General features: G+C 37.8%; 1 protein-coding gene across 1 annotated transcript; it reads left to right on the top strand.

The window, feature by feature from the left end:
• The first annotated feature begins 50,776 nt into the window (after positions 1-50,776).
• LOC101837990 (heat shock factor protein 3-like) lies at positions 50,777-113,125 on the top strand. Its single transcript, XM_005081149.1, has 12 exons — positions 50,777-50,872; positions 59,105-59,213; positions 78,517-78,647; positions 86,739-86,863; positions 100,553-100,628; positions 100,859-100,920; positions 102,821-102,905; positions 103,254-103,384; positions 105,995-106,210; positions 109,226-109,310; positions 112,135-112,195; positions 112,824-113,125. The coding sequence occupies exons 1-12, from the start codon at positions 50,777-50,779 to the stop codon at positions 113,123-113,125; spliced, it is 1,479 nt and encodes a 492-aa protein (XP_005081206.1).
• Positions 113,126-144,179: the final 31,054 nt, after the last annotated feature.

The raw sequence follows: 144,179 nt of genomic DNA, 5'->3' as shown, positions 1-144,179 counted from the left end.
TGGGAATGTAGGCTGGCACTCCCCAGATCTATGTCTAAAATCCATATATGAGAGAGTGCATACCATGTATCTCTTTTTGTGACTGGATTACGTCACTCAGGATGGTTTCTTCTAGTGCCATCCATTTGCCTGCAAATCTCAGGATTCCGTTGTTTTTTTCTGCTGAATAGTACTCCATTGTGTAAATGTACCACATTTTCTCTATCCACTCTTCGGTTGAGGGGCATCTAGGTTGTTTCCAAGTTCTGGCTATTACAAATAAAGCTGCTATAAACATAGTGGAACAGACATCCTTGTTGTATGAATGGGCATCTTTTGGATATATGCCTAAGAGTGGAGTTGCTGGGTCTTGTGGTAGGTTTATTCCCATTTTTCTGAGGAATCTCCATTCTGATTTCCAAAGTGGCTGAACAAGTTGGCACTCCCACCAGCAGTGGAGGAGTGTTCCCCTTTTTACCATATCCTCTCCAGCAGAAATTGTCATGGGTGTTTTTATTTTAGCCATTCTGACAAGAGTGAGGAGGTATCTCAGAGTTGTTTTGATTTGCATTTCCTGGATGGCTAAGGATGTTGAGCACTTTCTCAAGTGCCTCTTGGCCATTTTAGACTCCTCTATTGAAAATTCTCTATTTAGTTCTGCAGACCACTTTTTAATTGTATCCTTTGGTGTTTTGGAGACATCTTTTATTCTTAAGAAAACTAACAAATTCCAAATCAAGAATGAAGCAAAATAAAAAAACCAAACCAATAACAAAGCAAAGATAGAACGTGACAAATACATACATATGAACACATGAACACACACACAATACACCCAAACAAAGCAATATAATAAAAAATCTCAAAAATAATTTATAATTCATTTCATGTTGGCCATCTACTGTTTGTCATGGGGCATGTCCTTAATTATGGTTTGTACACTCAATGAGACTTCCTTGAAGAAACTAATTTTTCCTTTCTGAGCAGTTGTCAACAGGAGATGGTGTCTTAGTTAAGAGTGGGGAATTGAGTCTACTTTTCCACCTCAGCAATTGGATCCTGTCTAGTCTGGATTGGTACAATCCTATGTATACTGACACAGTCTGTGAGTTCATATATGTGTCTGTCCTGTTGTAACTAGAAGATACTGTTTCCTTGGTATCATCCATCCCCACTGGCTCTTACAGTCTTTCTATCTCATCTTCTGCAGAGTTCCTTAAGTCCCAAAGGAGGGGATTTAGTGGACATATCCCATTTAGGACTGACTATTCCAAGGCTTTTCACTCTCTACACATTCTCTAAATAGGAATCTCTGTATGTAATCCCTTCTACTAGTTCTAATATAGTAGGGGTAGTTTTGACCTTATACTCCTTTAGCAGAACAATACTGTTTGATTTTTCTCCTAGGTCCCTGACATATGTAGTCTAAGTTTTTTGGTCACCCAGGCAATGTCATTTCATGGAATAGGTCTTAAATCCAGTAGCAAAGTGTTTGATTATTCCCACAAGCATTGTGCCACTATTGCACTTGCCCATCTTGCAGAGGAAGTCACTTTGTAGATCAAAGAGTTATAGCTGGGTTGGTGTTAACCTTTCTCCTTTGGTAGCATGCCATAAACACTAGTCAGCACAGATGACGGCTCTAGTTATGAATCAGCTCAAGTTAACAATACTCAGTGAATTATGTGGGTGTTGTCTTCAGCAAGGGGGCATTATTATCACTTTGTGGAGAAAAACCAATAATTTGATAGTAGCCACTTTGACTTCGGTCAGGTGGAATCTCAAAAGAGTTTTAATTCTTGGTTTTCCAACAGCTGTGGACACTGAAAACTTCTTTCAAATATTTATTTGTTCTATTTTAGAGAACTATTCATTTGCCTCATTATGAATTTTATTGATTGGACTTTTATCTTAAATTTAAGTAGTTCTTTATATGTATTCTAGGTTCTAATCCTTTCTCTAATGTATGGGTAGCAAAGACTTTTTCTGGTTTGGTAGGCTGTCTCCTTACTCGGGTGATTATTTCATTTTGTATGCATAAGCTTTTTTTAAACTCGTGTTTTCCTCTAGGTGTTTCAACGTTTCAAGAGTTACATTAAAGTCTTTAGTGCATTTTGAATTGATGTCAAGGATTATATGTATATATATATATATATATATATATGCAAGCGTCATCTGTACTTTCTTTTATTATTGCCATAGTCTTTGCATCAAGGTACACATCAATGATAACATGTTTCTTTTTAAAGCTTAGTATTAAATATTAAACATCTTCATTTTATTTATTTATTTTCACATTACTCTGGCAATAAAAAAGGTTTTAAAAATCAAGTTACCTGAAACCTGGATACACTTTCATGATTAGCTGGGCTGAATCAAAGTAGATTTAGGCCCTAGGAAGATGGGACAAGGTTATAATTGTTTTTGAAAAGTGTGGTAAAAAAAATGGATGCCCTGTTGTCAGCCAAGTTACAAAGTAAAGATGTAAGGATGTGGTAAGGGAGGGATACTTTTTTCAAGAAAAAAAAACAATTTCTGAAGACTTCTAGTCTATAAAATTTCCCCCAAATGGCTGGAGGAATGGGTGAAATCTCAGCATGAAGTTAGAAAGCCTATCCTTGAACAACCAGCAGTCCCTGGCACACCAACTAGGGACTGGAAATGAAAAGTTTATTGCTTTATTTCCAAAACCTGTGACAGTGAGCTGAACCTTCACTTGAATAGACTTCTGTAAGAGGTCTTTTCTAGAAACAGAAAACTCAGACACTTCTCATTGCAAAGACGTTATTTTACGAAGCACTTTGGAAGTTCCTCCTTTCAGGTGCAAAGGCTGAGAAAAATAGCATCTTCCATACTGCGAACCTTCTAGTCAATGATGGAATCCCTAAAGTTTGAAGACGCCATAGAAATTGGATAAGAGCTGCTGCCAGAACCAGGATGGGGAAAATCTGAGGAGACTCGAACCATATACCAAATTTTCCAGGAAAGAAGCACTCAGAAATCTGAGCAGCATCAGTTCTGGGGATGTACATCACAGTCTTGCAGAAGAACTGGCTTATGTAGCCCACCATGCTGGCCTTGACATCAAGGAATTTTGATTCATATATAACTGAAATTTTAGGTGGCTGTTGGTGATATGTTCATTATTACAATGCTATTTTTGCTGATTCTTAAAAACTGAAAGCCTTTCCATATTATAGAAAGCATCAGGGAAGACCAAATCACAATGAACCAGGAGAAAGTAAGGACATAGGAGAAAATATACTGTAAAGAATGCTAATGTAGAAATGATAATTATTTTATAAAAATATTTAAAATAACAATAAACCAGGCTTAAGACCTGAGAGTTTATGACGTTGAGTATGGCCTTACTTTTCTTCTGGATAATTTATCATCCTGAGTAAGGAATGCAGATGGAGAGAAACAAACACGGTACGTATTCACTTATAAGTGGATATTAGCCATAAACTAAGAGATAACCATGCTACAATCCACAGATACAACGATGCTAAGTAACAAGTAGGGCTCAAGGGGGCACACATGATTCTCACTGAAGGGGAAATAGAATAGACATCATAGTTGGCAGAGGGAGGGGTCTGGATAGGGGGTGGACAGGAAAACAGGAGGGATTAGGTGAGGGTAGGATGGAGGAAGAGAGTACTGGAAAAAGACAACTGGAATCAGGGGCATCTCCAGGGTGAGCTAGAAACCTAAGGCAATGGAAACTACCAGGAATCTATGAGGGTGACACTAGCTGTGACTCCTAGTATTAGGGGATATGGAGCCTAAAATAACCATCTCCTGCAACCAGGCAAGACTTACAGTGGAGTTATTGAGATCCCAACCCAGACACATAACCTTTGACTTATAATTTCACATGCCTTCAACATATGCTGGGATAAAGGTAATGTAGAAATTATGGGAATGGCCAACCAATGACTGCTCCAGAATTAGACACCTACCATGAAAGGGAGCTTACCCCTGACACTCTCAGAAGGGCCAGGATTCAGAGGCTGGACAGCCTGGAGACCTACGATAGAACCATACATGACTAGCAAAAATAAATTATAGTTAATGAAATGATTCCTAATGATATTCTGCAATACTCATAGATTTATGCCTAGCCTTATTGCCATCAGAGAGGCTCTACCCAGAAAATGGTGAACAGATGCATAGATCCACAGCCAAACATTAGGCCAAGCTCAGAAATCCTGTGGAAGTGGGGGGGCGGGTTGTGAGAGGTAGAAGGGCCAAGGACACCACAAGAAAACCTACAGAATCAACTACAGGCTCATAAGGGCCCACAGAGACTGAACTGCCATCCAGAGAGCTTCTCTAGCCCTGTTGCCTGCTTTTGCAACCCTTTCCTCCTGCAGGGTTGCCTTGTTCAGCCTTAATAGGAGAGGAAGTGTCTAATCTCGCTGAGACTTAATTGCCCTTGCTAGCTGTTTTACAGGGGAGGCCTGCCCTTATCTACAGAGAAAGGAGGAGGAATGGATTAGGGAAAGGGGGGAGATTGGGAGGAGAGACTGGGGGGGAGAGGAGGGAAGAAGGGGAAACTGTGATTGAGTAGGGGAATAATTAATAAAAATAAAATTTAAAAACAATAGCCACTTTTACATTTCTATATTTCTTGATCATGTTTTTCCTACTTTAACTACTTTCTGTGAAGCTGACAGCCTCAGATTCAAGTATGATTGAATTCTGCTGGCCTATTCTTCAATGCTATGCTGTTTTGCTAGCTTCTTTTCATCTCTGTCCAACTCCAATTTCACAGTTTTTTTTGGATTCCCACCAGATAATACCTGTTTATTTCATATTTTAAAAAGATTTTTAAATTATGCATATATCTGAGTTTGATTTGTGTCAAGTCAGTACAGTGCCCACAAAGGTCAGAAGGTGATACAGCTGGAACTGGAGTTCCAGGTGATATAAGCTGTCCATTGTAGGTGCTGGGAATGAAACCCAGGTTCTCCTCAAGAACAGTATGTTGTGTTCTTAATCACTCAGCTATCACCCAACCCCTCACCAGACGATGCTTTGATGAAGAATTTTCATAGCTACTTAAGGACAAAATAATATATTTAGAATCCAGTTGTTATGTATATCTGTCTTTGGACTGTTATGAGGAAATGTAATAAAGTGTACTAAGAGGCAGTCTCTAGGGATGCTTAAGAGGTCAGTGCCAGATTATATTTAATGTCTGATCCAGGAAATATGACACAGGACAGTGATGTCTACGCAAGGTGAAGAACTCAGAAATCCAATGACTGTGCTAAGTCAATACGATTAATTTTCTCTTTTTCTTTTTCCTTTTCTTTTTAAGCACACAAGCAAGCACTATGAATATAGTTTAACCCCATTATGAACTGAAAAGTAAAACAAACAATAAAGCAACGTTGGCCTAAAATGAAGAAAAAATATCCATCTACAAGGATATCTCACACTCTGATGTTTAGCCTTAATATGGGAAAAGGTATTATCTTAACACTGCATACAAGCTTCAACTTTTACCTTTACTTCATGGAGTTTTTCTTAAATTTCATGTAAAAGGAAATAAGGGTTTCCCACTTATTTTATTAGGGAAGATGCACTCTGATTCAATGTTATAGTGTTATATATTCTGAATAATTATTTTCATCATTGTTTTAGGTGTTATTTTATATGTAGAATAACATGGAACAAAATTCATTTTGCCCTGGAATTCCTAAAACTAGTGGATTGTAAGAAATATTTGGCCATGTGGTCTTTCCCCCATCCACTTTGGTGAGACTTAGTGAATGTAGCTTTTGATATTACTAGGAGACTGTCTCCTAGCAAGCTCCCTGATCTTCTGGCCACTGCATTTTTATGCATTTAGTCTAAATGGCACTCCAGAATTACATTTTTTCATATGTTTAATTTAGACAGAACGGATGTATGCAAGCACACACAATATGTTTATGAGTGTTTGTTTATATATCTGAATGTGTTTGGAGGACAAGTTTTGTGAGCTGTTACCTATGTAGTTTTTTTCTCTTTGAAAAAGTGGATAGCTAAAATGCAGGAATTTAATTTTAAACACTGCTATCAGCATTCATGACAGTCAGTCCAGGGATGACAATGAGTAATAGGAAGAAAATGTCATTTTGGAAGAGAAAACCAAAAAGAAAGCCAACAAGCATCCACTAGATGAGATTTTGACTGTATACTGGCAAGACTGTCATGAGGAAGTGTATATTGAAAAGAAATCTATTTCCTCAAGTTTGATAATTCATATTTCTTGTGGAGGCTGAAGTCAGTCTACTAGAAAATCTTTTATATTAGATAAAATGTTGTTACAGGATGTATAGTTTAAGTTTGGACAGATGATGGCATTTAATTTATTTTGACTTTAGTGGAACATTGAAAGCAATGTTTCTCCTACTGATTTTTGTCTGACGGTTTGTGAATCTTGCTAGGAATCAGATTTCCATGAGACACTATATCATTAATGGCTTGGTAATTAAATCAATTACTCAGACTGATTTACTCAGAGTGTTGACTAGCAGAGTTATTAGTAGATGCTGAAGTTCCATGTCAAATATTCCAAGTCTTAAAAAAAAGTCCCAGTCCTGGCCCAACCTTGTTGGTCCATTGCTGCGTGTTCTGTGGGTTCAACCAGAAGCCACAGTTACAGCACCTCCTAAATTAAAAACTTTATGTCTATGATCTACATTTGATGCAGTTAATGTTGGCTTAAGGTTAACATTTCAGATTGAGCTTACTCTGAATGATCCCGATTGATTTTGCTTTGAGTGAAATGTCTACTTCAGAGTTATAGTGTCTTGCTATTCTATTGCTGGTAATAGTCAACATTACCAAAGCCACTATTATAAAGGAAAACATTTAATTGGGCCTGGCTTATATTTTCAGAGGTTTATTCAATTATCTTCATGGTGGGAAACACTGCATTGTGCAGGCCTACAAGATACTGAAGCGGTAGCTGAGATTTTTAGATATTGATCCTCAGGCAACAGGAAGTGAACTGTGACATGGGGCATAGTTTGAGCATAGGAGACCTCAAAGCCTGCCCACACAGTGACACACTTCCTATAACAAGGCCACATCTACTCAAGAAGGCCTCACCTTACTCCCTATGGGGGCAATCTGACTATTTAAACTCCAATAGATAATTGAAATAGCAAAATGCACAAAGTTTCCAAGTAATTAATCATACTCATATAAGAAACCTTAATTAAAAATACACACACACACTATCACAAACATGAAATTAGAAGCAGGATTTGTTGAGGAGAAATACTCAACAGTTCAAAAGGAAAGGGGACAATGAAATAGCATGGTGAGGGAATGACAAATTTTCATTATATACATATATGAAATTATAAAAAGATGTATTAGACACCTTAAACTTATTATTAGTAAGTCTCTTCAAACTCTCGGGCCTTTTCATCAGACCTCCACACTACTAGTAATAAAAGTAGTCAATTTTGGTTTTGTATAGCTTTAGGAAACTCTCAAATTGAAACTTCTATAAAAAGCATACAGTTAGGAGGTTTATAAATTAGAAGTGGCACCTAGTTAATTAAAATGTACAAAATAATCTAAATATGATACAGTATTTACAAAGAAATATGTACTTATAGGAAATCATAGCCATAGACAGTATTATGTAGGGCACAAATCATATACAACCCCACTTTAGAATCATTCATTAGATAAAGTTGAAAACACACATGACCATGCTTAAGTGTTACAGTTTTAATCTGTTTTCAGTTTTACTGATGGTCAAAGATATGGCTTTGCTTTTCTTACTGAAGCAAACATGTATTAACTGCTTCAGATACATGTTAGTGGTGGGTCAAGAGCATTGATTCTCAACCTGTAAGTAGTGACCCCTTTGGGAGTCCCATATCAGATATCCTGCATATCAGATATTTATATTATGATTCATAACAGTAACAAAATTTCAGTTATGAAGGAGCAACAAAAATAATGGTGGGGCCCACCAAAACTTGAGGAATTGTATTAAAGGATCACAGCATTAGGAAGATTGAGAACCACTGGTCTAGATGTTTTTATGTTTAAAAGAGAGGAGGGTACAGAGAGAAAATGACAGAACTGTAATAGGTACTTGCACTTAGTGTTTTTATGCTGCTTCTGAAAATTTCATTTTAAAGTTTTACATCGCAAATCACAGAAGAGGCATTATATTAATTAACTGGACTGACTGTAATGCATGTTGATAGCAGTGTGGTCCTCTACTTCAAGATCCTGCTACCATGACTTCCCCACTGTGATGGGCTGTGCTCTTAGATTGTGAGTCCAAATAAACCTTTCCATCTTTAAGTTACTTTTGTCTAGTATTTCATAACAGCAACAAGAATAATAAATAGTATATTGAACTTCTGGAAATTATTTTCAAATGGCACATATTAAGCTTCCAGAATTCTATACCGAGGTCAGTCTGGACAGCACTCCTTTATACAATAAGAATCATATCCCAGGAAACTGCAAAGAAACTCATTTTAACTATAAAGGTGTGTCTTCAAAATCAAAGCCCTTACAATTGCCCTACATTACAGTCAATACTCTAGCTACTGCCCAACCAGCTGACTACTTGCAGTGCAACTAATAAACTATTTTTTTAGTGGTTTAGTGGGTGAATTCACTTTTACCCCAAATCCATCTGTAACTACTGTACTGACTAACCAACCAGTCCAATACAAAAGGTGCAAAGTTCTTCTGAACTCTGACAACTCATTCAACTGAGAAAAGATCTAGGATAATTCCATAAAAAGTTAATGTTTGCTATTATTGAGATTAAATGAGAGGATCCTGAAATGGAAACAAAGATAAACTTTGAGCTCTGAAAATTTCAAGACTAAATCCATACCCAAGATGGAAAGCTGGAATTTCCCTAATAATTTTGACATATTAGATAAGACTAGCAAATTGAAAATGAAAAACGGGACACAAAGTTGGATGGGAAGGGAAGGCAATCAATCAGTTAAGCAGTTAAGAGTGGAGGCAGTGAGTGGTGAATATGGTTAAAACACATAGTGTATAATTTCCAAAGAACTAATAAAAATTTCTTTAAAAAGTTTGTCTTTGCTTTTTTCTTCCTTTCTGTGGAATGTGCATCATCATTATCAAAAACCACATCAAGCCTTGTACAAATGTAAGCATCCTCTTATATATTGATGTTCATTATTTGGAAAAATATAGATGAGACAGATAGAAAATGTTAGTAAAAAAAGAGCTAAAAATTCATATGCCTCACTTCTAGTTCCAGTGTAACTAACTTGGCAAGAGCAAAGATACTTGTTTTTTTAATTTTTTAATTACTTACAATCATTTTACATATCAATCTCCCTGTGCTCTCTCCCTCCCATTATCTCATGTCCCCTACATACCCCCCAACCCACCCCCTACCCACACCCCAAGGACTGAGGCCTTCCATGGGGAATCATCAAAGTCTGTCACATCATTTGAGAAGAGTGCCTAGGTCCTCCTCCGTGTATCTGGGCTAAAATAATATCCCTCCATGGAGAATGGGCTCCCAAAGTCCATTTGGAGCAAAGATACTTGTGCTCACCATTTTGACTTTAAATTAGTGAGATAATAGATTGGCCAAGAAAAGATTTGAGATGAAGTAAGACTTGGAGAGACAGATTAAATATTCTGAAAAGTTAAATGAAAGGAAGAATACAAAACTAAAATAATAGGAATAGTAATGAAAACTCAGGACTGGAATTTCTCTAGAACCTCATGCTAGGAAAAATGTGAAGGCCTGTGCCTGCAATCTCACCAAAAGAAACCTCCCCAAAAGAGATTTCACACTGTTCTGGGCAGTCTAGAGTTATTCACTCCTCCTGCCCTGGATTTAAACCTAAACTACATGTTAGAATGTTGAAGATGGACTGGGAAGTCACAGGAGCTCTTTCTTTGTTCATTTCCATAATGTGGCCACATTAAATAAAGTTCCTGTCTCTACTTCTCACTATTACTTGCCTGTTTAATTAGACATGTTGAGAATGGGTGGCCAGGTATAAGTTGTAAGAGATACCATGGTATAGGCTCTGAACATAAAAAACTGGTAATATTAATACCATTTGTAATCAGGTGCTTGATTTTGATCAGTTATGTTTTTAAATTTTTATTTTATGTGTATGAATGTTTTACCTAAATGCATGTATGTGCACCAAGAATATGCAGTGCCTGGTAAGGGCAGAAGAAGGTATGAGAACTTCTGAAACTGGAGTTACAGATGGTTTTGAGCTGCCATATAGGTCATGGGAACTGTTGACTGTTAAGCGGTTTTCCAGTCACAGACCAGTTTTTATGATCCTTATGAACATTGTTCTTCATTGTGAAAGACAGTAGACTAGATTTTGTAAGAGCTGATTTTATCTTGGAAGTTCTGAAAATTGATGACAAGATGAGATATTTGAGCATTAGAGTTAAAGTGTTTTTGTTTGGTTTTGCTTTTGCTTTCATGTCCTTATGCCTGCTAATGGTGGTTATGTAATGAAAACTTTTTGCTTGAAAATGGCACACACAACTTTGAAGATGAAGTAACTGCCTTTATCCAAGTCTATGTACTTGCATTTTTAATTGATAAAAACATCTTTTCACACAAAATATTTTGATTATGCCTTTCACCACCCTCAAACTCCATCCAGATGCTCCCTATCATCCCATCCACTTAACTGTATTTCTTTTTTCTCTCTCTCTTAAAAGAAGGAACATACGCAATTCACAAAACCACAAAAATGGAAACCAAAACATTCCAAAAGACCAATAAGACAAAAACGCCCAGAGAAATATTAAACAAAAATCTACAAAAATACAATTGAGTTTGTTTTGTGTTGACCAAGTACTTCTGGGAATGGTGCCTACTCTAACATATGGTTAATATATCCAGACAGATTCCGTTGGAGAAAACTAATTTTCCTTTAAAAGAAGATGTTAATTGTAGATAGCTTCTTACTTACTTAGGGATGAGGGTAATTGTCCAATTCCTCCTTTCAGTGCTGGGACCCCCATCTGGTTTGAACTTGGAAGGCCCTGTTCATGCTGCCACAGTCTTTGTGAGTTCATGTGTGTCCCCTTGTGTCTATAGAACATTTTTCCTTTGGTATCACACATCCCCTTTTGCCTTTTCAATCTTGGTGCCTCCTCTTTGACATAGTACCCTGAGCCCTGAGAAATGGAGGTTGATGAAGACAGTCCACTTAGAACTGAGTGTTCCAAGGTCTATCATGTTCTTCACATATTCCAGTTGTATCTATGCTAGTTCCCATCTACTGTAAGAAGAAGCTTCTCTAATGATAATAGCTACAGTATGTGGTTATAGTATAATACCATTAGGAGTCATTTGAATGTTATGTTCCTTTAGCAGAACAATAGTATTTGATGTTCTTCTAGGTCCATGATCTATTTATTGTCAGGTTCTTGGTCACCCTAGCAGTATCAGGCATGGGTTCCATCTTATAGATTGGTCTTTAAATTAAATCAGATAGTGGTTGGTTATTCCCACAACATATGTCCTACTGTTGCATCAGCATATCTCACAATCACCTTTGTATGCTACAGTGTTTGTAGCTGAGTTGGTGGTTACCTTTCTCCTCTGGTGACATGCAGAGTACCTTCAAGTACCATGAAGACTAGTCTGTAGAGGTGAATCCTTTAGTTAGTCACCAACTCAACTTCTCTGTGTTCAATGACACATGTAAGCATTGTCTTCAGCAATGGGGCTTTACCATTAGTTTGTAGAGACAAACCAACAGCCTTGGCAATAGTCTAAGATGCTTGGGGTTTCCCAACTATTCAACTATTGGCCAATTTCTGGCACTGAAAGTTTTACTTGGTAGAACTGCCACTTAGCATTGCTGACTTTAAGAATTAAATCTAAATATGAGTTTTAATGGATTTACCATATTCAATCTATAGCATGTTCACTGGATAGTTTTTACGTCAACTTGATATAAGATAGAATCATTTTGAAAGAGGGCACCTCATCTGAGAAATTGTCCCCACCAGATTGGCTTGTGAAGTATTTCTTCCATTAATGATTGGTGTAGGTGGGACCATTTAACAGGAATCTTATATTTACTGGGTGGGTAAGCCTGGACAATATAGAAAGCAGGTTAAGCAAGCCAGTAATTAGCACTCTTCCAGAGTTTCTGCTTCAGTTCCTGCCTGTAGGTTCTTAGTTTGAGTTCCTGCCCTGAATTTCTTTGCTGATGGACTATGATGTGAAAGTGTAAGTAAAATAATCTCTTTCCTCCCTAAGTTGCTATTAGTCATGGTGTATCACAGCAACAGAAGCTTTAACTAAAACACCATGTATATATTTGCTCCTCATTCCTTGCCACTACCACCAATGTTCGTATTTTGTATCTTTTCCCTCTGCCCTTTCATTTAATTTTACAGAATCATTAAGCCTGTTTCTGGTGTCAAATCATCTCCTGTGTGGTGGTCTAATAAGAATATTATAGTTTGTGATGGCTGTCATTATAAACACTAAGGAGCAAGCATTTTGAAAAGCCAGAGGAGTAACTACCCCAAAACTGATGTTTTCAGGCTATCACCAGTTATCATGCATTATGGGGCATCAGAATGAAGGTAGAGAATCATTCCAAAATCTATTCTCTTTCTCTGATCACATAGTTATATCGTCTCTGAGATTCATGGTATTGGTTTTTCTCTTAATATCTCCTGAACCTTTACCTTATTGCCATCTCTTTCTGTGGTTTGAGGATTTATGGACTCCCAAGGTCACTCTCATTCTTCTCAAGCACAATCTAGATCAAAGATCAACTAAGAACAATTAAACTGTTATCAGTATGTACATACAGATTACTTTTACACTATGAAGTAGAAATTTCCTCTAATAATGTAAAATAAAAATGTTTGTGTTTGTCTCTCTTGTCCCCTACCAATGATATACACCATTACTCTGTTCTAGCACTCGAGAAACAAAGTCGGGAATGCTATGAGTTTAAGGCCAGTTTATCTCAGACAGTTAATAATTAAGTAAACAGGCAAACAACTAAATAATCAAATGTAGTAGTTTAAATAAGTATTCTATGGGGACCATTCTATTTAAATGTATTAGAATACTTATCAATTCTTTGATAAAATTAGTAGTACTAGGAGGTGTGATCTTGTTGATGGAAGTGTGTCAATGGGGGTGGGCTTTGAAAAGGTCATGCCAGACCCATTCTCTCTCTTTTCCTGTGAATCAGATTGTAGTTCTCAGGCCCACGCCTAACAGTCACTAGCTACCATGCTTCCTTTTGCCATACTCCCTGCCATGCTGATAATGGACTAAGCCCCTTAAACTGTAAGCAAGTACCCAACTAAATGGTTTCTATTATAAGAATTGCCTTAGGCATGGTGTCTTTTCACAACAATAAGATAGTAACTAAGAAAACAAAACATTCACTTAGGACAAAATATGTTATAATTCATTTACACCATAATATAATGGCCTCCATTTCAGGAATATGTATTTACGATCTCTTATTATGAGAAAAATGAAAATGTGATATCCCTAAATAAGGTCATTTATCTTCATTATTTCTCTAATGTTGTCATAAGACATCATGACCAAGGCAACTTACGGAAGAAAGCATTTAGTTTGGGGCTTATAGTTTCAGAGGGTTAGAGTCTATGACCATCCTTGGGAGCATGACAACAGGCAGACAGGTATATCACTGGAGGATAGCTGAGAGCTTACATTTGAGACACTATCATGAGCGAGGCAGAGATAATTGGATATGAAAAAGGTTTTTGAAACCTCAAAGCCTACCCCCAATAACTTACCTCATTGAGCTAGGTCACATCTCCTAATCCTTCCCAAATAGTCCTGCTACCTGGGTACTCATTATTCAAATATATGAACCTATAGGGGCCTTTCCCATTCAAAACACCACAGTCTTTTATGCAGTAGTATAAATGTGTTGTGTGACATTAGGAAGTTGGGCTTATTATGAAATAAAGACATACCTATCTTTCCTGTATGAAGTGATATACCATCACTTTATAATACTACCACTTTTCAGATAGTTTAATGCTCCCTATATTTTATTTCCCAAACTAAGAGAAAATTGAAGGACTTAAGGACTTGACAATAGACAAATCCCTGATAGGCACACAGACAGAGAGGTGGGCTCAATTTAGCTCATAAAGAAAATAACAAATAAAGATAATAAAAATAATAAACTTCCAAGATGGCAAGTTTCTTGATAGAAAAGCTAGTGACTTCAAACAAAATTCTGACAATTTTTTTCTCTCACCAGTAGCTCCTACTCCCTGACTGATTTCTTTACTGTGTCTGATATTTTCCCTGCTGGTCCCTGTTGCATTCAAGATTTTTTTCCTGCCTTTTAATTCTTTAATTGGCAGAAATAAACAAACTCAATCAAGATCCCCTGATGGTAACAAAATTAGAATATTTTTTCAAATAGTTTTAGGTTACTCAGATGCACAGGTCACCCCAGAGTCATGCAACAGTACCAATACTTGGTAAGTGCTAGGTGACCCAGGTGAGACACCCAGGCTAATTTTCCCAGTATCAATATTTTTTCATTCTACCTAACTCAACTCCATGATATTCCAGAATCTCTTTCATTTCAGTTGTGTTTCCTTAGTGCAAAACACATTTCTTACCTTAAAATGAAAAGAGTTAATTTATTCTGGGCCAAGTATGAATGACTATGACCTGAGAAATAGATCCATGTTGTCTCAAATGGCATGTACAAACAGAAATGATTCTGTAAACCATTACAGTTAATGTACAAAAGAAAGATATATATCAAGGCATTTACCAAACAAATTGGAGGGAACGTTGTGTAGGCAGGTTGCATCAAAACCAGAAAAATGTTACATGGGTTTCTAAATATAATCACATTCTTAGCTTTTAGATTGCTAGAAGCTAGTGGTCTAGCAAGTAAATTCATCCCAATAGTTTGACTTGGAAATTAAAAGAAGTGTCAGAGACAAAAAAGGTTAGTATTAAATGTCTATTACAGGCACTAGAGACAGATTAAGAAAATTCTCATTTTGAGTCTGCAATATCCTAATTCTCCACAATTGAGAAACTTGAATCAGCCAGTTAGTGTTCTACAATCTTCAACATAGGTATAGTTTTTCTTTCTGAGAACTTTATTTTAAAGGTGCTATGAGTTCACATCTGCCCAAAACCTATGTGTGCCTTTATTAGATAAACAGAATATTTGCAGTAGTAATCAACTCAAATTCCTACTTTGTTAGAGTATACAGACCTTAGCCAATGAATGAAGAAAAAAAGTGAACATACAGACTAAAGGAGAATAAAAGGTGAAGACAGAAGCAAAGACTGAAGTCACTGAGGCTCAAGATGCAGCTCACACTGTCAGTGTGCTTTTCTGGCATGCTCAGAGTCCTTTGTTCTATCTCCAGTACTTTCAAAATGATCAGATAATTGAGGGATGATGTATCCACAGCCAAGAAGCACCAAGGACTAACAACATAGTAAACACTATAAATTAAAAGAGGCAAAAATGTCCTAGATCCTTCAGAAATTATGGCCCTGGTGATACCTTGACTGCAGAATTTAAACCCATGAAATAGTAACACATTTTTTCTTTCTAATTTTAATTCACCTAGTATGTTAGTTACTTTTTACAGTGCTCTAACAAAGTACCTGAAGAAAGCAATATAGGAAAGGAGGGAGTTATTTTGGCTCACAGTTTGGGAGTATTGTCCAAAAGTGGGACTGAGTCACAGCAGCAGGAATATTCAGTGGCTGGTCACATTTGTGTGTCCAGTCAGGAAACAAAGCACGAGATATGGGTGCTCAGTTCATTTTTTTAATGCAGATTGGAATCTCAGCCCACAGAATGGTGATACCTACAGATAACCCTTCAGAGACAGGCCCAAAATATAACATGATGTATGTAAGTTCTCACCTGCATGCCTAGAGACTATCATATTTTAAAGAATTCCTCCTAGATATGCTCAGAGGCTTGTTTCATAGATGATTCTAGATCTTATCAAATTGACAATCAATATTAAGCATCACAATTCTACTCTATCAATTTGATACCCACACAAATCAGTTTTAAGCCACAGCCTTCCGCTCTCTGTGCTTAAATGCTCAAAACCATCATATAAAAATGCATTCAGTCCAACATCAAAAGTGCCTTTAGCAGTTGCAACACGTTTTTTTACTTGTTTGTTTTTGGCAACACGTTTTATACATCCAAAGTCCAAGTATCATCTAAGTCTTGAGGCTTTTAACTGTGGGCATTTGTTAAAAAAAAAGCTGAGTACTTCCAAAATAAAATGGCACAAAGTAAAGATTCCCGTTCCTAAAGAGAAGGATAGCCAAAGCAGGATCAAAACCCAGGAGAACAAAGACCAAATCCTACAGTTCTGTCAGGCATCTGCAACTTGTGATAGAGTCATCTGGGCTTGAAAGTGCTTGAGTAGCCCAATGCCTCCAGATATCCCAGTGGAAAAACATCCATTGCCTCTTTGTCTGCTAAGTTCTATTCCAGTGCCTACAGATCAATGTACTATGGTTCTGACATCTTCAACTTCTTGGGATGTCTATTTCAAGTTAGGCCTTATTTTCATAGCTTTATACACTGGTCTCTCAGGGCCTCCTTGCTAGGACTGAGACATTGAAACGCTTCCTGTGAACATCGGTGGCTCTCTGAAACCACGATGCAAGATTGTACAAAACTTTCAGTCTTGCATGTTTTATGTCCACATACCCAGTAACATGTGGACAATGCTACCAATTTCGACTATTAAGTGGAAATCCAGGCAGAACATCTTCAACTGCTTTTATAGTAGTCTTCCTGTGCTATCCTTGGGAAACAGTCTCTAGACTATTGTTTTCAAAGAACACGGTATCTCTTCATCGTCACTCCCAGTTTAGACTCTCTCCTTTCAAATGAATCTGCATTCTCACAAATTGGAAATTTTTTATGTGTTTGGTGCTATGTTTAGGTCCCCTTTCTCATTGTTCTAGCGCAGAGCAGGGTGTTTCCTTTAATAACTACAGCCTCTTTTTCAGCAAATACCTTGGTGGGAATTTAAAACTTTCTCAAGCCCCTTTCCTCAACAAACTGTTCACTGTTTATTTCTTTCTGCCACACTTGTTCTTTTTCACTATAGTCATAAATGAGAGCACTGAGAACTTGCCAAGTCATAGACAGAATACTAGCCTGCTTTGAAATGTTCCCTGCTGAACATTAATCTATTTCTTTTCAGTTAAGCTTCACTCCAATTCTCAGAACATGTGTCATCAAGGTGGCTCGGTGGGTGAGCAAAACTACTTCTGACCTGATGACCTGAGTTCTATCCATGGTGGAGAGAACTGACTCCCACAAGTTGTTCTCCACTCACACATATGAATAAATGTAATTTAAAAAAGTTTATTGGAGCTGGGGAGACATCGGCTGATCTCCCAGACCTAGGTTCGTTTCCTAGTACCCACGCAGCAGCTCACAATTTGCCTCTGTTCTGGCCTCTCCAGGTCGTACACATGTGTGACACAAAGGTATGCATTCAGGTAAACACTCAAACACAAAAATTATTCATAAAATGTTTTTAATAGCCAGAATGCAGTCAGATTCTCTGCCAAAATATTACTTAAAAAGCCTCCAACAGGTTTCTTTTCTTCAGATTTTTTAAAATTTAAATTAGAAACAAGCTTGTTTTACATGTCAATCTCAGTTTCCTCTCCCTCCCCTCCTCCCCTGCTCGCCACCTACACCCTATCCCATCCCATTTCTGCTCCACAGGAAAGGTGAGGTCCTCCATATGGGATCTTCAAAATCTCTCCTATCATTTGGAGCAGGGCCTAGGCCCTCCCCGATGTGTGTATGCTGAGAGACTATTTCTTTATGTGGAATGGGCTCCCAAAGTCCATTTGTATACTAGGGATAAATACTGATCCACTGCCAGAGGCCCCATAGATTTCCCAGACCCCGTAACTGACAACCATGTTCAGGGGTTTTGGGTTAGTATTTTGCTAATTCCCCATCTATCAGTATGGGGTCCATGAGCTCCCACTTGTTCATGTCACCTGTATCTGTGGGTCTCACCAGCCTGGACTTGACCCCTTTGCTCATCACTCCTCTCTCTCTGCAACGGGATTCCAGAAGTTCAGTTCAGTGTTTAGCTGTGGGTCTCTGCTTCTGCTTCCATCATTACTAGATAAAGGCTCTAAGATGTCGTATAAGATAGTCAGCAATATCATTATTGGGGAAAGAATTTAAGGTAGCCTCTCCACTAATCTCATTACTGGGGAAAGGCAATTTAAGGTAGCCTCTCCAGTATTGCTTAGATTGTTAGTTGGTGTCATCCTTGTTGATCTCTGGACATATCCCTAGTGCCAGATTTCTCTTTAAACCTATAATGGCTCCCTCTATTATGGTATCTCTTTTATTGCTATCCTCTGTTCTTCCCCCTACTCAACCTTCCTGCTTCCTCATGTCCTCTGCTCCACTCTTTTCTCCCCTTCTCTTTCTCCTAACTCCATCTCTCCTCTCCCCCATGATTGCAATTTGCTCAGATTTTGTCCCTTTCCCCTTCTCTGGAGGACCTTGTATGTCTCTATTAGGGTCCTCCTTGTTTCCTGTCTTTCCTGGCGGTATAGACTGTAGGCTAGTAGTAATCCTTTGCTTTATGTCTAAAATCCATATATGAATAAGTACATACCATGTTTGTCTTTTTGTGACTGGGCTACCTCAGGATGGTTTCTTCTAGTCCCATCCATTTAGCTGCGAATTTCAAGATTCCATTGGTTTTTTTGTCCACTAAGTAGTACTCCATTAGGTAAACGTACCACATTTTCTCTATCCACTCTTCAGTTGAGGGGCATCTAGGTTGATTTCAAGTTCTGGATATTACAAATAATGCTGCTATGGACATAGTGGAACAGATGTCCTTGTTGTATGAATGTGCATCTTTTGTGTACATGCCTAATAGTGGAATTGTTGGATCTTTTAGTAGACTGATTCCCATTTTCCTGAGGAATCTCCATACTGATTTCCAAAGTGGCTGTACAAGTCAGCACTCCCACCAGCAGTAGAGGAGTGTTCCCCTTTCTTCACATCATCTCCAGCATAAACTGTCCTCGGTGTTTTTGAGTTTAGCCATTCTGACAGGAGTGAGATGGTATCTCAGAGTTGTTTTGATTTGCATTTCCCTGAAGGCTAAGGATTTTGAGAACTTTCTTAAGTGTCTATCAGTCATTTTAGACTCCTCTATTAAGAATTCTCTGTTTAGTTCTCTACCCCAATTTTAATTGGATTATTTGGTATTCTGGTGACTAGCTTCTTGAGTTCTTTATAAATTTTGGAAATCAGTCCTCTGTCAGACTTGAGATTAGTGAATATCTTTTCCCATTCGGTGGGCTGCTAGTTTGTCTTTGTTGACTGTGTCCTTTGCCTTACAGAAGCTTCTAAGTTTCAGGAGGTCCCATTTATTAATTGTCGATCTCAGATCTGTGCTACTGGTGCTATGTTCAGGAAGTCGTCTCCTTTACCAATTCTTTCAGGTTACTTCCCACTTTCTTTTCTAAGAATTTTAGTGTGGCTGGATTTATGTTGAGGTCTTTGATCCATTTGGACTTAAGTTTTGTGCATGGCGATAGATATGGATCTGTCTGGAATCTTCTACATGCCATCATCCAGTTATGCCAGCACCATTTATTGAAGATGCTTTCTTTTTTCCATTGTATAATTTTAGCTTGTTTGTCAAAAATCAGGTGTTTGTAGGTGTGTAGGTCCATATCAGGGTTTTCATTTCGATTCCATTGGTCTACCTGTCTATGTTTGTGCCAAATACCAAGCTGTTTTGAGGACTATAGCTGTATAATAGAACTTGAAGTCAGGGATGGTGATGCTTCCGGACGTTCTTTTATTGTATAGGGTTGTTTTGGCTGTCCTGGGTCTTTTGTTTTTCCATGTAAATTTGAGTATTGTTCTTTCAAGTTCTGTGAAGAACTGTGTTGGTATTTTGGTGGGAACTGTGTTATATCTGTAGATTGCTTTTTGGCAAGATTGCCATTTTTACTATATTGATCCTACCTATCCAAGGGCATGGGAGATCTTTTTATTTTCTGGTGTCTTCTTTAATTTCTTTCTTTAAAGACTCAAAGTTCTTGTTATACAGGTCTGTCACTTGTTTAGTTAGCATTATCCCTAAGATATTTTATGTTGTTTGTGGCTATTGTAAAGGGTGATGTTTCTCTGATTTCTTTCTCAGCACGTTTGTTGTCTGTATATACTAGGGCTACTAATTTTTTTTGCGTTAGTCTTGTATCATCCCAGCATTTATAGACTCCCTGTTTCCTTCTGACAGCTCATGAGCTGGGCCTGTACCATCTTCATTTCTTTCAGCAATTTTGGTGTTCCAAGTTCCCAGGTCAACATCCTGTTACAATATGCTTACAACATTCAAGGAATTTTCTAGCTGAGTATTCCACACTCTCCCACATTCCTCCTGCAAACAAGTTCCAAAGGTCTAAGTATAAGAATAGAACTTGTAGAAAGAAATGAACTATGAGAATTTAGACCACATCAGAAGCTATAACAGGCTTTATTTAATGCCAGAGAAGTAACATCTGTAGATCTGGCTGCACTGTGATCAGCACATAACAACCTGAGTTCAGGAAAACACAGATTACATGCTTCAAGCTGGTGTTTTTGTAGATAAGCATAGGGAAAGGGAAAGAAGCTTTCCTTAGGGCCACAATGTGTAAGTTAGCTGTTTTTTTTTAGTTAATCTTTAAAACAACCTTCAGTCTGTATTGTGTTTTTATGCAGTCATTGGGTGTCTGGGGTAGTAGCCAGCTGCTTTTCTTCTGCAATCTCTGGAAGGAGGATCAGGGTCAGCTGCTTTTCTTATGCAACCCACAAATAGCTGGCTTCCTGGAACTTTGATCTCAGTTTAGGGCCTTGGTTTTTAGTGGGGGGTTCCTTTATTAACGACCTTTTATATTTAAAGAACAGCCAGTCTTTTTACTGGCAGTCTACTTGCTGCTGGTGGAATGGGCATAGTTCTAGTGTCTACAGTGACACCAAAAGAAGTCTCTTTTTTTGTCTTGCATGGTGGGCTGAAGTATAGCAGTGAGGCTATCCAAAAGGAATTTATGTAATAAGTTTAAAAGGCAAGGTAAAAACTTAAAAATGAAGTTGACAAGGGGAAAATGGATTAAGTAGGGAGAGGATCTGGGATGGAAGTGTCTTTCTGGAATATAAGAGTTGTTAGGATTTTAGTGCCTGGTGTCTTAGGCCTGTCCTCAAACAGTTTTGATTTGTTGGTATAAAGGGCACATTGTTCCAATAGGGAAGCACAAATTCCTCCACCAGTGTCAATAATGAGACCTAGCCCTCTATAGTTTCGGAGCAAACACCACAGCAACCAGACTCAAGTTGATCTCGAATGATGTCAAACTATTTGGAAATTTCTTTAAGCCTTTCTGACAGATAATGAAACAGAGAAGTTGACTAATATAAAGAGTATCTAGCCCTACCAACACCATCCCAAAGCCAGAGAGCAGGTCCATGGTTGCTAGTAAGGAGATGAGATGGATAGATAGCTCTCTTTGCTTTTACAAGAGTAGAGACCAGCATGAAGAGTGGGGTATCTAGAGAGATGATAGAAATGCTAAGCATGAGCAGGGCCAGGATACATGTCCCTGTCCAATTACTAGGCAGACACATGTAGGCACTGGACCCATAGACTCAGAACAACCCTGTCCTGTAAGAGAGAGATGGCATAAGGCTGAAAAAGGTTGCTAGGTATAGTTCATCTTTTCTGTTATGCAATACCGAAAAGATATGCCCAAGGGATATGTAATTTGATTAGGTTTCTCCTGAACTAGACAGAAAATATTAGTTTCAAGGAATGACCAGTAAGAAATGGAGGTTTTAGAAGCCTACAAGTAAAGACAGAATCACATGTGAGTGGGGAGACTACAGGTTTTGAAAATCTTTCCTACCCTCAAGAATTCAGGTCCAACCGCAGCTCCAACAAAGGACCTAGGGTAGATTTGGACAAACAGAATGTAAAAGAACTGGAAAGATAGACAATTTCTGAGTCACCATGTTCTATATGGAAGTCTAGGTATTCCTTTGGACAAAACACAGCGATGGTTATGTTGCATTAGTCAAGTCTGATGAGAGGTTAAGGACTGGGTGGATATAAGGGTTCAGGGTCTATGGAGACATAAAGTTTTCTGATATGCTAGGGCTACTGAGTTTAGTCGGGTTCTTTAAGTAGGCACCCAGGGATGGGGGAATTAGTTTTGTTAGAGTTGTAAATAACTGATTGATCCTGGTTTGCATTTTTGAGACATCTTGAGAAATCCAGAACCCTTCTTGTACTATAGCTCAAAGTCAAGAATGCCATCATTGACTTCTGGTATATATGTTATTCTGGAGGTGTCGGTACAAGTGAAGTAAAACTCAATGATGGGCCTGTCCACTGCAGGCAAGCAAGTAGGTGGTGTTAAAAGGGAAAGATAATGTAGTGTGTCATTAAAGAAGAAGAGCTAGAAATGAGATTTCTATGAGGACCATGCTGATGTGAGTGGCCTACAATGCAATCTGAGCCCATGGTGATATCCAGATCCACACTGCTGCTGAGGGCCATGTCTGGAGCTGAGGTTTTGCTGCATCGTGGGTCTCTTTCAATTTCAATGGACCATTTTACCACTGAAGGTCATGTGGATGTCCATGGTCTGAGCCATATTGATGTTCATGGGCTCTCCTGACACAAGGGGACATACTTAACTGAGTGGTCTGTGCTAGCACCTAGGCTATGGTGATATTCAAATCCATGGCTTTGAGGGTCAGGTCTGAGTCCAAGGTCCTATTTCAGCTGGGGTTTGTGTTAATAGTTGATGTCCATGGCCCATGTTATTACTGAAATCCATGTTGTTGTCCATGGCCTGGGCTGCCAGTTGAATCCATGTTGATGTCCACAGGCCATTCTGTGAGTGGCCTGTGCTGCCACCTGAGTCCAGATCGGTATCTGCAGCCCAGAACACCTCTGAGGGCCTTGTCTGAGTCAGTGGTCCTACTGAACCAGGGGCCTTGTCTGTATTATTTGAAGACTCATTAGTTTCCTAGTTTGTTTGTCTTTTGTGTTGTTTGAATGAAAATGGAGTTTGGCAAGAGGGGAGGACAATAAAAGTGTAAATGAATGTTAGTTTTCTAATATGAAGTAGAGTAACTCTTACCTTTTTCTCTAGCACCATGCTATCGTGCCTGCCATCATGCTCCCCACCATGTACTAAGCCTCTGAAAGTGTAAGCAGCTCCCTAATTAAATGCCATGAGAGTAAAAAGGAATATAGGTTAACTTCAAATGTAAAAGATAGTTAGTAATAAACCTGAACTATTGGCTGAACATTTATAATTTATAATAAGCCTTGAAGTGATTATTTGTCAGCTGCTGTGGGACAAGAAAAGTCCACTTACACACGAGATCATGCCTTCTAATCCTTCCCAAACAGTTCTGCCACATGGGGACCAAATTTTCAAACATATGAGCCTATAGGAGTCATTATCATCCAATTTCATTACCTGATCCCCCTAAGCTTGTAGCCATATCATGACTAAAAAAAGGATTTAGTTCAACTTCAAAAGTCCCCATGGTCTTTCACCATCTCAACACAGCTTAAAAGTCCAATTACAAAGTCTCTTACAAGACTCAAGATAATCTCTTAATTTTAACCTCTGTAATATCAAAACTCAAATTATATGCTTCCAACATACAATGGCACAGAACATGTCTTACTATTTCAGAAACTAAGAATGGGGGCAGGTAATGAAAAAATATTGTACTACACCAAGACCAAAACCTAGTAACAAACACCAAATCTCCTAGCACCATGTCTAACGTCAAAGACTTAGACCAGTGATTCTCAACTTGTGGGTAGTGACCCCTTTTGAGGTTAAACAGTCCTTCCACAAGGGTTGTATAAGCCCATCAGAAAATACAGAAACTTACATTACAATTCATAATTTTACTCCTAACAAAATTACAGTTCTGAAGGAGCAGAAAAAAATAATTTTATGATTGATGTCATGAGGAATTGTATTAAAGGGTAACACCATTAGGAAGATTGAGAACTACTGGCTTAAATGGATCCATTTTACTGTTTTGCTGACTGAAACATACTTCTGTCTTGGGCTGATTCCACTCTCTGTATGCAGCTTTCCTTGGCAAATATCCAAGGCTTCAGGTAGCTTCAGCATCCTGTGATCTGCAACACAATCCAGACTTCACTTTCACAGCTTCAGGCAATGGCCTGTCAGGGCCTCCCCTGCCACACACTTGCCTTTAACTGCTCATTTTTACTGAAGAGAAAGATTCTACAGCCTCTTTACTCTTGCATCCTTCATGACTATAAAGCCAGAACCATGTAGCTGATATTCACAAATTTGGCTGTCTGCTTGGGATGGAGTCCGATCCCCTCAGTGAATACATTTGAAAATCTTTGATTTCTTGTTGCTTTTTAGGAAAGAAAAGTCCTGAAGCCTTTTATATTTACAAGTTCCAGGATTCTCTAAGTAGGGTCTTGCCCTAAAAGTACCACTCTCTTTAGTCCATTTTGCATCAGGTCTTTTTTTATGTCTCCAGCACAAACAATACTACGTTCCAGCTTTAAATTTTCTGGGGCTTATTTTCCTCAAATTGTACATTTTGTATTGCTTTTTCCTCCTGCTAGATCTTTTTTCATTGTAGGCTTGCATGAGAATGATTGCTAATAGCCATGAGGCAGAGTCAATATTACACTGCCTTGAAATCTCTTCTGTAAACAAAATCGGTCCAACACTTTTTAATTTAGCCTCAGGCAGAGTTTTAAAACAAGATTTGGACTATTTTCCTAGTTCAAAGTTCCAAATTCTTCCAAATTCCTACAAAACAAATGACATGGTGAGCCTTGTTCCAGCAATACCCTTCTCCTGGTGGTAACAAAATCTGTCTTGGTTTCTATTTTATTGATGTGATTCAACATTATGATAAAGGTGCTTCATAGAAAACATAGTTTATTTGGAGCTTACTATTTCTGAGGGTTAGTCCATGACCATCATTGCAGGGAGCATAGCAGGACACATACATAGTTATGGAGTAGCTGAGAATTTATTTCTTGACCCATAAGTGGGTACAATTATTTTAATATATGAACTTATATGGCCATTCTTATTCAGACAACCACAGGCAGGGTCAGAGTCACTCAAGAGATCCCAGTAGAAGCTATTTGTGATGGTGTAGCCCAGATGCAGCAGAGATCCCTGCATTTTGGAGATTGCAAATATTGTAGATTAACCACTCACAATAGCAGCAGGCATAGATAGGAGTAGGTCTGAACCTAGGATCCAAGCTGTACATTATATGTATGGCATCCAAGTCCTATGAAGCCCAAAATAGTTTTAGTTAATCCCAGATATTGGACATTGAGTTATTTATTGTGCTGGAGTTTGACTTTGTTTTATTCAGGCTATGACCTTATCCTGGTTCTTCCTGATGCAACTTATTTTGTACTTATTTTACAGGAGTCCACAATTAAGAGACAGGAATTTTACAGTGGCTGTAGAATTTTAGACAGATTCTTGGATACTAGACAGACTTTACAAGTTTTAGGGAGGCTTTGAACTTTGAAAGAGTATCTGAATGTTTTAAGGTAAAAAAAACTTTAAAAATATTTGAGTTTCTAAATACTGTGGAACCTGTAAAAGTTGGAATATTTTATATTGTGGTATTAATTAATAACACCATCTTGGAAACAAATGAGAAAGGAAAGGTTCCAGTTCAAAAGTGACGTGTTTGTGTATGAAGTTGGTAAGGGGTCAATTTTACTGGTTAGTTTTGTATAAATTTGACAAAAGCTTGAGTTATTTGGGAGGAGAATCCCTCAAGTGAGGAAATCTCTTTGCCTGTAGGCAAGTTTATGATGTATTTTATTGAACAATGTTTGATGTTGGAGAGTCTAGCTCATTGTAGGCAATGCCACCCCTTAGTTGGTGGTCCTGTGTACTATAAGAAAGCAGGCAGAGCAAACAACGAGGATCAAGTCAGTAAGCAACACTCCTCTATTGTAAAAGCATCAGTTCCTGCCTCTGGGTTCCCGTGTGGAGTTCCAGCCCTGACTATCCTGAATGATAAACCACAATTATAAGGTGAAATAAACCATTTCCTCCTTAAATTGCTTTTGGCCAGGGTATTTTGTCATAGCAATAGAACCTCTAACAGCAATAGGGTAATCCCAAGGATATTTAAAAAAATCTGGAGGGATTACAATTCCAGATCTCAGGACACATCACATGGCTATATTATAAAAAAAATAGCATGGTATGGAGCAAGGAAGACATGTAGAACAATGGCACAAAACATTAGTGTATATAACTTTATCCATCTGATATCTGACAAAGATGTGAAAAATACAAATTAGAGAAAAAACAGCATCTCAAACAAATGGTTCTGGGAATATTGAGTATCCATATGTACAAGGATAAAATTAGGTTCATATTTATCACCCTGAACAAAAATTAACTCCAAATGAATCAAGGACCTCAATATGAACCCTTAAACAGTAAAACTCATCAAAGAAAATATATCCAGTACCCTGAAAGATATAGGAATAGGAAATTACTTTCTGAATAAGACTCCATTTGCCCAGTAATTAAGGTCAACAATTGGCAAATGGTACCTCACAATATCAAAGAGCTTATGTATGGCAAAAGCAACAATCAATCAAATGAAGGTAAAGTTCACAGAGTAGGAGGGAATCTTTGCTAGCTAAACATCTGATAGATGTTGAATATTCAGAATATATGAAGAGCTAAGAAATCAGAGTCTAGAAAACAACTCAGTTAAATCTCTGCTGTAGATATAAGCAGAGATTTCTCAAAAAAGGAAATAAAAACAACTAAGAGTACCACAAAATGTGTTCCTGGGATTATGTAAATGACTTATTCCAGAGCAAAGAGTAGTTAAGTGCTTTACTCATATATCATTCAAGAAACAGAGTGGGTTCCATTCAAAAATGGATTTAGAGAATATGAAACTAATAAGCAGATGTGTAAATAACACCAGTCTCTGCAAATACTTCTAGCTGCTGCTAAATGCTTTCTATTGCTGTGATAAAACACTATTAAAAAGCAACTTGGAGAGAAACGGGATCTTTACCACAGTCAATTAGTGAAGGAAGCCAAGGCAGGAGCCTGTATGTGGGAACTGAAGCAGCAAACATGAAGAGATGCTACTTACAGACTTGCTCTCCATGGCTTGCTCATCCTGTTTTCTTATGCCACCCAGCACCACCTGCCCATGGGTAATACTACCCACAGTAGACAGGACCCTCCTACATCAATCATTAATTAAGAAAATACCCACATGAAAACCTGACAGAGCATTTTCTCAAGAGCTGTTCCCTCTTCCCGGGTGACCTTTTCTGTCAAGTTAAGAAAAAAAAAAACCAAACCAGCATGCCTACAAATTAAAGATCATTCCCTATGTGTACTTAATCTACAAAAACTTTCTATTTAGACACCAATCATTTTGGTCTCACAGAGGGTGTAATCGTGTCATTTACTACAGAGCTTTCTAGATAAGATAAGAATAATTAAAGATTTCATGATACGAATCTTTTTATATAATTTTTACCTCATGCAATATAAAGATAAATTTATATTACTAAAACTGTAAAAGTTAACCAAGAGAATGTAAGTAAAGACTTGAAAATTTGAAAGATACAAATTGTTTTAACATAGAAGCATTAAAATTGTATTCTTCTCAATAAAATATGAATATGAGTTTTGAGAAGAATCACATTAAATTCTTTTGGAAAAATAAACATGTAAGTCACCAAAACACCAAACAATTCTATTAAAAAGTAGGGTTCATAAGTAAATAGAGAATTCTCAATAGGGGAATCTAAAATGGCTGAAAGACACTTAAGAAAGTGATCAATATCCTTAGCCATGAGGGAAATGCAAGTCAAAACAACTCTGAGATACCATCTTACTCCTGTCAGAATGGCTAAAATAAAAAACACCAATGACAGTTTATATTGGAGAGGATGTGGAGAAAGGGGGAACACTCCTCCACTGCTGGTGGGACTGCAAACTTATATGGCTACTTTGGAAATCAGTATGGTGGTTTCTCAGGAAACTGGAATCAGTCTACCTCATGATGCAGCAATTCCCCTCTTGGGAATATACCCATAGGACGTACATTCATACAAAAAGGATACATGTTAAATTATGTTCATAGCAGTGTTGTTTGTAGTAGCCAGAAGCTGGAAGCAAACTAGATGCCCCTCAACTGAAGAGTGGATAGAGAAAATGTGGTACACTTACACAATGGAGTACTACTCAGAGGAAAAAAACAATGAAATCTTGAAATTCACAGGCAACTGGATGGAACTGGAAGAAACCATCCTCAGTGAGGTAACCCACTCACAGAAACACAAGCATGGTATGTATATATGGACATTAGACATAGAGCAAATCATTACCAGCCTACTATCACCACCAGAGAAACTAGTAAATAAGGTGGACTCTAAGAGAAAAGTGCATGGTCCCTCGAAGAAGGGGAAAGGGACAAGAACTCCTGAGTGAATTAGGAGCATGGGTCGAGAGAGGAGATGTAGAAAAACAGAAGGGGAGAATAGGAGGGGGAGGAGAACAAGAGGAATCAGGAAGACTGAGACTGGGGAGGAATAGAGGAGAGCAAGAAAAGAGATACCTTAATAGAGGGATCCAGTATAAGTTTAAAGAGAAATCTGGCACCATGGAAATGTTCAGAGATCCACAAAGATGATCCCAACTAAGAATCTAGGCAGTAGTGAAGAGGCCACCTTTGATGCCCTTCCTCTATAGTGAGATTGGTGAGTACCTTAATTGCCATCCTAGAGCCTTCATTTAGTAGCTGGTGGAAACAGAAACAGGCACCCACAGCTAAGCACTGAGCCATACTATGGAATCCAGTTGTAGAGAGGGAGGAGGAATGAGCAAAGGAGTCAAGATCTTGCTGGAAAAACCTACAGAACCAGCTGATCTGACCTAGTGAGAGCATGAGGACCCCAGTCATAAAGCTGGGGAACCAGCATTGGACTGAACCAAACCTTTGAATGTGTGTGGAGGCCTGGGACCTCTAACAGTGGAACCAGTATTTATCCCTAGTGCATAAATGGACTTTGGGAGCCCATTCCATATGGAAGGATACAATTTTAGCACAAATACATGGAGATGGGCCTAGGCTCTCCCACAAATGATGTAACAGACTTTGATGATCCCCCATGGAAGGCCTCACCGTCCTTGGGAAGTGATGGGGTGGCTTGGGGGGCTGGTAGGTGGCATGGGAGGATGGGAGGGAGAGGGAATGGGGGATTGATATGTAAAATGATTGTTTCGAAAGAAAAAAAGAAAAAAAGGTAAAAAAGAAGACTCACAAACACATTGAAAAAGAAAAGTGATAATGTAGTACCTAGATTACTATATATTACAACATAATGTAACTTTATAGCAATTAAAGAAATCTGTTACCAATAGAAGATGTAATAGAAAAAAGTCATTGGAGCAAATCTCACAATTGAGCTCCATACATAGAAGAAATAAAGGTTATTAAATACAGAATGTGTGAAGTTTTGGACTTGATACCCACCACTGTACAAAAAGTGCATTAATACTAGGACAACTAGCAACAGATAAGTCATTTAGACAGAAAGAAAGGGGAAAATTAGTCATTTCCTTTCTTTGTCCTTGTGTCAAATTAGATTATACACGGAACAAAGGAACAAAGAACATACTGTCTGGCTTGCTTACCTCCATGTTCTTTCTTGAGATTCAAACTCGTAACTGTCTGTAACTCAAGTTCCAGGACATCCAATACCCTCATCTAATCTTCACAGGCACTGGGATTGCATAAGGTACACATACAGACAAGAAAACATGAGCACATGGCCAGAAATAAGAATAAGTAAATAAAACAGAAAGAGTAGTAATATTTGTTTCATTTTATATGAAAACACTTAAGTGGAGAAGTTGGTTATACATTGCCTCATGGCCAATATACTCCAGCATAAGAATTCAAAAACATATAATAGGATCCTAGATTCCACAATTCATCCACTGTGTTATATTTCCTCTCTATAGCAATGATAGAATATTAGTATGCACAGAGAACATGGGCAATAATGCCAAGAATGAGGAATAAGCCTCAAGGTAAAGGAGTGTAGGTGTGTGTTTCCTTCTGTTAAATCATAGACCCTTTGAAGTAGCATAATGGGCATTAAGACAGGAAAGGTTAGTTTAGACTGCTTCAGAGAATGTACTGAATATAATAAACTTTATGTGTCATATATTTTGGCATATGATTTCAGTAAACCCAGATTTACATGTGGAGAAACTAGGTCTCTTTCATGACAATGTAGAGAGGCAGTGTTGAATCAGGAATCTATAAAATCGATCCTACCTAGTCGACTGTGGATTGGAATCCCAGCACCACCAAAAGAAACAAACCACAAATTAGAAAGAAAAAGGAGTTGTGGGTCTACTAATGTTGAATAGTTTTCTGGGAGAGCATTCCTTTGAAAGAAACAAGAAAGGCCTCTAGGAGCTTTGAGTTAATTCTCTTAAGATGTTTTTAAACAAAATAATCAGTGCTTTCCTACCTCACCACATGATCTCCCCTGATATATATTCTTCTACCCCATTGGTATCTCCTGTGAAAAATAGCCAAGGGGACCCTCATAATAGCCCAATTGATGTAAGATATACACCTTTGAACCTCTAGAACAGAGAGTTAAATAAAGTGCTCTCTCTGTCCCTGTCTCTCTCTGTCTGTCTCTCTCTGTCTGTCTGTCTGTCTGTCTGTCTGTCTGTCTGTCTGTCTGTCTCTCTCTCTCTCTCTCTCTCTCTCTCTCTCGTGTGTGTGTGTGTGTGTGTGTGTGTGTGTGTGTGTGGTACTGAAGATTTAACTCTGAACCTCTGGGCATGCCAACCATATCGTATGCCACTGAGCTGTATCCCAAGTCACTTTTTTAATTTAAATATTTATACAATACATTTACATTTTGGTCATGTTTTCCTCTTCCCCAAGTCCCAGATCCTCTCTACCTCCCTATCCATGCAACTGTATGTATCCCAAGCAAGCAAGCAAGCAAACAAACAAACAACAACAAAAAGATACCTACTGGGAAAGGGAAAATGAGTTTTCTCCAATGGAGAAGCCAGCCAAAGCATTAGGGGCAGTCCCTGCTTCCACTACTAGGAGTCCCAAAAATAGACCAAGCTACACAACTGTTACACCTGTGAAGAGGGCTTAGGTCTGTCCCATGCAGGCTCCCTAACTTTTGTTTCAGAGTCTGTGAGTTCGTATGAGACCAGATTAGTTGTTTCTGTGGATTCCCTTATGATGACCTTGACCCTCTTCGCTTGTAAAACCCTTCCTCCCTCTCTTCAACAGGATTGCTGGCGCTCAGCCTAGTGCTTCCTGTTGATCTCTGCATTTGTTTCCATCAGTTCCTGGATGAAGGCTCTCTGATGACAATTAGGGTAGTCACCAATCTGATTACAGTAGATGTTCAGTTCAGGCATCCTCTACACTATTGCTGGGAGTCTTCATTGGAGTCATCCTTGCGGATTCCTGGGACTTTCCCTGGCACCAGGCTTCTCCCTAATCCCAAAATGCACCCCATCAAGACATTTCTTTCACAACTCTCACCCTCTGTCCTGCCCCAACCCACCCAACATGATCCCTCATGTTCACACCCACATGTACCCAGTTTACCCAGGAGATCTATTTCCCTTTTCCAAGGAAATCCACAAATCCCTCTTTGGGCCTTCCTTCTTACCTAGCATCTCTGGTGCTCTGGATTGTAGCATGTCAGAGTTTATTTAAAGAATGCTTGAATTTAACTGAAGTCAAGAATGAAAAAAATGCCAAACGTTTCCTTGGCTTATTTTTGAATGGTTGAAGTATAGAGAATAAAAGATGCAAAGAAGAAGGGAGTGGGCAGGTGAGATGTGAAGGTCTTGAACAGAAAATTTTAAGTAGTTGTGCAATCTTAATTTAATGCCAGCCTTTTTTACATTGAGAATCACTATTTCATTACTCAGAGGAGCAAGGATTAGGCTGGTGATACAGCTCAGTGGCTGAGTGCTTACCTAACATTCCTTGGGCCCTGGGTTAAATCCCTAGTTCCACAAAAAAATCCAAGCAAACAAAGTAGCAATGAATATTTATCGTTTTGAATTCATTTGAGAAGACTCAGAGAAATAAGTACGGAAAGTAAAAGTTTTGTTTTGTTTTCATACTCAGGCTCAAATTCAGGGCCTTGTGCTTGCTAGGTAGACAAGTCTCTCACTGAAGTACATTTCAAGCTGGAAATCATTCAAATGAACACATACTGGCTAAGGAGGACAGTGGGGTAATGATTAAATAAAAAAGAATACTTCATAATAAACTAAGAACAGACCTCCAGCTGGGAAGCTATGACTAAGTGATGGCTGCTGGGAGAGGCAGGGTCAACTTTCTTTAAGGATTCAGGCCGTGAGAGGCCAACAATGTTATAGCAGTTGTCCCCACACTCATACAAATATTGGCAATACTGAATATACTGATGTACTCATGAAGTTGTGAAGGAATAGTGATTGGAGGGATGGGAAAGACTTGATCAAAACACGTTGTATGCATTTACAGAATTACAAAATAAAAACCTAGGAAAGCAAACCATATTTCAATGTAAAAATGTTATAAGTTAATTTCATGCTGTATTATAACATATTGTATTTAATAATCTTACTAATTAGCTATTTAATTTCCATTCAAGAATGACCACTTAATTTTTAATTTGTGACAAACAGCTAGCTCTTAAGATATTCACTGTATTCTTAAGATATTCATTATTTGAAGTTTGGGTATCGCTAAGTGACAGAGTACTTGTCTTGCATGTGTTAGGATTTGTATTCCATTCCTATAATGAAAAAATATTTTTTCTCTTTTTTTATTTTAAATAGCTTGTTTTACATGTCAATCCCAGTTCCCTCTCCCTCCCCTCCTCCCCCACTCCCCTTTCCCCTAACCCTCCCACCCTATTGCCAAATCCTTCCACATAGGGGATATCAGAGTCTGTCATTTTACTCTGGGTAGGGTCCAGGCACTCCCCTAAGAGTCCAGGCTGAGAGAGCATCCCTCTTTGTGCTATAGGCACACGAAGACTGTTTGTATATTAGTCAACAAAAGTAGAGATTAGGCTTCATTTATTTCCTCCACAAAATATAGCAAATGAATTTACAGGTGCCTTTCACATGTAACATTGTATTTGTGTGTGTGTGTGTGTGTGTGTGTGTGTTTTACAAAATGGTTGTAAAATCTTCAAATCCTGTAGATCATGTGCCTAAAAATCTAACACAAAGAATGAGATTAGGAAGTGAATATAGGATGCAAAGCAAGGAATTACCAAAAATATATTGAAGAGAGGGAAACAAGGAAGCTGTTTCAGATAGAATAAATATAAAGATGTTGCATATCTACTGAGATGTAGAACTAAACCAGATTACTAGAGTAGTGTCTTGTCACCCTAGAAATAGTATTTGATGTTACACTGTCAGTGTGATATGCATACTATAGAAGGTCATCTTGAGGAGAGGCAGGTGTGGACAAATCATGATCTCATAAAAAGATGCAGCTGCTAAGAACCAAAAATTTTCCTTCATCACCTTTGAACAAATGTAGCCACACAGACACTGAATGGTAACACTTGAATGGAGTGCCCAGGGTTTCAAAGTTGGCATATTGCTACCCAATACACTGCAATAATTATGAGTTGAATATATTGATTCTTGTGGGTCTTAGAAGAATAACTACTCATGTTTGATGATGTCATATTTGTTCCCTTGGTTAATTACTAAAAGATGACAAAGATGATCTCTCATATTTTGATGGAAACTTTAATCTGCAAGTTATTAACACTTTCTCCCAGTATCATTGGGGAACCAAACCTTTCATAATTTCCAGTGGATATACTGTCATAGATTGATAGCAAAACCCCAGTGTTTTGATAACTTTTTCATAAATCACCTTTATTAGTAATTTACATGCAATCCTGCCAGAGATATAAATTTAATTATTTCTTATCCATAATCATGAAGACTGAGTGGGTAAAGAAGAGCAAAGTAGAAACAAGATTTAGGGAAATGTCATTAAAACCATTACTATTGCATTAACATCAAGGTCTATGGTAGTTGCAATTCTTAATACATTCAAACATTTATATAGGCAGAGCTAAAATGTCTTTTGCTCTTCCTATGAGAAAAGTCATAATTAGAACTATTTGGTTAGTATCCAGGAACAATGATAAGACCTGTGGGAGCTGGGGAGATGACTAAGTTGGTACAGTGCTTACTTACTAAGCATGAGAAACTGAGTTTGGATCTCAAGAATTTGCATAAAACTGGGCTCACTGATGTCTGTCTGTAACCCTAGCTTGGGGAAACACAGATAAGAGATTCTAGGAGGCAAACTGGTCAGTTAGTCTACCCAAAATGATCTTTAGGTTTAATGAATGGCCTGGTCTTCAAAACTTAAGATACAGAAACAACTAAGAAAAAAGTATCTTCAGATACTCTGGTTTGGGCAATTTCACTTGCAAAGAAGTGTGCACACACATATAATGCTTTTTAAAAGGAAAACTTCAATTAAAAATCTAACCTGTGGATTATCATGAAATAACATCTCCTATATTGGTATCACTGAATATACTTCCTTTAGAAATTTAGCTAGTATGTATGAAACTGCCCCCTAATCACTAGCTGTGTGACCTTCTCTATAACTTTAACTTTAAAACAAAGCATTGACCCTTTTATATCTAGTATTTTTAAATTGAACGGTAAATTTATTTTATGTGAGATATCTCTGCAGATATTTTATTTTTTATTTTATCATTTTTTTATTTTAAATAGCTTGTTTTACATGTCAATCCCAGTTCCCTCTCCCTCCCCTCCTCCCGCACTCCCCTTCCCCCCCACCCTCCCACCCTATTGCCAAATCCTTCCACATAGGGGATATCAGAGTCTGTCATTTTATTCTGGGTAGGGTCCAGGCACTCCCCTAAGAGTCCAGGCTGAGAGAGCATCCCTCTTTGTGATATAGGCACACTAAGACTGTTTGTATATCAGGGATAGACACTGATCCACAGCTCAGGGCCCCATAGGTTGCCCAGGCCTTCTCGCTGACACTCACATTTGGGGGGTCCAGATCAGTCCCATGCTGGCCTCCCCACTGTCAGTCTTGGGTCCAAGAGCTCTCCCCTGTTCAGATCAGCTGTCTCTGCTGGTTTTGCCAGCCCATTCTTTGCCAATTTGCTCATCGCTCCTCTCTCTCTGTCACTGGGTTCCTTGGGTTCAGTTCAGTGATTAATTGTGTGTTTGCCTCTGCTTCCATCAGTCACAGGATGAAGGCTCCCGGATGGTTATAGACATCAAGTTCATTATCAGGAATGGGCATTGTTGGGGGAAGTCCTGTGCATTTGTCAATAAAGTACTGTTGAGCCTATAGGGAACCAAGATAGGAGGGACTAGGAGTCCAGGAGGATTCTGGGAAGGAGAAACACAAGAGAGTCAACATGTAACGCCATGGGGGTAGGAAGCCTGGAATTATTCTCCGGTAAGAAACATACTTAGATTAACAATTATGGGGTAATACTTAAGTCAGAGCTAGCCAGTAAGAAACAAGCAAGGCCAACAGCTTCATAATTAATATAGCCTCCTGTGTGTTATTTGGGGACTACATCTCGGCAGAGTCCAGCGGCTGGCGGGGGATAAACCACAGCGGCTAACAAAGAAAAAGCTGCCCTTAACAGGGCATTCGAGGTCGTCTCTCCACTATTGCTTAGCTTGCCAATTGGTGTTATCCCTTTAGATCACTCGAGGTTGCTCTGGTGCCTGATCTGTACTCAATCCTATGATTCCCTCTTCCCCCTATTCTACCCCCACCCCCTCAACTTCCTTTTCCCCCATGACCAACTCTCTTCCTCTTCACCCCCTCTCTTCTTCCCAGGTCCCACTCCCCCCCCACCCCTCACCATGTTCCCTATCCATTCATGGAATCTTATCTCCATCCTCTTCTCTTGGTTACTATGCATATATGCATATCTTTTAGGTTCTTTCCTGTTTCCCAGACTCTCTATCAGTGGAAGTGCAAACTGGCACTATCCTGATCCATGTCTAAAATCCATATATGAGTGAGTACATACCATGTTTGTCTTTTTGCGACTGGGTTACCTCACTCAGGATGGTTTCTTCCAGTGCTATCCATTTACCTGGGAATTTCAAGATTCCATTGTTTTTTTTTCTGCTGAGTAATACTCCATTGTGTAAATGTACCACATTTTCTCTATCCACTCTTCAGTTGAGGGGCATCTAGGTTGCTTCCAGGTTCTGGCTATTACAAATAATGCTGCTATGAACATAGTGGAGCAGATGCCCTTGTTGTATGAACTTGCCTCATTTGGATATATGCCTAAGAGTGGAATTGCTGGGTCTAGTGGTATATTAATTCCCATTTTTCTGAGGAATCTCCATACTGATTTCCAAAGAGGCTGTATGAGTCGGCACTCCCACCAGCAGTGGAGGAGTGTTCCTCTCTCTCCACATCCTCTCCAGCATAAATTGTCTTCGGTGTTTTTGATTTTAGCCATTCTGACAGGAGTAAGATGGTATCTCAGAGTTGTTTTGAATTGCATTTCCCTGATGGCTAAGGATGTTGAGCATTTTCTTAAGTGTCTCTTGGCCATTTTAGCCTCCTCTACTGAGAATTCTCTATTTAGCTCTGTACCCCACCTTTTAATTGGATCCTTTAGTGTTTTGGAGACTTGTTTCTTGAGTTCTTTGTAAATTTTGAAGATTAGCCCTCGGTCAGATGTAGGGTTAGTGAATATCTTTTCCCATTCTGTGGCCTGCCTTTTTGTCTTTTTGTCTGTGTCCTTTGCCTTACAGAAGCTTTTAGTTTCAGAATGTCCCATTTGTTAATTGTCGATCTCAGTGCCTGTGCCACTGGTGTTATGCTTAGGAAGTGGTCTCCGGTACCAACTCGTTGAAGAGTATCTCCCACTTTCTCTTCTAAAAGTTTCAGTGTGGCTAGATTTATGTTGAGATCTTTGATCCATTTGGACTTAAGTTTTGTACAAGGCGATAAACATGGATCTATCTGCAGTCTTCTGCGTACCAGTACCCGGTTATGCCAGCACCATTTGTTGAAGATGCTTTCTTTTTTCCATTGTACAGTTTTAGCTTCTTTGTCAAAAATCAAGTGTTCATAGGTGTGTGGGTTAAAATGAGAGCTTTCAATTCAGTTCCATTGGTCTACCTGCCTATTTTTGTGCCAAAACCAAGCTATTTTCAGGACTATAGCTCTATAATAGAGCTTGAAGTCAGGTATGGTGATGCCTCCTGAAGTTCCTTTATTGTATAGGGATGTTTTAGCTATCCTGGGCCTTTTGTTTTTCCATATAAAGTTGATTAATGCTCTTTCCAGGTCCTTGAAGAATTGTGATGGAATTTTGATAGGGATTGCATTGAATCTGTAGACTGCTTTTGGCAAGATTGCCATTTTTATTATGTTGATCCTACCAATCCAAGAGCATGGGAGATCTTTCCATCTTCTGGTATCTTCTTTGATTTCTTTCTTTAAAGACACAATGTTCTTGATGTACAGGTCTTTAATTTCCTTGGTTAACATTATCCCCAGATATTTGATGCTGTTTTTGGCTATTGTAAAGGGTGATGTTTCTCTGATTTCTTTCTCAGAAAAAACAAAACAAAACAAAACAAAAAAAAGAACACATTCAGCAACTGAAAAACAAATATGACACCATCAGAGTCTAGAGATTCTACACCAGCAAGACCTAAACACCCCAGTGCAGATAAAGCAGAAGGGATTGACCATAAAAACTCCTTCATGAAAATGATAGAGGCACTCAAAAAAGGATATGAGAAAATCCCTTAAAGAAATGGAAGAAAAAACAAACCAAAAATACAACAAATGCAAGAAAGGGAGAAAAACATGAAGCAAAAATTACAAGAAACAATTCAAACAGTGCAAGGGTTGAAAGCTGACATTGAGACAATAAAAAAACCAGTCTGAAGGAATGCTGGAAATAGGAAAACCGGGGAAATGGCCAGGTACTATAGATGCAAGCATAACCAACAGAATACAAGAGATGGAAGAGAGAATCTCAGGTGTTGAAGACACAATAGAAGAAATAGATTCATCGACCAAAGAAAATCTTAAGTCCCTAACACAAAACATCCAGGAAATATGGAACACCATGAAAAGACCAAACCTAAGAATAATAGCTATAGAAGAAGGTGAAGAAACTCAAATTAAAGGGGCAGAAAACATATTCAACAAAAACATAGAAGAAAAGTTTCCCAACCTAAAGAAAGACATGCCAATGAAGGTACAAGGAGCTTACAGAACACCAAATTGAGTGGATCACAAAAAAGTCTCCTCGCCACATAATAATCAAGACCCAAACATACAGAATAAAGAAAGAATACTTAGAGCAGCTAAGGAAAAAACGTCAAATAATATATAAAGGCAAACCTATCAGAATTACACCTGACTTCTCCATGGAAACTCTGAAAGCCAGAAGGTCCTGGATACATATTCTATCAACACTAAGAGACCACAGATGCCAGCCCAGACTACTATACCCAGCAAAGCTTTCAATCAATTTATATGGAGAAAACAAGATATTCCGTGTCAAAACCAGATTTAAACAATACATATCCGGTAGCTGTTCTGGATCAGGTACAACAGGGCCCAGCATAGGGTCCAGGGGACCAGGTAGGAGGCTAAGCGCCCCAGATTCCTCTTCTTCTTCTCCACCCACGGGACCAGCATTTGGACAAGGAATAGAAGAACCACCAGATTATTGGACTTGCTAGCACCCACCAAAAGGGAACTCTGGTACCCAGACCAGTAAGGGGCTCTTTCTGCACCTACTAGAAGAAGAGATGGGAAAGAGACAATACAAAAACACAGTCAGCAACAGAAAAACAAATATGACGCCGCCAGATTCTAGAGACTCCACACCAGCAAGACCCCAACATTCCAATGCGAACGAAGCAGAAGAGAACGACCTTAAAAGCACTTTCATGAAAATGATAGAGGCCCTAAAAGAGGATATAGGAAAATCCCTCAAAGAAATGGAAGAAGAAACAAACCAGAAAATGCAAGAAATGGAAGAAAAAACAAACCAAAAATGCAAGAATTGGAAGAAAAAACAAACCAAAAAAGGCAGGAAATGGAAGAAGAAATGAAGCAAAAAATGCAAGAAATGGAAGAAAAAAACAAAGCAAAAAGTGCAAGAATTGGAAGAAGAAACATACCAAAAAAGGCAGGAAATGGAAGAAGAAACAAAGCAAAAAATGCAAGAAATGGTAGAAAAAACAAAGCAAAAAATGAAAAAAATGGAAGAAGAAACAAACCAAAAAAGGCAGGAAATGGAAGAAGAAACAAAGCACAAAATGCGAGAAATGGAACAAAAAGCAAACCAAAAAATGCAAGAAATGGAAGAAAGAACAAATCAAAAAATTCATAATAGGCAACAAATGGACGAAAAGATAAACAGAAAATTGCAAGAAGCAATGCAAACACTGCAAGGGTTGAAAACTGAAATAGAGACATTAAAAAAACACAATCTGAAGAAAGGCTGAAAATAGAAAAGCTGGACAAACAGTCAGGCACTACCAATACAAGCATTACCAACAGAATAGAAGAGATGGAAGAGAGAATCTCAAGTGTTGAAGATACACTAGGAGAAATGGATTTATCAACCAAAGAAAACCTTAAATCCAACAAATCCTTAACACAAAACATCCAGGAAATATGGGACACCATGAAAAGACCAAACCTAAGAATAATAGGTATAGAAGAAGGAGAAGAAATCCACCTCAAAGGGGGAGAAGGCATATTCAACAAAATCATAGAAGAAAACTTTCCCAACCTTAAGAAAGACATGCCAATGAAGGTATAAGAAGCCTACAGACACCAAATAAAGTGGACCACAAAAAAAAATTCCCTCGCCACATAATAATCAAGACCCCAAACATACAGAATAAAGAAAGAATATTAAGAGCAGCTAAGGAAAAAGGCCACCTACACTAAGAGACCATGGATGCCAGCCCAGACTACTATACGCGGCAAAGCTCTCAATCACTATAGACGGAGAAAACAAGATGTTCCATGACAAAACTAGATTCAAGCAATATGTGTCCACTAACCCAGCCCTACAGAAAATTTTGGAAGGAAAACTCCAACCCAAGGAAGCTAACTACAACCAGAAAAACATAACCATTAGAGAATCCCTCTCTACCAACAGCCAAAAGAACAAAGGGGTGAAATTCCACACATAATTCCACCACCAACAACCATCGCAAATCGAAGAAGGATGAGCAATCAATGGTCATTAATATCCCTCAATATTAAGGGCCTTAACTCACCCATAAAAAGACACAGAGTAGCAGAATGGATACAAAGACAGAACCCTTCCTTCTGCTGCACACAAGAAACACACCTCACCCTCAAAGACAGACATTACCTGAGAGTTAAAGGTTGGGAAAAATTTTTCAATCAAATGGACCCAAGAAACAAGCAGGGGTAGCAATCCTAATATCTAACAAACTAGACTTTAAAATAAAATCAATCAAAAGAGATGAAGGAGGTCATTACATACTCATCACAGGTGAAACCCACCAAGATGAAGTGTCTATCCTGAACATCTATGCCCCAAATACAAAGGCATCCACATTCGTTAAAGAAATATTATTAGAACTTAAATCTCATCTAAAGCCCCACACAGTTATAGTGGGAGATTTCAACACACCACTCTCACCACTAGACAGGAATACCAGACAGAAACTCAACAAAGAAGCAAAGGGTGTAATAGAAGTAATGACCCAACTGGGATTAACAGATATCTATAGAACATTTCATCCACATAAAAAAGAATATACCTTCTTCTCACCACCACATGGAACCTTCTCAAAAATCGACCACATACTTGGCAACATATCAAACCTCAGCAGCTACAAAAAAATTGGAATAACTCCATGCATCTTATCAGACCACCATGCTTTAACATTAGAATTCAACAACAACACAAATTGCAGAAAACCTACAAACTCATGGAAATTGAATAATGCTCAACTGCACCATCCCTGGGTTAAAGAGGAAATAAAAAAAGAAATTAAAGACTTCCTCGAATTCAATGAGAATGAAGACACAACATACCCAAACCTCTGGGACACTTTGAAAGCAGTGCTACGGGGGAAGTTCATAGCACTAAGTGCTCACATGAAGAAACAGGAGAACAGTTATACCAGAGAATTAACATTACAGCTGAAAGCCGTAGAACACAAAGAAGCAAACTCCCCCAGGAGGAGTAGATGCCAGGAAATAATCAAATTGAGGGCCGAAATCAATAAAGTAGAAACCAGGAAAACAATACAAAGATCAATGCAAAGAAGAGTTGGTTCTTTGAGAAAATCAACAAGATAGACAAACCTTTGCCCAAACTTACCAAACAGCAGAGAGTGAACACGCAAATTAACAAAATAAGAAATGAAAAGGGGGACATAACAACAGACTCTGAGGAAATCCAGAGAATCATTAGGTCATACTTTGAAAACCTGTACTCCACAAAATTCGAAAATTTAAAATAAATGGATGACTTCCAGGACAGCTATCATTTGCCAAAACTAAATCAAGAACATATAAGCAATTTAAATAGACCTATAACCCCTATGGAAATAGAAGCTGTCATCAAAAGACTCCCAACCAAAAAAAGTCCAGGTCCAGATGGCCTCAGTGCAGAATTCTACCAGAAATTCAAATAACAGCTTATAACAGTTCTTCTCAAAGTGTTCCAAACAATAGAAGCAGAAGGGTCTTTGCCAAACTCTTTCTATGAGGCTTCAATAACCTTGATCCCCAAGCCACACGAAGATACAACTAAGAAAGAGAACTTCAGACCAATATCCCTCATGAACATTGATGCAAAAATACTCAATAAAATACTGGCAAATCGGATCCAAGAACACATCAAAACAATCATTCACCTCAATCAAGTAGGTTTCATCCCAGGGATGCAGGGATGGTTCAACATACGAAAATCCATCAACGTAATCCACCATATAAACAAGGTGAAAAACAAAAATCATATGATCATCTCACTAGATGCTGAAAAAGCCTTTGACAAAATCCAACACCCCTTCATGATAAAGGTCTTGGAGAGATCTGGGATAACAGGGACATACTTAAACATAATAAAAGCCATATACAGTAAACCAACAGCCAACATCAAACTAAATGGACAGAAACTCAACACAATTCCTCTAAAATCAGGAACAAAACAAGGCTGTCCACTCTCTCCATACCTTTTCAACATGGTACTTGAAGTTCTAGCTATTGCCATACGACAACAAAGGGGGATCAAGGGGATACAAATTGGGAAGGAAGAGTTCAAACTTTCACTGTTTGCAGACGATATGATAGTTTACATCAATGACCCAAAGAACTCTACCAGGGAACACTTACAGCTGATTAACACCTTCAGCAAAGTGGCAGGCTACAAGATCAACTCAAGAAAATCAGTAGCCCTACTATATACAGATGATAAAAGGGTTGAAAGAGAAATCAGAGAAACATCACCCTTTACAATTGCCACAAACAACATAAAATACCTTGGGGTAACGCTAACCAAACAAGTGAAAGACCTGTATCGTAAGAACTTTGAATCTTTAAAGAAAGAAATTAAAGAAGCCCTCAGAAAATGGAAAGATCTCCCATGCTCTTGGATAGGTAGGATCAATGTTGTAAAAATGGCAATCCTGCCAAAAGCAATCTACAGATTCAATGCAATCCCCATTAAAATCCCAGCACAATTCTTCACAGACCTTGAAAGAACAATAATCAATTTTGTATGGAAAAACAAAAGACCCAGGATAGCCAAAACAACCCTGTTCAACAAGGCAATGTCCGGAGACATCACCATCCCTGACTTCAAGCTCTATTACAGAGCTATAGTCCTGAAAACAGCTTGGTATTGGCACAAAAATAGACAGGTAGACCAATGGAATCGAATTGAAAACCCGGGTATTAATCCACACACGTACGAACATCTGATCTTTGACAAAGAAGCTAAAAATACACAATGGAATAAAGAAAGCATCTTCAACAAATGGTGCTGGCATAATTGGAGACTGGCATGTAGAAGAATGCGGATCGATCCATGTCTAACGCCATGCACAAAACTTAAGTCCAAATGGATCAAAGACCTCAACATAAATCCAGCCACACTGAACCTCTTAGAAGAGAAAGTGGGTGGTACCCTTGAACGAATTGGTACAGGAGACAGCTTCCTGAAGGTAACACCAGTAGCACAGACAGTGAGATCAACAATTAATAAATGGGACCTACTGAAACTGAGAAGCTTCTGTAAGGCAAAGGACACAGTCAGCAAGACAAAAAGGCAGCCCACAGAATGGGAAAAAATATTCACTAATCCCACATCTGACAGAGGGTTGATCTCCAAAATTTACAAAGAACTAAAGAAGCAAGTCTCCAAAACACCAAAGGGCCCAATTAAATAGTGGGCTGCAGAACTAAATAGGGAGTTTTCAATAGAGGAGTCTAAAATGGCTGAGAGGCACTTGAGAAAGTGCTCAACATCTTTAGCCATCCGGGAAATGCAAATCAAAACAACTCTGAGATACCATCTCACTCCTGTCAGAATGGCTAAAATCAAAAACACCAATGACAATTTATGCTGGAGAGGATGTGGTGAAAGGGGGACACTCCTCCATTGCTGGTGGGAGTGCCAACTGGTTCAGCCACTTTGGAAATCAGTATGGAGATTCCTCAGAAAAATGGGAATAAACCTACCACAAGACCTAGCAACTCCACTCTTAGGCATATATCCAAAAGATGCCCATTCATACAACAAAGATGTCTGTTCCACTATGTTCATAGCAGCTTTATTTGTAATAGCCAGAACTTGGAAGCAACCTAGATGTCCCTCAACTGAAGAGTGGATAGAGAAAATGTGGTACATCAACACAATGGAGTACTATTCAGCAGAAAAAAATAACGGAATCATGAGATTCGCAGGCAAATGGATGACACTAGAAGAAACCATCCTGAGTGAGGTAACCCAGTCACAAAAAGAGAAACATGGCATATACTCACTCATATATGGATTTTAGATATAGATCTGGGGAGTGCCAGCCTACAATCCTATGGCCAGAGAGTCTGGGAAACAGAAACTTCATTTAGTGGCTGATTGAAGAACAGGCAGACTCCCTTGGTTAAGTACTGAGCGGAACTCAAGAAAGCCAGTAACAGAGAGGGAGGACTGATGATCAAAGGGATTAAGACTGGGCTGGTTTAACCCCCAGAAACAGCTGACCAGACAAAGGTTAACTCTTGAATCCCAGGCATCAGCCTGGGAATCCAGCATGGGACTGATCAAGACCTCCTGAATCTGGGTGTCAGTGAGGAGGCCTAGGGAATCTATTGAGCCTTGGGCAGCAGATCAGTACCCATCCCAATTATACACACGGACTTTGGACTCCCATAGAACAATGTGAGGTGCACTCTCACCCTGAACTCTTGGGGAAGGGTCTAGGCCCTGCCCTATATGAAATGACAGACTATGGACATCCCCATGGAGGGCCTCACCCTCCCTGGGGGAATGAGGGGTTAACGGAGGGGGGTTTGGGGGGAGGGCACGGGAGGAGGGGAGGGAATGGGAGAGGGACCTGGAACTGACTTTTGAAGCAACCTCGTTTCTTATCTAAATTTAAACTGGAAAATAAAATATAAAAAATAAAAAAACAATACATATCCACTAACCCAGCCCTACAGAAAATTCTAGAAGGAAAACTCCAATGCAAGTAAGTTAGCTACAACCAGACAAACGTAGGTAAGAGATAATCCCATTTTACCAACAGCCAAAAGAGAAAAGGGGTGGAAATCCACACATAATTCCACCATCATCAATCATTCCAAAACAAACAAGAATGAGCAATCAAAGGTCATTAATATCCTTCAATATTAATGGTCTTAACTCGCCCATAAAAATGCACAGGCTAAGAGAATGGATTCAAAGACAGAATCCATCCTTCTGCTACATACAAGAACCACCCCTCAGCTTCAAAGACAGATGTTACCTCGGAGTTAAGGTTTGGGAAAATATTTTCCAATCAAATAGACCCAAGAAACAAACAGGGGTAGCAATCCTAATATCTAACAAACTAGGCTTTAAACTGAAATCAATCAAAAGAGATGAAGACGGTCATTTCATATTCATCACAGGAGAAATCCACCAAGATGAAGTCTCGATTCTGAACATCTATGCCCCAAATACAAAGGCATCCACATTCATAAAAGAGATATTACTAAAACTCAAACCACACATAAAACCTCATACACTCATAGTGGCAGACTTCATCTCCTCACTCTCACCACTAGACAGGACTAGCAGACAGAAACTTAACAAAGAAACAAAGGAACTAATAGAAGTTATGACCCAATTGGGTTTGAGTGACATCTATAGAACATAGGACATCTATAGAACATACCTATGTTCTATAGATGAAGAGAAACTCAAAGCCATTCCTCTCAAACAAGACAAGACAAGGCTACCCACTCTCTCCATACCTCTTCAATACTGTACTTGAAGTTCTAGCCAGAGCAATAAGACAGCAAAAGGATTTCAAGGGAGTACAAATTGGAATGGAAAAGGTCAAACTTTCACTATTTGCAGATGATATGATAATTTACATAAGTGACCCTAAAAACACTACCAGGGAACTCCTACAGCTGATTAATATACTTTCAGCAAACTGGCAGGATACAAGATCAACTCAAGAAAATCAGTAGCCCTACTATACACAGATGATAAAAGGGCTGAGCAAGAAATCAGAGAAACATCACATAACATAAAATACCTTGGGGTAACCCTAACCAAACAAGTGAAAGACCTATATTGCAAAAACTTTGAGTCTTTAAAGAAACAAATTAAAGAATTCACCAGAAAATGGAGAGATCTCCCATGCTCTTGGATAGGTAGGATCAACATAGTAAAAATTGCAATCTTGCCAAAAGCAGTCTACACATTCAATGCTATCCCCATTGAAATCCCATCACAATTCTTCACATACCTTGAAAGAACAATTCCCAACTTTATATGGAAAAACAAAAGACCCAGGATAGCCAAAAACCACCCTGTTCAACAAGGCAACGTCCTGAGGCATCACCATCCCTGATTTCCAGCTCTATTATAGATCTATAGTCCTGAAAACAGCTTGGTAGTGGCACAAAAAAGACAGGTAGACCAATGGAATCAAATAGAAAAACCTGATATTAACCCACACGCATATGAACACTTGATTTTTGACAAGGAAGCTAAAATTACACAATGGAAAAAAGACGGCATCTTCAACAAATGGTGCTGTCATAACTAGATTCTGGCATGTAGAAGACTGCAGATAGATTCATGTCTATTGCCATGCACAAAAGTTAAGTCCAAATGGATTAAATACCTCAACATAAATCCAGTCACACTGAACCAGTTAGAAGAGAAAGTGGGAGGTACCCTTGAACTAATTGGTACAGGAGACTGTTTCCTGAGCACACCACCAGCAACACAGACAGTGAGATCAACAATTAATAAATGGGACCTGCTGAAGCTGAGAAGCTTCTGCAAGGCAAAGCACACAGTCAACAGACAAAAAGGCAGCCCACAGAATGGAAAAAGATATTCACTAATCCGACATCTGACAGAGGGCTGATTTCCAAAATCTACAAAGAACTCAAGAAGCAATTCTCCAAAGCACCAAAGGATCCAATTAAAATATGGGCTACAGAACTAAACAGAGAATTCTTAATAGAGGAGTCTAAAATGGCTGAGAGACACTTGTGAGAGTGCTCAACATCCCTAGCAATCAGGGAAATGCAAAGCAAAACAACTGAGATACCATCTTACTCCTGTCAGAATGGCTAAAATCAAAAACACCAAAGACAGTTTATGCTGGAGAGGATGTGGAGAAAAGGGAATACTACTCCACTGCTGGTGGGAGTGCCAACTCATGCCGCCACTGCCACTATGGAAATCAGTATGGAGATTCCTCAGGAAAATGGGAATCAGTCTACCACAAGACCCAGCAATTCCACTCTTAGGCATATACCCAAAAGATGCACATTCATACAACAAGGACATGTGTTCCATTATGTTTATAGCAGCACTATTTGTAATAGCCAGAACTTGGAAGCAGCCTAGATGCCCCTCAACTGAAGAGTGGATAGAGAAACTATGGTACATTTACACAAGGAGTACTATTCAGCAGATAAAAACAATGGAGTCTTGAAATTTGCAGGCAAATGGATGGCACTAGAAGAAATCATCCTGAGTAAGGTAATCCAGTCACAAAAAGACAAACATGGTATGTACTCACTCATATATGGATTTTAGACATGAATCAGGGGAGTGCCAGTCTACAATCCCACTGCCAGAGAGGCAGAGAGACAGGAAGGACCCTAAGAGAGATATACATGGTACCCCAGAGAAGGTGGAATGAGGCAAGATCTCCTGAGCAGATTGGGGGCATAGGGTGGGGGAGGGGAAAGGGAGCCAGGAAAAAGAGAGGGAATGAGGAGGAAGGGAGAGGTGCACATGGGGGAGCAGGAAAGTTGCGTTGGGGGAAGAATAGAGGAGAGCAGGATGAGAGATACCATAATAGATGGAGCCATTCTAGGTTTGAGGGGGAGATCTGGCACTAGTGAGAACTCCAGAGATATACAAAGATGACACCAACTGTCAAACTAAGCATTAGAGGAGAGACTACTTTAAATGTCCCTCCCTAATAATGATTCTGATGACTATCTTATATACCATCCTAGAACCTCCATCCAGTGACAGATGGAAGCAGAGGCAGACATCCACAGCTAAACACTGAACTGAACTCCTAGATCCCAGTGACACAGAGGGAGGGATGATGAGCAAAGGAGTCAAGACTGGGCTGGTGAAACCCACAAAGGCAGCTGACGTGAACAAGGAGGAGATCTTGGCCCCCAGACTGATGGCTGAGAGGCCAACATGGGACTGATCCAGACCCCCTGAATGTAGATGTCAGTGAGGAGGCCTAGGCAATCTATGGGGTTTTGGGTAGTAGATCAATATTTATCCCTGGCACACAAGTTGACTTTGGGCTCCCATCCCACAATGAGGGATGCTTTCTCAATCTGGATACTTTGGGGAGGGCCTGGGTTCTCCCTGGAACAAAATGACAGACTCTAGAGATTCCCCCATGGAGGGCCTTACCCTTCCCAGGGAATGGAGTGGGGAATGAAGTGGGGATTGGGTGGAGATTGGGGGGGCTAGAGGGAGGGAGTGAGTGGGGAGGGGAGGGAGAGGGAGCTGGGACTTACATGGGAAGCAAGCTTGTTTCTAATTTAAATATATAATAAAATGTGTAAAAATAATCATACACAATTTCTGTGTGTGTGTGCATGTGTGTGTGCATGTGCGTGAGTGTGTGTGTTTGGATATGTGTATGTATATGCACGGGGAAATCAGAGTTCCAACAGTTCTTCAGAGGTCATTTACCTTGATTATTGAGGCAGGGTAATCTCACTCAGGTGTGGGGCTCACCGAATGGGCTAAGGTGAATGAACAGCATTGCAGTGCCTGGGATGTGATGGACAGGTATTTTGGCACTTGGGAGCCAAAGAATTATGAGTGCTACAACTCGGATAGAAAGGTATTCTGGAACTCGAGAGTCAAGGTATACTACAGGTTATAGTGAGCATAGCAGCTTACAGCCTGCTCCAGGGAAAGGTTTCCCCAGCGAAACAGCTCTGCTACAGCAGGGAGGGCTTCCCTGGCAACGTTGTTACAGTTTGGAAAATTTCCCGGGAGTGTAGTGTAACAACTCTGCTTTGCTAGGGGAAACTCTGGCTCTGTCAAAAAGTTGTTACTTCTCTCCTCTCTCTGCTCCATTCTGGTGAAGGAAGGTCTCACCCAAACCTCACTCAAGAAATTTATTGGGAGGGAATAGTCCAGGAGAGTGTCTGCCTCTGCCAGGGTGGAAGAGGACAGCTGAGCAGCCAGACAGAAGCTGAACAGGCACAGGGTTTATATAGGGCTTCTTAGGGGCGGTTTTTGTCCAAAGAGATTTCTAAGGTGACGATTGGTCAGATTCCAGTCCCTGAGCTGAGACTGACTAGATCTCCTGCTCAGGGATTGGTTGTTTTTTCTACACAGGTTTAGGGTCAGAATTGGCTCTGGTTTCAGGGCCAGAGTGTGTTTTTGTCTCTGGTCCTTTTTAGCCTTTTGGCTTTAATTTTAGGGCTAGGGTGTATTTCTTGCACTGACTCTGATTCCAGGGGCAAAGTGTGTTTCCTTAGCACTGGTTTCAGGGTCAGGGTACATTTCTTTGGTTCTGGTTGCAGGGCCAAAGTGTGTTTCTTTTCTCTGCTCAGGGTGTGTTTCTTTGGCTGGACCTTTTTCCTTACAGTTAGCCCTGGGGATATGCCTGTTTCCACCTCATCATCACTGTGATTACAAGCACAAGGCACCACTTTCAGCTTTTATGTGGTTGCTGAGGACTGAACTCAGATCCCACACATTCGTAAATCATGACTTCTATCTCCAGCCGGTCAACAAACTGTTTTCTAATGGCAGGGAAATAAGAAAGTGACCCCAACAAAAGACATTGGGTACATTTTTAAACATTTTTTTCTTCTTGGTTTCCTTTCCAACCTTATCCCTAGCAGAAGGAGATGCTCTAATATTCTAGGAGTGTCTCACTTCATCAAAACTGCAAACAAAGAATTTTCAGCAGCTAAGTGCAATGGCATACATCTTTAATCCCAATGCTAGGGAAGCAGAGGCAAGTAGATTTCTCTGAGTTCGTGGATAGCCTGATGTATGATGTAGTGAGTTGGGCCAGCTGCGGCTATGTAGTAAGATTCTGAAAAGCAAACACAAAAACAAGCCTGCCAAACAAATACAACAAAATACCAACCAGCTCTCACCATCTATCCAGAGAAAACATCAGAACCGTGTATTGCAATGCATTGCCTTGTAATATCCTCATCTTCATTGCCAGACTATATGCAATGTCAAGCTAATTCAGTGCTAACCTAGTTCCGTGTCTCAACACTTGGTTGTCAGACCATGACTGTACATAGTGTGTGTCCCTGTTCCTTTAAAGTTCATGATATATGTTATGTAATATCATATCCCTCATTTAACTAGCAGCAAGTAGCTAATTTTTGCTAAGAACAAAGAGGGAGTTTGCAGAACCTCTTATTGTAGCACACACAGCTAGGAAAGCAGCAGAGAAAACGTCCGAAGTGGTGCCCCCTACTGGTTTTGCTCCAGCTAGGAGAAATGTCCGAAGTGGTGCCCCCTACTGGTTTTGCTCCTTGTGTATTTTTCCTCACACTGCCGATGTTTTCCTCCACCGGAAGTTCCCTAGTAGTCACGTGCCAGAAGGCACAGAAATCACAGTACTATAACTAGCCAATGAGAATTGTCCTCTGGGAAATTAAGGCCCGCCCCCAAGCAAAGTTCTGATGGCTGGCGGGTAATCGGCTTTTTGTCAGAGCAAACTGCTGCTTGACCTGAAGTGAATTTGCTCTCCTAGTAACGGTAGCTCAGGTGTTCGCTGCTGCCTACAGTTGTCCAGAACTAACATTTCCTTGAGACAATGGCATCCCGAAACATGGAGAAATTTTGCAAGACAGTTCCTAACTTTCTCACCAAACTCTGGGTATTAGTAGACGACGCCGTCTTTGACCATGTGATTCGCTGGAGCAAGGTAAAAGACTGGGCGGGAAATGCGTGGGTGTACATAGAAGGATGTAGCTTAGGAAAGAGTGTTTTTGAGGTGCGGGAAATTTTCAGACAGGTTGAAGAGCAGATGTAAAGAACAATTTTTCGACCTCCACAGCCCTTTGGTGGACGTCGAGTTTCATAAGACGATTAAACCTCACTTCACCGAGTACCATGATTCCTGACAAAAGCTCTGCTCGTTTTCTACCTTTTTATTTCTCTCAGAATCACTAAACACGTGCTGCATGAGGAAAAAGTCACTCAGAATTGGACAGCTTCACCGTAAACATATGAGTAGCACATACTCTGGCCTTTCTACTAAAGCACAAATTATGTGGCTTCTTGGGTTTTATTCTGTGATACTTGTTATGGACGTGACATCATACAGTATGTTCCATGAGTGCTCTAACACTGAGCTACACAACTAGCCCTTACTATTTCTTTCTTTGAAAGATACGGTCTCACAATGTAGCCCTGCCTGCCCTGAAACTCACTGTGCAGATCAGACTGGTAAAAAAGAGGAAGTTTTCCTGCCAAGAGTACCTAAAACGGGTGTTCCATGGCTAGCTACTGTCACAGTTTCTGAGAGAATTTGTGATATACCCATTTTATCACTGGGGCATTGTTAGCCTCTCATTGTATGAGCTGGGTGAATTATGAATGCTCTTTTTTCACTGTGATTTTGATTTATATTTAGCTTCTAATTACTCTGGGGGTAAAATCTGTTAAAGGCAGATTGTGGCTAGTTGTCTAAAGTAATATTCACTTTGGCATCATATCCGTTTGTTCTTAAAACAAGGTTTCACTCTGTAGCCCAAGTTGGTCTTGGTTCATGATCATCTTACCTCAGCCAACCCAGTGCTGGTAATACGGGAATGTACTACCACACTCAGCTGAGCTAAAACTTTTTTATTAATAAACTGTCAACCACAAATATACTAAAGTGGTATAATGAATTCCAAGTACCACAGCTAACTTCAAATAATGATCACCTCACATCAGCTCTTGTTTCATAAATATCTCTTACTCATGATTCATTTGAAGAAAATAGTGGGTATCATCTTTAATTTATAACTTCTTCGTGAATATAGCTTAATACAAAAGAAATATTGAAGTAAATGTTTTATATTTAAAGAAATTAAAGCTGGGATATAGGTCACTGATAAAGCACTTATCCATCATGTTAAAGGCCCTGAGGTTATCAACAAACCACAAAAGTAGTGATAATAACTTATTAATTAGTTAAATTGGTTTCAAGAGTTTAGAGTCAATCTTGTATCCTAGTGATCCTTACCCTTGGATATTCATAATTCTGATGTTATGCAAAGTTTGTGGGCACTTTTTCCATGTCATATATAGAAGACACTCTCTCAAAGCAAATGTCTTAGTCCTCTAGCACTTGGACTCTTCCTAACCCCTGTTCTGAGCTGTTCCCAGAGCCCTCTGGGTAAAGGTTGTGTTGTTAATGGATCAGCTGGATCTGGGCAGTGAGCAGTCAGTTGTTATATGTGTTTTTGAAAAGTTGTGAGTTTCTGTAATGCTCTCTGTTTACGGAGAAAAGGGGTTTTTTGATGAGAAATAAGAGCTGTACTTATCTGAAGATATAAAGATAAGTATTTAGAATCCAGTTAAGATTTATGCAGGTTTAGTAAAATGGCAATAATAGGTTCTTCCCTAGGGTCCATGACTTCCAACCATGGTTAATTGGTAAAGTTTACTATGCCAGATATGAATTCCTTCCTACTGACTGGGCCTCATGTTCAATTAGATGACTGCTGGTTACTTCCAGAATATAAGTGCCATTATTTCACCTTCAAGGTGAGCCATGCTGCACATTGTTGTGATTATCAGCATTATACCTGGGTAGGACTGTGGACTGCTTCCTTTCCTTAGCAAATTACATAGTTCTTTCTGGTTCTATGGAAGTTAGACTGCAAGAAGGAGGTTTTCAGGTTAGATCCAACTCAAATATCCTAAGTCCTGCATATTAAGTGTGTGCTGTCAACAGTAGGGATGTATATTCAACCTCTGGAAGGCAACCAACAGCAACAGCAGTAAATATATTCTTTTGGGGGTCACTTGAATTTCTCTTATCAACAACTTGAAATCAGGTTGCCCATGCCTGACACTGGCATTTTTACTGATAGTCTCTGGCTTTTTGGTAACACTATCAAACCAACTGACATAATTTCAATTATCTATATTATGTATGTATGCATGCATGTATGTGTGTGTATACAATACAATTTTATGCATATATTATCTATTTTAAGTACCCACAAAATAAATTGGTTCCCCTTGACCTTTTCAAACATAGTTAGTGTTATTTATGCTCCCACCATCTCCTGTGTCGTCCTTACTTTGCCCCTCCAAAACCAAGTATTCCCTCTGTTTTCCCTTTCATACCACCCATGCTCCACTTTTCTTCTCCCTAGAACTCCCCTGCCCCCTTCTCACAGGTTTTCTTTTACATTCTTGGCATTTGTGGATAGCAGAAGAACTAGGACCCACAAATAAGAAAAAACATTCAGCATTTGTTTTTTTGGGTGTGGGTTACCTCACTCATTACACTCTTTTAATTCTATATATTAACCTGAAAATTTCATGAATCCATTTTTCTTTGTATCCGAATAATGAGTATACACACCCATTTCCACCATTCATCCATCTGGTGAAAGGCATTTTAGTTGTTTCCTTTTCCTAGTTATTGTGGTTAGAGAGCCATGAGTATGGCTGAGCAAGTATCTGCTGGAGTCTAGTCCTTTGGGCACATGTGGAACAGTGGTTTAGTTGGATCATAAGGTAAAATTTTCTTTATGAATATTTTGAAGATTCTCTACACTGATTTCAGAGTGACTGCACCAGTTTGCAATCCCATAAATAGTGAATGAAGAATCCCCCTTCTCTACATCCTAGTCAGCATTTGTTGTCAGTTGTTTTCTTGATTTTAATGGTTCTGACTAGGTAAAATGAAATCTCCACCAATGTTTTATAAGGAAAAACAACAACAAGAAAAGAAATAAAAATCACTAACACTCTCAGATAGAAAATCAAAGAAGTTAAAATGTAGTGATTATAAAAGGTTAGTACAGCACAAATAATGTTATACACAAAGAAAAATGATATGATACTGTATGTATCATGCTCTTTAAATAAGCAAAATGTATGCATACATAAAATGATACAAGACCAGGGTATTTGCTTGTTTATGTATAACATTTATGGATTTTGAAAATGATATATACTATAATTCTTCAATTAGCATAGTGAACACTCCAGCACTGATTTTTAAATCTATTGTATTTTACCTTTTAATTATATGTATTATGTGATATCCCTCTTTCTGTGTGTGTCTGTGTGTGTGTGTGTGTGTGTGTGTGTGTGTGTGTGTGTGTGTACAATGTGAGTAAGAGTTCCCATGGAGGCCAAAAGGTTTTGATGCCCTGAAACAGGAGTTACAGGGAGTCATGAACTGCCTGATGTGGATGCTGAGAAAGAAACTTGGGTCCTCTGCAAGAACAGTAACTGCTCTTAGCTGCTGAGCTAGTTTCTAGTCCCAAATATTGTTTCCCATAATGAATATAAAAGTACAAAACAAACAAGAATGAGACTGCTCCATCTCAGCAACATTGAAATGGAATCAATTTTTAAATAACAGCTTACTAAGACATGTTGTTCATTTCACTCAAAGAATGTAATTCCAAGTTTTGTTAACATGTTTATAAAGTGATTTGTCATCACAATTATAGAACGCTTTTTATCATTCCTGAATTATCAATCTCTGTCCATTCACAGTCATTCTCCAATGTAGAATCATACTTAAATGCAGGCCATCCTGTTTCCATAACACTTTGAATCAGCTCCAAATCTTAGGTGCTTGCACAGTGTCCTATGAGAACATTCAGAAAGTGTCTTTTCTAACAAAAACCTATTTTAGTGGTGGAGCAATCCTTATTCACTGTGCTGTGTGAGCTTATAAGCAATTACTGTCTTTGGTGGAAGTCTTAACCTTTCCTGTATACTCTCCTTATATGGCTGCTTGAATGAGAAATGCCCCCCATAGGCTTGAGCATTTGAACATTTGGTTCCCAAGTGGTGTCACTGTTGGCTGTGGTTTAGGAGACACAGCATTCCTGGAGGAAATATGTTATTAGAGACAGGCTCTGAGGTTTCATAGTCTTACCCATTTCCAGTTCTCTCTCATTCTCTCTGAATCATGCTTGTGGTTGAGTATGTTATCTCCTTGCATCCTGCTCCAGCTTCCATGCCTCCCTTCCCTGATGGTCTCTTAAGTCCTAATAAATTCTCTCTTCTGTAAGTTATCTTGGTCATGGTGCTTTATCACAGTCTCAGAAAAGAAATGCACATACACACATGAGCACACCACACACAGTATATATATACTGATAGTTCTCAATGTGCTGTGAAGACAGCACTATGAAGTACTAAATACATACATATTCATATGTTTGTATCTCATTATATTCAGTACTCCATATTACTACTTTATCACCTGTAATTCTAGCATTATTATAGCTCACATGTAACATGAAAAGATTCCCTAATATGAAAAAGCAGTAGCTATAGCCCACAGGAATCATAGCCCCTTTGTCTTTAATGTGTGTTCAGTGAAATTAGCTATTGTCCTCGTAGTTCATTTTTCTTATCAGAAAACATAAGATTGATTCTATCCATCATTTATAAGTGATAAGTCTCAGCTAGTTATTAAATTACCAGGCAAGATGTAATGAGCCCAAAGTCCTTTAGTATTATCAGACTTAAAGATCAGTAGAAGGTTTGTCTGCCAAGTTTCACTTTAAACATTTTTAGAAAAGCAGAGTGCCCATCTCTGGAGAGGGTATTTAATATGGTGCTCTGTGTTATCAACCTCCTGATTAAATTCCATTCTTTCCACTTCTGTAGGAAAGAAATTAGTGTGGATATTTCTCTCTTTTGCAGCTAGTATAGTTCTGATCACACAATGTAAATAATTGCTTTCTAATTTTTCCAGGGCTAGGGATCAAACTTAGGGACTTACACTGCTGGACAAACTCCTGCCATTGAGATAATCTCCAGATGCCCCTACTTGTTGTTCAGTAAGACCTTATTGTATAGTGGCATTGCTCTTAAACTTGTGATCCTCCTGATTCTGCCTCCTGAATACTAAATTACACATGTGATAATACTCCCAGCTAATTATCTGTGTTTTTCTGTTGGAATTATTTTTAAGTTATCATACAAAGTAATGGGTCTAATTATGACTTTTTTCATTCCATGCCAGCCATTATAATTTGTTCTTATTTATCCCCTGCTTTTACTGCTCTACCCTATTTTCCAAGCCTCCTCTTGTTCGTCCCTTCCCCACTCTTGTGTAATGTCACCGTGATCTTTCTGATACATATGTTGTTTTCAATACTCACTATTCCATTCTCAAAATGCTAAAGATGGAGCAAAATAAACATTGTGGTTAACTTGAAACATGCATCATTACATTTTCATTCATTTCATTATGTATCATTGTCAAGCCTCCAATTTTTCAGAAACCTTTCATCCAGTTTATAGTTCATGTTCTTCTCTATGACATTTTAAACTTCTTTTTGTATCTCCACAAAGGTTTGATCAAGAGACACAACAGTGTTATAGTTTACAAATATTGTCTGACATTTTTTAATCTCTGAAGACCAGTCAGTTCTGGGAAAAGCTAATGTGGTATGGATTCTGGTCTTACAATAAACTAGTTTATAAATAGTTTTGTGACTCAAAGCTCACTAAAGATAATCCCATCCTTCTAAAATGCCCATTCCTTTTATTAGAGTGACTCAGGGACCCCACTAATGACTAGACTAGTATGAATGAAAATCCTTGACTCCAGGGCAGAGAAATGACTCAACGGGTAAAAGTAATTGCTACACAAGCAAAGGATCTAAGTTCAGACCCCAAAACTGTGTGTGTGTGTGTGTGTGTGTGTGTGTGTGAGAGAGAGAGAGAGAGAGAGAGAGAGAGAGAGAGAGAGAGAGAGAGAGAGAGAGAGAGAGAGAGAGAGAGAGAGAGAGAGAGAGAGAGAGAGAGAGAGGAGAATCCCAGGGTCTGCTTACCTACCTAGTACCAGGTTCAGTAAAAGACCTTGGCTCAAGGGGGTAAGGTAGAGAAATAGGGCAAGACACCTAATGTCCTCTTCTGGATTCCAGAAGCACGAGCATGCATGCACAGGCAATGCACATATAAACATATACATAACACACACACACACACACACACTTTATCTTGCTGTTTTGGGCGATTATAAGGAGCTATGTCACATCTAAAAAACTAAACTATCTGTGGAATCCTATGGGTAAATAATAGATAAGTAGGTCTTTTTAAAATAATTCTTAGGTGAAGTAGGAAATCAAGTTTAAAAATCGTGACATTGGAGTTAATTCATTCTTTTATAATTTCATTTAAGTTTAAATTTATAATTTAAGAGAATAAGCAGCATAGAAAAATGTTATCAACTTTGCCTATGTTAAAATACTTTTTGTTGCAGTCTGCTTTTTCAAAAGTAAGTAGTTGTAGTGACATTCGTTGATAAATACTCTTATCAGTATATGTAATATTGTTTTGTATGTTTAAATATTTTTGGGAGGAGCAGGGATGCTAGGGATAGAACTTAGGTAGTCTGTCATTGATCTATATTATTATTGCATACCTCTATCATTTATTATACCTTTTGAAAATTTGCCTTTTTCACTTTAAATATATCATGAGCATTTCCAATTACTAAATATCCTTATATAGCTGTATTTTATCATTATGTAATATTCATTTGTGTAAACTTAGTTATTGTACTAGTATGATGGTAGTTTCCAATTTTAATATTATATAGAAATACTTATTGAATCTTATCACATATCAGTAATTATTCTCTATACAATCTGGAATTAGAATTTCTAAGCCAAAGACTGAGTGTTTGGAGATTTTGAATACTGTTAACAATATTGAGGCAATTTAAATTCCGACAGTATGAGAACCTGTTTATCTGTTCTCTTGCTAATTTGCAAACACTGAAGATTAATATTTTCTTAAGTCTTTGTCAATTTGATAGACAAAAGATTATATCTCATTGTTGTAATTTAAATTTCAAAAACTTTTGTTGAAAACTTAATTGGTGTCTCAGTTTTCTGTTGCTGTGATAAAATATCTTGACACAGGCAACTTAAGGGGGAAATGTTCATTTGACTGCATAGTTCAAGGCCACAGTCTATTATGCTGCAGGAAGTCACAGGACCCAGAGCTTGAAGAAGCTAGTTACTTTGTTCCAACAGTAAAGAATCAGAGAGTAAGGGGTGAATATGGCATGCTTCTCTCCACATATTCAGTCCAGGATGCCTGGCTCAGGGAATGGTCCTACGTACAAATAAGAGGTGTATTCCCACATCACTTAACACAGTCAATTTAATCCCTGTAGGCATGCATAGAGGTCTATCTCCATTGTGATTCTGTACTTTATCAGGTTGACAGCTAACACTAAACACTACAAGTGGCTAATGATTTCTTTCTTTTTTTCTTCCTTTCTTTCTTTTTTTTTCTTTTTTTCTTTTTGGTTTCTTGAGACAGAGTTTCTCTGTATAGCCCTGGCTATCCTGGAATTCATTCTGTAGAATAAGCTGTCCTTGAACTCACAGAGATCTGCCTGCCTCTGCCTCCCAAATTCTGAGACTAAAGGCATGCACCACCATGCCCAGTTAGGCTAATTCTTTGAATTACTACTTAGTGTCTTCTTTTTTTTTTACCAAAGTCTGTGGAAAGAAAATTTACTTGTATAATCCAGACTGACTTTAAGCCCTCAGTCTTCCTGCTTTGGATTTTCCAAGTGCTGGGTTTCCAGATATGCTCTACCATGTCTGGTTTTGCCTGTTTATGTTTAACTTGTGATATTTGAGGACACATGTTTTTATGATCAGTCCATTACATTTTTCCTCATGATATTTCTTGTGCTAATATTCTACATCTTTATACTAATATCCCTTCATGATAAATACTAAATCTAGAGCCTTGTGCATGCTATGAACATACTCATCTAATGAGCTATACTTCCAGTGTGAAGACTTTTTTAATTTGGACTGTAAATTTTTACAACTTTGGGATTCATGAGGCATTAATTTGAATTGTTGCTTGAATGAAAGAAACCTTACTTTTTTCTATAAATGACTATGTGTTGGTCTTCCTTTATTACAAGGATGGTCACAGCTTTCAGATTGTGAATGAAGAAACCTTTTGCAATGAAATACTTCCAAAATACTTCAAGCATAACAAAATAACCAGCTTTATACGACAACTCAACCTGTGTAAGTAGGATTTAATTGTACAATTATTAACATTTGACACAAAATATCTGTTTTGTTTTCAACGTATAAATATAAGTACAAGTTAAGTGAAAAGCTTTACTTTAGTATATTATTTAAATTTTGCAGAGCTTTTTTTGTATTGGCTAAAGTTACTTTTCTATTGATGTGATAAAACACTACAACCAAGACAACTTATAAAAGAAAGAATTTGATGTGGACCTTATAATTCCAGAGGGTTAGAGTACATGATCATAATGGTAAGATCATGACAGCAGACCAGCAAGCATGACCCTGGAGCAGTAGCTGAAAGCACACATCTTGAAGCACAACCACAAGGCATAGAGAGCTCACTGGGAATGGTGTGAGCTTTTGAATGCTCAAAGCCTACCCCAGTGACACATCTCTTCCAAAAAGGCCACATCTCCTAATCCTTCCCAAACTATTTTGCCAACTAGAGACCAAGTATTCAAACATATGTACCTGTGGCAGCCATTCTCCTTTGAAACATTTCAAACATAAAATTTACCTTTCAGAAAAGACTTCATTTAATTTTTTTGAGTTCAGAATCATACAGATGAATGGGACCAAAGATTTATCTAGTTTAAGCTTACTGTGATAGCGCTAAAGAATAGGGACTAAAAATGTTAGGTATACTTGATCTAGATTGTACAGCTGTGCAATTCATTACCTTAATTAAATATATTTTAGTTCTATTTCTAATCTTTAAAGTTTGGAAAGTTTTGCATAGCACAAATATGAATTATACTGTTCCACAGGCCTGATCTTTCAACATATTTTTGTGTTACTAGTATGGAAAAATTATAAATACAAACATTATTGACAAACAACATATATTTATGAAACCATTAGTGCTTAAATTTTGTGTCTTTAATATTTTTATGTAGTGTTTTATAAATATTTGCTACATTTAAATTCTGTTATCATTTTATGTAATACCATTATTAAGGTTGTTTAGATTTTGGATACTTAAGAATGTTGTTTGTTTTATTTTTTCAAAATTTTCTTTGCGAACATTTATTATTTTATAGTTAAAATTGTGTACTATTGTTATAAAATATCTTTAAAAAAGATCAGGTTTCTTTTTGGTAGTAGAGTTTCTCTGAGGGACCGACTTGGTGTTTACAATTGTTCTTCCTAGTCTCTCCTCACTTATCACAATTAGGGCAAAAGTTTCCATGGTCATACTGAATCTTCTTTGTAATTAACCAATGAATTCCTCTTTGGTGTATTCATTGATCATAACTGCCTACTTTCAAGGACTAAGTTTGAGAAGTAGTATATGTGGTGGTGTTTTAAATAATCCAGAGCAATAAGCACAGAAATTTGATGTTTATTAACAGCAAATAATATTTTACTTAAAATATTTAATATATACCAATTGTAGCTGTAAGCACAGTAAAAAATAAATATAAATATTTCTTTATTAACTCTCAATTTAATACATGCAGTTATTCTGCCCTATTGTTTCTCTTTATCTTTCAATGTTATGGCATTACTATTTAACCAATCTTACTTTAACTGCGGACATGATTTATTTTCACACTTATGGAGAAAAGAAAACCATTCTCTTAAGTCCTTTTACTTTCATCAGCTCTTGCAGTTTCTCTGCCTTAATTCCATCCAATATATTAAAAAATCAAAAGCCTTGAGCCAGGATCATTCATAATGGGAACAGGTAGTATATTGCTTTCAGTGACAGAATTACCTTATTTAATAATAATATTTTCTAGTCTTAGTTATTTTTCTACAGATTTTCTTTTTTATTGCTGAATGAAATTTTATTGTGTATATGCCATGTTTTCTTTATCCATTCATGTATTGATGGAAATCTAGGTTGAATTTATTTCCTTGCTGTTGGGAATTAGAGTGAATATGTATGTTTGCCCAGGAATGCTGAATTTGATGCTAAATATGCTTTAATTATTTTTGAGAAACCCCCACTTTAATTTTCATAGTGGCTATATAAGTTTTCCCTCTTATAAACAGCATCAGGGCTCCCCTTTCCCAGAAGAATTTGTTTTCATTTTCTTTATTGATGAGACCCACTTCAGCTATGGTAAGATGGGATCCCAAAGTAGTGTTAATTTGCATATTTCTAATAGCTAAGGATATAGAACACTTTATAGAACATTTGTTGTTCATTTGCGTTTTTCTTTGAGGACTGTCTCTTCAGTTCATTGGCTCATCTATTGACAATTTTAATTTTTAAGTTTTTATATTTTTATACTATTCTTCATCTGAAGTACACCTGGCAAAGATTTTATCCCATTGTGTAGACTGTTTGCCTTTTAAAGCTTGACACTGTGATTTCTCCTGCTTGGTTTTCTTCAAATTTGCTGTGACTACTTGTAGTACAGTTTTATTTTTTATCCCATTCTCTCTCTCTCTCTCTTTCTCTCTCTCTCTCTCTCTCTCTCTCTCTCTCTCTCTCTCTCTCTCTCTCTCTCTCTCTCTCTCTCTCTCTCTCCTTCCTTCCCTTTCTTTCTTCCATTCTCCTGCTTCTTTTTATTCTTAGACAATTCCATACACGAGTGTACTGGCTTTTTAAGGGGTCATTTTCATACCCATTATTCCTTTTTGTGCTTCTCTCTCTGCCATGGAAATACTACTTCTTACCAACAAATCTTCCTCTGATGGGTTTTAATATGTATGATCCACTGAATTTAATTATAATTTCTTGTCCAAGTATAGGTATGAAGTTATTTACTAGATCAAGGATAACTTACCAAGTGACAACAACACTGAAGAAGCTGACATCAACAATCCCAGTACCCATTAACCACCCATAGTCCTTCAGTGACATGTTAGGTTTCATGAGCCCTTCTCCTTTGCATGATGTTATGGTGATGCAAGTTTTGTTCTGGTAAGCACAGCTGTGGTGACTTTATGAGTGTAATGGCCATATACTTTCCAGAATCTGCTGTTTCTCAGCATTCCCCTTTAGCCTTTGGCTCTTACCTTCTTTGTGTTCATGGATCAGGTAATAATACATATCCCATGTAGGGTAGATCATTCTGTTATCATTGATTTCATGTACTTTGAACAGTTGTGAGTCTGTGCACTAAGTGCCTCCCATTTCAAAAGAAGCTTCTCTTTCAAAGGCTAAGAATGGCACTAGTATATGGATGCAAACATGCATTATAAAGGGCAGTTTGACAGGATTGCTATTTAACAAAACAACAGTCACATCTAACTTCTCTAAGGCCTAGGACCTCCTCAGCCATAGTCTCTTATCAGATTAACAGTACCAGGTATGAGGTCCCTTCTGTGGAGTGGGCCACAAATCCATTTTAAAAACGGTTAATTGCTTCCATAGTTATCATGACAACTTTGCACTAATTGGCACATCTTGCCATGCAGACCACTCATGTGGTCCCCAGCAACCTACATAGCAACTTCTGATGCTGGGAAAGCTAGCAAATGCAGAGGAAGCTTCTCACACTGTTCCAGCTTGATTTCTCTGTGTACTGAAGCGCATATGTGTGAACACATTTACCTTCTTTTTAAAAATAATATGATTTATTTCTTCTTTGAAAATGCCATTCATATCCACAATGCATCTTGACCATAGTCACCTTTACTACCTATCTCCAACTCCACCCCCCTAATTCATTCCTGTATTATTTCCCTAGCACATTTGATCTAATTAATGCTGCCCATAGGAACATGGGTGGGGGTCATCCAATGGGGCATGATAAACTTACCAGTGGTCAAACCCCCAAGTGACTTTCCCTTCTCAGTAGCTATCAACTGTCAGTACTTCCTCATCTAGGGGTGGCACTCAGTCCTTCCTCCATTCATGCAAGAATGTTGACTGGCTTGATCTTCTGCTCATCTTATGCAGGTAACCACAGCTGCTGTGCATTCCCTTTGTGCATCACCCATGTCATGTCCAAAACAGCATTGCACAGCACTGGTCTCCATCCTCTGGCTTTTATATCCTCTCCCCCTCTTTCTCGACGTCCCCTGAGCTTTGGATAGTGTAGGTTCTTATAGATACTGATTTATGGCTGTGAACCCATGCTCACTCTTTCTTATCATTTTGTTAAGAAAATGATTAGAAAGAAAATGATAACTCTCTGGATCAATCAATTTCCCTGTCAGAAAAGGAGGTTCTCTGATTACATTGAGAGCAACATTATTCTGTATGTATAAACAAAAATATTTAGGTGATGGCAGTTTGATAACATGACCACACTTAGCAAAATGGCAACAACAGAGTTTTCATATAGGGACAGTGACCTCCTCAGACATGAATTGCTGATTAGGTTTATAGTACCATGCATGACTTAACTCCTGTGGAAATGGTCTCAGATTTCCAAGTTGTTTGCCCAGATAATAATCATGCACAATTAGCCACATCTTAGTAGGCATGTCAGTATTATAGGATGTAGAGTTCAGGACTGGATTAAGATGACCTGTGCCTTTTATCCTCCAGCATCCTAAATAGCACCTCCTGGAACTGTGAAAGCTAGCCAATAGAGAGAAAGCTTTGTGACTGATTTCTTTATCCTACATCCAAAGTGTGTGGTGTCTTCAGCAGTAGGGCTAAGCTTCCCTCCACTTCTGCTTTTTCCCCATTTCTACCCCCACTCCCAATTAAGCCTTTAACTCTCAGTGTCACCCTAATTTTTCCAGGTCATATGTGTTCAACTGTAGCCTCTTACTACATTTTTACAAGTAAAAAATGTGTAGCTTTATTTTGGTTAATCCCCATCCCCTTTTCTCTATTTCTCCACCCCACTGTCTCTTTGAACTTGTTTGCCTCCAATATTCTCCTTTACTTTCATTTACCTGCACTTTACTAATCTAAGATCCACATTTGAGGGAAACCATGTGGTGCATGTCTTTCTGGGACTGGATAATTTCAATCAATAGAATACATCCCAGTTCTTCCCATTCACCTACAAATTTCATTTTGTTTTTCTTTGTAGTGGAGAACGTCTGTTGCTTATATCTACTACATTTTCTTTACCCATTTATCAGTTGATGGACATCTAGCTTGATTCCATCTTCATTTCCTAATTAATAATTAGAAAATTAGTTGTTAAAATTAAAACAGCAATGAAGGTAGATGTATAAGTATCCCAGTAGTAAGGTACACAGTGTTCCAATATGTACCCAGTAGTGATGTAGCTGGGTCATGTGTGATATCTAACTTTAGGGTTTTGTTTTTGTTTCTTTGTTGCTATTGTTTTTTCTTTTCTCATACAGTACATACTTGACAAGGGAGGTCAATGAAATATGGAATATAATATATTTGTTTACCAGAGAAAGAACTTACACACAAGCTGAAAGGTCAGAAGCGTGGCAGACTTCCAAAGAGAGAGAGCTTTTCCTTTTCCTTTCCTTAAATATCTCACCTGTGCCCATCCCCTGTCCCTGTCCCTTTGGGCATGGACAGTATTATGGGATCACACCTATACATACGGACCACAGTTTCCCCTCCATCCATACCTCCAAGTTTCCCTCCTCCACCTCCCCTCTCCCCTAGATCTACTGTTCCTCCATTTCCCTTCAGAAAGAGATAGCCTCCCAGAGACACATGGCATAACAAGTTACAAAAAGACTAGGTACATGCTCTCATATCAAGACTGGAAGAGGCAATCTAATAGGAGGAAAAGGGACTCACAAACAAGTAAAAGAGTCAGATATACCCCCACTCCCACTGCTAGGAGTCCCACAAGAACACAAAGTTACACAACAATAACATATATGCATAGGACTAGTATAAAACCATGCAGGCACCACAATTGTTGCTTCAGTCTCTGTGAGCCTCTTCAGTATTTTTGAGAAATCATCAACCCGCTTTTCAAAATGGCTGCAGTACTTTACACTACATACCAAACAACAATGTATAAGTTCTCCTCTTCCCCCACATCCGTGTGATCATTTATTGTTAATTGCATTGCTGATGATGGCCATTCTGTCTGATGAGACAGAATCTTAAAGCCATTTCAGTCTTCACTTCCCTGATAGCTAAGGATGTTGAAAATCTTAAAAGTGCTTATTGGGCATTTTATTTCTTCTTTTATATTATTTTTTTTATCTTTTGACATTATAATTATATCATCTCCTCCTTCCCTTTCCTCCCCCCAAACTTTCCTATATACTCAGTCTTTCTTTCAAATTTATTGCCTCTTTCATTAATTTCTGTTATATACATATATATTCCTAAATACCTAGATACAACCTGTCCAGTCTATATGATTTTCACAACATTCATATTCATAATTCACACATATATGAAAACAAATACATGAATATATGTATATTCTTTTATATATTTCTTCAGGGCTAATTATTTGGTATTGGATAACAAATTACATGCTCTTCTGTGGGGATGAGTATCTCTCCTGTTCTCAACATTCCTCAGATGCCTGTAGTTCTTTGTGTAGGTCTGAAGACTTCTGGGCTTTCCCCCATCTACCTTAGAATGTCTATTGTTGCTAACCTTGTTTACTCCGTGTTTAGTTAGTCAGGTTGCTGAGTGTGTGGGTGTAGTTTCTGACATTATTAAGAAGCTCAATCTTCAGAACAAATTCTGTGTTCCTTTCTCTTTACAATCTTTCTGCCACTTCTTCTGCAATGTTCCCCAAGACTTGGGTTCAGGAGTGTTTTATGAATTTATCAGTTGGCAATGCACTCTGTAAGTCTGTGTTTCAATTGTTTGTGGTCTTCCTTAATGGTTTCCATTGCTTGCAAAGAGGAGTTTACTTGAGGAGTGAGGACTACACTTATCTGAGGGAATAAGGACAAATAGTTAGAATGTAATTAGAGAACATTGTGGCTTAGTATAGTGGTGGTTATATGTTTTCCTTCAAGATCCATGATTTCCCTGGCTTTGGCTAGTTTTCTAGATTTCCAGTATCAGGTATGATTTTCCTCTTGTTGAAAGTGTCTTAAGTCCAGTTAGAGAGCTGTTTGTTATGTGCCAAGCTATGCATACCACTAATGTACCCATAGGATTAATGTACCATTCTTGTCTTTGTAGTTACTAGACCTCATAGCTGGATAGGACTGTTGGTTGTTACAGAAGCTTCCATGTCCCCTTTGGTACCATGAAAGTCAGTCCTTAGGCCTCCCTAAGGCCTCCAGGTCAGTTTTATCTCAAGGGCCTCTAGGCCCAAAGTGTGTAGGAATTTTCAGCAGTAGAGAATTATTTTCCACATATGGGGCATGGGTAACCAACTGAAATAGCAAATAGCTTGTAACTTTTTCAGAGCCTCTCAGACAATCTTGACAAGCAACTCAAAAGAGGGCTCCTCATGTCTGCTATTAGGGTTTTTTATTGATGGATTTGGACTCTTGGAGGGAGCATTTTTAGCCCAGAGACTTACATGTATTCTAGACTTTTTAAAGACAGGTAGTTGGTAGAATGATTCCTTATATTTTGTATGTATTCCGTACACCTTTACTATTATCTTACCTTTACTTACCTCCCTCCAACTCCCTGTTTGAAACCCCTCTTTTCCCGTTTCCCCAGTGATACCACTTGTGTCTTGCTATTATTCCCTTTTTTACTGCTCTTCCACCTCCTCCCAAGAAATGGTTCCTTTTTACTTTCCTGATCTTTGAACTTGCTCTCATGTCAAGATTTGGAGCTAAAAATGTGAGATGAGAAAGAGCAAGTTAAATTTAGCATTCTTTTTTTTTCATTGAAATTTTCATATTTTATTTTTATGTCTTTTTTAATTTAAATTAGAAACAAGGTTGCTTCACATGTCAATCCCAGCTCCCTCTCCCTCTTCCTCTCCCTCTCCTTTCCCTCCTCCCATGCCCTCCACAGTCTCCCATACCCCTCCCCCAATCTCCACTCCTAACCCCAGGGAGGGTGGGGCCCTCCATGGGGGATCTCCAGAGTCTGTCATTTCATCTAGGGCGGGGCCTAGGCCTCCCCAAGAGTCCAGGCTGAGAGAGCGTCTCTCATTATGCGATGGGCACTCAAAGTCCATTTGTATGCCAGGGATAAATACTGATCTACTGCCCAAGGCCCCCTAGATTGCCTAGATCTCCTCACTGACACCCACATTCAGGGGGTCTGGATCAGTCCCATGCTGGATTCCCAGTCATCAGTCTGGGGTTCAAGACACTTAGCTTTCTTAGTCTGGGTTACCACACTCAAAATGCTATTTTCTAGTTTAGTCCATTTATCTGAAAGGTTCATGATTTTATTTTTTTACAGCTGAATAATATCCATACCATATATGTAACACATTTTCATTCCATTCATTGGTTAAAGGACATTTAGACTGCTTCCATTCCATAGATATTGTTAATATAGCATCAGTGAACATGACTGAGCAAATATCTGTCTGATGCTGCAACGATAAACGGCACACTTACTCAAAGTATAAGTAAATATTTATTGTAGAAATTACTCACAAGAGACAAACAAGTAACCCAGATGAGCCGAATATTTTTCCGCCGCCGAACTGGAAGCCTAAAAGAGGGCAAGACTTCTGCTGCTCAGTCTTTTATTCCTTCCTCTGTACATGCCCCTAACCATGCCCAAAAGTGGGCCTGGCTAGTGACGTAGGTCACCGACTATGTCCATATATGTCTTTAGTCATGCCTAAAGTGGGTGTGGTTAGCAGTACGGTAAACTGCCCTTTTATTACCTCATGTGCATGCGCCTCTAATAAGTCACATGGCTAATGGCAGAGTGCTTTTCCTCCTACATCTGTCCAGTAGGGTGTTGAGTCCTTTGGGCATATGAGTCCTTTGGGTGGTATAGCTGGGTCATATGGTAGATTAACTTTTAGCCTTGTAAGAACTCCCCACACCAATTTCTAGAGTGTCTGCACCAGTTTGCAATCCCACCAAGAGTAAATAGGGTTTCCTTTTCCTCAAACCTGCTCCAACATTTCTTGTTGGTTGTTTGTTGATCATTGCCATATTGCCATTATAACTGAGGTATGATGAACTCTCAAAGTTTTCCTGACTTACAATTCCATAATTACTAAGAAAAAATGAACGTTTTTAGATATTTCCTAGCCATTTTTCTTCTTTTGAGAGTATCCTTATTTACATAGTGACTATGAAGAAAATATTAACATTTTGTATTTTCGTAGTGTACATCCATCATATTCTTTCACTATCCAAAAACAATTTTAGGTAGTATTCTGCTTTTATTCAAATTTTTATGTTATTCGATAAATTCCAAACATCTTTGTCTGGTAAGTTATACAGGTTATTACCTTTTCATGACACAAAACTAATTGGGTTACTTTCCCCCAAATCTTAGTTTGATCTCCAACAGAGTAGAATAGAATTCATCTCCTCAGTCTGGCTATCACACCATTCTACAAATCATCATTTTCTGTTTATTATGCTGCTTGTTCTATTTTCCAGGCTATGTTGTATGTGTTTTTGTGCTTGTATTTTGTGTATGTGTATGCACATATGAGAAACAGATGAGAGGGACCTGTGTAGGCACTGTGCAGGTATTAAGAATTGTTAACGCATTATTAAAGTCTCTATTAGCATTAATAGTAAATGATTTATATTTATATTGTAAGCACCTTCAGATATTGAGCAAATATTTTGGAGGATGGGGAAATTTATCTTCATAATTAGCAACTGTTTGTCTCTACTTTACTTTCCAACCCGCCATTAACAAAAATCTTATCATTCTGCAAAGCCAGCCATACTTCCCTTAAGGCAAAATTAGCAATTTGAAGTACTCCACAGGCTCCCTGGGGGAAACTACAGGGTTGCTACAGATCATTTCTTCAGCTCCTAAAGAAATTGCTGTATCACCTATACTCTCAGCTGGACTGTTAATGTACTAAATTATTCATGGACAGAAGTCTCAATAACTGGTGGCCATTTGTAAGCGATAAGAATAGTATTCGATTTTTTAAAAAATTATTTAAATATTTCTCACTGTACATTCTAGCCCCATATTATTGTAATTTTAAGAAATATCTGGCTTCAAACACATGGCTGTAGTTGTTCCAAATACCTGTCCTTGATCTGTATAAGCTGTTTTATACTCCATGAGAGGACTTAGTGGATCATATGGGAGACAGCACCATGTTCTGCTTCCCCTTGTGGTCTTTTCTGTCTACTTTCTAGTAGTGCAGGGTAAGCTTGGGTAACATGAAGAGACAGCAGAAGCAGCAGAGCTGCAGCAATGTCAGTGATTGCTGTGAGCAGTTTAAATTGCAGGACAAGGCAGTCACATGCTTAATGACTGAAGAAGGAATGAAAAAGCAGCAGCATGGGTAGTATAAGTAGACACAAGAAAGAAGGAAGAGAGCTGAAATTGAAAAAAGATTAATCTTTCAGAGAAATGCAGATCTTGATCACCAGAAAAATTCCAAAGAGCTATCAAGTCTTTAATGCCAAGGATCTCAAACCCTGAGCCAAGAGCTGTATAGGTTAAGGAAGTCTAACTTCCTAGGTGTGTACTAAAGCTGTTAACATTGATCCTAGGAGTTGAGGAATCCCAACACTTAGGCATTGTAGAAGCTGCAGTACAAGCCACATTGAGAACTAGGATTTCTTTTGTTTTCTGTTTGATTTCTCTTTTTTTGTTTTTTTTTTATTTAAATTAGAAACAAGCTTACTTCGCATGTCAGTCCCAGCTCCCTCTCCCTCCCCTCCTCTCCCTCTTCCCCCAGCCCCCCAAACCCCCCAACCTATTCCCATTCTACTTCTCCAAAGTCTGTCATATCATCCAGGGCAGGGTCTAGGCCCTCTACCATGAGTCCAGGCTGAAAGGGCATCCCTTCATGTGGAATGGGCTCCCAAAGTCTATTTGGATGCCAGAGATAAGTACTGATTTATTGCCTGAGGAGAACTAGTATTTCTAACTTCATGGGCCATACAAGAACTGTTACAACTGTACTGCTGGTGCATCCAGTACACCAGGACAGTGTAGGATTACTACCCTAGCTGGTAACTCTTGCTAAAGCTAACACATGCTTGTTCCTTCTATTGTTGTTGCACAATACTAAGTGAAATAAATTTGCCAGAAGCTATTATTTGAAGGGTTTCTTTTTGCCAAAATATAATTTCCATTTAGGTAAAGCCAAAGGATCTCCCAGGCAAGTGATTGGAAATATATGTACATATTCCCACTTCACTGGACAATTACTCTCTATATACATTATATCAGTTTTTCTCAAATCAACCATTGTTAATTGTATGTTAAATAATTCCAATCCACAGTTGGTCACAATACAAAGATCAACAATTCATGGGATGTCCAGCCTAAAGTGATATATCTGCAACACAACATGTCAAAAGGGGGATGGAAAGATTTTAAGAGCCAGAGATCCAGGGAGTCTGCACAAGATTGTGTCTCCTAGAAATAATTGGAAAACTTCATCTATGATACTTCAACCACATGACAGCCTAAACAAGACCTGAGCAAGGACAGCCCCAGTAGATATACTAATGTAGAAAGGGGAAATTTCACAAGACTCCATCCCTAGACAAAAATACAAGCAACTGTGGCTACTAAGAGTAGACAAGTTAGTCTTCCCTATAGTTGAGTCCCTTAGTAGTTGAGCCTAATACCAAATGGTCAACTTGGAAATCAAATACACACGTGCAACAGTAAACAGACTCAGTGGGTTTTGTTTATATATCTGTGCATTTACATATTTGTAACAACAGTTAAAGAAAACACAGCCATGAATTTGGTAGGAAAAGAAGGGATAAATGTGAAAATGCCTGGAGGAAAGAAAGGGAAGGGAGAAATGATCCAATTGTATTTTAACTAAATTTAAAACATCAAAAAGTCATCAAATTAATCTTAAACAAATACTTTGAAAATTTAAAAAGAGATTTATAATATTTGGACATGATACCTAAATTAATAACAAAAATATTACAAACAAACAAAAGGATAGTAATAGTCCCTGGGCTACACTTCCTATATCAACGATTTTCATAATCTTATTTTCTTTACATCACATGCTTTCCCCAAATGCTTTTCCATTCCTAATATCTGCTCCTCAGAGTTGTTTTTCTACCATGTACATAGCTCCAGTAATGGACTTGCCTGGGGCAGTAGGGTAATAAAGAAAGACAAGAAGATAGACACACAGACATAGAAATTCTGATATCAGGCTTTCTGGTTTCTCAGATGGAGAAACCACAGTATCCCAGAAAATAAGCAACAGAAAAGAAAAAGAATAGAAGGGGAAATGTAAATAGAAATGAGTACAGAATGGTAGCACATAAGGAAACACTACCTGAAGATACAATAAGAACAAAAGAAAAGAAATTTGGACAACTTAAAATAATTCCAGGTCTTGAGAGGCCAAGGCAGAAAGATGCCTTTAGCCTCAAAGATAGCCCTAAGGCTGGAGGGATAGCTCAGCCATTAAAGGCTAGGCTCACAGCCAAAAATATAAAAGACAGCCCTAAAGAAAAGCAAGCAATAAGGAAAGATATCTAGGTTGCTGTAGAAATGGCTCAGTCATTAAGTACCCACTGCTCTTCTAGACAGTCCATGATTGGTTTCTAGCACCCACAGGGTGGCAGACAACGGCTTCTAATTCCAGTTCCATGGGATTCTGACTCCTTCTTCTGGCCTTCTTGGACACTTCAGACACAAAGGAAATAAACCTGCACGTGGGCAAGATGTTCATTCACAAAAAAATAAATCTTTACGGAAAAGAGAAAAAGAAAGAAACAAGGAAAAAGAAAGAAGAGGAGGGAAGAAAAATATCAGGAGGGAAGAAATAATGTGAGTTTGGGGAAAACAAGACAGCAGGACAGGACAAAGCTAGTTTACAAAATTGAAGTTATATTTTAAATAAGAATAAAAGTAGGCCAAATGATATGGTTCAGTGAATAAAGTTACTTGCCCCCAAATCTGATGACCTAATTTCAGTTCCTGGAACTCACATGCTAGAAAGAGAGAATTCCTGCAAGCTATCTTCTGACCTCTACACGTATGATATGGAATGCATGAACATACATGATCAATAAATATAAAATTTTAAGATAGTAATGGAAAGACAACGAGGCATGGTTACAATATATATTTCTATGTGGTCACTCGCATGATTATAGGTGCAACATGTGTCTGTTTGTTGTCACTTGTCTTGACTCAGACAGATTTCTGTATGTCCTCGCCTTCCTCTATTATTTTCCATTGATTTATCTTTGTCCCAGTACTGTGTTGGTTTTGTTACTGCTTCTTTGTAATATTACTTAAAATTAAGTATAACAGTACCTTTTTCATTTGTTGCTCGGTGTTGTTTTGTGTGACTGAAGTCTTATGGGTACTAAAATGAATTTTAAGACCTTTTTACTACTCTCATAAAGAATGATATTAGAATCTTGATAAGGATTTCATTCTGTAAATTTCATTTGATATGATGGCCATTTTCACAGTATTGATTATTCTACTTCATGAGTATGAAGGTATTTACATATTTTAGTGTCTTCTTCCTTTTCTCTTCAATATTTTCAAAATTTCATTATACAAGTCTTTCATTACCCTGGTTAGGTCTGTTTCAGGTTTGGAGCAGGGCTTTGAAACAATTGTGAATAATATTGTTTCCCTAATTTCTTCAGCATATTTTTATAGGTATGTAGGGCTTAGTTTTGTATCCTGTAATTGTGATGAAAGTGTGTATCAGTTCAGTTTTGAGAGGAATGTTTACCATGTCTTATGTATAGAATTATTCCATTTGGTTAGTTTTGTATCTTTCCATTTTGCTGGAAATTCAAGTTTTGGGAGGAATATTTGCTGTGTCTTATGCATAGAATTATATCGTCTGTAAAGAAGGATAAGTTTACCTCTTCCTTTCATATTTATGTATTTTTATTTTCATCTTTTGTTTTATTGCTTTAGGTAAGAATTTCAATATAACAATAAGAGAGAGTGGAGAAAGTGCCTTGAGATCCCACACTCTCTCACCTCAAGTTAGGACACATTCCTTCCTACCTTCTAGGCTATCTGAGAAAGATATGTCCTCCTCTTAGCTTTGGGAATCACTGAAGTTGCCCATATCACTGCCCTACCCCAGAACTCTCTGTAACTACCCAACAAGTCCTTGTAAGGGACACATTTCTAGAAGATAACTTTACTCAACTTAATTATCAATCATAATTGATGAGGAATGAAAAATATTCTATGAAAAAAATAGACTCAAATCATGTATGACCACCATATAAGCCTTCCAAAGGCTGTTGGAAAGAATACTTCAGAACAATGAGAGACACTGGTAGATATAGAGCTATAAAGTGACATCAGGATGATAAGAGGGGATGACTTTGATACAATACTGTCACAAATGGACAGGATATCTAGAAAGAAAAAAAGAAACATACAAGAAAATATCGGAGTTAAATGTCAGAGACCAAAATGGACACAGCAGATATCTACAGGATAGTCCCTAACACTACAGAACATATTCAAACTGATAAATGTATTAAAGTCAAAATTCTCATGCATTCCTCAACAGAGGCCAGAAATGCAACATCCTCTTCATGGTTAAAGTGCCAGAGAAAATAGAACTGGAGGGAACATTCCTCAACATATTACAGGCCATATATGACAAATTCACACCTTTAAACGAAGAAAAACTTGAACCAACCCTATTAAAATCAGGAACAAAAGACTGCTGTCTTTACTCCTATTTAAAATAGTGCTCAAAGTTCTAGCCAGAGCACAAAACAAGATAATTAAAACAAAAGCATACAGATATGAAAAGAAGCAGTCAAATTATCACTATTTGGAGATGATGTGATACTATAAAAGATGCCAAGGACTCTGCCAGAAAATTCCTAGAACTTACTGCACTTTCCACAAAGTTGCAAGATACAAAATCAACATATAAACAAGCTTTTTAGTTTCAGAATGTTCTATTTGTCTATTGTTGGCATTAATTCATGTGGATTTTGATTGCAGTTTTATTGAATCTGTAAAAAAATGTTGAAAGAATGGAGTTCTATTTAGAGTGCATCTTTTCTAGTACTTTAAGGATTCAGGTTTCACATTAATGTCTTTGACCTGCTTCAAATTGACATTATGTGCAGGGTACTAGAAATGGGTCTAATTCCATTCTACATGTGGACATTGAGTTTCTGTAGACCATTTGTGGAAGAATCTGTCTTTCTTCCAGTGAGCATTTTTGTAGAAAGCCAGGTAGCAATAATTGCATGGATCTGGATCTGAATCTTCAATGCTATGACATTGGCCCAGTTTTCTGCCAGTGCTGTGCTGTTTAACTATTTTGTCTCTACAATATCACCCAAGAAGAGATATGATAGTTATTCCAACATTATTCTTTTTTCTCAATATTTCTTTGTCTATCCAGTGGAGTATTCCCATGCACACATGCATGTGCACATACACACACACACACACACACACTATTCTTTTGATAAATCTTTAGTTCAATATTTATATACACACATATATATTAATTTTTAAATTTGGTTAGGGTGTTTATTGTTGTTGTTACTGCTTTAGAGTTTATGACCTAGTTTGTCATATCTCCAGATCTTTTTGTTTTTCTTCCTTTTTCTTTTTTTCAATTATTTATTTACTTATTTTTGTAGTTTCTCTTAATTAAAAATACATTCTTTTCTTTTCTTTTTGTTTTTCAAGACAGGGTTTCTCTGTGTAGCTTTGGAACCTATCCTGGCACTCACTCTGTAGACCAGGCTGGCCTCTAACTCACAGAGATCTGCCTGCTTCTGCCTCCTGAGTGCTGGGATTAAAGGTATGTACCACCAATGCCCAGCATATATTCTTTTCTTATACAACATATATTTATTACAGTTTACCCTCCCTCTTCTCCTCCTATATGGATGCACTCACTTTCTTTCTCTTATTATAAAAGAGCAGGCTTCCAAGAGATAACAACCAAACATGAAAAAATAAAACTTATGATAAAATAAAAACAATCACATTGTATTTGGACAACGCAACCCAACAGAAGGAAAAGAGCCCCACAAAAAGGCACAAGAATCAGAGATTCACCCAAGCACACAGTCAGGAGTCCCATAAAAATACTGAAATGAAAGCTATAATATATACACAGAGGACCTGGTGCAGACCCATGCTGGCCCTGTACTTGCTACTTCAGTCCCTATGAGTTCATATAAGCTTTGCTTTCCTGGAGACCTCCGTCACCTCTGGTTATTAAACTCTTTCAGCTTCATTTTCTGATGGGTTTTCTGAGTTCTAGGGGGGGAGGGATTTGATGGAAACATTCCATTTAGAGCTATGGATTGCAAGGTCTTTCTCTCTGCTTAATGTCTGGATGTGAGTATTCCCATCTACTGCAAGAGGATGCTTCTCTGATGATGGCTGAGAAAGGCACTGATCTATGAGTATATCACAATATTATTAGGAATTATTTTTGTTACTTTTTCAGAGCAGTAGTATTTGATTTTACCCTGTGTCTCTGGGATATCTAGTCTCTGATTCTTAGTCACATAAGCAGTATTGGGTGTGGGTTCCATCTCATGTAGTGGGCCTTAAATAAAATTAGGCATTGGTTTTTGCGACGATTGCCCTAGCGTATTTTTCAGGGAGGATAGAGTGTAGATCAAAGGGTCTATGGATGGGTTGGTGTTTACATTTCTCTTTTGGTAGCCTGCAGAGTACCTTCCTGCACCAAAGACACTATAATATAGGGATAATGGTACATAGGCATAAGCTTGATATTTCCATGTTCAATGAGTTGTATGGGTTTTATCTTCAGCAGTGGGGTCTTGCCATCAGTTTGGAGAGAGCAACCTATTAATCTTGGCAATAGCCTTGTGTGCTTGGGCACTTCCATGGACCCTCTTTGGCCAACAACTCAATTGAATGTAACCAACTCTCAGTACTGGAAGCTTCATTTGGTGACAAGAGCTGACAATTGGACCTCCATCTCCCTCATTATTTGGATAATTTATTAGGATTACCTTCATATATTTTAGGAAGCTGCCACTGCACTGGGTTTTCAGACCATCCCTCAAATGTTCCCCAATTCTAGGTTTCTCTTCCTGCATTCCCTCCTTCAATGCTGTATCCTCTCACCCTCCCCACATAACCCTCCCATTTCAGCACCCCATCCCCAGTCCACCCATAAAATCTATTTTATTTCCCCTCCTATAAAGATCCATGTGTTATCCCTAGTCTTTTTCTTTATTCCTAACTTCTCTGGGTCTATGGATTGTAGCTCATTTATAATTTACTTAACAGCTAATGTCCACAATATAAACGAATACATACCACATTTATCTTTCTGGGTCTGGATTATCTCACTCGGGATTATTTATTTCTAGTTCCAACCATTTGTCTTCAAAATTTCTGACATCATTTTTTAACAGCTGAAAATACCTCATTGTGTATATGCACCACATTTTCTTTATCCATTCTTGAGTCAAGTTTCTGACTGTCATGAATAGAGCAGCAATGAACACAGCTGAGCAAGTGTCCTTTAGGTATATGTCCAAGAATTATATAACAGGATCATGAAGTCTAATGATTTCCATCTTTCTAAGTAACTGCTATATTGATTTCCAAAGTGACTGTACAACTTTATGCTCCCACCAGCAATGGTGGAGTGTTTCCCTTGTTCCAAATCCTTGCCAGAATGAGCTACCAATTGTGTTATTGATCTTAACCATTCTGAAATGTGTAAGATGAAATCTCAAAGAAAGGTTAGATTTGCATTTACCTGCTGTCTAAGGATGTTGAACATTTCTTTAAGTGAGTGTTTCTCAGCCATTTGAGACTCCTCAATTTAAAATTTTCTCTTTAGATCTGTACCTCATTTTTAAATTGGATTATTTGAGGATTTTTTGGCACCTAGTCTCTTGAGTTATTTATATATTTTGGATATTAGCCTTCTATTGAATGGGGACTTGGAAAATTTTTTTCTATTCTATAGACTAGTACAGTGTCATTTGCCTCACAGAAGCTTTTCAGTTTCATAAGGTCCTATTTATTAATAGTTGATCTTAGTACCTGCACTATCCACATTCTGTTCAGGAAGTTGTCTCCTGTGATAATTCATTCAAAGCTGCTCCCTACTTTGTCTTTTACCAGGTTCAGTGTATCTGATTTTATGTTGAGGTGTTTGATCCATTTGGATTTGAGTTTTGTACATGGTAATAGTTATAAATCTATTTGTTTTCTTCTACATGAAGACATCCACTTTCCCCAGAAGCATTTGTTGAAGATATTGTCTTTTATTTCAGTGTCTAATTTTGTCTTCATTGCCAAAAAGCGGGTATCCCATAGGTGTGGGTTTATGTCTAGGTCTTCAATTCAGTTCCATTAATCAACATGTCTGTTTTTGTGTACCACCATGTTGTTTTTTATTGCTATAACTCTGTAGTACAACTTTAAATCTGGGATGGAGATAGCTCCAGCAGTTCTTTTATTAGTCAGGATTGATTTTTTAGCAATCCTGTCTTGTTTTGAAGTTTAGGATTTTTGTTTGATTCCATATGTTTTTCATACTGTCTTCTTTTTCAGTACTTTCCAAAAAATTACAATGACACCAAAAGAAGATAAAACCCAGATCAAATGGTATTACCCACACTTGGAAATATGTGAGATATTGTGTATCTTGGCATTTAGTCAATGGTTGGAAAATTGGAATCTGTTGGTTAAAATGAGGGTTGAATATTATATATAAATATACATGTAAATATATAATAACTTATCCTTATTTGTCTGGATTCTAGAATCACTGCCAAGTTGTGTAGAATCAATTTAAATTAAACAAATTAGATCTCAAATTCTGGTACTAGGAAGACAGCTCAGTTGATAGAGTCCTTGTGCAAGTGTGAGAGAATAGGTTCAGACTCCCTTGAACAATATAAAAGTCAAGTGGATATTGTACATCTTAAATCCCAGCACTGAGGGGCAGAGGACAGAGATAGGCAGATTTAAGGAACTCACTTAGTCAGCCAGTTTAAACATAACAGCAAATTGCAAGTTCAACAAGAGATACTGCCTCAAAAAAAAGTGGAAAGGGGATTGAAGAAGACAACATAGCATCTCTACATGCTCCCATACAGAAGACCATACCAGCTCAGATACTTATGTACATTACATGTACACACGCACACACACACACACACACACACACACACACACACACACACACACACACATACACACCATGGACACAAAGAACAAGAGTTGGTAGTATCCAAGTTTGATATTAAGCTACAATTTATCTTTTATTACCTTCAAACATTTTGAATATTGCTTGTTCTGATCCTTCCAAATTTCTTGTTAGAATCTACCGTATGACATTCATTATTATTGTTTAATTTTGATTTTTGTTCTTTATATTAGATGGTTTCCGAAAGACGACTACTGCACTGCCAAGTGAAAATAACAGCAATGAGAAGAAAATACCTATGGAATTTCAGCATCCACTCTTCAAAAAAGGAGGATCCTGTCTTCTTGAAAACATTAAGCGGAAGGTAGGAAGGGAACCTCTGTCTTATACTTTTCTCTAGGATTTAGTGTAGCATTCAGTTCTTACTTACTCTAAATATTTCATGATTTCTCTTAGGATGAAGCTACTGGAACTGGGAACTGGTGGCTAGACACATTTTTGGGTTCCTGTAAACATAATGTTTAGGTATTAGTTTACCCCTAAAATTTGTGCTCTATTTTATTTTCCTGTGTCTTTTTTACATGTAGATATTTATACAATATTTTAGGAAATAAGCAGAGGAGGCTAGGATAGATTATGGAATAGGAACTTGAATGTTGAATACTAAAGAAAATAACTGCAGATTTTATCTGCCTCAAACTCACAGTGATCCATCTGCCTCTTTCTCCCAATTGCTGGGAATAAAGGTGTGCGCTACCACATACAGCTTAACTCTATCCTTTGAATATGATTCTATTTAGTTACATCCATTTTTCTTCAAACAACAAAACTTCATTCTTCTTTGAAGTTGAAAAGAACTCCCATTGTGCATATATGCAATAGTTTCTGTTGCTGCACACCTAGTTGGCTTCCATAAGTTAACTATTATGAACAGGGCTGAAAATGACATCCATTCAGAGATATCTCTGTAATATATTGACTTTAGATAAATCACAATGATTGATTTTTTCACTTAATATTCATTTTTTGATTTAAATTTTATTTTATACATTTTAATTAAAACAAAAGTATATTTCTTATACCTATCCCTTTCCACGTTCTCTCTCTCCAACCCCTTCTTCCATGACCCTTTGCCCACTCTCCAACTGATGACCTTTTATTTATTACTGTTACACACACACACACACACACAAATGCGTGCTTATATTTGCACAAATACATAAATATAGCATTCTAAATCCATTTTCATTGTTTGTGGGTATGTGATTTCACTACTGACCACTTCGTATGGGTTAACCAATTAGGAAACTCATCACTGGGAGAGAGTAATTCTCTCTCTCAGTAGTTGCTAGGTACCTATAGTTCTTTGCTAGGGATGGGGCTCCATGAAAGTTCTTTCTTGGACACTGGCATGTCTATCCATATTGTCATTTATTCTATTAATGATGCTGTTTTTGTTTTTGTTTGGGTTTTTTGTTGTTTGTTTGGAGAGACTATTTCACAGCAGACTTCCTGATAATCCGCTTCTTAAAAATCTTTCTGCAACTTCTTCTGTGATGTTCCCTGAACTATAGATGCAGGAGCTGTGATGTAATATATACTTTGAAGCTGCATTTCCCACAATCCATTGATCTCTGCATTGTGCCCATTTTCTGTTATGCTTTCTGTTTTCTGTAAAGAAAACATTCTTGATGAGTGGTGATAGCTGTGGGTATAAGGATAAGATTTAAAATGTAGTAAGGAATTATGCTGGTCTTGCAAAATGCAAATAGTAGATAATATTCTAAATCCCATGAACTCACTAGCCCACGATGTTGGTTGGTTTCTAGAACCAAGCATGATTTCCCTCCTTTTGAACAGACAGACCTTAAATCCAATTAGGCAGTTGTTGGTTGTCACTCATTCAAAAGCCTAGTTCATTTCCATGTAGCTTCCATAGTGTCAGAAATTACTATGCATCTGAGTTAGGTCAGGCAAGGGGACCTTGTTAATGAAGAGTTCATGGCCACAGGTCTAGAAATAGGCTCATCAGTTTGCAGATGGCATATGGTTAGGGGAAGTAGAGAAAGAGAAGTGACTTACACAGGAAATGTAGCTTTTACACAGAGGTCAAGGCTTTGAGCTAGGTTCTTGTATTTCTGTCTGTTCGTTAGTCAGACCAGGAGTCTATCAATCTGGTATATCTTCTCAAAGAGTCAGCTCTTGGATTTGTTGATTCTTTGCATTATTTTATTTGTTTGTATTTCATTACTTTCCTTTGATTTTTATTATTTCTTGCCATTGACTGCATTTGGATGTGGTTTGTCCTTGCTTTTCCACATTTTTGGTTGCATCATTAAGTCAATTATTTGTGCTTTTTCTAATTTGTTAATGCAGTCATTTGGAGGGATAAATTCCCCTCATAGGACTTCTAATGTGTCCTGAATGCTATGCTGCACTGTGTTTTCATTTTCATTTAATTCCATAAATGTTTTTATTTGTGTCTTGATTTTGTCTTTGATCCAGTGATCATTCAGTAATGAGTTGTTTAATTTTCAAATCTCCAGGAGTTTGTATATTTACAAGAGATTGTAAGACTTATTTCGTGTCCCAAGTTGTGGCCTTTTTAAGAAAAGTTTCTATGTGCTACTGAGTATCCTGTATGTTCTTTGGTGTTGGGGGTAATATTCTGTAGGTATCTATTGAGTCTATTTGATGTATGATGTCATGTATTTCTCATTATTGGAGGGTTATCCAGATGACCTGCTGTTGGAAAAAGAGAGCTATTGGAATCATCTACAATTGTGGTTGTTATTAATCTGTGTCACTGATCTTGATCATACACATTTTATGAAATTGGTGCACTAGAGTTTGGTGTACATATGTTTGGAATTGTATGCCATTTTGATTGATCGTTCCCTTGATTTGAATGATGTGTCCTTTGTCTCTTCTGATCAATTTTACTTTGACATCTACTTTAGCAGACATTAAGTTTGCAACACCTGCTTGCTCCCTGGCACCACTAGTTTTCAGCACATTTTCCCCATCCCCTCACTTTAAGATGGTTCCCATTTTTAAACCAAAATGAGTTACTTGTAGACAACAGAAATATGAATTTTGTTACTTAATCCATTAAGCAATTCCATGCCTCTTGATTGTACAATTAAGGCCATTGATATTTAAATATTATTGGAAGATGCATGCTGATTGCATTCTTTTTGTGTGTGTATTCTTAATTGTACTGTGTCTCAGTAATTATATCTCTATGTATTTTCTTTCTATGGTGTTTCAGCTATGCTTAATCCCCTCTTCAGCTTAAAGTACTGTTTCCAATATTCTAATATACTCTGTACTCCTGGCTTAATGAATATGAATTCTCTTAGGTTGTTTATATGGTAGATTTGTTTTTCTTTCTCCCTCGATTATGACAGATAGCTTTCCTGGATACTCTAGTATAGATTGGTATCTGTGTTTCTTTAGAACTTGAATTACATTATTTCAACCTTTTCTTGCTTTCAAAGTTTCCATTGAGAAATCAACTGCTATTCTGATGGATTTTTCTGTATATGTGATGCATAGATTTTCTCTTGCTGCTTTCTGTGCCTTTTTGTTCTGTATATTTTCTGTTTTAATTATTATGCATAAAACCAATGACAGAGGTTTTTTCTGTTCCATTTGCTTAGGGAAAAAAAAGAATTTCCACCCTTTCACCTTAAGAATTGTCATTTGTTTGGAAGCAAGAAATCAATAAATCTTGCTTTTAACCTAATCTTTTAGTCTTTGCATTTTTCCCAGGGAGTTAATACCCTTCATAATCAAGAGTTATTGTTGAAAGATGTGTGTTAATTCCTAATATTTTATTGTTTTGTGGTTTGGGGCTTTTCTTATTCCTCTACCTATTATACAAATGTCGTTTATTTTTCCTGTGGCCCTATGAATGTCTTCCTTTTTATTCCAAAGGACTCTCTGAAGTATCTTCAATAGAACTGGCTTAGTCATGAATGCCTTTAGATTGATTTTATCATGAAAAGGTTTCCTTTTCTTTTAAATTTTTACAAATAGTTTTGCTCCATGCAATATTTTGGGATGGTAGTTGTCTTTCAGAACTTGAGCTATATCATCTCCTGGTTTTTAGATTTTTTCCCCACTGCTACTGTTACTCTCACAAGTCTGTATTTGTAGGTGATATCTCTTGTGCTTCTTTCTTTTTGGTGTCTGTAGTTAGTGTTTCAGTTGAAATGTAGTTCTTTCTTGACCATTTTCTGTTTGTTTCTTAAATGCTTCCTATATCTAGATTGTCATCTCTTTTCAAAACTCTGGGAATTTTTCTGCAGTGATTTTTCTGAAAACATTTACTATACCTTCAAAATCAAAATTTCTTCCTCTTTATACTAACAATTCTTAGATTTGATGTTATCTTACATGATATATATCCTGAGTGTGTCAGCCATACTTTTGGACTAATTCATCTGGGACCTTTTTGGAATATTCTAATTCCTCCACTTAATTTAAAGCACAAGTACTATATCCTGTCTTTGAAACATTCTGCTGTTGTCATTCTATAGATATTTTCATTTAGTTTGCATTTTTCTTTTCCAATATTTCAGTTTTGTTTTTCTTCAATGTTGCTATAGTTGGATTCTTTTTCATAAGTTATATTTACTTTATTATTTCCTTGAACTATTTGAGTCCTATTAGAATTCCTTCAGTTTGTCTTCCTTAGTTTCTTTGAGCATATTTTAACCATATTTTTGAGTCACCTAACTGAAATTTCATGTAACTAATTCTTATTATTTCAGGGGCAATTTTTGGTCATTATAAGTGGAGCTATGTAGTTATATGGTTGAGGTATTGTTTTTATCTGCAAGACTGCTAATGAGGACTCCAGATTTGATCATTAGTATCCCCCTGAAGTTACAATATTGCCTAAAAACACACTATCAAATGATAGGCTTTCAATAGCAGTATTGTATTAGCCAAATAAAAAGTTATTCATTCAGGCACAATGATTGTTTTAGGAACTATGGGGACACAGATATTAGTGTGTGTACTAACATATTGGTTGCTTTTTATATAGGTGGAAAGAAAAATAAACAAGTAACAACAGTAATAGCAACAGAAAGAATTCAGGTTAAGAGTAGTAATGTTTTATGTTTGTTTAAGGAAACATGAGGAGAAAATATATGCAAAAGGAACAAGAAGTCTTACTAAAGCTTAATTGAGAAACTAGATATGCAAACCTTGCCAGCCTATGTTCTTTGGGAAAGGGCATTCTAAAAAGAAAGACTAGGGAAGGGGAGTGGGAGACAGAATATGAATGAGGATAAATATGGGGCAGAAAGTTTGTTGCTTGCCTCCCAGAAGTCTGACTTACACTAGCCATCTTGTTATTGCTTCTACGCTTTCTTCCTTAAGATGAGGTTATTCTGGACAGTGGGGATGGCTTCGAGGGTGGAGTCTCAGATGCTGGTAATATTTCTGTGCAGTTCTCAGGTATCAGGTTACTAATGTTGTACTCATTTGGGTGGGGTTGCTTCTATTATCTGGTGAGTGGCTTAGGGCCTATACTGCTCACTAGCAAAAGTCAAATCCATTTTAGCTTCTGCCTTGCTGATTTCTGACTCAAATGCTTTTCCCTCTAGTCTGGTGGAATTCTCCTAGACCAAGTTCAGCATGTAGTGTTGTGTCATTTACTCTGAGCTTCCTGATGGGTACAGTTCATATAAATACACACCGGCCATGGCATTACCTCCACAAGTGTCTTTTTGAAATGGCTTCATGCAGCTGTTCTCATCTGAGACCGTTTCTGACACTCCAGTAACCACTTGGCACCGAACAGCCCCATTTGGAGGCACTGGTATGTTTAAGCACTACTGTTTACCTCTCAGACCCATGAACCCACTCACGCTGTGTGCCTGCTTCACTGAACCTGTGTCTCTGTACTGAAAACACAAGTCTCCTTTTGACACTAAATTTTGAAGAAAAAAATTTACACAGTAGAGTGTGTTAAGTAAAATTATCCCTCAGGGGTGCAAGAGAAATAAAGCTCAGAGGGAGAGAGAGAGGGAGAGAGAGAGAAAGAAAATAAATAAATAAATTTGTTATCACTGGACCTACCTTATAAAAAATTAAAGGATGTTCCAGGACAATGGATGACACCTAAAATAGCCACAAAATTAAAATCCTCACTATAGTATAGGTGTTAATCCTCCATAGCCATGGAGATCAATTTTAATTTTCATATCATAGACATTAACATATCCTATACAAACAAATGTGTTTTATTCTCCCCCCAAAAATTAATAATATGAGTGGTCATACGAAAAATGGATTTTTAAAAATAGACCAAATTTTGTTTTTCTTATACCAAATTGAAACAGCCTTCGTTTTAGTTGTAGTGATCTTGGAATGACAGTTTCTATTCTAGGAGGAAGAAAAGTGAAAACCAATGCAACCCTGAGCCATTTTTCAATCCCACTGAAAAGGGTGTCATGTTCAGACATCACTGATTCTACTGAGCACTTAATTTACTTGATCTAATTAAGAATAATTTTAAGACATATGACCTGAGGAGTATTTAATTTGGGATTAAAACCTCTACATGGGGAACTGTGATTCTCATATCTCATTAGTGAGTGAAACTAATAATATGTAAAAGAGATATCATATTTTTATTTTAATTTCTTATGGCCGAAAAAAGACACATTTTTGTAGCAGTGGCTTGGTAGCTTTTATTCCACTAGTTTGGTGAATATTACAGAAAGGATACATATTATCTGAAGAGGAGATGCCTAGTTTATGAGCTATCCAGGGGGCAGGTAATTTGTTTTTCATCACAGAATCAAAAGAGAGACCTGGCTCATTGCTAATATAATTGCTCCCTCTTCTTAATCCTGATAAAACATACTATCTGCACTGCTCATTTCCAGTTTGCTACATACCGCTTTTCATGACCATCATTTTTTAATTTTATATGTCCAATTTCTTTCCAGTCTGTTAATTATAAAGCAGTGTTTCACAGATCAGTTTATTCTTCAGACACATTTACAGCAGGTAAAACAAGGTGTATTCTATTCACAATTTTGAACTTTTACTTTGAGGGACCAGAAGCCTCCAGTTCCTATTTGTAGCAGTGGTATGATATAAAACTTCAATTTAGAATTACTGATAAGGCTTTATTCTGTTAAATGTTTGTTTTTATTGATTCTCTCACCTTTATTAAAAAGTTTTAGTAAGCTTTTGTTATACCCATATTGTGATATTCTGAATGAATGAACCTTTATAAAGTTCTGTTAACTATGGCGATAATGCATTTAGACCTTTGGAAACAATACACAGTCAAATCATTGAAGCTGTTCTAAGCACCAACTGCAAAATTAATTTTCACATTATTATAGAATTATTATGCATTAAGTTGTATAACCATAGTATGTTATTTCATTTCATTAAAAAAACAATAGTTTAAGATGTTCACACACAGCAGGCCAAAAGCGAATGTGTAGTCTACTGTGGGTTATTTCTGACAGTTAATCACATTGCAGATTATTCACAAGATAAAACTACTTCCTGATAATTCTCATAATCACTCCCAGCAGGAAAAGGAGGGAAAGGTTCAGAGTTCAACTCCAAGCAGAACGAGATGCATGTATAACAGAATGTTTCTAAATTATAGTGTGTCAAAGTCACATATAATGATATATACTGTGCTTAGTTATGTTACAGTACTTACTATATATTTTATTTTGTTGTCCCAGTAAGGTATTGTCATTTTGACAGGGACAGAATTTCTGCCATTTGCAAATAGGGTTTTTGTTTTTTTTTCTTTCTTTGCTGGAGGTGGTGAGGCATTTTCTCCCCTCTCCCTTCTTCAGCCTCTAGAGTGCTGGTACTATAGATGTGTGCCAATACAGTTATGATATATTCATATATGCATGAGTACATATATGTATGTAATGTGTCTGATATATAATACATATGTGTGTATATATTCTGAGTTTATTGAAAGTCTTCTATGTGTAAGGTATTCTTCTTGAAATCAGGAAGAAGTATAGTCAGAAACTATATATTTTCATTTCTTATTTAATTTTTCAATGTGTGGGTATTTTGCCTGCATGTCTACCTACCATGAACACGTAGTTCTTACAGAGACCAGAAGAGGGTGTCCTATCCCCTGAGACTTGATTTACAGAATAACCTGGGTCCTCCGGAAGAGCAGCCAGTACTATGAACTGATGAAATATCTTTCCAGCCTCCTAATCTTTCAGGAGCTTTCATGTTAGTGGAAGCATAATAATGTATGCAATAACGATAATATGAAGCATGCACAGTGTAATACTGTAATTGAAGTACATTTACAGAATTGGATGCCCTTCTTCCCATTAGTCATGCTTTTTTTCCTTTCTCATTAGTGCTCATAACAGATAGTTAATGGTTTGACAACTTTTTAACCAGCGTGACTGTACTGTTCCTTCTTTAGGTGCCAACAATAAAAATTGAAGATTCCAGCCTCTTCTCTAATGAGCTTCAGAAAATTCAGACTGAAATGAAAGAGCTGAAAGACATGCAGAACAACATGGATGCCAGATACGAACAAATGAAACAGTGGGTGTTAATCTGTTTCCTAGCACTTGATTCCAGGGTGTTAAGACTGATTATTTCAGAGTTCTGAAACTCCACTCTTACTTTACATTGAACTTTTTAGTGTGATGTCTTCTAAGTAAAAACACAACACTGAGTCAAATTATTTAGTTCTCGAATTGCTAATAATGAGCCAGTAGCTCAATTATAACCGAAACTATTTGATTGTCTGTACAGATTAGAAGTATAATATAAGACAACAGAAATATGAGTACTAAGCTGGAGAGAAATTTCCATTTTAACTAAGAAAGAAAACTAGAAAAGGTCGTTAAATGTATACGCTCTCTAAGTACTCTGACATACATGCCTAATGCATTTACCTATTCTTCCTTCATTCTTTTTTATTTCAGTTTGGCCTATTTAGCCTATGAAATAATTTCTTTAAAATATTCTTCAGCATTTTATAAGGCACCATTATGAATCCATAATACAACCATGCAATGTCTCTGACAGTAAGACTTTTACCCAGGCAGTAATATTGTAAGGTAAATTTTAACTAGCTAGATATTTGCACAGTAATAACTCTGAGAAAATATTGTAATCCATTATTTACCTTAGAGGAGGTATATGTGATATGTTTTTAGCAAATACTCATCAGTATTAAATTTAAAATTGAATTTTTCTGAAAATCTTTCTGTGACTTGCAAATGAACCTTTAATTTCATGAGTCTATCTTTTGTATTTGACTTAGTAAATTAAGCTTTTCATATACGATAACAGAGAAAGGGGAGAATAAGTGAAGAAAATAGAAGCACTTTTCATCAACATTGAAAAGAAACCAAGTTTTTCATTGAAATTGAACATGAATCAGTCCTTCATGTTAATTTTGGATGTCAGTCTGTTGTTGAATGTTAAGCATTGCATATATATATATATATATATATATATATATATATATGTCATATGGGTGATAATGTTCCAATGAGTTCTGGCTGGTTTTATATGCAAGCAAGTCAAAACACTATTCACTTCTTGGCATGTTCCCAAAGGACTTGACATCATACCTTACAGATACTTGGTAGGCCATGTTCATTGCTGCTCTATTCACAATAACTAAGGAATGGACACAACTTAAATTCCCTAAAACCTACTAATAGATTGGAAATATCATACATATATACTATGGAATACTATATTCATCTGTAATGAAAAAACCATGATCTTTACAGGTAAATTGATGGAACTAAAAATGATGACATTGAATTAGGTAACCTAGGCTCCTGGATCTAAATATCCACATGTGGGTACATTGTCTGTAATAACTACAGAAATCAGAAAAGTAAAAGAGAACCATAGCCAGGATGAGGGGTGGGGTGGGAGTGGAGAGAAAAACAGGGAGGAAATAGCAGAGTACCAATGATCTCTTCTGGGAATTGGAAATGACGTTGTTCCTTAGTGTGGTGGAGGGAAGTAAATTCAGAAGAAAGAGAGAAATGGATAAAAGAACAATGAAGATGTCTGAAAATAATTTAAGTAATCATACCATTAGCGTTTTACTACAAAATTACTCCTATAATACAGGGAATTCCATGTGTTGTTTCAATAAACGTTTTTCATCTGTGCTGAAGATGCTCTGAGAGTTAAAGACCACCTAATCCCAATACCAGACATGAGAAGCCCTCTTTTGATTTGTTGATAAGGGCTGTTGAAGAGACTCCTAAACAGTAGTCCATTGCTGTTTCTCTTGGTTACTTCCCAAAGTTATGAAGTAAATCCTTATTGCTGAAGACACCATACACTTGAAAAACAGGACACAGAGACCTCTGTGCTATTACTGACCTAAATGCCCCTTCCCTGAGGACTAGGTACCAGAAGGCAACATAAAAACTAACAAAGGAGGGAGGTAACCAACACCATTACCAAACTGTGGTGCCTGTGAATCCTATCAATTACAAAAATGGCATGGTAATCTCTTTTGACAATTTTTTATTTAAATTAGAAACAAGCTGGCTTGACATGTCAATCCCAGCTCCCTCTCCTTCCCCTCCTCCCCCACCTCCCACCAACTCTCCCAACCCCCCACCCTATTCCTCTCTACTCCCCAGGGAGGGTGAGACCTTCCATGGGGGATCTTCAGTCTATCATATCATCAAGGGCAGGGCCTCGGCCCTCCCCCATGCGTCCAGGCTAAGAGAACATCAGTCCATGTGGAATGGGCTCCCAAAGTCCATTTGTATGACAGGGATAAATACTGATCTACTATCTGAGGCCCCATAGATTTTCAAGGCCTCCTCACTTACACCCAAATTTAGGGGGTCTGGATCAGTCCCATGCTGACCTCTCAGTCACCAATCTAGGGTCCATGGGCTCCCCCTGGCTCAGGTCAGCAGCTTTTGTGTGTTTCACCAACCAGGTCTTGACTCCTTTGCTCATCATTCCTCTCTCTCTGTAACTGGGTTCCAGGAGTTCAGTTCAGTGTTTAGCTGTGGGTTTCTGCTTCCATCAGTCACTGGATGAAGGCTCTAGGATGGCATATAAGGTAGTTGTCAATCTTATTATCAGGAGAGGGCATTAAAGGTAGCCTCTCCAATATTGTTTAGATTGCCAGTTGGTGTCATCCTTTCAGATCTCTGAAAATCTTACTAGTGTCAGATCTCTTCTCAAACACATAATGGCTCCCTCTGTTATGGCATCTCTCATCTTGCTCTCCTCTATTCTTTCTCTGACACAACCTTCCTGTTCCCCCTATGTCCTCCTTTCGCCCCTTTTTCTTCCCCTCTCTTTTTCACAGCTCCCTCTACCCTCCTCTTCCCCCCCATGCTCCCAATTGCCTCAGGAGATCCTGTCCCATTCCCCCTCTCCAGGGAACCATGCATACCTCTCTTAGGGTCCTCCCTGTTTCCCAGATTCTCTATCAGTGGTGGGATTATAGGCTGGCAATCCCCTGCTCCATGTCACATGTTTGTCTTTTTGGGACTGGGTTACCTCACTTAGGATGGCTTCTTCTACTGCCATCCATTTGCCTGCAAATTTCAAGATTCCATTGCTTTTTTCTGCAGAGTAGTATTCCATTGTATAAATGTACCACATTTTCTCTATTCACTCTTCAGTTGAGGGGCATCTAGGTTGCTTCCAGGTTCTGGCTATTACAAATAATGCTGCTATGACATAGTTGAACACAGAATGGGAAAAGATATTCACCAACCCCACATCTGACAGAGGGCTGATCTCCAAAATTTACAAAGAACTCAAGAAACTAGTTTCCAAAACACCAAAGGATCCAATCAAAAAATGGGGTACAGAACTAAATAGAGAATTCTCACTAGAGGAGTCTAAAATGGCTGATAGACACTTAAGAAAGTGCTCAACATCCTTGGCAATCGGGGAAATGCAAATCAAAACAACTCTGAGATACCATCTCACTCCTATCAAAATGGCTAAAATAAAAAACACCAAGGACAGTTTATGCTGGAGAGGATGTGGAAAAGGGGGAACACTCCTCCACTGCTGGTGGGAATGCCAAATTGTACAGCCACTTTGGAGATCAGTATGGAGATTCCTTAGGAAAATGAAAATCAGTCTACCACAAGATCCAGCAATTCCACTCTTAGGAATATACCCAAAAGATGCATATTCATATAATAAAGGCATGGTAATCTTAAGGATACAGTAGTGGCACATATACCTTAGTGGTAGCCAACAGCTCTCTAATTGGACTTCAGGAGCCATTCAACAAGGATGTCATACCAAGAATTGGAAACCTAGATAACTACTTAGTGCTTGTGAAATTATGATTATTGGAGGAGAATCGACAACAACTAATTTACTAAACCAACATATTCCCTAACAACCATCTATAAACATTTGCCCTTTATACCCACAGTTAAGTACAGTCTTGATCCCTCATCAAGGAAACTTAACTTTGCAATAGATAGCAACTGACCACTATAGAACACTACAATTAATCAAAGTGCAGGGCTGTGGAACACAGCCCCAATGGATACATCTGCAAAACATTATCGGACCTAAGGCTCAGGAAATACTGTAGAAGCGAGAGCAGAAAGTTTGCAAAAATCAGAAGATCAGGGAGTTTGCTGTGAGATTCTGTCTCCTAGTAACAGCAGAAGCTATATCCATAAAATGGCTCAAACATGACCACCCACACATGAGCTGAACAAGGGTGACATTAGTGGAAATGCCAAAGTATATGGGGAAAATCCCAACAGGACTCAACCCTACAAAAAGAACTATAAGCAACTGAGTAAACTTGGCAGCAAGAGAGGTACTTCTCCCCAAAGAAGAGCACACCAATTGGTTATCTAGTACCATGTAATCAGCCCTGAAAATACACATACAAGTAACATAATATGGACTCAACAGGTTATATTTAGGATATATACACACATTTACACATACATGCAAGTACATATATAAATATAATAGCAATTAATAAAAAGAAAGAGGACATGAACTTTAAGAAGAGTAGGGAAAGATATATGGGAGGCTTTGAAGGGAGGAAAGGAAAGAAAGAAAAGTCGTACTTAAATTATATTGTCAAAAATAAACAAAAGAGAGTTAACTCTAGAATTTGGAATTGAAGAAAAAATACATAAAACATAGGTGTTGTCTCTTTAGAGGCTTGTAAAAGGCATATTAGTGTTTACCCACATAGAAAGATGATCATAACCTACTATATTTTTTCATAAATAATATAAAGAAAGATTATTGTTTACGTCTCTACTAAAGGTAGGATTATTAAGTACTAAATTCCTAATAAACGTGACATTCTGTATACAGAAAATCAAGATGTAAATTTACCTTAAGGATTTTATGAAGCCAATTTTGTTTTAATGATATAGAACCAGAATCTAATTCTCTATGTCAAAAGCAGCAAGGCTTTCTTAAAAATATTGTTCTACTTTTTACTAACATTTGGAAAAGTGATTTGGTTAAGAGGATAAGACTTTATATTTTATCAAAATAATGGCTTTTTTCTGTTGATTTTGCCAGACATTTGGTTATGTAAGAAACTAGGTTTTAACAAATAAGGTTTAGTTGAATAGCTTCATGTCAGTCTGCTAAATGCCCACTTTATATGACGTTATTCTCTAAGGCAACTTTTGTACTTTTATCACCCTCTGCATGGAGCTGTGTGTCTGAAATTTCTCTAAATACTACGTACATGTTTGTAGAGTTAAAGGAATGTAAATTTATATATGCAAAGCAACCTGCAAGTGCTCTCTTTAAAACAATATATATACATATATATTTACATTAGCACTTTCAACATATAAATACCAAAAGTCTGTTTTCATTTGTGTTACCCATAATCACCCCCATCAAAATGAACATATTGCCATTTGGGTAGTCCTCCTTTTTAAAACCTGACCCTCGTCTATTTGACTTGGCTAGTAAGAATGTTTGTTGACCGTTGTCAGCCTTGAAGCTGGCTTCTGTGTGCTGTCCCTGAGGAAATATTCCCAAAATATTTAACTTCAATAATGCTGATCACTTCTTTTTTTAATTTATTTTTCAGTTTAAATTTAGATTAGAAACAAGGTTGCTTCACAAGTCAGTTCCAGGTCCCTCTCCCTTTCCCTCCTCTCCTCCCATGCCCTCCCCCCAACCCCCCCATTATCCCCTCATTTCCCCAGGGAGGGTGAGGCCCTACATGGGGGTGTCCATAGTCTGTCATTTCATATAGGGCAGGGCCTAGACCCTTCCCCAAGAGTTCAGGGTGAGAGTGCACCTCACATTGTTGGATGGGAGACCAAAGTCCGTGTGTATAATCGGGATGAGTACTGATCTGCTGCCCAAGGCTCAATAGATGACCTAGGCCTCCTCATTGACACCCACATTCAGGGGGTAATGCTGATCACTTCTTAATCACGGCTGATTCCTCAATCCCAGATGACCAGCATCAATTCTGTTGGTAAAGCAAAGGTTTTGCTTCCAAAGATTTCTAATCCAAAATATCACAAGAATGGCCATGATTGTGTCCTTGTTTCCCTCTGCAGCTTCCCAGGCCAGACCTCCATTGCCTCCATTACTGTCAGTGTTATTAAAGTAACAAAAAGCCATTAAGCTGTAAATATTACATCATGTTTCCAGCCCAGAGCTCCAAAATCCTTCACAATCCAAACAAACAATGAGGTCCGTTAGGTAATATCCCACTCCTGCTACAACAATTCTAGATTAATTAGTCAGGATTCTTTAAAGGTACAGAACTGATATACTAAAAGCAGTATATTTCCTAAATTGTCTTACAAGATGCAGTTTGGGTAGTTCAACAACGGCTATCTCACATTGGAGAAACTGAGACTCCTATTTTTACTCAGTTTGCAAGGTTGAATGCCTCAGCAGTCGCAATCTGGTACTAGAATCCTGGAAGATTACTGAACAACTGCTCATCTCCATCCCACAAATGGTACCAATGCCAGTGAAGAAATGCCTCAGCAACAGGATAGATTTAATTGCTGGTGAGGATGAGGACAAGCAGGCAAAAGCAAAGCTTCCTTTCTTCTATGTCCTTTGATGAGGGTGTGGCAGAGGTAGGATGTGTCTTCTTGGTTCTAATAATCTGATTATGAAAGTCCCTCACAGGAGTCCCCAAAAACGTGGGTTCTATTGATTCCAGATGTAGTCAAGTTGAAAACCAAGATCATCTGTCACAAGTCCATTCCTTTCAACTTATATATATATATATATATATGGAATATAATCTTCTACAAGTTAAACAATTTAGTCTCTTCAAATGACAGAGATTTTGTTATAATTTGTCTTCTGAGTATGGTGATTTTTTGCTTAACATAACAGTAGTGAAATGGTAGTCTTTTCCATCCCAGCAGGAGCCAAACACGACAGATCCCAGGGTTTCTCTTCCACCAAGGAGACCAGGGGACCAGCTGCTCTGGCTGGACCAGGTAAAACAGGCCCTGCATCCAGGCCTGAATTCCAGTGCCTGGTGATTGCCTGGGAACTTCACAGAGCTTCCCATCACTGCAGGAGTCAAGCACCCCAGATTCCAGGTCTTCTCTTCCACCAATGAGACCAGGAAACCAGCAGATCCAGAACTAGAACAAGTAATAGAAGAACTACCTGAGTATTGGACTTGCTAGAATTCACCGAAAGGGAACTCTGGTCCCCTAACCACCAGACCAGTAAGGAGCTCTTTCTGCACCCACTAGAAGAAGAGATGGGAAGAGACAATACAAAACACACTCAGCAACAGAAAAACAAATATGACACCTCCAGATTCTAGAGATTCCCCACCAGCAAGACACCAACATTCCAATGCAAATGAAGCAGAAGAGAATGACCTTAAAAACAACTTCATGAAAATGATAGAGGCCCTAAAAGAGGATATAGGAAAATCCCTCAAAGAAATGGAAGAACAAACAAACCAAAAAATTCAAGAAATGGAAGAAAAAACAAACCAAAAAAGTCAGGAAATGGAAGAAAAAGCAAACAAAAAATGCAAGAAATGGAATAAAGAACAAACCAAAAAATTCATAAAATACAACAAATGGACGAAAAGATAAGCCAAAAATTGCAAGAAACAATTCAAACAGTGCAAGGGCTGAAAACTGAAATAGAGACAATAAAAAAGACAATCTGAAGAAAGGCTGGAAATAGAAAAGCAGGGCAAATGGTCAGGTACTACCGATCGAAGCATTACCAACAGAATACAAGAGATGGAAGAGAGAATCTCAAGTGTTGAAGATATACTAGGAGAAATGGATTCATCACCCAAAGAAAATCTTAAGTCCAACAAATCCTTAACACAAAACATCCAGGAAATATGGGACACCATGAAAAGACCAAACCTAAGAATAATTGCTATAGAAGAAGGTGAAAAAACCACCTCAAAGGGGCAGAAAAAATATTCAACACAATCATAGAAGAAAAGTTTCCCAACCTAAAGAAAGACATGGCAATTAAGGTACAAGAAGCTTACAGAACACCAAATTGAGTGGATCACAGAAAAAAGTCCCCTCACCACATAATGATCAAGACCCCAAATATACAGAATAAAGAAAGAATATTAAAAGCAGCTAAGGAAAAAGGCCAAGTAACATATAAAGGCAAACCAATCAGAATTACACCTGACTTCTCCATGGAAAGTCTGAAAGCCAGATGGTCCTGGATAGATATTCTACCAACACTAAGAGACCATGGATGCCAGCCCAGACTACTATACCCAGCAAAGCTCTCAATCACTATAGATGGAGAAAACAAGATATTCCACGACAAAACTAGATTCAAGCAATACGTATCCACCAACCCAGCCCTACAGAAAGTTCTGGAAGGAAAACTCCAACCTAAGGAAGATAACTTCAACCAGAAAAACATAGGCATTAGAGAATCCCCCTCTACCAACAGCCAAAAGAACAAAGGGGTGGAATTCCACACATAATTCTACCAACAAAAACCATTCCAAATCAAAGAAGAATGAGCAATCAATGGTCATTAATATCCCTCAATATTAATGTCCTTAACTCCATAAAAAGACACAGGCTAGCAGAATGGATTTGAAGACAGAACCCATCCTTTTGCTGCATACACCTCACCCTCAAAGACAGACATTACCTGAGAGCTAAAGGTTGGGAAAAGACTTTCCAATTAAATGGACCCAAAAAACAAGCAGGGGTAGCAATCCTAATATCTAACGAATTAGACCTTAAAATAAAATCAATCAAAAGAGATGAAGGAGGTCATTACATACTCATCACAGGGGAAATCCACCATGATGAAGTGTCTATCCTGAACATCTATGCCCCAAATACAAAGGCATCCACATTCGTATAATAAAGATTACTAAAATTTAAATCACATGTAAAGCCCCACACACTTAAAGTGGGAGATTTCAATTCCCCACTCTCACCACTAGACAGGAATACCAGACAGAAACTCAACAAAGAAGCAAAGGATCTAATAGAAGTAAGGAACCAACTTGGATTAACAGACATCTATAGAACATTTCATCCACATAAAAAAGAATATACTGTCTTCTCACCACCACATGGAACCTTCTCAAAAATCGACCACATACTTGGCAACATATCAAACCTCAGCAGCTACAAAAAATTGGAATAACTCCATGCATCTTATCAGACCACCATGCTTTAAAATTAGAATTCAACGACAACACAAATTGCAGAAACGCTAAAAACTCATGGAAATTGAATAATGCACAAATGTACCATTCCTGGGTCAAAGAAGAAATAAAAAAAGAAATTAAAGACTTCCTAGAATTCATTGAGAATGAAGACCCAACATATCTAAACCTATGGGAAACTTTGAAAGCAGTGCTACGGGGGAAGTTCATAGCACTAAGTGCCACATGAAGAAACTGGAGAATAGTTATACTAGAGAATTAACAGCAGAGCAGAAAGTTCTAGAACACAAAGAAGCAAACTCCCCCATGAGGAGTAGATGCCAGGAAATAATGAAAATGAGGGCTGAAATCAATAAAGTAGAAACCAGGAAAACAATACAAAGAATCAATGCAACGAAGAGTTGGTTCTTTGAGACAATCAACAAGATAGACAAACCTTTGTCCAAACTTACCAAACAGCAGAACATGAACATACAAATTAACAAAATCAGAAATGTAAAGGGGAACATAATAACGGACTCTGCATAAATTCAGAGAATCATCAGGTCATACTCTGAAAACCTGTATTCCACAAAATTCGAAAATTTAAAGGAAATGGATGACTTCCTAGATGGCTATCACGTGCCAAAATTAAATCAAGAACAGATATTCAATTTAAATAGACCTATAACCCCTATGGAAATAGAAGCAGTCATCAAATGTCTCCCAACCAAAAAAAGCCCAGGTCCAGATGGCCTCAGTGCAGAATTCAACCAGAAATTCAAAGAATGGCTTACATCAATTCTTCTCAAAGTATTGCACTCAATAGAAGCAGAAGGGTCTTTGTCAAACTCTTTCTATGAGGCTTCAATAATCTTGATCCCCAAGCCACACAAAGACACAACTAAGAAAGGGAACTTCATACCAATATCCCTCATGAACATTGATGCAAAATACTCAATAAAATACTGGCAAATCAGATCCAAGACCACATCAAAACAATCATTCACCATGATCAAGTAGGTTTCATCCCAGGGATGCAGGGGTGGTTCAACATATGAAAATCCATCAATGTAATCCACCATATAAACAAGTTGAAAAACAAAAATCACATGATCATCTCAATAGATGCTGAAAAAGCCTTTGAAAACATCCAACATCCCTTCATGATAAAGGTCTTGGAGAGATCTGCGATAACAGGAACATACTTAAACATAATAAAAGCTACAAACAGCAAAGCAACAGCCAACATCAAAATAAATGGACAGAAACTCAACACAATTCCACTAAAACCAGGAACAAGACAAGGCTGTCCACTCTCCCCCTACGTTTTCAATATTGTACTTGAAGTTCTGGCCAGAGCCATACCACAACAAAAGGAGATCAATGGGATACAAATTGGAAAGGAAGAGGTCAAACTTTCACTATTTGCAGATGATATGATAGTTTACATAAATGACCCAAAGAACTCTACCAGGGAATACTTACAGCTGATTAACACCTTCAGCAAAGTGGCAGGCTACTAGATCATCTCAAGAAAATCAGTAGCCCTACTATACACAGATGATATAAGGGCTGAGAAGAAATCAGAGAAAGATAACCCTTTACAATTGGCACAAACAACATAAAATACCTTGGGGTAGCCATAACCAAAGAAGTGAAAGACCTGTATCTCAAGAACTTTGAGTCTATAAAGAAAGAAATTAAAGAAGCCCTCAGAAAATGGAAAGATCTCCCATGCTCTTGGATAGATAGGATCAATGTAGTAAAAATGGCAATTCTGCCAAAAGCAATCTACAGATTCAATGCAATCCCCATTAAAATACAGGGCAACATCCAGAGGCATCACCATCCCTGACTCTAAGCTCTATTATAGAGCTATAGTCCTGAAAACATCTTGGTATTGGCACAAACATAGACAGGTAGACAAATGGAATCGAATTGAAAACCCTGATATTAACCCACACATGTATGAACATCTGATATTTGACAAAGAAGCTAAAAATAAACAATGGAAAAAAGAAAGCATCTTCAACAAATGGTGCTGGCATAACTGCATGCTGGTATGTAGAAGAATGCGGATTGTACCATGTCTATCGCCATGAACAAAACTTCAGTCCAAATGGATCAAAGACCTCAACATAAATCCAGCCACACTGGTGGGTGGTACCTTTGAACGAATTTGTATAGGAGAAAGCTTCCTCAGTGTAACACCAGTAGCACAGACAGTGAGATCAACAATTAATAAATGGAACCTCCTGAAACTGACAAACTTCTGTAAGGCAAAGGACACAGTCAGCAAGACAAAAAGGCAGCCCATAGAATGGGAAAAGATATTCACTAATGCCGAATCTGACAGAGGGCAGATCTCCAAAATTTACAAAGAACTTAAGAAGCAAGTCTCCAAAACACCAAAGGATTCAATTAAAAAGTGGGGTACAGAACTAAATAGAGAATTTTCAATAGAGGAATCTAAAATGGCTGAGAGACACTTGAGAAAGTACTCAACATCCTTAGCCATCTAGAAAATGCAAATCAAAACAACTCTTAGATACCATCTCACTCCTGTCAGAATGGCTAAAATCAAAAACACCAATGACAGTTTATGCTGGAGAGGATGTGGAGAAAGGGGAACACTCCTTCACTGCTGGTGGGAGTGCCAACTCGTACAGTCACTATGGAAATCAGTATGGATATTCCTCAGGAAAATGGGAATCAGTCTACCACAAGACCCAGCAATTCCACTCTTAGGCATATACCCAAAAGATGCACATTCATACAACAAGGACATGTGTTCCATTATGTTTATAGCACCACTATTTGTAATAGCCAGAACTTGGAAGCAACCTAGATGCCCATCAACTGAAGAGTGGATAGAGAAAATGGGATACATTTACACAATGGAGTACTATTTAGCAGAAATAAACAATGGAATATTGAAATTTGCAGGCAAATGAATGCCACTAGAAGAAACCGTCCTGAGTGAGGTAACCAGTCACAAAAAGAGAAACATGACATGTACTCTCCCATATATGGATTTTAGACATAGATCTTGGGAGTGCCAGCCTAAAATCCCATGGCCAGATAGTCTGGGAAACAGAACCTTCATTCAGTGGCTGATGGAAGCAGAGGCAGACTCCCACGGCTAAGCACTGAGCTGAACTCAAGAAACCCAGTGACAGAGAGGGAAGACTGATGACCACAGGGATTAAGTCTGGGCTGGTTTAACCCCCAGAAATAGCTGACCTAACAAGTTGTAGCTTTTGAATCCCAGACTGATCCAGCATGGGACTGATCAAGACCCCCTGATCTTTGGTGTCAGTGAGGAGGCCTAGGTAATCTATTGAGCCTTGGGTAATAGATCAGTATTTATCCCGGGTATACAAATGGACATTGGACTCCCATCCAACAATTAGAGATGCAGTCTCATCCTGAACTCGTTGGGGAGGATCTAGGCCCTGCCCTGGATGAAATGACAGACTATGAACACCCCCATGGAGGGCCTCACCCTCCCTGGGGAAATGAGGGCATATTGCGGTGGTTGGTGGGAGGGCACGGGAGGAGGGGAGGGAAACGGAGAGGGACCTGAATTGACATGTGAAGCAACCATATATATATATATATATATATATATATATATATATATATATATGTATGTATATATGAAATGGTAGTCTTTACCTGGAAAGGTAAGGGGACAGAAAGAAGTTAAAGACAATGAATTCTGTTGTTAATTTTTCTATTTATTTATTATTTCCTTTTACATTCCACCCAAAGTTCTCCCTCCCTTCCCTCCTCCTGCTCCCCTTGCCTCCCCACCAGCCCTGCCCCATCCACCCCTTCCAACAGGTGAGGCATTCTATTCTGGTAGTTCTGCTAACACTTTCCAGGTTTTGTGTTCATGTTTCTAATTGTATCATTTCTGTTATCTTTGAACAAAGTTAATTAGACATTTTCAAATATTTTGTGCCTTTCAAGCAATGTCTCTCTAATAATATATAATAACGAATTCAGTATTATAAATGTAATCTGATAGTATGTGGTCTCTTGTATTACTTAATAGAAGTCTAAATGTGATAGTTTGGTATAAAACTACAAACATGGAGATTTATTTTTTCTCATATATTTTTTATAAAAATTTTCCTCCTCCAGTGATTGAGGTTAATTAATAAGGAATTTATTGTTTTGTTTTCTTAAGTCTAGAAAAGTATTAAGGTAGGATTGTAAGAAAACTAAGTATGACATCTCACATTTGATTGATCACTGAAGTTCCAAACTGTCAGGTTCATCTGAGCTTTCAAATTGTAGATGGGGTTGAGATGCAACATAGTGGTAAAATGATTTCCTAGCATGTACAGTGGTCTAGGTTATTATTAGTACCACTAAAACCTCATTGCTCTAAAATCTGCATGAACTAATTAACTAGTAAAAGCAGTTGCTGTGATTTTTAAACTAAACGGTAGTAATATTCCACTAAGACAATACGGGTATAATTTATGAAGAACATAATGATGTTATAAATTCAGAAAATATAGCATGATTTTAGATATTTTATTTTCACATTTTTAATGCATAGTAATATCTTTCTTCATGTAAGTAATCTGCTTGTGTTTCAGGGACTATTCAGGCCTCTGTGTTGAAATGACAAACTTAAGAAAAAAGTACTGTGAGCAACAGCAACTCTTAACACAGGTATAAGTTGTTTTTCTAAAGGAGTCTTTGTTTTTCTTTTCTAGAAATTATTTTTATTTGATGGCACTCTGTGCATAAATGTAAAATATTTACAATATAAAGTCATTCGAAATCCAAATTATTATTCAGTTATAGTTGTACTTTCTAGAACCTCTCAAAACTTTGTTTTACTATTGATTTCTCCAAATATTAAGAACGGTGTCACAGTTATAATAGTCTGTTATTTTCAGGTACTCCATTTTATCTTTGATTTGATGAATGAAAACCATCCAGTACTAAAAAAGAGGAAAAGGTGAGTTTGCTGACTCTGCAAGTCCTACAGAGGCGCCTTTATTCTCTTGTCTAGTTCTGAACACGCCATAATGCATGGATTAAGTATGTACCACCAGAGAACAAAAATACCTGCTAAGGAAAACAAAACATATCATTGTCCAGCAGTAAACCCACTGTCTTAGTTAGGGCTTTATTGCTGTAAAGAGACAACATGACCGTGGCAACTCCTATAAAGCAAACATTTAATTAGGGCTGGTTTACAGTTCAGAGGTTTAATCTATTATCATTATGGGGGAACATGGCAGTGTACAGGCTGACACGGTGCTAGAGAAGGAGCTGAGAGCTTCACATCTTGATCCACAGGAAGCAGAAGGAAAAACTGTTTGCCACACTGTGTGTAGCTTAAGCATATAAGACTTCCACCCACCTCCACCATAATACACTTCCTCCAACAGGGCCACACCTACTCCAACAAGGCCACACCTCCTCATAGTGCCACACTCTATGGACCAAGCATTCAAACACTTGAATCTATGGTGACTGTTCCTATTAAAAATGCCACACTCATTATGAAAATAGAATACCTGTTGACTACAAACCATTCAAATCTTTCTCCTTAAGAACCAATTGTATTCCAGGCATTGGTGGCGCACACCTTTAATCCCAGCACTCGGGAGGCAGAGGCAATCGGATTTCTGTGATTTCAAGACATGTGTGGTCTACAGAGTCAGTTCCAGGACAGCCTCCAAAACAATACAGAGAAACCGTGTCTCAAAAATCCAACAAAAAAGAACCAATTGTATTAGGAAGCAAATTAACACTTATAGCACTGTGTGAACTAATATATTAGTGATTGTATTGTGAATGGGAGTAGACATAAAAATAATAAATCATACTGGGACTAGTTGTTAGCCTTAGGTTGCTATGCAGGAAATAAAAAAGTGGAACATTACAAAAAGAGAAATGATTAAAGAAAAAAAGAACAAAAAAGAAAGGATATGGTTTGGGGTTAAAGATGTAGTCAAAAAGAAGACAATAAATATGCACTCAAACAAGGTATAACAGTGTCATTTCTCTTGAGGTTGAGCCATTGCGACCAGGTAAACCAGGCTAGGCTATGTTCTTTGGAAGAGGTAAAAGAATAAGGCAAGTGTACAAAGAAATGAGTGGATGTGAAGAATACAAGATATGAACAGTGGAGGACCAAGCTGGCCTGCTATATTGCCCTGAATACTATTTAAATAAGGAAAAATGCGGGCCCAGTGAAGATCTGCCACAAGCTTACATTCTTACCTCACTGGATGGCTGACAGTGGTACTGAAGTCTGTAATTGAAGATTTCTATTTAAATCTTGTAATAATCTTGTGGTGTATGGTGATTGTTTTATAGTTACATAATTCCTTATTTCAGTTTGTATTCTACTTGAGAAAGAATATTTCCGTTTTCCTGATAATATGCAGTTAATTATTTCAGTATAGAATCATATATTCATAACTTATTTCAAGTATTATAATCCTTATTAAAATATATCCATTAATATATCCAGACATCATTATGGTCAATATTTACTTTGAACATAATAAAACGTCACAGGCTTTATCTGTCTTTTGTCTTCCCCAGCTCTTGAATCAGGTATAATTTAAGGAGCTTTTACTCTTTGCTTTAGTTTTAGATTACAAGTTGTACTAAAAGGTGTAAACATTTTGGAAGATGGCTAACAGACCACTGACTCTTTTAAGCGATCTCTCACTTAAATGTGCAGTGCCCTTTACCTCTGATACCAAGACTTACAGCACTAATTTCTAATGGGATTCATTATGTCAAAGGATGACTAAAACGTAGATTTTACATAACACAACTGACTGACCACTGCAACATTAATATAGCTTAAGCCATTAAATCTGTGTGTCTCATTGCAGATCATTATCACTGCTATCTGGAGTTTCAGATTCTGAATGGGATCGTCAGTATATGCATATTCCAGATGACAAGAAGAAAGAAGCTGTAAGATTTTGAAGTAAAATGGTGGCGGTGGATGAGATAAAAACAAACATTAGTCCGGGCATTGGTGGCACACACCTTTAATCCCAGCCCTCAGCAAGCAGAAGCAGGTGGATCTCTGTGATTTGTAGGGTAGCCTCATTTCAGGACAGGCTCCAAATACAGAGAAACCGTGTCTTGAAAAACCAAAAAAAAATTTATTTGTCAGTAAATTTTATAATTCTAGTTTCCATTATTTTCATATAATTGTTAAATAGTTTGAATGGTAATTGCATCAATTATGATCCAAGAAATACTAGTTATATACTAGGAGCATAGTCAGCTCTCATTTTCTCTAATCTTTGTATTTAGATGGAGATATTAAAAGATGGTTATGAACTTGTTGAAGACAAATATAAAAGTCTCCTTGATAGAGTCGTACCAATTTTTAAAGAATCCAAAAAGTTAATTTCATCTGTAGACAAGCCAAGTGGAGATGATGGGTAAGCAGATTTGTGGGCAATATATTTATAATGAAGCATTATACTGGTTATACATTAGCAAATTATTATTCTTCTGTAATTATTTATTATATAGTAGTACTTGAAGCCGTTTAAATGCTTACTCCCCTACATAAAAAACAAAAATACTTACAAAGCAGTTTGACCTGGATTTTATTACTGCAGAACAGAACATTCACAACAGGATATATATTTGAAATTCTTGTTGAAAAATTTATTTATAAAAAAGAAATAAGTAAGTTAAATGATTTAAGATAAACCTCATTGGTAAAGTAATTCTTGGCACATGGAAGTCCCTAGGTTGAATGACTCAGCACTGCAAAAAATAAACCCATACACATTACAAATTTAATAACTGTAATGAATACATATTTTTTAAAAATGGCATAAAAGATGAGATTTTCAGGGACTAGCGAAGTAATTCAGGAGTGTTGAGAGGGCCTTATGTCCAATAAGACTCCCTTTGGTTACCACCAAAGTGTGGGTGCCACTATGACTTGGAGCATTTTTAATACATGGGTTATTTGTAAAATTATTAGATTTTTACTCAATATTTAGTAAGAATATTTGTGAGGTTTTTTGTATGCTATTATTAAGACTGTTTTATTGTGGGAGACATATTGAAGTTTTTTGTTTAAACATTTGAAACATGAAATTCTTAGAAATTTGTTTAGACTTTTTGTTTTTGAAACAGTTTATGTAGCCTTGTAATCTTGACTGTTCTACACTTCACTATGTATCTACAATCAGAAATCTGCCTGCTTCTTCCTTCCAAGTACTGAGATTAAAAGCATGCTCCACTATGCCTAGCCTTGTTTAGATATTTAGATGAATGGAAAACCAGATGCAGAATTACAAGTCTGGCACAGGAAGAAACGAGTTTTATAAAAGAATGTCTAGCAAAAGGACTCTAGAGGGAAAAGTCTTCTAGTGACTATTTGGAGACAGATATTTATAAAACAACTTAAGGAAATATCAAAAGACACCCAAGAGTAGAATATTTTTGTGGCAGTGATATATTTGGGGCATAGCTGTGGGCCTGGGTATCCTAGACCTAGGAATTCAAAAGATATTAGCAAGCTGCTAAGTCACCTGTGTCTAAAAAATGTGTTTAAGGCCAAAATAATAATAATTGTCATATTTTTAGATAATTTAGATTTAGAATTATAACAGTAGTTCCTGAATTAAATTTTTGTACCGCGCACACACACACACACACACACACACACACACACACACACAGTATCTTAAAGGCAACTTCATGAAAGCCACCTCAGTAGTGATTTGTCATGTCTGCCTAATGAACAGGGGTAAATAGTCCTAACAGTAGGCACATCTCAAAATGAATACATTTATGGCCTCTAGAGATAAATTAGAAAGCTCTCAAGTATCTACAACTGTACAAATTTACCTCAAAGTTGAATTGATAATTTAACTTCTTAGGTTCAATGTATAGGTGTTTAAATATTTGAGAGCTTTCTAATTGTCAAACCAGAAAATGTTAAAATATTGTTACTGATCCAATTTGATTAATATATATGAGAATTTTTATAAAATGTATGTGTATGGGTATTTGCCTGCACCTATGTCTGTGCACCAATTGTCTCTCTGGTTGCCATGGATATCAGAAGGTGGCCTTGGATTGCCTAGAACGGAAGTTACAGACCATTGTGAACCAATATATCAGTGATGGGAATTGAACTCAGCTTTTCTGAAAGAAGAGGTTAACAGTGATCCATCCTTCCACCTACTGCTTATTCTACTGGAAAGAAATCATTAATCCTATGATGAAATTAACCTCTGCTGTAATTATACACGCATCAGGGGAAATTTAAATTTGCAGTGTAGCTTTTGTATCTTTCCCTTGATATAAGTTTAAATATAACTTGTTATATAATATAATAATCAAAGGACTATTTTGTTTTGCCTTTATATTTCCTCTTTAAATGACAAGAAAATATTCCCCATACTTGTTTCTCAATTAAAATAGAGGTGACACAGTATAGTGCTTGAATTTATTCATAAATGGTATTCTACTGTTTGTATATATATTTTACTTATCTACTCATTGGTTAATTGAAACAAAGTGGACATAAGTTATATGTGTATATATAAGCTATACAATTTCTCCACTTAAATTATTGCCACTATTTATAGTGAAGTTACTAGGTTTTAATTTGCCATCATAATTCCTTATGAGAGTATTTTCATTATTCCAATATGGTTTTTCATTCCCATTTGTAAGACTTATTTTGTAGCCCTAAAATTGAAATTTGACTGTTCTGGACACTTCATATCAATAATATCATAAAAGTAAACTTCCGTGTTTGGTTTATTTCTCTTACCATGTTTCCAAGGTTCACTTATTCTTCATCGAGGATTAATAGTTTATTTTTATTGATAAATAATAATTTGATCTGTCACTATGTTTGACCATTTTCTCATATGTTATTTAAATGAAATTAAAGGAGAACACATTATAAATTCTTTGATCTGAGTATTGAAAATCTGCTGATACAATATCAATAGATATACTATAGCCCATGGGATTTAAACTCTTGCAACATAATATTTTTCTGCACTGTTTTTCAGAAAAGACCCTAATGTATCAGTTCCAGATATACCTACAAATGAAGATTCACTGACCATTCAGTTGGATTTGACCATACCATTTTTACAAGAACAAATAACTAAAAAATCTTTTGAACAAGAGCCTAAGGATATGCCTTTGCAATTAGAGCTTTCTCCTCAGGATTCAGTTTTGATGGAAGATAAGTCAGACAATCTATGTAACAATATAATTAACAGGTATTCAGTGTCTTCCACCTTTAATCTACGTGTACGTTTACATAGTTTTGAAAAAATGTTTAATAGTATGCTGAAAGAAGCAAGATGTGATTAAAGAAACATTTCCCTTAGGTACCTCAATTCCTGACATTATCATGCTTCTCATGCATTACAGATACACTCAGATAATGCATTTAGTGTTTCTCCTCTGTTACAAAAATGAGAACCCAACATTGTTAGTGTAAAATACTCAATTCTATACCCAATATTAGCTCTGAAATTAGAGTGAAACTTCCTGCTTGGAACAGAACTATAAGAAAAAGGAGAAATATCTTCATTTCCTGAAACTTGAAGCTTGTGTATACTTCAGCAAAAATACTAGTAAATTGGAGCCACAAAGGCACCATTGTCAGCATATCGCTGTCCTGAGGATGTCTGCCTGAGTTTCACCTTCATCAGCAGTGCTTACAATAATCTGTTTGCATGTTTTATCATCTTAGATTTCATTTTTCCTCATTACAGGCTCACAATCATTGCCCAATCTCAGGAGGACAAAGATCACATGTAGTCCTTGTAGGCCTAATATACCCCCAAAGAACTTCCTCAGCTTGATCCTGAACCTCAGTGAAGAGTCTTAGATATGTGAATAAAGTAACACCTCTAGACATCAAAATAATCTACCTTTTAGGGCACTGACTCTCACCAGAACCTAACTAACCGTGACAAAAACAGTGTTGATTGGGATGCTTATTTTGAGTTGTTTTAACATAGATGGACTTGGCCAATACAGCTAAGTCCAAGATTTACCAGATTAAGAAAGATATAGGCCAGGCGGTGGTGGCGCATGCCTTTAATCCCAGCACTCAGGAGGCAGAGGCAGGTAGATCTCTGTGAGTTCGAGGCCAGGCTGGACTGACAGCCTCCAAAACAATACAGAGAAACCCTGTCTCATAAAACCAAAAAAAAAAAAAGAAAGATATAAAGAGGACCAAGGCTGCCTATGATATTGGCCTACAAGAATTTTATAGGCTCCTGAAGTCAAGTTGAGTAGCCATATTGATAACAATAATTGATAGAAATGTAAATGTTTCTCACAATACATGGTTTTTCTAATTAATGATGAAATGAAGTCAAGAGCCTCAGAACTCCTGATCAAAAGTAAAATGTGTATAATGCTTTTGATTACTGACAGCTGCTTATGTGAGTGCCCCACACACTCAAGACTATGGGCTCTCATCTTTTTGATTTGTTAGTTTGTTTTTGGTTTTGCAAGACAGGGTTTTTTGTGTAACAGCTCTGGCTGGCCTGAAACTCACTATGTAGACCAGGCTGACCTTGTACTCAGGGATCACCTGCCTGAGACTACTGAGTGCTGGGATTAAAGGAGTGTGCCACCACTACCTGGAGACTCTTATCTTTTGATGAAATTCAGACTGGACATTCTTCTTAAGAGGAATCAAGTCTAAGCCTAAATTTGAATATATGCAATTTCATAAATGTGAAGATCTTCTAGGTATTCTTGGTCACCTAGTTTATTGCTGAGGTGCCTTAGATCTTACTCTTCTGAGTCAGCAATTTTATTTTGTACCAAATGTGCAAAAACTCTTATTCTATGGCTATTGTCATTTTTCTTGGGTTGAAAAGTACTTCCTATTTAGAAAGAGAATAATGTGGTCTTTTTCTCTCATCTTTTTCTGGAGCTTGTTAGGTTGAAAACTCTAATTTTACTGAGAAGTAGGCTACTCTGAGTTATAACTGGTAAATAATATACTGAAATCTTCCAGCAGTAGGCTTTATACTCTGCAAGTGAGATATCTATAGCTAAAAAGTGAAATATTGGTTTATGGTTTCTTAGTTGAGAATTCAGCATAATCTTTTCACCTTATTGTCTGCTGGATTTCTCAAAGATTGGTTCTTTTTCCAACAATATTTAATTTATTTGATTTCTATATAGTTTGCCTATTTTAAAATTATTTTTCATTTCACATACCAACCACAGTTCCCCTTCTCCAGCCCCCGACATCCCTCCTTCCCATCCCATCTGCTTCTCAGAGGACATAAGACCTTCCTTGGGGAGTCAGCAAAGTCTGGCATACTAAGATGAAGCAGGACCAAGTCCCTCTCCTTTTGTTGTCTTATTGTTCTAGCTAGAACTTCAGGTACCATATTGAATAGATATGCAGAGAGTGGACAGCCTTGTCTTGTTCCTGATTTTATCGTGATCACTTTGAGTTTCCATTTAGTTTGATGTTGGATGGTGGCTTGCTGTATATTACCTTTATTATGTTTAGGTATGTTCCTTGTACCCCTTGTCTCTCTCTCCAAGACCTTTATCACAAAGGAGTGTTAGATTTTTGTCAAAGACTTTTTCAGCATCGAATAAGATGATTAGAAATGAAAAGAGAGACATAACAACAGGCACTGAGGAAATCTATAGAATCATTAAGTCATACTTTGAAAACCTATGCTCGACAAAATTGGAAAATTTCAAAGAAATGAACAATTTTCTGGAAAGGTACCACATACCAAAATTCAATCAGGACCAGATAAACTATTTAAATAGACCTATAACCCCCAAGGAAGTAGATGCAGTCATAAAAGATCTCCCAACAAAAAAAAGTCCAGGGCTAGATGGTTTCAATGCAGAATTCTAAAATAATTTTTTTAAAAAAGCTAACACCAATGCTCCTAAGTTGTTCCACACAATAGAAACAGAAGGAACATTGCCAAGTAAGAGGCAACAGTTACCCTGATACCCATACCACACAAAGATGCAACTAAGAAAGAGAATTATAGACCAATCTCCCTCATGAACATTGGCACAAAAATACTTAATAAAATACTGGCAAATTGAATCCTATAACATATCAAAAATTAGCCACCATAATCAAGTAGGCTTTATCCTAGAGATTCAGGATATGAAAATCTGTCAATGTAGTCTAGCATACAAATAAACTGAAAGATTGCTTTTATAGAAGTAAGAATATCATGATTTGCATCCACCTTTGTTACCTGTCTCTGTGTTTCTCATTGAAGGGATCATACTGAAGGAAATTTGGGAGAGCCAAATTCATTACTCTCTAGGATGGCAGTGAATTGTGACCTTGATGATTTCAGTGAGGTAAGCTTAACCAACTCAAATTTGTGAATTTCCTGCATTTGTATTGATTGCTCGAAAAGTAGAATGATATATGCAAATCAGCACTGATAATATCAGACCTAGGACTTAAGAATATTTGTGCTTTTAGCTGAGCATTTCTAATTTACTATATTTTATATTTGCCTAGTTTTCTGAAATAATTATGTTTCTCTTCCTTATAGTACCATCACAAGTTGTCTTTACATTGTTTCCCTTTTCCTAGTAACTTAAAATATTAAACATTAAAGTATTTCCTTATATAATATTATGATGTTTTGTGATTTTATGTATTCATCATTCCTTTTCTTTTCACAGTGTCTTTCAGTGCTGTACAAAATTTCCATAAGAGCTATATGTTTATATGTTTATTTATAATATGTCATTGCTGTTAGAGGATTTTCCTTGTAATTTCTTTTCAGGCAGCCTGTTATGAACTTCCTATTTTGATGACAGACACCCCCGAAAGTTTACTTGATATCGATATGACAGAAACCAATGTAAGATCTATGCCTTGTCTCTTTATTCCTTTTGACACATCATCTATTTGTAATTTACTCGTGAATCTTGCCACATTATATTATTAGCAGAAAAATCTTTTCAGTTAAGTGAATATTTAAGATGCCTTAAGGTATACTATTTATAATCTCTCATGGACATAGTCACACTATTTTAAGTGCCTTAAGGGTGATTAATTACAAAGCCTATCCAGCATAACGTGTTTTCAAGATTTTAATACATTAAGGTACTTATAACATTAGAAACCCATTTATTCAAGTACAAATACTTTGTTCCCACCTTTACAAAATAAGTACTGACAATAAATAATTGGCAAGCTTAATACATTATCATAAATACTTCTAGTACACACACATATAATTCCAGATAATTGGATGCTGATGCAAGGGAATCTCTTGAGTTCAGGAATTCAAGGCCAGCCTAGACAATATAGTAAGAACTTATCTCAAAAAATTGATACAGGCTCCCATATGGTATTTTCATACACATTTCATCTTGAAATTCTCTCTGCCACCCTCCCCTCACATTTCTCAATTTCTCTTTTTTCTGCTTGCCCTATTTGTCCCTATATTCCCCTTCTGCTTTGTTCTATTGCCTTCTCCATCCTGATTCCTTAAAGCCACTGTTTTCCATTGTAATGAACCCCTTTCTAGTTTCTTGACCTTTATCAATATTTACTTCTATTATGATATATATATTTAACAGTTAGAGGTTAGGATCCACATATGAGAAAATCACGTGGGATTTAGTGTTCTGGGCTTAAGTTACTTTGTTTAACAGAATCTTTTCCAGTTATATCTACTGTCCTATAAATTTAATTATTCTTTATGACACAGGTAATTATTAAGAAACAACTCAAGCCTAAATAGCTCAGTTGGGAGAGCGTTAGACTGAAGAAACAACTCAGTCATGGGGGAATGAGGCAGGACTGAATTAGTAAGACTGCCTTAGCATTAGTATCATCATATGATCCATTATTTACTCATTAAAAAATTACTATAGAATCCCACACCTTTCTCTTCTGCTATAACTTTATAATTATGGGTGAAAATATCTCACAAAAGAAAAACATGCATTTTATTCTATAACATGGCCAAATATCTAATCATTAAATGCACTAATGCATTATTATTTGATAGTTACCCAGATTTTATCAAAGGAAATCCTGGAATTTTGACTTGAATTAATTGGGTTAGGAAATGACCATAGTTATTGCTATAAATTAAAAGAGAAATAAAAAAGAATAGGACATCCAATTTTTGAAAAATGTCTTTATTCAAATCTTCCTTTGCCAGGTGTGCACACCTTTAATCCCAGTGCTTGGGAAACAGAGGCAAGCGGATCTCTGTGAGTTTGAGGCACCCTGGTCTACAGAATGAGTTCCAGGACAGCCAGAGCTACACAGAGAAACCTTGTCTCAAAACAAACAAAAATCTTCCTTGCCGAGTGAGAGTGGGTACATGGAAGGAATTAGAGGGGTGGAAGCTGAGAGAGGCTGGAGGGAAATAAGTGATGTAATTCTATGTTAATTAAAATGTACAAAATAATAAAATGAATTTTTAAAAAATCTTTCTCACTTGCCTACAAATAGTAATAAAGCACAATTCCCCCTATATTTGTATATATTTACAGGTATTTATCTTAACTTAGTAATATGTTACTTTTGTTGTGGTTTTAAGACAAAATAAAACCCTATTCTCTCAGGATGATTTCTCCAATTAGGGAAGCTGTATAGGTGGGACCATTATTTTTTACCATTGTTCTGTAATGGTGCTAGACCTTGAGGCAATTCATTCTTGTTATATTGTTTAGACAGAAATGACTTGAAAGAAGTATTATTTCCTTTTTGCCAGGCATAATAGGCATATTTGGTGAGTCTCGTTATTAACATTCAAACATGCATGTTTGAAAACATTCTACACTATGTTTGCTTCTGTCTTGTACAATAAATATTAGTGGATATTAGTTCAAGTTAAATGGAAAATAGACCTACATGGTATAGTTTTCTGTAGATGTACTGTGATTTGTTCTTTTTTCTTCTGTCTAAACAGCAGTTAGGAAGGAAAATTATACTTTAAAAAACATGATAAGGGAAAATGTACTTTTCTTAACTTATTAATCTATCAAAAATATGCTTCTTTGGGTACAGAGAATTGAAGCTACAGCCTCATATTTGCAAAACACACTAGACAGTCGCAACCTCAAGGGATAGATTTTATCTCAGTCATTTAATTTTATCACTAAAAATGACTTATTGATAAGGACTCTAGTGTTTTCTCTTTGTATCCAGATTCTAAGTCTAATGAAAAATGAAGGAGAAAGAAGTCTGCTTGAAACCAGTGAGGAAAAAGGTACAAAAGAATATTTTTAGAATGATCAAAAAATGTATGTCCTAGAGCCAGGCTCACAACTGATTGGCCATATGACATCCAGCAAACCATTTGACATCTGAAAGCCCTAGTCAACGCTTGTGTAAACTACTTTTCTTGTTTCCTAAGTTACTTTAAATATGATTATATATATGAAAGTACCCTGATAATGACTCTATTAACTTAAGGGAGACTATATCATTATGTGGCTGATTTTAAGACAAAATACCATGACCAAACATGACAAGGATGTGGTATAATTTTGTACTCTTCACATGACATTGAAAGTTCTTTTTCAGAAAATAAGTCCTTTGTTGTTTACTAGGCCTAGTCATTCACAGTCAGCCTTCTATTTTATGAGTAGTGTAGTCTACCATATTTATGTTCTTGTGGTTAATGCCTCCTTAATTCCAAACATGTATTTGAATGGAACTAGATATCTTTTTCCATACAGAAGCACCAAAACACTGTAGAGTATAACTCAGAAGAGTGGAAAGATAACAGTTAATGTCTTCCATGAAGCCTTTAACAGTGTAAGACTTGTGAATTATACTTTGTTGTAAATCTTCTGCTCCTACATCACATGTAATAAAGCACTGTCTCTCCACAGACAAAAATATGACACAATGCATGGAAAACAACCAGTCTTTACTATTAGATGGGACCCCAATATGTGATTTTGGAGAAAATCTTCAAGAATCTAATGACCTCTTTTTAGATAACCTGAAGAACCCATCAAATGTCATATCAGCTTTGTGTGATCATAATTATGTAAGCGTCAATATTTCTGCTACACAAGAAAATACTGCAAATGCTATTGAAAATGTTGTTCCCCAGTTGTCTATGGAATCAACTGAGGAATCTAATGCATTCCCATTTATTTTTCTCAATCCTGTTCCTCATATTTTTTGAAGAGCATATTAAGCTCAATCTTCTATTAGAAGTTATTTTGAGCCTCAAAGAATCTCACTTCCTGCTGGGAAATAGATATTCCACGGATGTTTGCTAGTATATTTATCTTCATTTTGTACCTTCTGCAACTTGAAAAATATGTTAAAATTACTGCTTCCCAGTATCAAGAAAGGCTTTGGCAACTAGGATGAAATGCAAACCTCAAAAGTATAAGGAATACATCCAAATTTTAAAATAACAAGAAGTTTTTAATTTTAAACCATTAATATTCTGATACCTTATTTGTGACTAAAACAGAGATTAGTGTTATTGCATTTTTCTAATTAGCAAATTTCTTCCAAAGCTACCTTTTGTTTATAGCAAAGAAGCAGTTATTCCAAGTTTTACTGAAAGAAAATCTCAATTTTAAAAGCAAGTTTTTGAGTTAATGATAATGATGTGGTTATTGTTACTCCTAGACTTTATAAAAACATTCTATGACTATACACTTTATTACAGTCTTACATAATTTTACACAATTTTTAATTCCTAAAGAAAGTTAAAATTTCATCGGAAAATGATATTTTTCTGTATAATGGCCATCTTCATAGACAAAGTCAATATGTTGGCTCCCTCCAAAACCTTGGATAAGAACTCCAAGAATCAAACTAGCAAAGTTTGTCCTTAAAGCATAAGGGAATGCAAAAGCAGCTGAGTTATTAAAAATTAAAATAAAAGATTCACAGTCAACCATTTCTCAACTATACTTATCTCTCATTTCCAAATGCATCTTTAACTTTACCAGAATTCTTTGGCACAAAAGTAATTATTTGAAATACTATTATGTTTCCATAACAGTATGGTTTTACATTGACCTGGAGCAGTTTGCATACAAACTATGCCAATAGCAGTGCTCATACATGCCTAAGCATTGAGCACCATAGCACTTAGACTCGAGGGTTATCTTTTCATTGAGGAAACACTGAAGAGCATGTTTAAGGTTTTCTGTTAGTGATTTGAATACTGAAACATCAAGTTTGTAAAGACTTCAGTCTAACACTTTCTTACTGCTCTATTCCACCTGCTATACTCACAAAAAATTTACTCGTGTTTTCGCCCCCTTGATTTTTTCAAAATTTCACATGTTCTTTTATACTTTCATTAATGGAGTCAACCGTAAAAGGAAGGGAAAATAGCTCATTGTTTTCAGTACCTATTTTTTAAAGTGTGTCCTTGTTTAAATAAAATGGTTTGTTTAATTTTGAAAATTCTTATGGAAAGTTCAGATCTCATGTAACTATGAGCGAGCTTTTGATATTCAGGAGTGAAATAGCCTATTTCAAAAACAGAAAAATATTTTGTCATTGTAATGTTCTTTCAGTCAATAAAGAGCTGAGCAGTCTTTACATAGTATCGCTTTCTTTGGTGTACACCAGGACACGTGACAAAAAGGATTGAAACTTCTAAGATGCATGCATGTATAGTAAGGAGAAGGTGTCACACACATACGTAGATTTGTTTGTGCTATTTCTGTTCACTTCAAAGAAACCCATAACCCACAGGGAGGAAACCTGTGCTTCGTACTGTGATTTTCATTTAATAATCCATATCTTCTGGAGCAACAGTGCCACCACCACACCCATCATGCCAAGTGTATCTATTCCAACTCTATTTTATTCTATTTTGAAATAAGCTTTTAAACGAAGGAATTTCCATAATGATTTTTAAAGCATATTTAGTATTGGTGTAGCCACTCACTAGCCCTTTCTCCGATAATCACTGGGACCCAATCTCTGTTTAATTCCTTAGCACCTAATATTTCTTTTTCTTCCTACACTTTGCATATTGGATATTCTGCAATTACTCAAATTAATTTGTTTTAGTTGTATCATGATATAGAAGGTTTCCAACTGAATTTCCATACACACTTCCTTTGATATTAGTTCACACATTCTCTCTCTCTCTCTCTCTCTCTCTCTAATTCCCCTCATACTTCAGTGCCACTTCTGAGTTAAGCCTTTCCACTTTCCACCTAGAGAAATCAACCTATTTTTGTTCTTACCTATAATCTACTATTCCCTCTTCCTTAATACACCTCCCACACACAGTTTCCCCTTTCTAGTCTCCTGGTGTCCACTTGTTCACCAAGTTAAATACATAAAACAAAAGTTTTGAAGCTAGGGTCCACATATGAAAGGGAATATATAGTGATTTTGTCTGGTCCTGCATTAAATTTTTCAGTGTAATTTTTGCAGTTTCACCCATTAACCTGCAAATTTCATTTCATCCTTCTTTTTTGTTTGTTATTTTATTTTTAAATTTAAATTTAAATTAGAAACAAGGTTGCTTCACAAGTCAGTTCCAGGTCCCTCTCCGTTTCCCTCCCCTCTTCCCGTGCCCTCCCGCCAACCACCCCAATATCCCCTCATTTCCCCAGGGAGGGTGAGACCCTCCATGGGGGTGTCCATAGTCTGTCATTTCATCCAGGGCAGGGCCTAGAACCTCTCCCAAGAGTTCAGGTTGAGAGTGCATCTCTCATTAGTGGATGGGAGTCCAAAGTCCATTTGTATACCCAAGATAAATACTGATCTACTGCCCAAGGCTCAATAGATTACCTAGGCCTCCTCACTGAAATCCACACTCAGGGGGTCTTGATCAGTCCTATGCTGGATTCCCAGGCATCAGTCTGGGATTCAAGAGCTAACCCTTGTCAGGTAAGCTGTTTCTGGGGGTTAAACCAGCTGAGTCTTAATGACTTTGGTCATCAGTCATCCGTCTCTGACACTGGCTATCTAGAGTTCAACTCAGTGCTTAGCCGTGGGGGACTGCCTCTGCTTCCATCAGCCACTGAACGAAGGTTCTGTTTCCCAGACTCTCTAGCCATGGGACTGTAGGCTGGCACTCCCCAGATCTATGTCTAAAATCCATATATGGGAGAGTACATGCCATGTTTCTCTTTTTGTGACTGGGTTACCTCACTCAGGATGGTTTCTTCTAGTGCCATCCATTTGCCTGCAAATCTCAGGATTTTATTGTTTATTTCTGCTGAATAGTACTCCATTGTGTAAATGTACCACATTTTCTCTATCCACTCTTCGGTTGAGGGGCATCTAGGTTGCTTCCAAGTTCTGGCTATTACAAAAATGCTGCTATGAACGTAGTGGAACAGACATCCTTGTTGTATGAATGGGCATCTTTTGGATATATGCCTAAGAGTGGAGTTGCTGAGGAATATCCATACTGATTTCCATAATGACTATACGAGTTGGCACTCCCACCAGCAGTGAAGGAGTGTTCCCCTTTCTCCACATCCTCTCCAGCATAAACTGTCACTGATGTTTTTGATTTTAGCCATTCTGACAGGAGTGAGATAGTATCTTAGAGTTGTTTTGATTTGCATTTCCCGGATGGCAAAGGATGTTGAGCACCTTTTCAAGTGCCTGTCAGCCATTTTAGACTCCTCTATTGAAAATTCTCTATTTAGTTCTGCAGCCCACATTTAATTGGATCCTTTGGTGTTTTGGAGACTTGCTTCTTGAGTTCTTTGTAAATTTTGGAGATCAGCCCTCTGTCTGATGCGGCATTAGTGAATATCTTTTCCCATTCTGTGGGCTGCCTATTTGTCTTGCTGACTGTGTCTTTTGCCTTACAGAAGTTTGTCAGTTTCAGGAGGTTCCATTTATTAATTGTTGATCTCACTGTCTGTGCTACTGGTGTTATGTTGAGGAAGCTGTCTCCTGTACCAATTTGTTCAAGGGTACCACCCACTTACTCTTCTAAGATGTTCAGTGTGGCTGGATTTATGTTGAGGTCTTTGATCCATTTGGACTGAAGTTTTGTTCATGGCAGTAGACATGGTACAATCCGCATTCTTCTACATGCCAGCATCCAGTTATGCCAGCACCATTTGTTGAAGATGCTTTCTTTTTCCATTGTATATTTTAGCTTCTTTGTCAAATATTAGATGTTCATACATGTGTAGGTTAATATCAGGGTTTTCAATTCGATTCCATTTGTCTACCTGTCTATTTTTGTGCCAATACCAAGATGTTTTCAGGACTATAGCTCTATAATTGAAGTCAGGGATGGTGATGCCTCTGGATGTTGCCTTGTGGAACAGGGTTGTTTTGGCTATCCTGGGTCTTTTGTTTTTCCATACAAAATTGATTATTGTTCTTTCAAGGTCTGCAAAGAATTGTGCCGGTATTTTAATGGGTATTGCATTGAGTCTGTAGATTGCTTTTGGCAGAATTGCCATTTTTACTACATTGATCCTACCTATCCAAGAGCATGGGAGATCTTTCCATTTTCTGAGGGCTTCTTTAATTTCTTTCTTTTTTTTTCTTTTGACCAAATTCTTTCATTCAAGAAGACCAGAGTTCACACAACCCTGAAGCATCTGCAGCAGCAGAGATTCAAAGTTCTTGTGACACAGGTCTGTCACTTGTTTGGTTATGGTTACCCCAAGGTATTTTATATTGTTTGTCGCAATTGTAAAGGGTTATCTTTCTCTGATTTCTTTCTCAGCCCTTTTGTCACCTGTGTATATTAGGGCTACTGATTTTCTTGAGTTGATCTTGTAGCCTGCTACTTTGCTGAATGTGTTAATCAGCTGTACGTATTCCCTGGTAGAGTTCTTTGGGTCATTTAGGTAAACTGTCATATCATCTGCAAATAGTGAAAATTTGATCTCTTCCTTTCCAATTTGTATCCCCTTAATCTCCTTTTGTTGTGGTATGGCTCTGGCTAGAACTTCAAGTACAATATTGAAAAGGTATGGAGAGAATGGACAGACTTGTCTTATTTCTGGTTTTAGAGGAATTGCATTGAGTTTCTGTCCATTTAGTTTAATGTTGGCTGTTGGTTTGCTGTATATAGATTTTATTATTTTATGTATGTTCCTGTTATCCCAGATCTCTCCAAGACCTTTATCATGAAGGGGAGTTGGATTTTGTCAAAGGCTTTTTCAGCATCTAGTGAGATGATCATGGGATTTTTGTTTTTCAGCTTGTTTACATGGTGGATTACATTGATGGATTTTCATATGTTGAACCATCCCTGCATCCCTGGGATGAAACCTACTTGATCGTGGTGAATGATTGCTTTGATGTGTTCTTGGATCTGATTTGCCAGTATTTTATTATTTTGAATCAATGTTCATGAGGGATATTGGTCTGAAGTTCCCTTTCTTAGTTGTGTCTTTGTGTGGCTTAGGGATCAAGGTTATTGAAGCCTCGTAGAAAGAGTTTGACAAAGACCCTTCTGCTTCTATTGCGTGGAATACTTTGAGAAGAATTGGTGTAAGCCGTTCTTTGAATTTCTGGTAGAATTCTGCACTGAGGCCATCTGGACCTGGGCTTTTTTTGGTTGGGAGACTTTTGATGACTCCTATTTCCATAGTGGTTACAGGTCTATTTAAATTGCATATCTGTTCTTTTTTTTAGTTTTTTATCTTAATTTTAAATAGCTTGTTTTACATGTCAATCCCAGTTCCCTCTCCCTCCCCTCCTCCCGCACCCCCCCCCTGCCATCCTCCCCACCCTCCCACCCTATTGCCAATTCCTTCTGCATAGGGGATATCTAGAGTCTATCATTTCATTCAGGGTAGGGTCCAGGCACTTCCCTAAGAGTCCAGGCAGAGAGAGCAACCCTCTTTGTGTTATGGACACACGATGTCTATTAGTATTCGAGGGATAAACACTGATCCACTGCTCAGGATCCTATAGGTATCCCAGGCCTCCTCATTCACGCTCACATTCAGGGGGTCTGGATCAGTCCCATGCTAGCCTCCCAGCTGTCGCTCTGGGGTCCAAGAGCTCTCCCCTGTTCGGATCATCTGTCTCTGATGGTTTTGCCAGCCCATTCTTTGCCAATTTGCCCTTTACTCCTCTCTCTCTGTTGCTGGGTTCCTTGGGTTCTGTTCAGTATTTAACTGTGGGTGTTTGCCTCTGCATATCTGTTCTTGATTTAATTTTGGCAAGTGGTAGCTATCCAGGAAGTCATCCATTTCCTTTACATTTTCAAATTTTGTGGAGTACAGATTTTCAGAGTATGACCTGATGATTCTCTGAATTTCCTCAGAGTCCATTGTTATGTCCCCCTTTTCATTTCTGAATTTGTTAATTTGCATGTTCACGCTCTGCTGTTTGGTAAGTTTCGACAAAGGTTTGTCTATCTTGTTGATTTTCTCAAAGAACCAACTCTTCGTTGCATTGATTCTTTGTATTTTTAAAGCATCTTCTGATAACTGAGACCTAGTGCTAAGGGAAGGAGTCCAGATTAGGTTTAACTCAATTTTTACAACTCGTCTATCTGAAGTGTGTATTGCCTTTAGCAATAGGGACTCTCAAGTTTTAGAAAGCAACCAATGGTAACAGCAATAGCCTATATTATTTTGGGAGACTCTTGATCTCCTCTAACAGCTAGTCAAAGTGATACTTCCCATGTCTGGCTCTGGAATTTTTGTTTTTATAGTCTATAATGAAAAATGACGAGGGCATTTTCACTTCCAATCTTCATTTAGTGCATTTGTGTGTGTACTTATACCATGCACAGACACACACACAGAGATATATTATATTTTAAGAAAATAATATACAACCAGCTGAGGCCTGGGGACTGCCACTGAGGTTCCCATCCAGAGTCAACCCACTTAGAGACTTCCAGCATCCTAGTCCCTTTCTCTGCCCATGGGATTAGGCAAGCCACAGCCTGTTTCCAACCAACTTCCTGTGTGCTGTGCACAACCAGTTGAGGCCTGGAGACTGTGCACTACAGATGTCATCCTGGCAGTGTCCAGCACACACTGAGACTACCTAGGCCCCAGTACTAGGACTGCCTCCACCACGGAAAGAGGAGAGCTATCAGAGTATGGACCCACTTGCACCCACCAGAAGGGAACCTTACACCCGTCTCCACCAGGAGAGGAAGAGACTCCTTCTGCACTCACTGGAAGAAGGGATGGGAAGGAGACAATATAAAAACACACTCAGCAACAGAAAATCCAATGTGACACCTCCAGATTCTAGAGAATCTATACCAACAATACCCAAACATCCCAATGCAGATGAAGCAGAAGAGAATGACCTGAAATACAACTTCATGAAAGAGGATATGGGAAAATCACTTAAAAATGGAAGAAGAAACAAACCAAAAAATGCAAGAAATGAAGGAAAAGACATAGCAAAAATTGAAAGAAACAATTCAAATAGTGCAAGGGTTGAAAAATGAAATAGAGACAATAAAAAAGTCTGAGGGAATGCTAGAAATAGAAAAGATGGGCAAATGATCAGGTACTACAGATGCAGGCATAACCAACTGAATACAAGAAATGGAAGAGAGAATCTCAGGCGTTGAAGATACAAAAGGATAATTAGATTCATCGACCGAAGAAAATCTTAAGTTCAACAAATGCCTAACACAAAATATCTAAGAAATATGGGATACTGTGAAAAGACCAAACCTAAGAATAATAGGTATAGAAGAAGGTGAAGAAAACCAACTCAAAGGGGCAGAAATCATATTCAACAAAATCATAGAAGAATAGAAGAAAACTTTTCCCAACCTAAAGAAAGACATGCCAAAGAAAGTACAAGAAGCTTACAGAACAACAAATATAGTGGACCACATAAAAGTCCCCTGATCACATAATAATCAAGACCCAAAACATATAGAATAAGGAATATTGAGAGCAGCTAAGGAAAAAGTTAAAGCAACATATAAAGGCAAACCTGTGAGAATTACACCTAATTTCTCCACAGACACTCTGAAAGCCAGAAGGTCCTGGATAAATATTCTACCAACACTAAGAAACCATAGATGCCAGCACAGATTACTAGACCCAGCATATCTTTCAATCACTATGGATGGAGAAAACAAGATATTCCATGACAAAACCATATTTAAACAATACGTATTCCCTAACCCAGCCCCACAGAAAGTTCTGGAAGGAAAACTCCAACACTAGAAAGTTAACACCAACCAGAAAAACATAGGCAATAGATAATCCCAAAAGAAAAAGGGGGTGGAAATCCACAGACAATTCCACCACCACCAATAATTCCAATACAAGCAAGAATGAGAAATAAATGGTCATTAATATCCCTCAATACTAATGGTCTTAACTCACCCATAAAAAGACGCAGGCTAACAGAATGAGTTCAAAACCAGAATCCATCCTTCTGTTGCATACAAGAAACACACCTCAGCTTCAAAGACAGACAATACCTCAGAGTTAATGGTTGGGGAAAGATTTTCCAATCAAAATGACCCAGGAAAATAGCAGGGGTAGCAATTCTAATATCTAATAAATTAGATGTTAAATTAAAATTAATCAAAAGAAATGAAGGAGGTCATTTCATACCCATCACAGGAGAAATCCACCAAGATGAAGTATCAATTCTGAACATCTATGCCCCAAATACAAAGGCATCTATGTTCATAAAAGAAACATTACTGAAATTCAAACCACACATAAATCCCCACATACTTATAGTGGGAGACTTCAACAACCCACTCTCACCACTAGACAGGACTACCAGATAGAAACTCAAAAAAAAAAAAAAACAAAGGAACAAATAGAAGTTATGACCAAATTGGTTTAACAAACATCTATAGAACATTCCATGCAAACACAAAAGAGTATACCTTCTTCTCAGTACCACATGAAATCTTCTCAAAAATAGACCACATATTTGAGAACACAGCAAAAATAAAAAAGGAATAATACCCTATATCCTATCAGACCACCATGCTTTAAAGTTAGAATTCAAAAAAAAACACACACAAACTGCAGAAACCCTACAAACTCATTGAATAATGAGCAATTGCACCATTCCTGGGCCAAAGAAATTAAAGACTTCCTAGAATTCAATGAGAATGAAGACACAATATACCCAAACTTATGGGACACATTGAAAGCAGTGTGAAGAGGAAAGTTCATAGCACTAAGTGCCCACATGAAGAAACTGGAGAATAGTCACACTAGAGAATTAACAGCACAAAAGAAAGCTCCAGAAAAAAAAAACGAAGCAATCATACTCCAGAGGAACAGATGTGAGAAAATAATCAAATCGAGGGCTGAAATCAATAAAATAGAAACAAAGAAAATAATACTAAGAATCAATGTGAAAAAGAGTTAGTTCATCGAGAAAATCAGCAAGATAGGCAAACCTTTATCCAAACGTACAAAACGGCAAAGTATGAACATGCAAATTAACAAAATCAGAAATGAAAAAGGGGACATAAAATGGACACTGAAGAAATCCAGAGAATCATCAGGTCACACTTTGAAAACCTGTATTCCACAAAATTTGAAAATTTAAAGGAAATGAACAATTTTTCTGAGTAGATATCACTTACCAAATTAAATTAAATTAAGAACAGATAAGAAATTTAAATAAACCTATAATCCCTAATGAAATAGAATCAGTCATCAAAACTATTCCAACCCAAAAAGCCCAGGGCTAGATGGTCACAGTGCAGAATTCTACAAGAAATTCAAAGAAGAGATAATACCAATTCTCCTCAAAATATTCCACACAATAGAAGCAGAAGGGTCATTGCCAAACTCTTTTTATGAGGCTATAATTACCTTGGTACCAAGTCACACAAAAACACTGCTAAGAAAGAGAACTACAGACCAATATCCCTCATGAACATTGATGCATAAATACTCAACAAAATACAGGCAAATCCAATCAAAGAACACATGAGAAAAATCATCCACCATGATCAAGCAGGCTTCATCCCAGGGATACAGGGATGGTTCAACATATGAAAATCCATCAATGTAATCCACGTGATCATCTCACTAGATGCTGAAAATGCCTTTGACAAAATCTAACACCCCTTCACGATAAAGGTCTTGAAGAAATCAAGGATAACAGGAACAGACCTAAACATAATAAAATCTATATGCAGCAAACCAACAGCCAACATCACAATAAATGGAAAGAAACTCAATGCAATTCCTCTAAAATCAGGAACAAGATAAGACTGCTCCCTCTATCCAGACCTCTTCAATATAGTACTTAAGTTCTAAATAGAGGAACAAGACAACAAAAGGAAATCAGGGAGATACAAATTGGAAAAGAAGTTAAATGTTCACTATTTATGATGGTTTACATAAGTGACCTGAAAAACTCTACCAGGGAAGTCCTACGGTTGATAAACACCTTCAGGAAGTGGCAGGATACAAGATCAACTCAAAAAAATCGATAGCCCTGCTATATACAGACAATAAAAAGGCTGGGAATGAAATCAGAGAAACATCACCCTTTACGATAGCCTCAAACAACATTAAATATCTGGGGATAACGATAGCCAAACAAGTGAACGACCTGTATTGCAAGAACTTTGAGAGAAGATACCAGAAAATGGAAAGATCTCACATGCTCTTGGATAGGTAGGAACAACATAGGCAAAATGGCAATCTTGCCAAAAAGCAGTCCACAGATTCAATGCAATCCCCATCAAAAATCCTAGTACAATTCTTCACAAACCTTGAAAGAACAATTCTCAACTTTACATGGAAAAATAAAAGATCCTGGATAGCTGAAACAACACTGTTCAACAAAGCAACTTCCTGAGGCATCACCATCCCTGACTTCAAGCTCTATTATAGAGCTATAGTTCTGAAAACAGCTTGGTATTGACACAAAAATAGACAGACCAATGGAATCGAATTGAAAACCCTGATATTAACCCACACACTGTACGAACACCTGAGTTTTGACAAAGAAGCTAAAATTATACAATGGAAAAAAGAAAGCATCTTCAACAAATGGTTCTGGCATAACTGGATGCTAGCATATAGAAGACTCCAGATAGATCCATGTCTATCGTCATGCACAAAACTTAAGTCCAGATGGATCAAAGACTTCAACATAAATCCAGCCATACTGAACCTCTTAGAAGAGAAAGTGGGAGGTACTCTTGAACGAATTGGTACAGGAGACCGCTTTCTGAACATAACACCAGTAGCACAGACACTGAGATCGACAATTAATAAATGGGACCTCCTGAAGCTGAGAAGCTTCTGTAAGGCAAAGGACACAGTCAACAAGACCAAAGGGCAGCCCACAGAATGGGAAAAGATATTCACTAATGCCGCATCTGACAGAGGGCTGATCTCCAAAATTTACAAAGAACTCAAGAAGCAAGTCTCCAAAACACCAAAGGATCCAATTAAAAATAGAGAAATCACAACAGAGTAGTCTAAAATGGCTGATAGACACTTAAGAATGTGCTCAACATTCTTAGCCACCAGGGAAGTGCAAATCAAATCAACTCTGACTCTGTCTTACTCATGTCACAATGGCTAAAATCAAAAACACCAATAACAGTTTATGCTGGAGAGGATGTGGAGAAAGGAGAACACTCCTTCACCGCTGATGGGAGTGGTGACTTGTACAGCCACTTTGGAAATCAGTATGGAGATTCTTCAGGAAAATGGGAATCAGTCTACCAAAAGACTCAGCAATTCCACTCTTAGGCATATACCCAAAAGTTGTACATTCATGCAACTAGGACATCTGTTCCACTATGATCATAGCAGCATTATTTCTAACAGCCAGAATCTGGAAACAAACTAGATGCACCTCAACTGAAGAGTGGATAGAAAAAATGTGGTTCATTTACCCAATGGAGTAGTGCTCAGTGGAAAAACAACGGAAACTTTAAATTTGCAGGCAAATGGATGTCACTAGAAGAAACCATCCTGAGTGAGGTAACCCAGTCACAAAAAGACAAGCATGGTACCCACTCATTCATATATGGATTTTAGAGAGTGCCAACCTACAATCCCTCTGCCAGAAAGTCTGGAAAACAGGGAGGTCCCTAAGAGAGATACGCATGTTATCCCAGAGAAGGGGAATTGGACAGGATCTCCTGAGCAGATTGGAAGCATGGGGGAAGGAAGAAGGAGCTGGGAAAAAGACAGGGGGAGAATAGGAGGGGAGAGGAGGACATGGGGGAGCAGCAAGGTTGAGTTGGGGGAAGAATAGAGGAGAGCAGGATGAGAGACACCATAATAGCAGGAGTCATTTTATAGGTTTGACGAGAGATCTGGCACTAGTGGCATTTCCAGAGATCTACAAGGATGACACTAACTTGTAAACTAAGCAATAGTGTAGAAGCTACCTTAAATGCCCTTCCCTGATAATTAGATTGATGACTACCTTATATGCCATCCTAGATCCTTCATCCAATGGCTTTTGGAAACAGAAACAGACAGCCACAGCTAAATGCTGTACTGACTCCTGGAACCCAGTTGGAGAGAGAGAGGAGTGATGGGCAGAGGGGTCAAGACCAGCCAGGCATGTGAAACCCACAGAAATAGCTTATCTGAACAAGGGAGATTTCATGGACCCCAGTCTGATGGCTGAGAGACAAGCATGGAACTAATCCAGTCCTCCTGAATGTGGGTGTCAGTGAGGAGGCTTGGACCATCTTTGGGACCTCGGGTAGTAAATCAGTATTTATCCCTGGCATCCAAATGCACTTTCTGAGCCCATTCCACATGGAGGGATGCTCTCTCAGCCTGGACACATGGGGGAGGGCCTAGGCCCTAACCTAGATAAAATGATAGACTCTGGAGTTTCCCCCATGGAGAACCTCACCTTCCCTGGGGAGAGGTGTGTGGATTGGAGGGGTTGGGGGGTATTGTTAGGGGGCAGGGTAGGAGGTGAGGGAGAGTGAGCTGGGATTGACATGTGCAGCAAGCTTGTTTCTATTTTAAATTTAAAAAGATTTTAAAAGAAAACAAAATAATGCTTCACTATGGATTTTCAAACATCTTTAGTGTTCTTTCTCACTCCTGATTCCCTCTTGTCTGTGTTCCCCTCCCCAGTAGACACACACAAACCATGTTTTTCTGTTTTCCTACTTCAGGGAACCTGTTTCCTATGATGCATGTGTTTACAACTCCTTCTGCCATCCCCCATGGTTCCTTTGTGCTCAGTGTTTCTGTGGTTTCTCCATGTCATGTACTCAGATCTATAAATTTAGAACTGCAATCCACAAATAAGAGGAATCAAGGATATTTTTTTCTGGGTCTGGGTTAACTCACTCAATATGGTCTTTCCTAGTTCCATCCATTTACTGGCCAGTTTCATGAGTTCATTTTTATTTACAGCTGAATATTATTGCATTGTGTATATGTACCACATTTTCTCACTATTCATTTTTTCTGTTGAAGGACACTTAAATTGTTTCCATACCCTATATGTTGTGGACAGAGCAACAATTAACATGGCTAAACAAGTATCTGTAAAGTAAAATGTCAAATCCTTTAGGATATGTGATGGAGTGGTATAGCTAGGTTTTATGGTAGATTTATATTTACCTTTTAGGAGATTCTCCACATTGATATCCATAGGGCATGTACCAGTTTATGATCATATCAATAGTGCGTAAGAGGTCCCTTTTTCCTCACATCTTCTCCAAAGTTTGTTTCAGTTACTTTCACGACTTTAGCCATTCTGACTGGTATATTCTGACTGGACATTTAGTACCTTTTAAACAATTCAATAGTAATTGGTATTTCTCTTCAGCTAAGTATTGCATATTTTAATTGGGTCGTTTCCTTGATTTTCAGTTCTTGAGGATGGATGTGTGTGTGTGTGTGTGTGTGTGTGTGTGTGTGTGTGTGTGTGTGTGTTCTGGATACTAATCTTTTCTCAGATGTGCATTTGAAAAAGGATGAAAAGTTCTTATGGGAAAAATCCAAGTACACATAGATCTGTAAATTCCAACAAGTGAAAACCATACATATTAAATCATATAATGAAATATATTTTGACATTAACCATGTTTTTATTTTTAATTTGACATACAAAATGTTTTCATCCATTCATATTATGCACATACATTGTTTTATGCTCTTCTTCATTTCCCTCACTCTTGTCACTTATCACCAAACCCACCATCTTCCTGATATTCTCCTCCACAAATAGTTCCTCAATCTATTTTTATGTAATGTGTATTCTGATATTAGTTTTTTCACTGTATCATTACTAGAGATCATGTAGATAGATAGATAGATAGATAGATAGATAGATAGATAGATAGATAGATTCATAGATAGATGATAGAAATACCGAGACACAAAAAGACATACAGAGAGATTGCACATGATATAGAAAATGTAGTATTGACCTTCCTTAGTCCATATTTGCTTTCAGATGCCATTATTCATTTTTTAACACTGCATAAAATTTCATTGTACACCATACTTTTAGCATCCTTTTATTTGTTCATGTATATCAAGGCTGAATCTACAAATTTGAATGCTGTAGCAATAAATAAGAATGTACAAGATTACAATGTTTATCAAGCCTTTAAAAATGTGTTCTTCACTTAAATATGCAGCAACCTAAGTCATGAGGGAAGTACAAATCAAAATTACTCTGAGATTTCATTTTGCACCCATCAAAATGGTTAACAGCAATAAAAAAAAGTGACAGGTCACATTGACAAGGATATAGAGTAAGGGAAACACTCATCCATTGCTGTTGGAAATGCAAACTTGGACAGCCACTATGGGAGTCAGTTTGGTAGTTCCTTAGGAGAGAAGACTCAATCTACCTTAAGTTCTAGCTAAAACACTCTTGGGCATATGCCCCAAAGTATTTGTCATTCAATCAGAGACACTTACTCAACTATATTCATTGCTGCTGTGTTTAAAATATTCAGATATTAGAAACAACCAAGATGTCCTTCAACATAAGAATAGATAAAGTGTGGTATATTTACAAAATGAAGTATTACTCAGCTGCAAAAAAATGAAATTCACATAAAAATGGATGGAACAAATTATCCTGAGGGAGGTATTGTAGATACAGAAATACAAATATGGTATGTATTCACTTATACGTGAATGTTAGCTTTTAGTCAATGTCAGCCACCCTGCAGTCTGAAGAACCACAGAGGTTATGTATAGAGTAGGGGACCAGGGATTACATATAGATCTCCCTAGGAAAGGGAAATATCATAGGTAGCTATGGATGGTGGGTGGGTGGATGGGTGGAGGGAGGATCAAGTGGGGAGGGGAGGGAATAATGAGACAAGGAAGGGAATACAGGGAGAGACAGCTAAAAGTAAGTGCCATCTGGGGGTTAGTATGTAAATCTGATACAGTTGAAGCATCCTAAAATATATAGATATATTGAGGTACTTTAAATGAAATTACCAAATAAAGGCAGAGACCAAGCCCAACTGGCCATCTCTTGCCACCAAATGAAGCTTTCAGTAACATCATTGGGTTACATATAATTAAGTTGTTGGCCAAAGGAGTTCCATAAGAATCCCCAAACAACCCAGGTTGCTGTCCACAAACTGATGGCAAGGCCCTATTGCTGAAAACAATACCTGCACAATTCATTAAACATGGAGAAGTCAAATTTGGTGCCTACATAGAGCCTTCACCCCTACATTCTAGTCTTTAGTACAGGAAGGTACTCTGCACACTATCAAAAGAAAAACATAAACACTAACCCAGCCACCACACACACACACACACACACACACACACACACACACACACACAAGTGTTCTTGAAGATGCATTTATTTATTTACATTTCAAAACTCTCACTTGGAAGTATTACAACAACTTAAAAAACAGCCCAATGGAAGTATTAACTAAAAGCCTTTGATAAAATTGTTTCTTTCATTGGCTTCCAAAGTGAAGACAGGCAACAGCTAGATTTTAGTTGTTACATGAATCACATATATTAGAAAACCATCTGCTATAAGATTTTGCCTGCTCATGTGGCTCAGAGGCCATTCAACCAGTTTTGCTACAGATATTTTAGATTTCAGAATTGTATGTTCATGCTTCAATCTCACTACTGCCAGTCAAAACAACTGAGCAAAGAAAAAGTAGTAATGAGTTTAAGACTACCATTTTTTGTCTTGGTAATTATGCTGGCTACTTTTTGGCAACTTGACAAAAGCTAGAATTATCTGAAAGGAAGGATCATCAATTGAGAAAATTCCTCCTTGACATTCAGCCCATTGTGGTGGTGCCATCACTGGGCTGGTGGTCCTGGGTTCTATTAGAAAGCAGGCTGAGCAAGCCAGTAAGCAGCACCCCTCTATGGACTTTGCATCACCTCTTACCTCCAGGTTCCTTCTATTTGAGTTCCTGCCCTGACCTTGCTCAGTGATGGATTATTACCTGGAAGTGTAAGCTAAAATACACTCTTTCCTCCTCTTCTTGCTTTTGGCTGTGGTGTTTCATCATAGCAATAGAAAAATTACGAGAGTAACCAAATAATCAGAAACAATAGTTCTGGTGACTTCTGTAACCTCAGGCACTCTGATGACCCCTATGAAGTCTTTATGGTTGTTAATTTGTTTTTTTCCACTTGCCCTTTCTAAACCCCAGTTTTCATATTTGCTTTATTTTTTCATGGGAGTGCAATTATTATTTGAATATTTTGTCAACAAGACCATTTTTCCACTTTAGTCAGCATATTATCTGGGTGTGCTTGAATTTCCCAACCACCCTGTCATGGGTTTGACTGGAATATAATGATTAACAAAAAAATCAGTTAACTACTCCGAAGTGAACGAAAGCACAACACCATGATTAGCAAAGTTAAGGCTAATAGAACTAAGGTTTTATATATAAAACAAAAAAGAAAAGATGGAAGAAAATAGAAAACTATCTTGCTATGAATCTGTAAAGCTTGAAAATTAGGCCAACAGCACCTAAACTATTCTCTGTTAAGATTGTGGTTAAGATTTACTAAGCTACTAAACAGACATATATTTTTCCTGGATTCCTTTTCATTTTTCTCTCTTTTGTCACTCCCACCCCCTCTCTCTTCTTCCTTTCCTCCTTTCTTTTTCTCCCTTTCTTTGTTTCTCATGGGGTCTTGACTCATGACCCAAATTGAATTAAATTTACTATATAGTTCAAATATAAAACCCATGATCTTCCTGCCTCAGCTTCTCAACTGACAAGATTACAGGCATAAAGTACTGTGTCAGACCCACATTTTTCTTCTAATAGAAGAATTAAAGATCTTCATTCTTTGTACTTCTGGGTTACTCAGTATATATTATATAGCAATTGATAACATATGCAGCCAAGAAATCTAGTTCATTCTATATGTTTATTCTGGATTCTGGGTTTCCCAATAGCAGGGATATGTTATATTCATATTTGTAGAGAATACATTTTCTAGCTAGCAGTTTTAGCAACCAGAAAAGATTTGGTTGAAAAACTGTAGGGACTAGAGTGATATCTGTATCAGTTAAGTACATGTTGTACAAGCATAAGAACCCAAGCTTGATCCACAGAATCCATGGGGAAAAGACTGGTTGCAATAGTGTGGACTTGTTATCCTAGCCCTAGTGAGGCAGAGATAGGAGTATCTATGAAATTCACTGGCCATCCAGGTCCTTCCTACCACTCACTGCACTCCAGGTTAGTCAAAGACCCTTTTTAAAAATAACAATAGTAAAACAAAGACAGCAGATATTGAACTTTGCTTCACATGCATGTGTGCACGTGTATATGCACCTGCATACCTATGTACCCATACAGACATGAACACACACTCCCACATACACACAGAAAATCTGTGGTGTCCTATTCCTTAGAATGCATATCCTACAAATATTAAAATGACAATTTAATTCCTACTTAAATATTACAAAAGAAGTAAATGAAGTACACACATAAAATGGTCACCCATTCATCCATTTAATAGATAAGTTATTGAGTTGTCAGCATGGCATCATTCTTTTTCTAAATTTCATTTTACATTCCAACCACAGTTATCCCTCCCACACCTCCTCCCACCCCCTCACCTCCTCCCACCCCTCCTTACCTCCTCCAAGCCCACCCCCAGACCACACTTACTCATAGGTAAGGGCTCCCATGAGGAGTCAGCACAGAATGGCACAATAGGTTGGGGCATGACAAGACCCCTCTCCCATGTATTGAGGATGAACATGGCATCCCACCATAGGGAATGGGTTCCAACAAGCTAACTCATGGACCAGGTTCATATTGTGGTCCTACTGCCAGGAGCCCCTCAGATAGTCCAAGCTTCACAACTGTCTCCCACATATGGAGGGTCTAGTTTGGTCCCCTGGAATCTCCACAGTTGTAGGTCTACAGTTCATGAGTTTCCACAAGCATAGAACCATTCTTAACCTTAGGACATATCAAAACAAGAAAAATAACCCCATCATAGAACTTACAGCCTATAAACCTATACAAATCAGAAGCAAACTAAGGGGCTTAGGATGTAGGTTAATGGTAGAAAATGTTTCAGCATTCTCATGGTCCTGGGTTCAATCTCTAGCACCAAATATTAAAAGGGAAGTGAATTGTATTTCCCACTCCTATCTGATCTTCTACTAGACTTCTGAGATATTTCAGTTGATGTTTGAGTTCTTATATTGGAATCTGGGTCATGAAGAGTAATTGTTAGTGAAGTTGAGAAAACATAAGGCATTACTAAAATATTATTTGGGACAAATTTAAGTCTAGATTTGAGATAAATAGGCCCATGAGAATAAATTGTCCAGTTATGAGCTGCACATAACCTCAATGAGAAATTTGACTATAAGGTCAAAGAAGAGAGATCAACACAATGAGGCACTTGGAAGATGAGAAAAGGTAAGAGAAGACTATCTATTTCCAGAACTAAATTTAATACAGCAGAACATATCAACATAAAAGTAGAATAAGTTTAGAGTACTCATATTGGTCACATTCATAAAGATCTTGTGTCATTTGGGCATCCGTTGACATAATCAGCTTTTTCCACTTCTCCTTTTCTCCCAAACAATTGAGATGTAAGGACTAGGTTTGCTTAAGAGTTCTCAACATCGGCAGACACCCACAGCTCAACACTGAACTGAACTCTTGGAACCCAGTGACAGAGAGGGAGGAGTGATGAGTAAAGGGGTCAAAACTGGGCTGGTGAAACGGAGAAACAGCTCACCTGAACAAGGGGGAGGTCTTGAATCCCAGACTGATGACTGAGAGGCCATCATGGGACTGATCCAGACCCCCTGAATGTGGGTATCAGGGAGGAGGCCTCGGCAATCTATGGGACTTTAGGTAGCAGATCAGCATTTATTCCTGGCATACAAATGGACTTTGGGTACCCATCCCACAATAAGCCCTGCCCTTATTGAAGCGACAGACTGTAGAGATCCCCCAAGGAGGGCTTCACCCTCCCTGGGGAACAGAGTGGGGGTTGGGTGGGGGGTTGGGAGAGCTGGAGGGGCAGGGGAGGAGGAGAAGGAGAGGGAGCTGGGATTGACATGTGAAACAAGCTTGTTTCTAACTTAAATTTTTAAAAAGCCCAGAAATGTAATTCTATTTATGCTTTCTGTGTTTAAAGCAAAGGGATAGTGTGGATACATGTGAAAGATGGTAGCTTTGGAAGTGGATATGGGATACATTCGGGGAATTTTAATTATTTTCCCTTTAAATCTGGACAGTGTTGTGTGACATGAAAGAACATGAATTTGGAATCATGCAGATCCAAGTGAGATTCCTGGTTCTACCATGTGTGATCTTCAGCTGCCTTCTTCTCTTCCTTTATTCCTTCCTCATTTCCTTTCTTTCATTTTTCATCCTTCCTTCCTCCTCCACATTCTCTTCCTTCCTTGTCATCTACCCTTTCTTGCATCCACTGACTTTTTAAAAATTAATTAATGACTTTTTAGAAACTAATTTTTCTGCTTTCAGTTCTTCTAATGTTTTATTTAGCTTTTTGAAATTGTTTTACTCTTTTGTTTTAGACATCATAATATCATTCTTAACTTCTTTCCTCCCTCCAGCCCTTCTCATAGCCCTGGAAATCCCTTTCATGTTAATTGACTCTTTTACATAATTATTATTGTTATATATTTATGTAAACATAAAATGCATAAATACAACCTTCTAGGTCTTTTGCTTGTATGCATATGGCTTTAGGGATAAGCAATTAGTATTGAATATCCTACTAGGTGGCTCAAAGTGCAGAAAACTAATTCTCTCTCTCACCAGTTATCATTTGCTCTTGCTCTTTGTGGAAGGCCATGCGATTTCTCCCTTCCACATTAACATGTTGGCTGATGCTGTATTTGATCAGGTCTTCTTTAGGCAGTCATATCTTTGACATATCAGGGACTTAGATTTCTTGTCATTTCTAGAAGACACTATCTTCATACAGATTTTCTTTTCCCCTGGCTCTCACTGTCTTTCTACACCCCCACCCCAAACCCATGATACTCCGTGAATGTTAGGTGCAAAAATTCTATTGTAGTTGTATGAATTGGGGCTAAGCACACAGGATCATATATTCTCTGCTTTTTTGACCATTGTGGTTTTCTGCAATGATCTCTGTCTGTTGCAAAGAGAACCCTGCTGAATAGGCCTTACAGTCCAACTAGACAGCTCTTTGTTACTGCCAATACATGAGTATCACTATTGCACCTTTAGGTCTTTACTGTGGTTCATAAGCATCACAACTGTTTAGGATTATTGATTGCATCTCTTCTTCCTTGACAGCTTCCAGTAATATTAAAGCAAGTCCTCAAGGAGGGAGTTATTGGGTCAATCTAGCTCCATTCTTGTGATTCCTGTATCCAAAGTATATGGTATCTGTAACAATAGGGACTTACAATTAGGATAGTGATACCTGCTTACTTACTTGTCTCTGTTTTTGTACATTCTTTTACTGTAAGGTGATATTGTTCATAAAAGCTAAAAAGTGATTCTTGTAGAAAAGAAATAGATTTTGTTTCTTGATTTATTCATCCAACCATGTCTTTTGATTAGAGAATTGAGGCCATTTTTGTCATTCTTAGTGGGCATTGATTCTAGTCATTATGTTAATGATTTTTTGGTGTTGTTGTTTGTATTACATTGGCAATTTGTGTTTTTGTAATTATAGTTTTACATTTTTTTCCACAGTCTCTTGGATATGCTCATTACTCTATTCAGTCCAAAACATTGTTTCCTATGTTTTCTTTAGATGTAGGATGCTGAATATAAAATATTTCAGTTTGTTTATATTGTGGAAAGTTTTTCTTTCTCTTTCAACTATGGTAGATAAATTTTCTGAGTATATTAGCCTATGTTGGCCTTCATGTTCTTTTAAGGCTTGAAATGCATTGCTGCAGCCACTTTCAGCTTCCAGATTTTCCGCTGAGAGTCCGTTGTTATTTTGACAGATTTTCCGTTGTATGTGACTCATTTTTTCTTCTTGCATTTCTCAATACTTTTGGGGGGTTCTATACACTTAATGTTTTAACTGGGGTATACTATGGGGATTTTTTTCTGGTCTTATCTACTTGCTGTTCTGCACTTCTTCATAGCTATATGAGTATATGTTTGTCTAGTATGGGGAAGTTTTTCTTACTATGTTGAAGATCCATTCTGTGCCACTGACTTGGAATTATTACTCCTCATATATGCCAATAATTCAAAGATTTGTTCTTTTCATGATGCCACACGCTTCCTACAGTTTCCTTTCCTATATTTTTGTTGGTGGTGGTGGTGGTGGTGGTGGTGATGTTCATATTTTTTGCATCTGTCCTCTAATTCCTCTCCTTCATCCCCAAGTATTTATATTGTATCTTCTACTTGATCCATTCTACTTGGGAGCCTTTGAGCTTTCTAGTTAGGTTATTTAGGGTTTCAGCTCTGCCACCATGTCAGCTTAAGTCCCCCCGTGTTTCTACCTCTTTTTTGACTAAGTAGAAATTTTTTCTTTTAAAAGAATCTTTTCTCATTTTACATACCAATTTCAGTTCCCACTCAATCCCCTTCTCCTGTTCTCCCCACTTCCTCCCCATAACCTACTCCTGCTCCATTCCTCAGAGAAGGTAAGGCTTCCCTTGGGGAGTCAACAAAGTCTGGAACATCACTTTGAGGCATGATCTAGGGTGAATAAAGTATCCCTCCATACGGAATGAGCTCCAAAAGTCAGTTCAAGCACTAGGGATAAATCCTGGTCCCACTGCCAGTGGCCCCACAAACTGCACAAGTCACACAACTGTCACCCACTTTCAGAGGGCTTAGTTTGGTCCTATGCAGATTGCCCAGCTGTCAGTTCAGAGTCAGTTAGCTCCCACTACCTCAAGTCAGCTGTTTCTGTGGGTATCCCCAAAATGGTCTTGACTCCTTTGCTCATATTATTACCCCTCCCTCTCGTTGACTGACTCTGGGAGCTTGACCCAGTGATTAGCTGAAGATCTCTGCATCTGCTTCCATCAGTTGCTGAATAAAGGTTCTATGATGATAATTCAGGTAGTCATCAATCTGATTACAGGGGAAGGCAAATTCAGACGTACTCTCCACTAATGCTTAGAAACTTAACTGGAGTCATCCTTAAGGATTCCTGAGAATTTCTTTAGTGCCAGGTTTCTCACTAGCACCATAATGACTCCCTCAATCAAGATATCTCTTTCCTTGCTCTTCCTCTCTGTCCTCCTCCCTTCTCCACCATCCTGTTCCCTCCTGTGTGTTTCTACCTCTTAATGAAAATCTGTTTTTAAATCCTGGATTGTCTTTTCCCTTATCACCAGCCTTACATTTGTGTTTTCTTGGGTATCACTTAGACTTTTATTGTCTTTATTTTTTTCTTTTACCCACAGAAACAGCTGACCTGAACAAAAGGGAGCTCATGGACCCCAGACAGATAGTTGAGAGGCCAGCATGGAACTGATCCAGATCCCCTGAATGTGGGTGTCAGTGAGGAGGCCTTGGCATTCTTTGGGGCCTTGGGCAATAGATAAGCATTTATCCCTGGCATCCAGATGGACTTTGGGAACCCATTCCACATGAAGGGATGCTGTCTCAGTCTGGACACATCAGGGAAGGCCTAGGCCTTGCCCCAGATGATATGACAGACTTTGGAGATCTCCCATGAAGGGTCTCACCCTCCTTGGAGAGTGGAGTGGGAATTGGGTGGGGGGTTGGGGAAGGGTTGAAGGAGGCTGGGGAGGAGGGGAGGGAGAAGGAGCTGGGATTGACATGTGAAGCAAGTTTGTTTCTAATTTAAATTTTAAAAAATGTTAAAAATTGTTTTCTTTTAAGTTCACTGAGCTGTTGCTTTATGTGGTCTTTAAGCTCCTTGAGTTCTTTGATGAAATTTATGACTGTTCTTTTAAGTTCTGTGTCCTGGGATTCATCTAGGTAATTCTCAATGAAGAACATTTCGATAGGTATGGTAGATTTTTCAGGATTGTTACTTCCTTGATCTTACATGCTGTTTGGAGTTTTGGAATGAGATCTGTGCATGTGGACATCCAGCTTTAGTTGAAGTTTCCAACTTTGATCTGTCTCGTTACTGATTTTAATGAGATTGCCTTGAGTTATTTGTTTTCCATGTAGGATAAAGTGGGCTGTTGGTTTAACATCTATAGCCTTTATTATGTTGAAGCCTGCTCCCTTCAATACTAATCTCAATCTAGGGCTTTTATTGTGAAAGCATGTTGGATTTTGTCAAATAATTTTTCTGAATCTATTGGGATGATTGTGCGATTTTGTCTTTAAGTGTATGTATATTACTTATTGCATTTGTTGACATATTGTGTTGTACAAAACCTGCATTTCTAGGATAAGATCAACTTGATTGTGGTGAATATCTCCTTAATAAGTGTTTGCTTTTGGATTGCAGTGTCTGATGATAGTTTGGGGTTCTAGGTTCATCAGGGATATTATTTTGTAGCTTTTCTTCTTTAAAAAAAGATTTTAAGGATTGGTTGTAGTTCCCCTTTGAAAATGTTTTAGAATCTATCTAGTCTTGAACTTCTTTTTTTTTTAGTAAGAAGGCTTTTTGTTGTTTCAATCTCTTCCTTTGTTATGGGTAGTAGTGATGAATCAAGAAATTCATCAATTTCTTATCAATTTTCCATCGTAATGGAGTATTCCTTTATAATGGTTTGAACTTCTTTGGGGCTTATTGTATTGTTTCCCCACTCTTAATAACTCTGTAAATTTGTGCCATTTCTTTCTTTGTTTTGGTTACTTGGGTCAAGGATCTGTTGATCATTTCTATCTTTTCAAATAACCAGCTGCTAGATTCATTGATTCTTTGTATTGTTATCTTTGTATCTCTTTCTTTAATTCCTGATGATTTTCATTATTTTTCCTTTAATTTGTTCTTATTTTCAATTCTTTTGTTGCATTATTAATTCATTTATTTGTGTTTTTACATTCTTTGTGATTTTTTAATATGTCATTTAGGACTTCCCTCTTGGAACAGTTTTTAATGTGTCCCAGATGTTATAGTTTATTGTTTTTGTTTTCATTCAGTTCAAAGAATAGTTTTTAGTTTTTTTCTGATTTCTTCTTTGATTCAGTAATGCGATGATTAATCTCCATGAGTTTATACACACTCTACAGTTTTGTTTGATATTGGTTTTGTTTTATTATATAATGGTCAGATAAAATATATGAGACTACTTAATCTTCTACATTTGTAAAGGTTTGATTTGTGTGTTTAGCATATGGGCTAGTTAAGAGACACTTCCAGGTGCTGCTAAGTATAATGTGTATTACTTGGGTCTGGAGCTAGCCTGCAAAGTTTGCAAAGTTAGCCTGCAAAGTTTGTAAATGGAGGGAGGTTGGGATTACAAAAGAAAAGGAAGAAATGTCTTACCCAGGAAAAGTAGTGGTTTGTATGGTTTATTATGAGTGTTTGTGAGATGTAGGTCTGGAACTAGAATATTTTTATGATTTACTTTATTATTTTTGGGAATTCCCTACTGAGTATCATATTTACATCATTTTTACCCCATATTCTCTTTCAATCCATACTCCTCCAATATCCCTTTCCACTCAGTCCCAACTTCATAACGTCCTTAATTATTATTGTTATATGTAGAAATACTTACATTACACACAGACAGTTCATATACATGCTCACCTAAATATAATCTTTTTTGAATCTTATTTATTTATTTATTTATTTTTATAAATTTTCATCTAAATTAAAAGCAATCTTATTTTACATACCAATCCCAGTTCCCTCTCCCTTCCATCCTCCCATGCCCCCCATCCCACTCCCCATCCACTCCCCAGGGAGGGTGAGGCCTCTTATGGGGGGGTCATCAAAGTCTGTCACATTATTTGGGGCAGGACCTAGGCCCTCCTCTGTGTAGCTAGGCTGAGAGAGTATCCCTCCGTAGGGAATGGGCCCCCAAAATCCAATCATGCACTAGGGATACATCCTGGTTCCACTGTCAGATGGACTGCCCAGTCCTCCCAACTGACACCCATGTTCAGGAGGCCTGGTTTGGTCTTATGCTGGCTCCCCAGCTGTCAGATTGGGGTCCATGAGTTCTGACTTGGTTAGGTCAGCTGTTTCTGTGGGTTTCCTCAGTGTGTTCATGACTCCTTTGCTCATCTCTCTTCCCTGTTTACAACTGGATTCCAGGAGTTCAGCTCAGTGCTTAGCTGTGGATCTCTGCTTCTGCTTCTATCAGCTACTGGGTGAAGGCTCTAGAATGGCACTTAAGGTAGTCATTAATTTGTAAATATAATCTTTTAAGTACATTTAGAACTGCTCATATGTATAATGTTTAAGGATGATAACTTGAATTCAATAGCTTATTGGGTAGCTCATCCTTGGAACAGACTGATTGTAACCTTTCTTAGGAGCTATATCAATTTCCTATAGCTCTTCATCCAAGGGTAAGATCTTGTGACACTTCTTCCAGCCACATTAGGGTGTAAATTGATATTGTCATTTTATGAGTTTTGTTTATACGACAATATTGTTGGGATTTCACAAAATGCAGTTTCCCTGTTCTGTACAGAACACAGTATCTTGTAGCACACATTCTAACACTTGATTCTTGTCATTTTTCTGCCCCATCTTCTACAGTGTTTCCTGAGCTTTGGGGGTAAAAGTTGTGTTACAGAAGTATCAGTTGGGTATGAGCACCCCATAGTCAGTTCTTAGCATTTGACATTATGGATTTCTGTTATAGTCTCCATCTGCTGTAAAAATAAGCTTGGTTGCTGACAAGTGAGAACTAAACTTATAATAGAAGGATAAGTTATTAAAATGCAGTTGGTAATTAAGGTAGTTTACAGTAAGACAGTTTTCCTCTAGTGTCCATGACCTCAGCAGTTGCAGATACTGGGCTAGGTGTACTGTAGCAGTCATGAATATCCTTTTGAGTGGGCCTTATGTCTAATCAGTTGGCTGTTGTTTATCTCCATGATATAAGTGCCACTATTGCCCCAATTTAAGATAGCTTGCCATGTTGGTAATTGTTATGGCCCACGGTGTTTACAATTGATTTAAAATTTAATGACTTTTCTTCTTTGGCAACTTGCATAATAGCTTCAGATGCTATAAGAGGTAATCCTTGGAGAGGAGACTTCTGTGTCAGTTCCATTTGGAGTCTTATAAGTGCTGTGTGTGAGGTGTGTGGAATCCTCGGCAATAGGGTCTTATCTACAAATTCAGAGAGGCAACAGCAATATACTATATTTTGGCAATCCTTTGAACTCCTATAATGATATGAAGAGATGATTATTATGTTGTCTCTGCAGTTTTTATTAGTCAATGGTTCTTAGGGGGAGCATTGGCACCTCAAGTAGCATAATTTCATTTAAATTATTTATAGGGCTGGAGAGATGACTCTTTGGTTAAGAGTACTTTTGGTCTTGCAGAGAACATATGTTTGATTCCCAGCATACACATGATGGTTCACAACCATCTGTAACTCCAGTTCTAGAAGATTCAACATCTTCTGGCCTTTGTGGGTACTGGACATGCGCATGGTACACATACATGGATACATTATAACATAATAGAAGACAGAATAATGAAAGGCTAAATATTAGAAGGTGATTAAGGACAGAGTGTAAGTATTGAACATGAGTTATGAAAGAGGATATTTGTGTTTCTGGTTCTAAGTCTATCATGGAATTTTTGTTTTAGGTCATGGGTAAATGCAAAAAAAATTCTAAAGGTATAAAGTATAAAACCCAATTTTAAGCTGTACAGTTTCTATTCTGAATGGCTACTCTAACTATACAGAAGTTCATTGAGTTATGCAGTTTTGGGGTAAGGTTAATTTTGGCATGTGATATTCTTTTAGTTGGAACATTTTTATACTAAGTTTCAATTAAAAAATTAAATCTAGAGACTACATCCTCTCCTCTGGGACCCATACTAGGACCCACGACCTTATGGGAGGCCAGGCTAGTACTAGGAATCACAGGTAAGACACTGCCCACTGTTCACAAAACCCCTTTAAAGCCTACCCAACAATCGAAGACTACACACCCACCTGCCACCCTAACCCCTCATCCCTGGCCTATATCCTGGTCTACAAATGCAGAAGAAGACCTCTGCTTTACCAGAGGCCAAGTAGGATCTAGGGACTCCAGGTCTCCAACTCCAGAATAAGATTTCAACTTTACTGAAGCACAGACCTGATCTAGGGACCCCAGTGTCAACAACTAGAGGCCAGGATGGTCTTAGAGACTCCAGAGGCTACACCAGATCTAGGGACTCCAGTCTGCACCTCATCCCCTGGGCTCCATATCCTGGCCTACAACTTTAGAAGTGGACTTACCAGAGACCAGGACAGATCTAGGAATCTTAGAGAGATCAAAGATACCAGGAATATAGCTGAACATAATAAAAGCAATATACAGCAAAGCTAATTGCAAACATCAAGTTAAATAGAGAGAAACTCAAAACAATTCCACTCAAATGGGAAACAAGGCAAAGTTGTCCACTCTTTTCACCCCTATTCAATATAGTATTCGGATTTCTAGCTAGAGCAATAAGACAACCAAAGGAAATCATATGGATACAAATTGGAAAGGAAGTCAAAGTATCTTTATTTGCAAATGATATGAGAATGTACATAAGCAACCTCAAAAACACTACCAGAGAATTCCAACAGCTGATAAACACTTTTAGCCAAATGGCTGGATACAAGATTAACTCAAAAAAAGTCATTAGCCCTCTTATGTACAATTGATAAATGGACTGAGAAAGAAACCATAGAATCAACAACTATTTTACAATAGTCTCAAATAATATAAAATATATTGGTTTAAATATAATGAAACAAGTGAAAAAGTCTTCAGAAATAAACTGAAAAAAATATCAGAAGATGGAAATATTGACCATGCTCATGGATCTGTAGGATTAACAGTAAAATTACTATCTTATCAAAATCAATCTACAGACTCAATGCAATCCCCATTAAAATGTCAACACAATTCTTTACAGAACTTGAAATAACAATGCTCAATTTCATATGCAAAACAAGGAAAATACAGGGTAGCTGAAACAATCTTGTACAATAAAAGAACTTCTGAAGGTATCACTACCCCCAATTTCAAGCTCAACTACAGAGTTGTAAGTGGATCAACGGAATCAAATCAAAGACTCAGATATAAATACACACACACATACACACACCTGGTTTTCAACAAAAAGCCAAAATTATACAATGTAAAACAGTAAGTTTCTTCAACAAAAAGTGCTGGCATAACTGGAGGTCAGCATGCAGAAGATTGCCAAGGGATCCATATTTATCACCCTGCACAAAATTCAAGTTCAATTGGATCAAAGACCTCAAAATAGATCCAGAACACTGAACTTGACAGAAGAGAAAGTGGGAAATAATCTCAAATGCATTGGCACAGGAGACAACTTCCTGAACAGAAAACCAATGGTACAGGCACTAAGATGGACAATTAATAAATGAAACTTCATGAAATTGAAAAGTTTCTGTAAGGCAAAAGACATTGTCAATAGGACAAAATAGCAGTCCACAGAATAGGGAAAGACCTTCTCCAATCATACATCTGAATGAGGGCTGATTTCCAAAACATATAAAGAACTCGAGAAACTAGAAATCGATTAAAAAATGAGGTAATTATCTAAACAGAATTCTCAACAAAAAATCTCAAATAGCTGAGAAATCCTTAGCTATCAGGATAGAAGCCAAAACGACTCTGAGATTCCATCTTACACCTGTCAGAGTGGCTAACATCAAAAACACAACAGCTCATGCTGAAGAGGCTGGAGAGCAAGGGGAACACTCTTCCAATACTGGTGAGAGCATAAACTTGTACAGCCACTTTGGAGGTCAGTGTGGGTGGTTTCTTGGAAACCTGAGTATCAACTTGCCAAAAGACCAAGCTATAATGCTCTTGTGCATATACCCAAAGAATGCTCAAGCGTACCACAAGGACACTTGCTCAACTATGTTCATAGCAGCATTATTTGTAATAGAAGCAACCTAGATGCTCATTAGCCAAAAGAATGGATAAGGAAAATGTGGTACTTTTACACAATGGAGCATTATTCAGCTGTTAAAAAGGACGCTAGGAAATTTTAAGGGAAATGGATGGAACTAGAAGAAATCATCCTGAGTGAGGTAACCCAAACCATGAAAGACAAGCATGGTATGTACTCACTAACAAGTAGATGTTAGCTGTAAAATAAATGATAACTATGCTGCAAGCCACAGATGCAGAAAGACTAGGTAACGGGGAGGGTTTGTGTGCAGGGTGGGATATGGAACTCCCTGAGTAGGGAAAATAGAGATTTCATGAGTGTACTGAGGACAGGTTGAGATAGGAATATGAGCAATCAGGTTGGGAGGGGATGTTCACGGAAGGGAAGAGTGCTGATGGGGTAGTGCTGAAGCTGAGGGAATTTTGGGTGGGCTGGAATCCTGGCTCAGGGGACTCTACCAGGTGCCTATAGGGAGGATACCAACTTAGACTCCTAGCACTAGTGGATAAGTAGCCTGAACTGGCCACCTCCTGTGACCAGATTGGTTCCTGGCCCAATTGTCACCAGACAGGTAACATCCAGCAACTGATAGAGGCAAATATAAACCTCCACAGCCAAACATTAGGCAGACTTCGGGAGTCCTGCAGTTGGAGGACAAAGGAGTGTAGGAGCCAGAAGCATCAAGGATCCTACAAGAAAACCCACAGAAGTAATCTCCGTTCATAAGGATTCACAGAGACTGAACCAACAACCAGGGAGGCTGCAGGGGATTGACTTGGGCCCTCTGCATATATGCTACAGTTGTGTAGATGGGTTCTCTTGTGGGACTCCTAACAGTGAGAGAAGGAGTGTCTTTGACTCTTTTACTGCCTTTTGGGACCTTACTCCTCAACATTATTGCCTTGCCCAGACTTAATACATGGGGAGGTGCTTAATCTTATTGCAGCTTGATATGTCATGTTTTGTTGATACTCATGAGAGACTTGACCTTTTCTGGATTGATATGGAGGAGGAAAGGATTGGTGTGTGGAAGGGAATGGGTGGAGTGGGAAGAAGGGACTGGGAGGGGAGGATGAGGGAGGCTTCAACTGGGATGTAAAATAAATAGATGAATAAAGAAAGGAAAAAGGAAAAATTTAAATCTAAAAACTTTTATGTATGTATATACATATGCATGTATACCACATATATGTATATATTTATATACATTTAAGTAAGCATAAAATCCTTCTCTATGACTTTTTCAATCATTGTTATTGTCTTTTATACCTCCTACATCCATCTTTATTAGCATCAGTACTGCTTTCCCCCATTTTCCCATTTCTCCTTTCATAGCACCTGTGTCTTACTACCCTCTTACCTAAATCACCTTCCCTGACCCAAAACTATGGTGTTTATAGGAAAATGATTACAACTTGAAGTCAAGCTAACTGAAAGAAGCCAGAATATGGAAGTCATATTCTGGTAAGCATAGACCACAACGATCCCTGGATAGTAGGCTTGAAAATTTTGCATAATTTTCTCTGCTGCTCACTCACAATATGTGAGTTCTTACAAAACATTCATCATTATCCCTGGAAGTACTAGAGTTGAAGACTAAAAGTAAATTCTATGAATTAATGTAATTTTTCATATCTCTCCCTTCTCCTACTCAAGAACCCCATCCTTTCTGACTTAGCTCAAGTACTACACTGTGACACTGAATAAAAAGGGTACAATCCTTGAGATCAGGTCAAATTTGAGAGAAAATCTCCCTTTTGCTCATTACATTTGACTGTGTGTAGGTTCCATGGCGTATCTCTACATAAATATCCTCTACCAGCACTGGAT

This window comes from Mesocricetus auratus, unplaced genomic scaffold (assembly GCF_017639785.1).
Source record: "Mesocricetus auratus isolate SY011 unplaced genomic scaffold, BCM_Maur_2.0 Super-Scaffold_100003, whole genome shotgun sequence".
Classification (NCBI taxonomy): domain Eukaryota; kingdom Metazoa; phylum Chordata; class Mammalia; order Rodentia; family Cricetidae; genus Mesocricetus; species Mesocricetus auratus.
Note: the sequence above shows the minus strand (reverse complement) of the source record. Positions and strands in the feature narration are given on the sequence as shown.

What these genes read in the sequence shown, in the direction of transcription:
- LOC101837990 (XM_005081149.1), top strand. Translation starts at nt 50,777, where the DNA reads ATGGAGAAATTTTGCAAGACAGTTCCTAACTTTCTCACCAAACTCTGG. An exon ending in ATGTGATTCGCTGGAGCAAG is followed by an intron (nt 50,873 to 59,104) that starts GTAAAAGACTGG and finishes CTTTATTACAAG; the next exon opens with GATGGTCACAGCTTTCAGAT. An exon ending in AACAGCAACTCTTAACACAG is followed by an intron (nt 100,629 to 100,858) that starts GTATAAGTTGTT and finishes TGTTATTTTCAG; the next exon opens with GTACTCCATTTTATCTTTGA.